At 24.3% G+C, this 143,645-nt stretch overlaps 1 protein-coding gene and 1 non-coding gene across 12 annotated transcripts; both read left to right on the top strand.

Annotated features, from left to right (window-relative positions):
* The first annotated feature begins 26,770 nt into the window (after positions 1–26,770).
* LOC114128687 (G-protein coupled receptor dmsr-1-like) lies at positions 26,771–123,864 on the top strand. Of its 11 annotated transcripts, none has more exons than XR_007604012.1 (6): positions 26,771–27,307; positions 62,350–62,408; positions 106,983–107,414; positions 120,528–121,320; positions 122,906–123,049; positions 123,129–123,864. XR_007604012.1 is itself a non-coding variant. In XM_050200653.1 (6 exons), exons 5-6 carry the CDS (start codon positions 107,002–107,004, stop codon positions 121,378–121,380), a joined length of 1,266 nt encoding a protein of 421 aa, XP_050056610.1. In that variant the 5' UTR covers positions 26,771–27,307; positions 62,350–62,408; positions 95,401–95,537; positions 95,741–95,861; positions 106,983–107,001; the 3' UTR covers positions 121,381–123,864. The 11 variants fall into 11 exon arrangements, 9 of the variants coding, with proteins under 9 accessions (XP_050056610.1, XP_050056613.1, XP_050056612.1 ...); XR_007604011.1 differs by having other exon boundaries at positions 120,528–121,345; XM_050200653.1 differs by adding exons at positions 95,401–95,537; positions 95,741–95,861 and having other exon boundaries at positions 120,528–123,864.
* A 4,792-nt stretch (positions 123,865–128,656) lies between these two features.
* LOC114128698 (5S ribosomal RNA) lies at positions 128,657–128,775 on the top strand. The gene has a single exon (XR_003592777.2). It is a non-coding gene; the product is annotated as a 5S ribosomal RNA (ribosomal RNA).
* Positions 128,776–143,645: the final 14,870 nt, after the last annotated feature.

Genomic DNA, 143,645 nt, shown 5'->3' with positions numbered 1-143,645 from the left:
CGATGTCATTCCATGACATATGAAGAATATACATTCATTTATATACACCTGAAGTAATAAAATAAGTTAGCAAACTAAATAAATTCATGGATTCTATTATTTCACGTGCAATTTAAATTTATATACAAATGTATAATATGAATCAGTATATTATCATGATAAAATCAAAGTTTTGTAGATTAAAAAACTTTTGAGTACTGATATTACGTCTGAATTAATTTACATGATTAGATTGTGTCTATGATACTGATATATTCAATTCTTTATTATTTACATACATTTTTTTATTTAAAGAATATTTAATTTAGTTCTAGCTAGCATTATTTGCATTTTTTTTTTTTTAATAACCGGTGAGACGAATAATTTTAATGGAAAGATGAATACAATAGACATATGAAGTACCTATATAGTTCTAAAAAAAATCAATTTTTTTTTTAAAAACTTAACATAAATATTATATACTTACCGTTAGTGTATAAAAAAATAATGTACAAAGCACAAATAATAATATTGTATGGATATGATATAAAAAAAGCTATGTACCTTTTTGATCGTTAGTAATCGTAAATTTACTTGTTCTTATATAAATTACTAAATCTATCATATACATAGATAACATAAATAACTTAAATGAATAGCTACATCTAACAGAGAGTGTGTTTCACAATATTTTAGTGAACTAGACAATAAAAATCGACGTTCTATATCATTTGTTTCAATTGGTTGAATGCTTTGTTCTACACATTTTGATCAGTATCGTTGGATTTCAAGTACCATATGTGTTGAGCATTTTTAAAACATTGCTTGGTACGGGTGGGGTAACATCAATTAGGTATTTCAAAAATAGTTTTACGTAATCCTGATACTTATCGTCTCCAAAAACTTGATGAAATTTTTGCTTCTCGGTAGGATCAAATTGTGATTAAGAATGTATTTCATTGATTATATATTCTAGCTATGATCAAATATCAAAACTTCAATCCACAAAACATAAAAAAATTATTAACTCGTCGGTTTTATTTGGAAATTTAAAAATAACCATGTCTTGTGGTATAATATTTGATAATATTTTAAGAAAAACATTAAAATCAAGAATTTAAAAACACTTTTAGAAGACAATGAATTTAAGGCAGTTATGGATAGTTTTTGTGGAAGATTCTATAAGATTTATTATACATCTTGTTTATTGTCTACTATTACTAAAATAAAAGGACTATTGTTGTGCTATCTTAGTCAAATTTTGAAAATTCTGATGGAATTTTTTTTTAACTTGAGTATGTAAACATCGGTATTAATAAGTTTAAGGTAAAAATAAAAGTTTAAATTTATTATAAATATATTTAAAATATCGTTTGGTGTAGATAAAATATTATTAATAATAAAAAAGTTTCAAGTCCTATCGATGATTATATTGTTTAAATTTAAATTACAACTAAATAACTAAAACCGTTTGAAGATAAATCATAATTCTTCGGTTAAATATTTTATTTTGGTAACTTTGAAATTAAAAATAATATCTATGATATGTAAAAAAAAATAATTGCTTTAATATATTTTCAATGTTTTAAAAACACTTTAAAAAAAAATTAACGAAGAACCTTGTTATAAATATTATTAAGTCTTAAGTTATTACTCAAGAATAGATTCTTTGAAATACATTTTCTGTAATAATGTTTTACTTTTTATTTTATAAATAACATACAGTACCAAAAATCACTCTTGCGCTTATTATTAAATAATATTAATAGTTCTTGGAAAAAATAACTTTTACATATGAAATGTACAGCTTATGGTTATAAAATATAATACGAATTATAAAATTGCTAGTAAACATTTTAACCGTTAATGTCTAACAATAATTTAATTAACATACCAACTTTTTAAACTATAATAAGTAATAACTATAATATATCAAAAAGCTACCATATACCATATATACGTAACTATATACTTTTTAGTGTCTACCATACTTGTACAATTAATACAAAAAAAATTATTCAAGCTGAGAGTCATAATTAGATTACATAGGGTATAAACTTTAAGTTATTAAAATAGGTTATTGTTTATTTATAATTTTGAAAAATTTAAACTTAAAACGTTTATGAAAAAAATCCTAACGTACCTATTTTTTTTATCTTTTAAAATTATTAAGAAAAATACAGGAAATTCCTTATTTTTAATCACCTAAGTATCAAATAAAATAACATTAACAATTTTTAATGTTGACAGTTAGAATAAATGATCTTCCCTTAAACAGGATGAAAATTCTGAAAAAAATAATTAACAATCTAAAAATCATATCATAGTGATACAAAACAGAATTTATCTTTATTCTCTTTGGAACATTAAGTCATAGTCAATGACAATATTATCACTCTGTATATGATAAGTAGTACCTAATGTACATTGTTTTTAATAATTAAATAACAGTACAGTAATAATAGATTCTTATAGATGCAGTACTTCCGGACATCCGTTGAAACAAAAATAATTTAAGTTATATTTTTCAAGACACAAAACTGTTTTATTACATTACTTATCAAATATCCAAAGAATTTGTTTTTATTTAATCATGATACTTTAACAGAATAATAAAAATAAAATAAAAAAATAGGTGTTAACGTTAGATATTAGTTACAAAGCTGTAGTTTTATTAATTTAAAAAACCAACGATGTATACTTTGGTGTTTTGAATTTTAGTAATGGGTGGGTTATTATGTAATAATGGGTTGTTACCTCCTCAACAAAATAAATACTAATACCTAAAGAAATATTAAGAGTATTAATAAAGTCTATACCAGTACAAAAATAAAATAAATTGAAAAGGATTTGATAGATACATTATTTTAAAATTTGTAGTCAATATTCAAGCTAAAATAAATCTAAATTTGTAAAACTATTGATGTTTATACATTTTTAAATAACACTTAGGTACATGGTTATAAAATAATAGGCTATACACCCGTTTATTATAATATATTAATATGTAGTCAAAAATAATTAAACAACTACATAATTGCATGCAAAGAATAATGCCATTATATTGTTGTACGTTTATACTGTTACAAGTCCAATTTATGCTTAAAAATATTCAAAATATATGTCAATTTAAATAATCGATTGAGTGTATATTTTAAGCTACAGCCATTACAACAATTAACAAGATTTTCAAGTATTAATTATTAATTAAATATAAATAAAATACACCGAATGGTTAAAGACTAAGAATGTATTATAAAATCAATACATTTCTATAAGGAGATTATGTTAATGGACGTGTAAGCACTAAACAAACATGTATAATGTAAAATATAATGTGAAAATAATATATTAGGAGATATCAATATATTTTATTTAGTAAATAGTGATTTTTTAACTGTGAACTGACTCAGTACTTATATATACAAAGTATTAATGCATTTGAAAGTATTTTTTACTTCAGTAATTTATATTCATTCAAATCAAATTTTGAACTAAAAGTTAATTAATTATAAGTGTTAGATGAACGAAATTGAGTTAGAGAGAACTTTGCGTAATATAGGTCCAGTACTTTGCTATTTTCTAGTTAAAATCTTACAGAGTTATAAGTAGCTAATTAAATATTAAATCAAAATTCAATTTGTATACCTACGTTAAAATGTTCAGAAAAGTATTCCGTTTAGAAATATGAAAATGAAAAAATGCAGTGAAACCTATAATTTTATTTCAGCAATTATATTTTTAAAGACTTCATATTTTGTAAAAAAAAATATTTTAATAAATGTTAATAGGTACTCTTAGAGAAATGAGTGTTTGCCTCTTTGTAGACATGGACCACTTCTTATACACAACACATGTTCGAATAACAATATAACTACTCATTTCGACAAAGAATATTGTGATACGTCATGATACGTCATGTTTTTGTCGAGTGAAAAAAAATATATGCATAAGATAGAGTGAAATTCAAGTGTGACACACATCAGATTTATGTATTCGTAAAAACTGTAAAACCATCATTCTCCATCATAGAGAAATACAATTTTAGCATCCAACTCTAACTAGAATTATAGACTGGCATGTAGTGTAGGTACGCTAGTAAAGTTCCATTGTCTTTTACTCATATTTCATTAAATTAGTGTATTTTCGGGTCACGTATTTTCTTCCATCGTTGAAATACATAGTTCATTTTACATACACTACTTTTAATATTAATTATCTAACAATTACATTGTAAGTATCGTAAGAGTATTGTCTCGGTAATTCAGTAAGGTGCAGAGCATTTGTCTTAATATTTGCGATGACAGCATTAAACTAACATGGTTTTTTTTTAGAAGCTTAAGTATTGATTGTACTCAAATGTATAATTATAATATTATATTTATGGTTAATAGTTATGTAAAAAAATGTGTACCTTATGTGCGCATAATTGAAGTGAAACTTCTTTCGCGAAAGCTAGATTGAATTGTATTGTTTGGATAGTAATAATATACTTACAATTTACTTATATTAAATTAATGACGTCAAGTTAAGTTTAGATTAAAATACAGACAATTTTATCTTCACTTTAACTGAATATGTATAGAAATATGATAACTTATAATAGTTATTGGCACGTTAAGAAAAATCAAAGATACAACTAACCTAATATTATTGATATATTCAAAATATTGTTATCTATTGCTATGTTAATACAAATTAAGTTATATTTGACTAAAATTTTTTTCAACTGTTTATAGCCATACGTACTTAGGTACTGTTAGGAAAAAAAAAACAAAAATTAGGACAATTTATTTGAAAGCTTTAGGTGTCAATAACTATATTATAATTATTATATATAATTTAAATAAATTCTATTATTGGCACTCTGTGCTAATGACTAACCTAACAAAAATAAACTATAGTTATTGCCATCTATTATATTATTTAAATGAAAAACTTGAGAGCATTTAAAATTATAGAAGTAAACTGGAAGTGTTTTATTCAGAATCAACTGAACATTACTATTTGCGACAATTTATATACAGTAAATGCTTATTTTCATAACAGAACTTGTCACGATTTTAAGAAATGTCTTACCTTTTTTGACGTCTTGTTCACCATCGGTTTTTGAATAAAATGTTTTGTCTTGTATCCTACCAGTCACAAAACAATAATAATATTTGGCGCAAATATAAATAGGACAGTGTGACCAATTATTTAAAAAATAAATATATAAGTTTGGCATTCGTGTACCAATATGCTGATATGCCTGTCTTGTTACGGATTTTCGTTCCTCGGGCTCGTTTTTCGCGACCTTGAAAGATTACTCCCTGTGCTTAAAAAAGTTTTCTTAAAAACAAAGAAAGGATTTTAAATGTATACTTTTCCATTATTTTTTGAAACAAATTTAATCAAGTGTGAGCGTATGACAAATTAAAATAATTATATTAATTTGGTTTTTTTTTCAGCATAGGCCATCGACATTTTTATAATAATATTCATAAGCAATCCTTTTGTTGTAGAAAAAGTACCATACATTAAAATTAATTGAATGAGTTATGTTTTCAACATCAATGCGAATAGAAATTAAGTTTTTGTGTTCGTCACAATTCCTTTTTATTTGTTTTGTTAGCAATGATTTGCACAAAAAATATATTTTTGATCTTTAGAGGACTTTGTTCACTATTATTTTTTAAGATTTAAGACACTAACCATCTATACTTGTAATGTACAATAAACGACCGAGAATCTGTTCATTTCTTCAATAGAGTTGAAAGTTGTTTGTGATATTAATCGCTTCCGGTGTCTTCTGGGGTTATTAGTGTCGACATCGGTAATCTGAGATAAAGAGTTAACTATGAAAATGTTTGATAGAGAATTGTTGGAAGTAAACGCAAACATTCAAGGTGATGGCTGTTCAAGCTAATTTTCGCCGGTGTTGGTCGGTCACCTATAACGTCAGTGTTAGCGGCGTGGGTCCTAGTATTAAGCATATAATCACGAAAACTAATATTTTAGGAAATACAGATGGTTGATTGGAATTTGACTATCGTTTGATGAGTTCGTCATCAAATAGCAAGGGTCCTCATCATTGTTGGAGTGATCTGTTTTCTATTTTATTTTATCGAACTCAGTATATTCACGAGGAAATAGTCTTGACGAGTGTAGAGTTGAGAATTAAGTGACTTTTGGTCCTAATCGTATCTCTATAAACGATCAAAAACACAGGTTTTTCCTATAAAATGTGTAGTTAATTTTGATTGATTTTAAAATATACAACAAACACAATAGATTATCTATTGTAGGTATATATTTATATATATATAAAAAATGTTTATAACGAAAATCAATGAATATTTTAAAAAATTATACCTAAGAAAATGGTAAAAAGACATCAATTAGTTGGGTCAACCGTTCTCAAAAATAATTGATTTATCGTCCGTTTATTTGGGTTTTTATATGTTAGTATACAAAATAACATTAAATACGATACTTTTATTTATTCAGGCTGCTAATACATAATGTACCTTCATTCAGGATTACATTTTTACAACTTACTTAAGACATTAAATTAGATTTATAAATTAATTGATATAAATAAAAAATAATATTAAATTACCTATGCACAAATTTTATAATAGGTACCTGTTTAATACTTTAATCTATATTTTTATATTTTCGTTATTAAAATAAAAAATAATATGAATTGAAGACGCCGTTTTATATACTAATTCTTGTATAGACCACCATTCATATCAATTTGTTAACTTCTGTGAACTCGTTTTGTCCTACAAAAAAGTTGTAATAATAATAATAGTTTAATAATAAATATTAAACATTAGATTTAATTAAATAAAAGTGAAAGATGGTGTTTTCTTAGTAAGTTTTTGATTCTTTTAAATTTGAAAATAATTTTTATTTGAAGATAATATAATTGGTCATGATGTAAATATTTTTGATACTTCAAAATATTATGATATATATATATATATATTAGGTACACCGATACTGGCCACTATATTCTTCTAAAATATATGTAACCAAATATATTTCTGAAATGAATATGATAAAAAAATTTGATTGTTTACATTATTATTATTATCATTTAGAATTATTACTATAAACTAATTAAGCTGATCATAGAAAATGAATAAAATAATTCTATGTTTAGGTATACCTATTGTAACAAAATATTATCATTGTTTAAATATTTATATGTATTATTGTAAATTTCCGAACCTGCTTTACCATGATAAGATAATTTTTACGCATGGTAAACATACATTGACATATTACGCGGGAGCTTATAAATATTCAAACTAATTATATTTTTAGAGTTAATAATAATTTTAAATTAATATGATACCTATTTATATTGAAATCGATCATTCATGGTTAGTAGTTATGTTTGAGTACCTACGTTCACATATTTTATGTTATTATGTTAAATAAAAAATGTTTTATTTATGGTAAATTACAAGTACAGATTTAAGGTTAGCCCTGCTTAACATTTGTACTGAATTTTTAGCTGAACTCAATTTATGGTGAGCCTGTAGAATTTATCATTTATATGCCATGTTTATATATATTATATATATCTGTACATTTAAACTGAATATTATTGTTAAGGCTAGAAAAATACAACCTTTATTAACTTTATTTTCATATAATTAATATGTCATACTGGGTAGGTAGTTTATTGTGTTTTCAGTTATATATTGTTAAATAAATTGTATGTACTAAGATAAATTGAATTTAAAATGTGCACATCATTGACTATGTAACAAACAAAAATATTTTACTGGAAAACTGACATAATTTAGGAACCTACAGATGAATATATTATATATATTATAAAATATTAAATTTACACCAAAATTATATTGAATAGTATAACTTAATATTTCATTATTTTACTAGTTTAAATATTATTTTTTTTATAAATCAATATTAATTTTGTTCCATTGAAAAATAAAGTTGTTCACAATGTTAACAATGTGTATAGTCAATCATAAATGAATGCATATATTATTTTTTTTAATTTGATGTGTACGAATATAATATTATATTTGAATTTTTACAAAAACTACATTTAAAATGTAGTAATTACATTACACAGATCAGTAATCAAGATTTTAATTGAAAAATAATAAATAATAATCATTACAAATATTTTATTAAAATAAAAATTAAATAATTATATTTTGGAAACTATTTATTGAAATAATCATCAACATTTTTTTCTTAAGTAGACGACTATTAAGTGAATTATTGGTATAGCTTAATACAAACTAATTATAATTAATTATTCATTAAGTATTTAAACTAATATCTTCTCTAATCTGTTTAATATTGTCTTCAATTGATTTTAACACAGATAACTTTAAACTATCTATAAATGTCAAGTACCCAAATCAATTAAATTCTACTTTAAATAACTTGTATCATATATAATTATAATTGTATTGACAAATTTCGAATTATGCAAATTCAATATATTATAAATTATAACGATAAGATAGGTAAACAATTTCCCACACAAAAATGATCAGATAAACTATAGGAAGATAATCAAAACTTAAACCAAAATATATCTCTTATTCTAAGTTTAGGAAAATACTAAACGAGGATCTAGCAAGATAATAATATGTAGAACAAAACCAACGAAGATAATAGTTTATTTAATTTAAATTTATACACAAAGATAATGAGTGGTTATAATAATGTGCATAGTGCGGGTGACATTGTGAGAGAAAAAGATTGTTATAAAAATACTTAAAGTTATTACGTATTTATATACAAAGCTCAAAGTGATGTAATGATTTTTTTAGTAATGTAGTGGTGAATTTTCTATTGTTTAAATTACTCAAAAAATAAAACAATTAAAACATTACTGTGGTGAGCTCTTATGTAATGTCTTAACTGAATCCGTACGTTACTCTACTTACACATTTGATAAAATCTGTGAAAAATATAGATATTAAATAAGTACGGTGAAAATTATAAACACGTGTCATATACTTACATCCAATAAAATAAATTACAATTTAAAGTATTGAAATATTTATTATACATTTATACTCAAACTAATAAATTTTAAAAATATGTTCAACATATTTAAATACACGACTTCAAAATAGCTAATACAGCAAGAAAACAATATGTTTATATTTATAAAATTGAATAATTTCTTATGAGAAAACAGTTGTTCATTGAAACTATTATTACCACTCACTTTGACACAACAGTTATTATTTGTATAAAGACAAAATTATTATTTAACAGGAGTTCGACTCTGTTATTGCTTAACATGACTTTCCAATTTCTATGCGGTTTTCTTAAACAGTTATAGGTACCAATTTTAATCAGACGAAACGCTCACAAAATGGTCTACAAATATTCTAATTAACTCATATTAAAATAATGTATTTAACTAACATAAACCAAAAGTAGATTATGAAGAGGATAAAGAGGTTATCAATTTTAATTGTCCAGAGATTGTAATCTTAGGACTTAACTTAAAAAAAAAAAAAAACAATTATCATTGCCAATAATAGTTAATATCACTGTTGTTTACATTTAACCTAACAAGACTGCTACCAATTTTAAATTTTACGGTGATTATATCTCTTGTTCAACAAGCATAAAATATTTTGGAATTATTTTAGACAAAATAATAATCTAGAACCCGCATATTTCTTCAAAACCATAGCAAAGTTATCAGTAACTTAAAATTATTTATTATAATAAATCGGTAAACCAACTCATTGCTGGAAATGTTTTTTGCTTTTGTACAAGACAATAATTGCTGTTCGTTCCTTATTACTCTATCAAGTCTTTGTTTGCAATAATTGCATTAAAATACATATAAATAAAATTCAAGCATTTCTTGGTTTGTTTGGAATACTTCACACTACCAATTAGTTAATATATTTCTAATCAATTTCTTCGAACAAATACTTGACAGCTGTGTGAAATACTATCACGTAAACAACATGCCTACTTTTCAAACGTTGATGATGTTTTCAAATTATAATGATGATAAGAACAAAACATTATTGCTATTATAATTTACATTATATAAGAAATACAATAACTATATGTATCATATTTAAGTATAAGCAATTTAAATTGTGTTTGTATTACAAATTGTACAAAAAAATTTGTATTTTAAAATATACGTTTTAAAATTAAACAGCATTTACTTTTATTTAATAAATTTATTGATTTCAATTTACCCAGTGCAAAATTTAAAAGACAATATTAACAAAATTACTTATTTAATTGAAATTAGAGTTATTTTTGTTACATTTAAATTTTAAGTAGCTATATACAACTTTTCCGTAAATTTAATTTGTGTTGTTGTAAAACTATAATAATATTTCATAAAATATATACCTACGATCAAAACGATGTTTAAATAATTGTATTAACTTATTGTGTTATTATTTTTTTAAATTCATATTATTTTGTATGAGTTAACCAATTTCAACTAATATATAATTTTTTTTTTATTATTGTTGATTATTAAGTGTGGAACTATGTAGTTAAAATAGTGTACAAAAAGTTTTTGTTTCTGGATGAAAATTAAAAATTTTTTTTGTCGATGGTTTATTTCACAAACAAAGCTTTTGTTGATGACTGTAGGTTTTGTTAGATGTTTTTTGATTTTCTTTTTATTACCTTTTGGTTGGTAGTTACATTTTTTACCATTATACTATAGGATCCAATGTGTGTCACATTTAAATTTTAGATCGTACCATTTTCTTTACAAACATTGGATATCTCCATAGATTACGTGGGTGGGACCCTATTTTCAATATTATATTGATCCTTATTTCAACCTTTCTTGACATTATTACGTGTCAACTGTATTGCCTGTATATTTGTTTTCATTAAGTACAGTAACTTAATTATTCTTCATTTTTTTTTTGTGTTGCTTGACATAGGTATACTACTTTTTTTTTGCAATTTTCTCAATGCCTTTTGTTCTGTTTTGTTTGGACCTTGTTATACATATAGGCTTTAGGTTTATAATTTAGATAATATTAGTTTGTTGTTTGCAATAGTTTAAGTTTTGGGTTTACCTCGTAAATTTGTAAACTGTGTTATCTACGGTTCACACATTTTTGATAATTTATTTTTGTTCATATTATACTTTTGTACTTTTATAATTATGCCAATAGAATATATTTATTTTTAAACGAGTTAACTAAGTGAACCAATTTTGATCCTAGAGTCGAATTATAATGTCAATTTTGTTTTGATTTGTTCTAAGTCAGACGATTTTCAAGAACAGCTCTCATTTGGTTAAATAATTAAATCAGTCAAAGAAGTTTAAATATACGTAAATATTTATTTATATACGTAGGTATCAAAAATTGTATTGTTTGAAATACACTTAAGCTTTTTGAAGACACAATATAATATCATTCACTTATTTCATTATTTTCTTTAGTAATATGAAATATTGTTTACAATACAATTATTAACGAGTTTGAAATTCAGGGTCATATTATTGTATGTATTAATGCATGTGTGTACTATATACAATATATAGTTATACGTATTTGAACACATTGAGCTGACATAATTATTATTATTTAGTATTCATAGAATAATATTGTATTCCCTTTTTAAATAATTGTTTTGATTGAAATTACTTTACCCCAAAACGTGAAAAAACGTGTTTTTTTTTACCTTATATGATAATTTTCCCGTAGTAGTTCAATTAGTTGAAATGTTTTGGTGACCTGCGGTTAAATTGCTCTGTCAAGTTTCCAACTAAGTAAAACAACTTACAAGTACATATTATAGTTTGATATACATTTCTGTTATGTTATTTTCCTGTCATGTACAACCATTTTATATGTCAGTCAAAATCATCTGGAGTATAGATAAAAAAAAATATAATTAGTTGAAAAGTAATATTCCGTTGTTGTTTTTATTGTATAAAATGTCAAATATTAAACGATTCTCTTAACCCTTAATTGAGAACAAATATTTAAAACACGTTTTTTTACAGATGACGACATCAATATGAATCGGTATCGAATTGGAATCATTACTTAAATGTATATATTTATATATATATTTATATACGACATATATTGTATATAGTGTATACCTACCAATATTATGAAAAAATATTAAGAGGACGTATTTACCATTTGTATTATCTTTATGTTATACAAGCATGGTATTATAGTAAATCTATGTACCGGATCCTTACTAAAGTTTATTCAAAGATAATACAAGAGAATATTTTTGTTATTATCAACAGGTCTTAGTCGAAAAGTTAAATTTATTCCAGCCAGTGAAATGTCTGATTTATTTATTTTATTTGTAAAAATATTTGTATTGTATTAAATTTAAAATATCTTGTAAAAATCAGATAATATTCTTATTCACAATATTTTGTTAAAAGTAATTTATTTAAAATTTTTACTAAGATAAACTTACTTACAATTTTATATATAATATATATATATAGATAAATTAAAAATGTTCAGTAAACGTACTTAATTTATAAATATATATTTTTAATATAGAAAATAATACAATATTTACAATATACACATTACACGTGTGGTACAATAAGCACATGTGATTAGTGATAACAAGACAATAATATTAGTAACAATTATTATAAGCATTTAACTTGATACAAAAATAGTAAAACATAAAACTATTTTAAAGAGTAAGTACCTAATAAGTATAGAATATAAAAATATTTAAGAAAAAAAGCAATTTTATACTTTATTCATGTAAAAATTCAATTTTTTTTTTAAAGTGATATAATTATATTACTAACTTGTATAACACTATACCTATCAAGTTGATTAAAGATCAAAAAAAAATATAATATATAACTATTTTTGTTGAACAATTCTGAGGTATATTTTACTAAAAGTTGAATAATTCATAGTAAAATAAAAATAATAAATATTATATTATAAATTATAATATACATACTGATTTCTTAATAATCTTTTTTTTTTTTTGTTCCAGCTTTTACTTAGACTTAAATTTTAACTTAAATCATTAAAATAATAGTTTCTATATTTTTCTCAAATTATATGTTTAATTTTGACGTGTACTCATTAATTTTCAGACATTGTTTTGTAGATATATATTTTTTAGATACATAATATTTAATATTCATGTAAGATATCCATTAGAAAAAGAATTTGACTTAAAATTTGTAATTTAATTTATTTTAGTGGATAAGTAAATTTTAAATGTACTATTTATTATAAAAAAGTTTTGTACCTAATTTTTACAAATATCAACGTGTTATGTTTACATTTTACTAAAAATATATTTCATGTTGTTAGATATGTCATGTGTGTATATTATATTGGTTTCAAGCTTAGATTTTTATTATTTTCTAATCTAATTTCAACGAGGATATATTATTTAATGAAAAATGGTTACGTTGAACGATCTAATACAACTGGAGAAGTGGAGAGAGTCGATGCAATTTGTTCAGGGTACTCATCAATCAGTCGTGATTGATGATAAATGTTACCTATTTATTCACAGAGGAAGAATGGACTATTGTGGTCGCTTTTGAACCGGATATATTAGTACGTGTGAGGTATCTACAGGATTAGTATAGATAGGAAATTATACAAGAAACCAATTGGTGTAGTACAGTATAAATAAAGTTAATTGCCTATTGTTTTAAACGTTAACACTAAAGTTATGTGTATCAAAGTTTTATAGGAATTTGTACTTCTGATTTGTTAATAAAACTTAAACAATTTAAAGTAAGAGTAGAGTGTATTTGAAAATTGTAAAGGAAACGATACTTAAGAGAACGCCACACTCGCAAGTGTTGTAACTGTCTTTTAAACGTACAAAATAATACATTTATCTTCAACAGTTCCAATTTCGTTTAGTAATATTATCTTAAATAATGGAGTGAATTGACCTATTATGAAACTTAAAATAAAAAATAATTTTCTTTGATTTCTTGTAGGATTTTTAATAAGTGAGTTATAATAATTTTTGAATTGTTATATAATTATACGTAGCATAATCATAACAGTCATAACTTGCTTAAAAACTAAAATAGAAATTCTTTAAAAAATATACGAAAAAACACTGATTATTCTAACTAAAGTTTGATAATAATGCGTATTAAATGGTTACTATGCATAGTTGGATTTTTTGAACATAAAATGTTGGATATTATACGTTTGTAAAACAGAAACAACTCACGTGGGTGAAGCGTTTTCTTAAGAAGAAAGTAAAAAAATAGTATTTTTAAATATAATTAAAAAGTATCCAAATAATGGAATACATATGTTATATGTCTATAAAATATAAATAGTATAGTATAAATAGCTTTTAAATTGTTATAAATAATATAATATTTAAAATGTGTATTATATTTACTTACTACTCCTAATTTATTCTATTTATTTTAAGAAAAGTTTGCTTGTCAGATATAAACATTTTAAATTATATTATATTTGTTAAGCTTAAAAATAATTAAAATAATATTGATTTATAATTAAATATTACTTATAATTATAAATAAGTATGTAATATGAAAATTATTTAATTTAAACGATATTAGTAACTTATTATTCTAAGTGTATTAAATTAGTGCGTAATTTTATACCCACTAATAAATTAGTGTATTGACACTTCCAAATTATTTTATATTAGTGTTAAAATTAATTTTTAGATTTCAATAATTTTATTATTGAAATTTTACTTAAAGGTAAATTACTTTTGTTGTATGGTAAAATAAACATATTAAATTGATGAAACTTGTTAATACAGAAATTATTTAAAATTTAAAACAATATATAAAGAGTAAAGACAAAAACTTAAAAATATACGATAGAAAAACTTTGAACACACGGAATAAAAACATTAATTTTTTATCTGTCTGCAATAATATATAATATATATATATATATATATATATATATATATATATATAAAGTGCAGTACGTAAAAAATACATTGGTTTATAAATTATGAAATATATTATACTTTAGACTTTAAGCGGAGCGATGGATGTTTTGTTTTACATTAATAAGTATTTACTTTTATTTTTTGCAACTGTCATAACCTGTTGGAGTGGCAAACATTTTTATGCATATGAAATTATAAATTTATATTGTTATTCCAAAAAGAAAAATCATAAATATGGTAGAGAAAAATTTTTTTTTTCAAAAATGTTGTTCCTCAATTACAACAAATTAATTAAAAAAATGTTTTCAAAAAAATAGAAACTCATCAAATAATAATGAATCTAGACATTTAAATAGATCAACACTGCAGTGTGATGAAATTTCAACTATGATATCGATATTCGATCTATAACCAACTGTTTTAGCATTATGGTTTAGAAGATTATATTATTGTTATTATACAATGTTGTATACGTACACAGTATAGTGGTGAACAAGTCTTGATCACGTCCATCTCGACGACACGTGCAGCCGCCCGATTTCCGAGGATTATGTACTGGGTGTCGCGTTTATAGGTAGGATGAATAGTCAAATGCTAAAATTTCAATATTGTATTGTTTACAAATGGTAAAAATATTTAGAATAGGTTTACACTATAATATTTTCTGTTTATGGAAAAATATGAAATTTCCAGGAAATAGTTCACTTTGTATAGAAATCATGAAAATAAAAACCAACGTATAATTATTAATGAATTGAAAAATTATTCGATTATTATTTATTTCTATGATTTTGATTTCAAAATGAACAATTTAGTATTTTCCCGAAGCATCATGTTTCGACAGAAATAGAAAATAAAATTGTATTTAAATTATTTTATAATGCACTAAATAACTGACAAACGAGCATATTCGAGTAAAATAGTAAAATAAATTTTCGAAAAAATCAATTTTAATAATTTTGATAAAATTTTCTGTTCATTTTTTTCTATTTATAAACATTTAAAAATCTTGGCTTTTAGTATGTTTTGGTATAATTTTTATTTTTGTACAAAAAAAGTTTAATAATTTAATACAGGGTTCCTCAAAATTGATTCTTATAGTAATTTAAAATTTACAAAAACTCAATTTTAATTCTAGACAAACCAATTTTTGTCGTTTAGTTTTATTAGAAGATTTTTCACTATGTAAATCGTTTTTTATATACATCTTCACATTAATGTACTCTTTGTTTGACATGTTTATGAACAGATGGTGCAATATCAAAATTAAAATTGTATACAAGTTGTATAAATTTATTAAAAATTGCCACATTTATAGGAACCTACTGTTTTTTCCATCAAGGATAAGTGAAGACCATGCTAGACAACTCGAATGGCGGTTTAGATGAAGATGGGCACTATCGCTACCTATACAATGTTATTGTTGATGCTACCAACTAAGTCTTTCATTCCTTCCCCTATGGCATTATGGGTGGGATAAAGATCACTGCAGATCCACTTTTTCTTATGTTGTTGTAAAGTACTCATCATGTGTTGTTATGATTTGTTTAATTTGCTTGTTGTTGTTTCTGTTTCTGTTGTTATTGTTATTATTGTACAATATATGATGCGGCTGAGATAGAGCAGTATTCTATCGTGGTTCCCACTTCAGTTATACCACAGAAATAATAAAAGTACCTATACTTTTAGGGGTGAATTGGGCCATTAAAAACCTACTGTCCTAGAATTGTAGAAGGCCCCCTTTTGGTAAATGCAGAGAAGAAATTACTTTTTTTTTACATTATTTTTTATACATTATTAAATGCATATCCATTACACTTATTTATCTGCACCCATGGAACTTCTTTTTTTAAATTAAAATTTAAAACAGCATCTGTTTTTAATGTTTATTATAATTGGTCTGTTGTAATAAATGTAAAAATAATCCTAATTTATATTTTTAACATTAGTATTTATAGTTAGCATACAACTCTACAAAACTAAATTGTTGCTTCAATTCCCAATATTTTACTCCTTTATACTGGTAAAATTCTATAATAATCAACAATTATTTTCAAATAGATACATTTAGATAATTTTCAGACAATATACTACCGCAATATAGAATTAAAACGAATTTTATTAAGACACGCATACCAAATATATTAGAAATATAACAAATATATATGAATTTAACTCATACAAGTATGAATAAAAAAAAGTTTCTATTGATAATAGTTTATTAAATAATGCTCGAAATTAACACCCTTTTCAGAAGACGTTAATAATAACGAAAAGAAGAGCTTCTAAACATTCTTGTCACACTGATGAGCGTAAGTAATTGTTGATTATTTTTAGTTTACTGAACGTGCACTCACAATCGACTTGAGTTAGTAATAAAATTATAATGTACTCATAAGCTCTGTATAAACGCGTATATGCCGTAGAATGTATATTTAAAGAAAATAAAAGTTTTCATAATAATAAATTATAGTACAACTGTGTATCGTAACAGCTAGTACTTACGTACTCAGCGACGTAGCCCTCCATGGAGTCCGGACCCCTCCCCCCGTAAATCCTGGCTACGTCATTTTGTTTATTCTATTCTTAAATTCAAAAATCGCTTTTGAGAATAATAAAGATTTTAGAAGTACGGTTCTTTAATTATGGCCTCTTATTGGCGCTTATTGATTAAGGGCCCCGTAGTACAATAAAGGCCTACAATAACCCTACAGTACAGTCGGCCAGTGGGACAATTTGTCCTTACTTATACTCTAAGATGTGTTAATTCAATAGATTTTATTATGTTGCTAAAATTATTTTTATATATTTATTGAAACAACAAATTTCTACGGATTCATCTACTACGTATACTTAAATTATATTCTGTACGTATGTGTTGGAATAAAACGATTAAGAAATTTATTTTAAAGTTTATATCTAAATGAATATTTGAAAAGTTATTATACTATCATTACCATTAAAATAAAATATTTCAAAATTACTTACAAAATTAGTTTCTAGTATTGTTAAGGGATGGTTATTAGATTTTAAGGGTAATTTAAATGTTGAATATTTGTAGCCTATCAATAAAATTACAATCATTTTTAACTTAAAAGAGACTGGTGAGTTTATTATTATTAAATTAAGAATAAATCCTAAATCTAATGAATAAAAAAGCAAATAACAAATAACAGTATCGCTCTCTGTTCGTGAAATTCGTTATTACTTATTGCAAATCCTAAAAAACCAACGTTTATTATTGGCTAAATAGTATTGTATAACAATATCCATATTTAGTATTAATTACTAACAATCTATTAACTATTGAAAGTTTCTTTAATTTGAATATAATATATAAAATAATTATATGAATGAATTTTGAAAGAGATTAAGTGCACAACAATGTTTGTTAAGATTAATTACAAAATTATATACTTTGAGGAATAGTTTATATCAAATATTGTATTAAAGTTGTTTCGATAAGTTTTAAACTATTTATTTTATTATTTTAATCATTACATGGGGGCGGCTAAACTGTTTGTATATGACTTGGCTATTTGTTTATTAACAAACAACAAAATACAGCGGTCGTGGTCATCGATTTATTTGAAAGATTGAAGACTGCTTTCCTTATAGAACTTGCCTATATTATGTAGCCTAGCGAATGATTTTTATGACTTTTATGGATGTTATGGGAAATAGTCTCCCCTTATCGACATTTATAAATCAACATTCGTTGCGATATACTATATAGTTATCCGTCAGGCTGGAAACATATGTCTTTGCATCTTCTCTTCTCTAGCCGATTTAACTCGTCATTCAACATTTCATGTTCTATGTGCCCTGTTCTCGAAATCGCTTCCACTACATAGCACATTGAATGCCAAGCAATTTTTGCCACCTGTCTGATGCAATATTTTGTAGAACGATTCTTCAGCTAATATAAGGAATATAAATATAAAGAAACCCCGTCATCATGATTTGCTGGTAGATTCCCAAATACTGGAGCACACGTTCATACAGTATATGGATCTCGCTATAGATCTGATATCGCATTTTAATAAATACTTCATAAATTATAATAATTAAATTAATTTACAATATTATTTTAATTTTCTTGGTTGTATTTTTTTATATCGTATTTGTTGAGCAGGTACATTACACTTAATATTTTAAATACGTTTAGAAAAAATTATCTTTATTATTTTGTTTCTGACTTTTATTTGAAATAATATAAAAAGCCCAAGTACATTTTTATGCTAAATGGTATAGGGATTTGATAGTTGTTTTTATTGAATATTTAGACACAGAAAAAAAGAAAAAAGAAATATCTATGTAATATTATTTGAAATATAGGCACTATTTTATATATTTATATTTAAATACCTACTCATAAAACAATTTTTTAGTACTTTTTCATCCAAGTATTTAAATGGTTTTTTGAAACAATTGAACTAAAAATGTATATTATGCAATAAGTATGTTTTATATTCATATAATCAAGTTATTTACTTATAATACTGTTTATATAAATTCTGGAACTTAAACTTTGAATTTTTTTGCTCGCATTTTATAAAATATATGATAAATATTCCGTTTTCTATAATAATATAAAAATATTGTATAAACGCATAAAACTGGTATTTTTATTATTGTCTATTATGTTTATAACTATTCGGTAATATTTACAGATAAAATTGTAAATCATTGTAAAGCAAGGAATAAGGACTAATTAATGTTAGTTATTAGAGTATAATGCATATGAAAAAATCTTATTTTTTATAGATACGTATAAGGATATACAAAATACATATTATTATGTCTCTTTTTAAGATTATAGATCGAATATAATATTCACATTCATTGCTAATATGTACAGGGCAATGAATTGAGGAACGACGGATTACTGATCCGCAATTAATGTTAATTTATGCAATATTATGTCTTATTAATACGCAATCAATCTTAGATATTAATAACCTAACTAAATATCCATACAAAAAATAATCCCCTTTATTGAGCATAAATTGAATAATCTGCTTGCATCAATTAACAATTAAAATACGACGTATTTAGATTAATTTTGGAATTCTATTTTGACTAAAAAAAATTCTATTGCCTCCACCATTTCCATTATTATAATCGAACTTATGAACACAAGAAATATAATTCTTTGAAATTAGAAGACAATGTTAATTTTGTGAATGTATTATATTATCAATAATTATACTAAATTCAATTGAATATTATTTTTCATGAGTTATAGTTCTGAATAATATTTCTTAGTTTACAATAAAATTTGTATAATTTAGGTTATACAAATCTGATATATTTAAAATTATATTAAATTATTTAACTATTTTCATGAAATAACAAAACGAATTATTTCATACAACCAAGTAAGAAAATATGTTTTATCCAAAATGTACACGCATAATAATACGTATTATACTATTATAGATAATATCTATTATGTACTATACACTATAAGCTGTACTTGAGATGTAAATATTTTTGTACTATTTAAAAATACTAAATTCCAAAATAATCTTGTTCGCAAAATACATCTTTAATTTATATAGTTTTAGTTTTAGTTATTAGTATAGTTTTATCGAGTTGTATGAAATTAAATAATAATATCTGAAATTCTGAACGGCGTATTATTATAATTAATATTAAATTTTAGTTTACTCTATCGTATAATAGGTTTGAAGTGTATTCCATTATTAAAACACTGACTATTGTAATGGATGTGTTAAATTTGATAAATCATAGTATATTATAAAAAAATAATTCTGAGCGGTGACGATGTGTCACTCTTATAAGATCTTTTTAAAACCATAATAATTTTACATTATATTACGTGTTGTCAGTAATTTATGTTTTTATTAATATGTTTAAATTATTGAACTAACTATTAAATTAAATTGTTTAACTTTCAGAAATTACTACTCAATTTTCATGATTTCGAAGAATTTTTCAAATTGTATAATATTTTTCGGCTTTTAAACCAAGCATACAATTTTTCAAATGTCGCAGTTCTACTCCATAAAATATTGGTCCATTACTCCATTCGTCAATAACTTTAAAATATATTCATTGATATTAATAATGACAACTAGTTCAAAAATCAATTTTTTTATATCGAATACGCTAAAAAATATATACCTTAGAGTATGAGATTAATACTTTTTTGTATTCTCATACAAAAACATAAACAACTTATAAATTAATATTAAGATAATAATTTATAAATATTATATTTTAAAAATTAAATATTTTCAAAAAAATACCTTGTTCATACTAAACGCGTTGAGTAATTCGTAAAGAAAGGATGCATTCAGTTACATATTGGATGGCCTACAATCCTACATCATAATATATGATGATAATATTATGGCTACATGTTACTTGCGTCCCAAAAAAAAATATATTTTTCAGGTAGTAAATTTGACCGGTAAGTTGCGTCCCGTTTTGGGGGACGCAAGTCAGCCATATTATTATCATCGATATTATCTTCAAAAATCATTAAAATCGATAGTATCGTGTCACTAAAATCGATAATTCATAAATTGTACTGTAATAGTATATTATATTAATAACTTAATTAATACATATGTCTTAATTAATAGCGTTAATACTCAAAAGAAAGATTATAGAAAAAAAAAACATTTAAAATTAGATTACTTAAATAAACAAATTGAAAGTTTTAAAAAAACGATATTTCACCATTAAATTTTATAATTAACGTTTCATTTAAATTTCAACCAATATAATAATTCATAACATATGATTTTTTTTATTATTTTTTATTATATTATACTATATTTATTATGACAAAATGTATAACATGAATTTTTATATTATTATTATTGCAATTGAATTGAACTGATAATTTATTATAACCATTTTTATTTGTATTAAATTTGTATCATCAATGTACATTTTTATATCGATTATATCGATATTTTCGGGACGCAATTAAGTCATAGAAAAAGGTATACCGGGACGCAAATACACTATGACCTTTTTGAATCTTTTTTTTGCGGGACGCAACTCACCTACTGATAATAATTTCGGACGCAAGTAGTATGCTCCCAATATTATAACATGCTCTTGTAAGTTCTAGGAATGGCTGCAGTTTCATACACCTTTATGACGTTTATGTATAATTTATTGTGTCTGTAATCTGTATTTACCTAACCTGTATATAATTGTGTACTATATGTAGGTTTTTAAAATCTAAACAAAACTTGATAAAATAGTCATGTGACGTACAAGAAATGTTTTGCATTATTGTTGCTTCAAATTATTTGTATACTAGATTTGCATTGTATATATTATAATATTGTGTTCGACAAGGGTTACGGTATTATTTGGTAAGGTGCGAATTAGATGAGGCAAAAGACAAAAGCACAGCGAATAATGTGCGGGATTTTAGTCTTTAGATTATAGTGTGTATCATATATTGTGTAATGTACCTAGTAGGTACCTATACTAACCACATAATATTCTTTGATGAAGTGTTACATGCATTAAAAAAAACATATTATAATCGCGATAAAAATATTACAATTTAGTGTTAAAGATGTACTGTACTTAACTATACGAGGTGTGTTCAAAAAGTACCAATAATTGTAACAATAATTCGATTTATATAAAAAAAAAATTAACGAATAATTTAGTATTATTGGTGGGTTGCAATTTATCAATACGATTATGAAATACGGTATTGTTTTACGTTAGAAAAAAAAAATTATACAAGCATTATAAAATATATATACATATAAGGTTATTGAATCTGCGTATATTATGCCGATTATGTAGTATATTCAAAAAGTTTCTAATAAAATTGAAAGATAATAATAGTCATTTATTACAATTTCAGTATATTAAGAATTCGATGGTATAAATTAATATAAAATAATACATTGAGAATTAATTACACTAGTAACAACTTACGGATAAGGGTTTATTATTTATATGATTAAGATAGGTATGAGCTTACACATAATATATTATATTACTTGTGAAACGGTACTACTTCTTGATAAATGCGTGAATTTATGATAATTGATTATTTATTAATATTAGAAGTTTCCTAGATGTATATTTATTACTTCAAATAGGTACATAATTTACAGCACACACTCACCAAGTACCTGTATAAATTCGATAAAAAAAAAAGGTTTATTTATAGTTTTAGAATTCCGTTATAAACGTTTCGATCGTTTTAAAACTAGCTGAAAGCTTATTATATCGAAAAAGTTTAGACAAAAAATGAATAAAATAAAAAAAATTGAAATTTGTTAGTCTAGGGGACGCTGGCGGGAAAAGAGAACAAAATAAATTCTCATCTATAGTTACGTTTTTTGTGTACAAATTGACTTTCGTGGGATTTTTTTTATTACCTCACAAAACTATTGTTAACTACACTCAGAACCGAGCTCTGTTTGTAATGGACCAGTCAGCCGCAGTTATTATCGATAAGCACACACGTGTTAATTAACACATTTATGGGGCGGATGTTTGAGTATGGACTGAGTAATAGGAAGTTCAACATAAAAATATGTTTTCAGTTAAAACCATGAAGCGTGTGTAATTTGGTTGCAATGTATTATTAGTTATTACAATTAATAATACAAATTATAACAGTATTACAGGGGTGTTCATTAACAAAGCTTAAATACGCTTCAACAAATCAGTTATGACCAGTTCACACGTTAGTAAATATTCTGAACATTGGTTCAAAAACTTATAACAGTTATAACTTAATAAGTTACCGGAGTGTTGTCATACAAGTTTTAATGTTATATTACATGAAGAATATATTGAGTATATTAAGTATAGAGAATATATTATATCATATTTAAAATAATAATAAATCAATAGCTTTCGAAATTACTTTTAGTTATTTACCTAACCAAGTTTATTTTTATTGATTTAAATATAGTTAGGTATTGTAAATTGTAATTTATATGTCTTTGAAATTGATGAAATTCGCATTAACTATAAAATTATTATCTGCATGTAATGGATGAAAAATTTTCAAAATAAAATGATAGGAGGGCAGGTGATAATAATATAGCGGGACGTATAATTCTAAATAATATGATGCGGGATCATAGATAATAAAATAATAGACAAAGACTATAGGTATATCAACATTACATGTGGGGTAGGGGTCTTTTTTTTAAAAAGCGATATACACGGTTTTTACTATTTGTAGAAGAGAGACTGACAATATGGAGCTTGTCTATTACACAAATGAGTATAAAATACGTTTTTTTTACGATATGGATGGAACAAATGCATTGGCTTATCAAAGTATTTACAAATACAAAAGAAAACTTACACGAGCGAACATAAAAAAAACTCTGTGATGATGCAGTCATTTGGAATTTTGAACTGTATGAAATAAAAAATATTTATCTAAATAATTAAAGTAATATAAATTGTTTAAAATATGATACGGTTAAAAAAAATGACACGATTTTGTGGTCATGAGAAATTTATTGTTATCTGTTGATATGTTGATTTACTTGTTTGATAATAATAATAATATAATAATAATAAAATATTCAGGCTCAATGGTTACTACCAACTGTGAAGTTAAAATAGTTGTTAATAATATTAATACATTTAATTGTTATACCTTGGTATTTGTTTTCAATTTGACTTCAACATAATATTAGAGATTCAATATTATAACAATTTGAATATTGGCAAAACGCTTTTGTGTTTAATTATATTTTAACATAATATTACAATACAACATTGTTGATAAAGGTGGGCTGGGCTCATAGCTCGTGGTTCATGTAAGTTTGGTATCATAATAATTGGTGTAATAATACGTAAAAATAATAAATTGCAAAATGTCAGTAACGTAAATGTGGCAACATCGCGTAAAATTTTCTATGCTCAATGGTGTTACAAAAAATGCATATGCTCAATCGTGTTTTACTGTGTAGCTTTATGAGATTATATATAAACAATGAAAATAATGGGCCACATATTCTTAAAAGCTTTTTACTAAATTCTCGTGTGACAAGCATTGATGTCTTATTCATTCTTTTATTTTCTACACGCGAGATACAAATAACAGAGCAAAACATTTGTTCAATGTGCCCATCTCCTCAGAAGTCATACAATCATTAGAACAGACAATCAAGTTGTATCACAAAAAGGTATAACATATCGCGTAGTTCGGAATCAGTGTGTATCACTATCGTTATACGTTAGTAATTTTTATTGTACTAAATCATTATAAGAATATTATTTATTTCATATTTTATAAATATACATTTTGTAGCACAAACTGTTGAAATGTGCAATGAGCAAAACTATGTGGGATGGCCTGGCGTACTAGGGGGAATTGGTGTATCGGGAGATTCCAGGTGGCTTGGTCTATTTGGCATTACCGATTCCCTGGATGGCTTGACAACCGTCAGCTATAACGTATTTATTAATTGTATAAAATATTCATTATTCAATTTAGAAATTTTAACTTAATATTATTATAAACTTGTAAATAAATTTAATTAATTAATCATTTTACGTCCAACTATTGTGAAATGCTGAGAGTTTTAAAGCTTTTGAAGAAATTAATTTCCATCTATCAAAAATTAATATTGGTAAGTTTGGTCATAAACATTTAAAAAGTTTAGCTTTTTAGCTCATTTTCCCTTTCTGCTTCGCATATTTTGTGAACTTGAAGATACTTGCTAATAATGTGGCCACCGTTTACTGTTCTTGAGTACAACGAAAAACTAAAATAATAAACATATACATAAATGTTTGAACAAAGCTCTATTTTTTGTCATTATGGCAAGTGATTCCCAAGCATCGTTCTTATCTGACGGTAAAATGTGTTCCAGTTCCAATCAACAATTGTCAATATGGTTCTGTTACACCGAATCGGTATATAATCACCATATTATATCGATACATTGGCCTAAGAACTATTATGTAGTTCATTTTTTATAAATAAGTATAGATATGTGTGATCTAGATTACAGAGTGCATTTCTGTTTTTTTCACTTAAACGATGAATTTATTCAACATTTGATTTTGAAGTTTTTAAAGATTATATTTTAAAATGGTTGAATTTGGTATAGTATTTAAAAAGAGTGTCATAGAATAGTATTAAACTAAAATTTTCGTATCACCATAAAATTCTCATATCTTCTTAACCAGTTGTAAGTATAAACTTATATTATGTTTAATAGACAAAATTTAATAATTAAAAAACCACTGGTATGGACTTTGATATCGATATTATCGTTTGAAAGAGAGGAGTTTGAATTTTCACAGTTAATTCCGCGAGTATAGTATAGACAATCTTAAGAATTCGAAAACGCAACGGTCTTCGTGAGCGTACTATATTTTAAAATTCAAAAAATCAGACTTTGTATATTAATTTTATTATTAAAGAAACAAAGAGGGCGAGCACACAATGTGCTTGTGGCGAATCACCGCGTGTGTATAATTATATGTGTTTTACCTCAAGAAAAAAACGCTATAAAAATATGGCAGTTTGTTTCGGGTAGGTACCTATACTAATTTCGTTGTCAGAATAAGGTGCACGCGGTTCCTTCGCGGGGACGGGTTAATTGTCGTCCTAATCAAATGTTTGCACCAACCGCTCGTGAAAAAAATCGAAACAACGTCGGTAATAATATTAATAAATGAAGAAAAAAAGAAATATTATAATTATATCACGGGCAGCGTGTGTGATTTTTTTTTTCACTCCACACACTGCAGCGGCGGCGAAAGTGAGCGACCCCCCCCCCCCCCCCCCGAACGAACGACTATATACGCGCGACGCCGCCGTCGGAGCTTGCGCGCGTCAACCGTCGCCGCCGCGACTCGCGAGCAGATGGTGTGACCGCCGCGCCGCGAGTACAACAACACAAGAATAATAATAATAATAATATACTCTCGGCCGGAAAGGTTTGGCGCGCGCACGCCGACCACTGTTGTGCACACGTTGTAACAGTGCGACGTCGTCGTACCGACCACCGGGGCTGTTGTTGTCGCGATCGGCAGTCGTGCGATTCTCCGACGCGTCATCACTCTCTACACCGGCCGACTCGCTCCTGTCGAGTGGTGGTGTACCGTGTCTCTCTCTCTATCTCTCTCTTTCTGTATCGTGTGTGTATAATCGTTATAATAATATTCGCGACATACGGTAATAATAGTGAAAACACTGTAAGAGTCGTCTACATCGCCTATAATATATAAATGGGGTTTCGATATAGTATATTATAATAATTTATTATTAAATTGCAATACGCGCGATTTATTTCAGTAGAATATCACGTCGTCATATTACACATTCGATATATTTTTTTTTTTTTTTTTTATCCACGCGCCGCCTTCGGACAGCACCACAATGCCACGGATATTCTTCCGGCCCTCGTAACAAAACGTGAGTATTTACGCGCGCACAGAGTATATTGTGTTCGATTTGTATGTATAGATACAGGTACGTGCCGGCCGCGGTCATTCTATACGCGGTTAGGGTGTATCTAAATACAGGGCGATTCGTCGAACGTGTATAATAATAATTTGCTCTACCCCGTTTGTTTTACACTTTCATAACACGAAATTTAATTATTGAAACTTTTAAGTATATACATCTACTCGAGCGTCTTATTTTCATTTGATTAAATTCGCACGTCATACGTAAGCGTAGTGTAAGGTTACGATTTTTTTTTCCAAAACGTTTTCGACCTTTTTTTACTATAAAATTTATGAAGTACATGGTATTTTTTTTTTTTTATATACATATATTATGATATATCTAAATCGAAATTCGAACGAGTAGTTTCTAAGTTATAACACCTTATTGTACAAGACAAATAATGGTCTTTAACTGCGGTTCACAAAATTATAAAATTATACAATATTCAGATCATTTTTATAAACTATAATTAATGTATTTGATTAGATTCACATTTATTACTAAAATTATCAAATAAATATAAATATCATAGTTTATAGCTGTATTTATTATTATAGACCTACTATTCTTTGTATACACAATAAAATCACTAAAAAAGACAAAAACTATACTCGTTACAATTTTGAATTATATATTATATATATATATACATATATATCAACATTTTCAAAAAAGTTATTGAATTAACAGTTTACTGAAAATACTTAAATATTATTTAAAAAAAATATGTTGGTATCGTTACAAGACACTCATTAATAGTATGAAAATCTCAATATTTTAAAGTAAATTTAATATTTTTAATAATTAAAAATTGAATACATTCATTATTGTAGGAAATAGGGGTGAGTATGCATGGTGTCACTCTGTATAAACACATGCGTGTGTGTGGACAAGAACTTTCTATTATGTTATAATTGTATTTCATTAAATACAAAACAAAAACAATTAAAATGTGTTTTGACTTGTTTAGGTCGTTGTAATATCATTGAATGGTACAAAAAAATGCATGTATTGAAGAAATATTATCTATGTTCTTTATTAGGTACTTATACTTATTGTAAGCCTGAAGAATGCGTTACGTCTTCTACTGAGAATGTAATAAAAAATAACCTTTGTAATTGAACATTAAATTCGTTAAAACATAGTTGATATAACTAATGAGTTATTACAAATTATGCATTATAGTTGAAAGAAATGGCAAAAAACAGAACAAGATAAACTATTATACTTCGTGCTTTATACTTGGTGTTTATTTTTACACAAATTAAGCATTGGTATAAGATTTTAGTTAAAAGGTGACTGACACTGTAAATGCGCTTACGTATGGAAATAAATTTAATTTAAATCTTTACTTTGATGAAATAAGATATTTAGAGTTCATTAGATTTAGATTTCAAAGTTGTTTTATTCTTATAGAGTAAAATATTTTACTCTAAAATAGTATGAAAAAAAATATTGATCGTTTTAATATAAGAAATAGCTTTTTCTCAATTGATCGAACTAAAATGTTAATTTTCATTTAATATGAAATAAATTTCAAACATAATGTGTATATTTACTATTTGAATTATAATAATTACAGTATATTTAGTTTATAAAATTGTATAGGTACCTAATTAAAAAAAAAAATGGAATAATATAAATATATGTCACAGGCTGCAACTTAATTGAAAACCTATTTTAGGTACTCCTACATTCAAATAATATTTCAATTCCTTTTAAATATTTAAAACATCATGTATTAACTAACGAAATTGTATTTTAAACTAAATTTATTTAATAAGAATAGTATTTTATATTAATGAATATTACCACTTTCATTTTTTTTTTAACAACCTATTTATGGAATTATATTTTTTACTGTATTTTCAAATTAATTTTTATAAATTTTAATGATTTAAGATAATATAAATATTTATTTATCATAATTTTTATAAAATACATTAAAAATGTTTTTTGTTTATTAAAAACAAATACGCATATAATAACAAGTAACCAATTTAATTATTAAATCTATTCGTTTATGTTTATTTTATTACACATTGTTAAAATTGTGTTTTAAGTTTTTGATTATTTTTTTTGTTTTATTTCACGTTTCAAACAAATCGAAAATAAGTTATTAGTTATATCATAACAATGGGTGATTTTTTGTGCTTTTTCTTTGTAAAAATGTTTTATAATTAAAATGGTATTTAAAAATCGATATTTCTGTGTAATCATAATCTTTAATAGAAAAATAGTATATTATAGTGAAATTTGCTCAGAACCTTAATTTTTAAAAATATTCTGTTTTGAAAATTGAAATTTAAAATAAGTGTTATATTTACATTATCATCATATATCACGATTTCCAACAATAAAATTAAGATATTAAGATCAAATGTGTTATTTTAAATATTACTAATTTTATTCATTTTAAGTAAAATTGTTAATTTGAAATTATTTAAAAAAATAAAAATATGTGAAAGTACTCAAAATATTACAATTTTATCAAGTTCAGTAGAAAATTTGACGATCGTTTATTTTGAAAATGCAGATAGAATTTCTGTCTTTATTTAGTTCTAGGGTTATAACTAAGTTATGGTAAAAAAGTCTTGTAAAAGGTATGTTACGTTTATGGATAAGTTTATATGAGGAACTTCTTATATATTTTCCGATCATCATTTCAATCTTAAATCTGCTACCTACTTGTTCATTTTTTTATTTTTTATTATTATTTACCACTATTGATGTCAATAACATTAATAACAATGATATTATTTCATAAATAGTGTTTTTTTTTTTTTTTTTAAGGACAAATACTTATATTTTTTAAAGATAGACTATTAAAACCCTTATAAAGTGATAGTTGTGTGATTTAAAACTTTTGAACCTTTTTAAATTCAAAATATATACTTATATAATATTTAACTTTTAAAGTAAACATATTATTATTATAAGTTAAATGTCTTAAATTAAAAATTCATTAAGTAATATAATATTGTCTTGAGTATTTGGAAATTTTAAAGGTTTTTCTTAAAAATATACTAATACTGGGAAATGTTTAATTAACTACCCCTATTTTACTGAGAACTGTTGTATTAAATTATCTATGATTAAAAATAGTAATTGATAATTTAAGATAGTTAAAATGTTATAAGTGGATTAAAATTAATAATTAGTTATTACTTATTATACCTTAAAGTAGTAAAATTTTGCATATATTATATTTTTTTTATTAATTGAACGAAGCTCAGTCTGTGGTTGAGAGGAAGACAATTGGATCAACTGTATATTATGAAGTGTGCAATAATTGTAGGTATTTTTAATTAACTATCCTAATAACAAGAGTAATACCTAACACAATTAGTAGCTTATATCATCCTTAAAATATCAGACTCGTTTTATTTATTAATCATAATACCTAAAAAGTTTTTGTATTATATTGATTATCATTGATAATGTACTATAATAAAACATAACTAAAACACAAATAAATGTAATTTATTTTTTAAAATTTTTTTTAAAGAATATATTAAGTATTTATGTAACTCGTATAACATAGTTTAAATAATGAATCTACTTTAATGAAATACAGTATATGACATATGTGAATTTATCTTAAATGTTTTTGAAAATATTGATCAATATTAATCATGCAATATTAGATATTGCAACATTTTGTAAATCAGTAACTTTAAGTTCAAAAATAATTGCTTTACTTTAAAATAAATTTTATTATTATTATAATATATATTAAAAAAAATTCTTCTGTATCCGACATCAAAAATCTTTGATGTTAAAATTTTAAAATTTTTTCATCTATTTTGTTTTTTGTTACGTGTCATAAACATACGATATAGTTATCCGCATTATCGAATATTTCCAACAGAAATGCCCAAACCCTATCTTTCTAGGGTGGGATGAAAAAAAAAGTTTCATTCTTTTATTATACGTCTCTTTAGATCGATTGTGCTCAAAACAGTCTTTAATTATTATTATAACATTCTCTCTGAGGTTCGTTAACGATTATTTCGTAATATGGTATTTTTTGAACGTTGTTTTGACTGGTATATACCGCGTGTGCTAGTGACAACCACAAATACCGTGGTGGCAATCTTTAAGTCATCGGTTACTCGTAAATTTTCGAACTAGCTCTCAAAAACACCCGTTGGGGGCACATGCATGTGTGAATGGAACATGTTTGTGTAAAACAATAACAAGCATTATCGGTTTATGTTTGACATTTTTTTCATTTTCACATAGAAAATAATGAAATTCTTCAACAAATATATTGGTTAGGTTAGGCTAGGTGATCCATTGAATTGACTAAAATATATTACATGAATGGTGTCGACGCTGTATATGATTTACTATAGTAAATGGAAATCGTATAGGCCATTTCACATTACTTAATGTACTAATCTTAATGTAAACGGTTTCGGTTAAATCATTAAATGTACAAGACTACTCGAGTAAAATATTGAGTAACAAAAAACAATACGACATGATCCTCCTTTGTCTTCGTGTTATTTTTTATTGCAGAACAACATAAACCTCGAGAATCGAAATGTTCTTTATTGTGATCTTATATAACACTATATCTGGACAATTTTACAATGGTGGATACGAAACATAAAAATCAAATACAAAGTTATCAACTACTATAAAATTATAGTTATCTACCACACACACATACACACCATGGCGTAAATATTATGTTATGCTAACGACATGCATTATTTATTTTAACAACACTCTCTAATAATAGTACGTTGAATTAATCTTATTATTGATTAAACCACACAAATTAATTATTTAGACTTCATTTGATAAAATAATTTTTTTTTTTATTATTAGCTATTAGAAAATACTTTTTGGCTTTCAAACTTATTACACATTTTTGCACTTTATCCTTTACATCATTAGCACGAGAAGTATATTTTTCCTTTTATAAAATAATTTAATACTCAAGTCCGCCAATAATAACATATGTCCTATATTTGAAATATTCCAAGTCGTCTTCCTTTCTTTTTCATTACTTCTTCACTTTCTTTATTTTTACAACTTTACTTGTAGAGATGAGGGTAGCCTAAAATATTATTATTTAAGGATAAAATGTACACATATAACTGTTGTGTATTTAAAAGAAGTAAAATATATTAGTTTTTTAAAATATAAACTTATAAATGTTTTTAAGTTATTCAAGATTTAAGAAAATCACTTAATACCTTAATCCATAAACACAAAGTATTCGTTTTAAATATTTTTTATCCTAAGTATCTTTTGAAATTATATAAAACATTTTTGTAAAATGCTTACATATGATAATAATTATGTTTTAATAAAAATTGATAGATTTTAGTTATTAACTAAAGTTATGTATTTTAATATTTTTACACTTTTTATATTTTTTTAAAATTACTTTGTCATATTCTTAAACTAATTTTTATAAAATTCTTCAAGATATTTTGTTAGTAAATCCATCTCAATTTATATATGATAATTTAATTTAAAATAAATATGTATACTAAATATTTTAAAATAAACACTGTGAATTTATTAGTTTATTGAAATAATTGTATAACTATCATAACTTATCATTAATTTTGAATTAACTATACTTAAATTTATACTTAGGTTATTTAATTAAAATGTACCTATGCATAGTAAAATGTCTAATTATACGTAAATAGAGAAATAGTTCAAAATATATTAGATTAAAAATTAAAAATACCAACAATATTATTCAAAATCTAATATTGAAAATTGTTTCAAGACTTAAAAAAATATATGTTTAGCGGTAAAAATAGTTATCTATATTATTCTATGTTAAAGTTATTCAGCGTGTATACACTACTTACACTAGGGGAGCATTAAGTTGACTGGAATGACAATTTTCAAAAACGATAGAATATAGTCTTAGAATGAACACGCTGACCTATTGTACCTGCGTCTCACTGTAAATTAAATGTGCATCACTGAATACGATAACAGTAAATAAGATTATGTTATACTCAGTGGAAGGGTGATAAGTCTATTTTCATAATGGACATAAATAATATAGAAGTCCCAATAAATTGAAATCAGTAGATTTTCATAATAATAATTTATTTGCCAGTAAAATATAAAGTATATTTTGTCTAAATATACATGTATTTTAAATATGAATAATTGTATATAATTAAACGTATACATTGAACTTATACAGTTATATATTAACATTATTTTAAATTTAAATTCATAAAAAATTGAAAGTGCTGATTTATTTATTTAAAATTTAAAAAAATTTTGTGTATTATTTATATTGAGTTGATATGATAAATATTATTATCCAAATATTTAATATACTTCTAAAATACTTAAATTTATACTATATTGTACACGTATGTCGTACACTGTACAATGTATGTATGTATAGTATAATGTAAGGTGATCTGAGTATTATTAAAAAAATATTATTTCAAATATAAAATAATAATATATATAGGCATATATAAGGTTTAATTAGTATCGATGTTAATAGATAATTGTAATAAATATATGAAATTATAATAGTGCGTAAACGTAGATATAAGTATGTATCTGCCATCAGGTAAACTCGTATAATAGTCGTATCAAGTTTGAAACGTCAAACACAATAGATTGACTAAAATTCGAAGGCCCAGTCATAAGTTTATCATCGTATGACAAAGACAACAGTTTTATATAATATTATATAAATGTATAATATAATTTTAGTATTTTTTGTTCTTACATTATACAATGTTAACTATATAAATAATAAAAATGTAAAAAAATGTTACCCTAATGGCTAAGATGTCGAAGTGTACATGATAAATTGATATCAAAATGGGTGAAAAATAATAGCACACTAGTGATTGTATCAATTTATTGTATGTGTATGGATAGGAAAATATAGGCTATGTAATAAATATTCTTTTTAAACAAATACCGTTATAAAAAAGTATATAAAAGGGTTTTATCTCTGAAAACATGTAATGTTAAATATTTAACTAAATGACAAAAGCCAAAAAATTAAATTAGTGTATTAATAATATTAATATACATATAATAAACTGAATGACGTTATTAAGTTGGTATTTTGTGATTTAATTTGTTTAAAACATATAAAACTGTAAGCACGTAAGTATTAAAAAGAATAGATGATAAATTATTATAAATTATTAAGAGTAATTTAGAATTATATTTGTTTTCCCATTATAAAAAGTCATTAGGTGTAGGTACTTGACATAAATAAAAACTGTTTCAAAAAATGCATTATGTCGTTCATTTATATAATATGTAAATACTAATTATATTTTATTTAAATTATCAATATTATCGCTTTAATTGAATAATTTTCCCCCTTGTAGTTAAAAATCACATGTGAATTGATAAAAATAAAAATTTGGACACGATTTTTTTCTACACATTTGTTTAACTAATTCAAGTAAGTTATGGATAATTCTCAGACTATTAAAAATGAGAGAGAAATGGTTGTTTAAATTAATTAATTCGAACTCATTAAAAAAATGAACCCAAACACTTTGTTTTTAGTGAAAATTAACCCAAACGGAATCATAATGGATCTAACGTAATAAATGAAAAAAAATATTACCCATTGGACCAATACGTTTATATCCTCAAATGGTATAGTTTAAATAGGTATTATTAATTGTAATAAAAAAAGAAATCTAACTATAACATAGTCTATTAAACCAATATTTTTGTCTGTATTACTTATCTGTGTTTCATTTATATAATATATTCTAAGGAATTAGTTACAGATTTATTTATGACAACAAAACGAATATATTTTTGGTGGACTCTGTGAAAAATACAAAAATATAACGGGGATTGTCTAGAAAACTATTTGTATATTGTATGCACATTTGTAACATTTTTCAGTTATTATTGATTATTTATATGAAAAAAAATGAAATAATTGGATATATTTATTATTTTGAATCATCATATTATAATATCATACAAATGATAGTTGTGAAATTTAATTTAAGCATAAAGAAAAAATAAACAATGTAATATAATTATATTCGATTGTAAACTTATTATTTCCTTTATTATATTTATGAACATAATATCATTTATACCATACTTGTGTGATATAAACATTAAACGTTGACTAGTTGAATATTCTGTATTTATTGATATTTTTAGTGTAAAGGAAATAAAGAGGTTAAAGTGCCTATATCATTTTGATGTCCCGCAAACGATTTTGATATATTATTACAACTGACAAGATGGGTTGGATAAAATTATAATATTCTTTTAACTGATATAGGTACTACATACATAATATATAACTTAGCGTTCTGCATAAAGAACTATAATATGTAAATATGTATTAGTTATTTAATTATTTATTCATATAATACTGAAGAAATATGTGAAATAGTAACATTTAAAAAACAACTATTAAAACAATTTTTATGTTCACGATGAAAAGAAATGTATATTTATGAAATAGCGATGAAAAAAAGTGGTGTTTAACCTTATCCATTTTAAAAAGCCAAAAAAAGTAAAACAAATATTCATTGTTTTGTATGGTTCAATTAAAAATTGTAGATTCCACCATGAGTTAATTTTCAAACAATAATTAATGTGAAAATAAATTGTATAAAAACAGAAAATAAATAAATAAATAACTACGGAATGCATATTTTTGATATTCGTGTATTTTCGCCAAACTTAAGTTAAATTTATTAAAGACATAATATTTAAAATATCAATCACAATATAGTTAAATTTTATTTTTGAGATTTACTATAATATATATTTTTTTATTTCAATATAATACAGTTCATTTATAACGTTTATACTTTAATACATAATTTAATTTGTATCATAGGTATGTTTATAATGAGTCAGTTATAGGAAAATTCGTTTTATATTTTGTTATTATATAAATATTCAAAATATACCATTTTAATACCTACCTATTTAATCATTTTTTTATACAGTTGATTTCTACGGAATTAATAAAATATATTTAGTAGTAATGATACCTGACATTCACAATAATTGCTTATTGCTAATTAAATTAGTAATGTGATTTATCAAATGTCAAATAAAATAATGAAGGAAAGTATCCACTACAAACTATTTTTAGAAAATGTGATCACCTTGATTTCAAATTAAATTAATTAGAAAAATCACATTAAAATTCGAATTTAATATCGTAAATGATTATTTTCATGATACGTATCACCATTGAGTTATATACCCAATGGTATTACGCAAAACTCGTCAAATTTGTCAAACAATCATTATTCGTTATTATGCATAATAATGTATAATAATGTATGAAATAAATTCGGTTACGAGTATAAGCATACTAAATGGATTATTTAAAATAAGTGTTTTTTTTTTTTTCATTGAGAAATAAATAAAAATTAAATAGTAAAAAAAAAATTAAATACCTAGTCATTGAGTTCAAAATTTCAAATCGACAATAGGTGTAGGTAGATCTCTATATCGAATAATAAATATTTAGGTTGTACGCAATTTCTAATTGACAAAAAGTGGGCAATCATTGGGTATATCGTTCTTCTGTATGGTATATGTTGCGTAAAGTCACTGTAACTAATGTATCAAATTTGAATTCAATGATATATCATCATTGAAGACGAAATGCGATTCTGAACGATAACAACTAGTATATCAGTCTATACCACTAAGAATATTACATGTTGTATTCATTGTATATATGTATGCTATTAAGTAAAGTAATTTGTTTTACCATTAGTAATACAGTAGGTTTAAATTATTTTCACCAAAAATAATGCACTTGAAAATATTATTGTATTTTGATTATTTATTTTTGAACTACAATAAAAAAAATAAAAAATAAAAAGTGATTTTGTTAAATTCTGGTTTTGGCAATTATAATTTTTAATTTTTTCTTATTTAATATATAAGGTATAACAAGTTTTATATCAGAAACTACCATTAAAGTTGAAAATCAAAGTATTTTTCGACTACGTATCGTTTATATATTATAGATGCACACAAAACGAAAACCACAGATACCATTATAAAATTAATACATCCATTACTTCACTCAGAATCTAAAATGCACTTTCGTAAAAATATTACTAAATCAAAATTATAATGTATTGAATAATTTATTAAAAATACATAAACAATTAAAGCATAATTTTGGAAAACAGCTATAATCCTTTAAATTGTGTATACTAATTTTGATAGTTATATATAATAGTAGCATTAAATATTCTAAATATTGATAAGCTAATTGGCGTTAGTTTTTCAAATTTACAAACTTAGATGTTTTAATTTTATATCAAATAATGGTATATTAAAAATAAATATTAATGCATTACATATTATATATTTGATATATTATACTATATATTACGTATACAATTTTTAGAAAAATATTTAAAAACGGAGTTCAACGCGAGCTGTAGAATATTTTCCTCTATAAATTAAAATAAAAAAAAAAATGATAAGGATGATAATTAAATTAAATTGAATCTACAGAACAGGATCATTATTCATGTGGTGTATTTTCGAGGACAAAATTATATTAGCGCTGTGCACCTTAACTGCATCTCGCGCGTGTCTCAATTATCAAACTACACAATTATTCAACATCGTAGTTATAATATTATATGTACACACGAAAACCATATCCAATCGCATGTCTGAAACTCTCTCGACATTAATATTGATATTATGACACGCCTATAAAACGGTAAACAGGTGCACGGAGTGCGAGTTCCGTAGACGCAACGGGCGGGTGTTGAGTGCCTATTAGTAAATACACTTTAGAATTGTCAGAGGTAATAGTGAGGGCATACATTCGTGAGATATCGAATTGATAATATTATTCCGACTCGACACCCGCCAAGTTCAGTGATCGGCGTGCACATTAACGCCTGCATCGTCTATATAAAATGCGAATAATATGCGATACACGAGCAGTAGCGTGCATATAATAGTATATTATGCGCGCCATGCTAATGCAATAACGCACAATCTGTTATGCAAAATATAATATAATATTAAAGTGGAGATTTTAAATATAATGTCATAGAATATAAATAAAATATTTATAGATATGTATAGTCAATTTAACGTCATTAGTATTGTACAATAGATTGTATTGCAAATCAATGACATACTAACGGATTGTTGTTTGGATACAGATGAAAAATTTAAAAAATGTTCCATTTAATAAATTACAAGTTGTAATATTGCTTTTTACATTTAAAAGTGTAATGTATGAATTGAATATTTTATGATTTTTTTAAGATTGAAACGATTTATGGTGTATTTTAATTATTATGATTTTATTTATTTGAACTTCGCGGAATAATTGTTGAATAGATTAGTAATATAAGTATATAGGTATTTATAGTAAAACTGAAAACGATTTGAAAAAAAAAATAATAACATTCTTAAATATCATACAACACTGATCAAGCATTAGTCATCAAGTCATCAAGAACAGTATTTAGCCTATGGATATAAACTTTATAACGTAGGTAATGGTAAGTTTTTATCCTGAAATATTATCAAAATTAATGAAATGAGATTCTGTGTTTTGTAGAATTCTAAAAATATTGTAGTTGATATCAAACAATTAAAATACATTAGTAATCATAGTTTTAATTATTTTGCTATAGGTATATATTATAATATAATTTATAATGGATTGAAGTATAATATATGCATATTATAATGCATATTTATAAATTCACTTTATTAATTGCATCGCTCCAATTATAAGCGTTGATTTGTTGATTAGTACTTGATTTTTAAACTAAAGTTGATTAAACAATATAATGAAAATATTTCAATTAATTTAGAAACACAAAAAATAATAAAAAGTATATTAAGTATGGAGATAATAATAATCGATTTTCTAGAAAAAACTACGCGTTTTTTCCAAACTAGCCATAGTTTATTTTTTTATAATACAAAATAATGAAATTCGCTTCCATATCACTCACCTAATATTAAAAACAACCTTCGTTACTGAACAGCTAATGCTTTAGCTCATCGTTTTGTAATGTCGCATGGTATTGTATACTTTATAAATGTTACTTTCATTATCATAATATCCTATATCGATCACTACCAATCAGTTTATATTAATTAATTTTGATTAAAGGCGTATTCTAACAAATAGTGTTTTGGGTTGCTAATATTCACGAAGCAATTAATATACGGTTCGGTTTTTACATTTCGCAGGAAATGTATAGTATTTTTATAGTTTAACTTAAATTTAAAATAATTTATGACTAAAAGCTTGTAAAAATACTTTTTAAGATAAAGTAAGTGTTAATGATAGATCGTAAAAAAAATGTCCAACACCTATAGTGAATTCATGTTTTTATGTGTATGTGTGTGTGCTTGAGTGTATTTAGCTGGCGTGTGTGTGTGTTCGCGTGGTGTGTGTGAATTGACGTTTATTATGCCATTGTAGAATAATTGAAAATTTGTTTTTACTGGTTTGCTTGTTTATGCTTGGTCGTGTTTGATGTGTATACCCACGGGATGTTAGTATACATTGAAGAGAGCCAGGATATAAACCGAATTATGATGGTGGTTCATAATAAACATGTATCCTGAGGGGTTTTTGATAACCAAATATTCCTTTTTGATATTATATCGAACATATTTAAAATGAAATAAATTATTTAATAGAAGATAAATTGATTTGTTTATTAAATAGTATATGAGGTTTTATAGCTATACTTGTTATTTAATTATGATTGACTCTTAAAGCATACAAATGATGAAAATTGTCTGGCAAACCATTGTGATTTAAAACAAACATTACTGCTCTATTTAGATATTATTTTTAGTAATATCATTATTTAAATATTTTTTAATAATATCATTATTTAAATCATTTTTAATAAATATATATCTTTGATTCTAAGGTTTCTTTTATTGTTCCATTTTAAAAACTTAATATCTCTACGATTATTATAACGATACATTTTACCACATTATATTTTTATTCCTTTTAAGTATTTATTTAAGATTAGTGAAGCTGCTAAGGTATATTATACAATTTAAATCATATAAAATCAATGTAAAACTAAAATTTTTCAAATCTTCTAAAACTATATATATATATAGATCTATAATCTATAAATGCCAATCATGGTAATGCTATTAATTATTATTATATATTGTAAAAAAATTATAAGTAATCATAATATTCAAAGTGATTATTTTTAAACACTAAGAAATATAGGTACATTAAAAACTAGCATACAATTTAATACAATTTAATTGTTGTTAGAATATATATTGTAACATGTAATAATGGGTACCTATATAAGTAACATCAACTTTCAAAAATTCCAATTGAAATCATCACACATTCAACAAAAGCAGTCAATAAATTTATCCAAAAGTAAACTGGTTCTTAGTAATTAAATTAATATAAATTTAAATAATATAAACAATATGTTTCATAATTGTAGACACTATTCACATATAGTGTCATAGCACTCCTATAGATATTTAAATGTTGTTTGTGTCAAAAGAATAAAGTCCTAGACTGAAGAGATGATCATTGACATTTTTTTTTTTGTAAAAAGTATTAAATATTTCGTAGCTTACGTTAAATTTGCTGTAAGAACAGTGTAAAAAGAAAACAATAATTAAATATCGTTAAGAAATTATTTTATAAGCTTTAAAAGTTTCCAACGCTAAATGTGATTTATGATTTATTCATTAGTTAATGTATCCCTCCTGTTTTATTTTATTTTAAATAGAGTTGATCGATTATAGTTTTTAAGTTTAAAATTCTGTGTCATTCTCATTCATGTAAATGAACAATGTAAAAATAGTTGGACATGGACGTGTGAAATATGTCTTATATTGTTTTTAACTTTTTAATTTATTTTTTAATAATAATTATTATAATTCTTTTTCACTCAAATATATAAAACTATTGAATATTTAAAAAAAAAAAATAAGTTTCCTAAAGTTTCTTTTAGAATCTAAAATGTAAATTTCATGAAATTCGATCAATTGTATAAAAATCTTTAAAAGAATTTATATGGTTTTCGAAAAAAGTTTGATTTTACTTGAACAGACATAAAATATAACAAATTTCCATTTTCTTTGCGTCTCTACTGCATTCTTAAAAAAGTAACCCACTAAATATATTTTTTTTTTAGAGTATTTTATTTTCCGCGTTTTTAACTATTTGTTTCGTTAACAGCCTGATGCTACAACAACAGCTATGTAAACATAGTACTTAAAGGCTAAAGCTACATAAATAAATATATTTTGTAAATACATTATTGCTATTGATGAATTATTAACGATAAAATATAATGTTTTTCAACGTCAGGAACATCTTTTACTCTTTTTCTGGTCTATATATAAAACATCATCTAACATTTCAGTTAGTTAAAAACTGTAAGAAATTATTATACATAAAAAATGTTTTTTTTTTACAAATTTAAATACACAAAATTACACATCATTACAGAGCCAATATACTCCTCGCTTTATTAAGGATTAAAAAGTCTGAAATATTTTAGGGGTACTTTTTTATTGTAATTTCAACTTTTAAGTCTATATAAATAAAAAAAATTGAATTATAACGATAAACATGTGTGGTTGACATTGTATGAAATTAGATTAGATAAAATTTATGACTATATCATAATATCTTGTATATTGTAAAACAAAATAAATACCATCTATAACATAAATCTAATTATCTATAATAATGTGTTATGCTAATATATTTTTTATAATTATATATATATTTATATTTATATGATAAAGATTGTTGATGTCAGCCATATTGTATATTAGAAAGTTTTGTTCTTATGCCAAGATTTAATAATAATTTATCTACTTTTTAAGGTCTTTAATAGATAAACCAAAAAAAAAAAAAAAAATCAAGAGGATATAATGATGTCATAGGTTGTATAGTAGTAGAAATAATTTTTTTTGTTACTGGATTTGTTATTTGTTGCCAAGTTTTAGTTTAACCATAAGTTGTAGCTAAATATATGATAAGAATTTTAAAAACCAACACATATTATACAACTTTGAAAATGTATATTACATGTTTTTTGTATTAAAAATTTAGTGAATAATACAAAATTATATAAAGAAATAATAATAACAATTTTGAAAGTTTTCTATTGGCCAGAATATTGAATACTCAATGATTTTTTGACATGGATGAATTGTATGAAGGTTATGTTCAGTTAACATAAATATACCGACTTCACTATAACTGTATATGATTTATTATTCAAAAAATATTATGAAATAATTTCTAATAAAATCTACTTAAAATCGTTTATCTTACATGATAATGTTTGACTACCTACATTTTTGATTAAAAATAAATCTAATAAACGGTCTTTCTAAATCAGTGACTACTTTATTGTCCAAACGTATTAATTTAAACTTTATTATTATTATTATTTAATTTTTTAATTTTTTTACAAATTTACAATATGCATTTGTTTGGGAATATTATATAAATAAAAGACTAAGATTGTAAAAGAAACAATAATATTCCTTATCAAAGTATTTTTTACATATTTATTTATACTAGCTCATCCAATTTTATCATCGATTACCAATATTAAATACTATGATAATTGATAACATAAATAATTCTAATTCATTTGTAATCTAATATAATATTAATAATATAATATATTGATACAATGGTTGTTGATTATATATAAGGCTTTATTTTATATAGATTATACAGATTTAGTAGTATTGTATATAAATTTCATACATATGATATTATCGTTGTGTATGTATTATAAATGTGTAACTATGATTACTATTTTAAGTGATCAAACATCACATACCACATATTTAACTAAATAGAAATAATTTATGAAGTAGTAGATTACTATTGTCTAGGTAGTATTAATTAGAATTATACTGCTAATATAGTTTATTTTATATCAATTAGTACGTTTGTGAATTTTTTAATTTATGACAATTATTCTTGTTTTTAATATTGTAATAAAATTAAAAAAGTCCTAAGTAATTTAAATATTTTAAGATCACGATAATTTCAGTTAATGAAGTAGACAACTTTAATATTTTCCAATATACTGACTTACGTGATCAATATCCCTCAACTGTATAATTGCATACAAAATAATTTATTTTTAAATAACAATTATTTTTTATATTATTTTTAGAACTTATACTTTTTATAGATAGTATTGTCTGTTTATTTTATTAGTTATCCAGCGCAAAGAATGGAATGAGTTTCTGAGTCAACTAAAATGCTCATATTGTTTTGTTTACAATTTTGTACATAGTAATTTTTACATTGGAAATATAATCTATAGTTTTTTAATTGTAATTCATCTAATTTTAACCATATTTTTCAAACCGTAGAGATAAAATTAGAAAATACAGAAAAAAATATTCATAAAATTGACAGTTCTTAATTACAAAACTTAAAATTTGTAAATTAGCTTATTCATTTATCATTATGATTTTCTATGAGAATATTGAGAAAAAAAGGCAATATATTGTTTTTAAATACATGTTTATAGTTTTAGCCAAATCGAAATTTTCTCAACTTTCTTTAATTTTTCAATTGAGCGTTGAAGATTAATATATTTTATAAAAATGTCTGAATAATTTAACAGGAACACATACTCACAGCCAAACTTATGACCATTGATATTGTCACGTTTTCATTTACTGGATATGTGATTTTAACGACAAATGAATTTCCCAAAAACCATTTTCAAACTATCGGTATTATATTGTTATTATTTTGCTCGGGGGCATTAAATTATTTGTTATTTTGTTGACCCAAGCGCCTTTTAGTTCAGAATTACTGCGGGAATTAATAATACGAAGGAAAAATCACTCCGATTACATTCATTCTATTGTGTACCTATGTATGAAATATCAACACGTATAAAAGTTATATAAATATATATATAAATGAATTACAATGCAGACGATGTCAAAATTTCATTTTATTCAAATAAAAACAATCCATTAAATACATGTATATAAATGTATTAAATGCATTTAATAATTTCAGTTATACTCGTATGTGAAATAATTATAATTGAATCGTGTATAAATAATTAAATTTAACATAATGCCAGTTATATTTTAAAAACACAATAATACTGTTAGATAAATGGTATTGACTAAATTAATTTTAAATTCTGAATAGAATAACGTTTTGGAGTAGTAAAAACTCTTAAATTTTCAACTTGCAGGGGAAGTGGTTATTTGTAATGAATTGGATCTAGTTGATTTTTGAGGAATCGAGTTACTAATTTTCAGTACTTTTCATAGTACCTAATCGGTAAGAATAAAAAAAGTTAAAGAAAAATGGGTATTTACTATTTTTACACTAAACTAGTTTTTGACAAAATTGATTTCTCTATTTTATTATAACTATTCAAAAATAAATAATCATAGAAACTTTAAATTTATTTCAAATAATTTTTTTTCAAGTGCTTATTTATCATTTTCCATACATTCTTATTTCACATATATATGTTTAGAATGCAATATGCATATTATTATAAAAGATGAGATTCAAATCATTTTTTATTTTATTTATTTTTTTGCTGTGTTGCAGTGTATTGTATAAAGTATAATACATGTTAAATTGAGAAATTTGCATTGGAAAATTGATACTAAGAAAAAAAATTTAACTCTATAACGTTTTAAATTTTTCGTTTTATTTGTGAATTTCATTAAACAAGTTTTAAAATATTTATGATATATTTAAGAAGTACAGGTAAAATTGTCCAACAACTTCCTGTAAGAACTACGAATGTAGTAATTTTTATGTTATTCAAGATAATTTTAGATGTGTTTTTGGATTATTTTAGGATTGTATGGACAAAATAAGAAACACAACTATTTCCTGACTCAGTTTATCCTGAGCTCATAACACGTTTCACTACGTGTATTTCATAATGCAAATAAATTGTATTAATATATCATATACATCTTGTTTTTAAATATTAAATGTAATGGCATTTTTGTCTTCATGCAACAATAAATAACATAAAAATTAAATTTTTAAAACCAACACGGTTGAACGAAAAACGTACTAGAGTTCCTACATTAACATTATTTCATATTTGTATTCAATGTATTTACTGTTTATATGATGTTTATACAATTAAAAATGTAAACCTATGATCTTGATACTATGTAAGAGTGTAAAACAGACTTCAAATATAAATAAAACTAATAAAATAATTTAAAAAAGAATATATATATATATATTGTTATATTTTAAAAACTCTGGTAATAGCAACAAAAATAAAATAAAATATGTATTTATAAAAATCATTACCATCTTAAGGTAATCCAATTTCAAACTCAAAATAATTTTTTATTAGCAATAATGATATTTCAGTTGCTTTTATTTATAAAACACTTTTCAATAGTTACTAGTTGTTAAATATTAAATTGTGTATGTAGGTACCTATATTTTTTTAGTTTATAATACACAATTAATTTTTATAAAAAAATTAATTTTGTTTAAAATTCAAAAAGTTTTTGGAAAAACTTCAATTTTATCAAATAAATAAATACAAATTCTACTTATTTTTTTCCGTTCTTTATAAAATGAATTCAATTTTAAACATTTTTTTTATCATGATTTAAGCTTTACATTTGTATAGCTCAATTTAGGTTATAATAGTTTGATATTTACTTGAGAAAGATTAATGATAAACGGCATCATATGTTGTTTACCATTTTTTTTACTGGATATTAATTTTTTTTTTATTGAAAATAAATAATTACTAATTAACGATTACACTACATTTAATTAATGTCTGAATTCACATTTTTTTTTTTTTTTTAAGTCAGAAATCAAACAAGAAAGCTTTTTCTCAAAACCGATTTGGTTCATTCACACAGTCAATCTAAACGTTTTTCTTGCACCATAAAGCTATCCTTTTGGGTTGTTTCAGTTGAACGAACATTTGACCAACAGATAATGGTCATTTGTGATATTAAATTCTTACTTGCTTTATCAATTGATAAACGAAATTGAACTATAATTTATAATTTACTACTGTTGGACAAAATAATATATCTATATCTGGTTTCAATGAAATCTATTTTAATGTCTACTTTATATTAAGTATATAAATCATTAGGAACTTAAAAATATATAAATTTATAAATGTAAAATATAACATTTGGATAATTGTTATTAATAATAAGTTTACTTGTATATATTTTTTAATTTATAGTTTTTACTTTTTATTACTGTAATTCTGTAATGTTATTATACCTATATAATACTATTTAGAAAAAAAACTAATTATGGAAGATTATAATAGTAAAATACTAAGTTTTTGTAATAAACAATAAATATAAATATAATATCAAAGATTTGCATTGAATACCTATATACATGGCATTTGTCCTCCCTGGCTTTCCAAAAATATGTTTTTAATTGAATATTTTAAGATAAATTACTATTTATTTTATAACAAATCCTAACATTGCTCCTCCTAGAAAAAATTTCAGTGGGCGCCTATGAAACTATGCACATACATTATATAATATGAAATATAAATCATAAAAATATTATAAAAACCGAGATAAATTAATTAATTAGATACATTCGATACATCTTGAGTTCAATCCTTGAGTGTGTATAGTTGATTAGAGTGTTCAATGGATTGAACTACTATAAAAAAATAACCCTAAAAATGTTTCTTAAAAATAAAATATTATTTTAGTATTTATTCTAAATATATAATTTTCACATTTTAACAGTAATATAAATTAAGTATGTATTATCACAATAAATATTTAGTGAATTATTCATATTAATAAAAAATTCTATAGCCGTACGAATTGTAAGTTCTTTTATTCTTAATTTAAATTTAAATAGTTCAAAAGGAGAATTATTACAATATATCAGTTAACAGAATTTTTGGTAATTGTGAGGTTCAGTTTAAATTTTAAATGTGTTCTACTATTATGATGCCAATTCCATTTTTTCCATTATTCCAGTGATATACGAGTATCATTAGTCGAAAGTCTAGGTTTGTATCATTTTAAAAACTTTTAAATATTATCATCCTAATATATGCATAAAAAATGTAAATGTTATATTATTATTTAAAAAATATATACAAATATGTTTTTTATGCTAAATTATTTTCTGACCCTAAAAATATGTTTTTATAGTATGTAAAATAATTTCCTCTTTAAATTCCATGGATTATGACCAGAACACATTTATTACCCGTGCTCTTAGTCGACATAGATAAATATAATTATATAACGTTTCAACAAAAGTGAAAATGTATGTTTATTTATGTTTGCCTAATACGTTATTGATTAATATTTCGATGATAAGTTCGCATTTGGAGATTGATGTATAGTGAAATCAAAATTAACATTTTAGATAAATTAATTACAAAAATACATAGACTACTTGTTATATACACATAAAAAAAAATTATGAAAATATTTTAGATCCTAAACAGAGTTAATAATAAATCATCGGTTATAATATATGATACTCGCGTGTATGGTTGTTTTATTTTTTTAATCTGTTTTTGTCTTATTATTTGTTGATATTGTAGTAGGTAATGTGAATGATTTGTTAAAATAAAATATTACCTAGTACCTATGTACAGTAGATTAATATTAATTGTGAAGTGTACCACACTTCAAACTATCTACTTGTGATAAAAATACAGAATTAATAAAAATAACGAATTACCTAAAGTACCTAATGAATGTTTTAATATACAATATTTCAACTAAATCATAAAGTGTTTTATACTGAAGTACAACGCATAATTAAAAATCATAGATGTAAAAATTAATACAATTGTTACATTAATAAGTTAAAAAATACCAAAAAATCGATTGTAAATCTTTTATCTGTGTTAAACAAAATATATTTTAAGTTTTCTTACTAAATTAATATTTTACTATTTATAATAATTATTATTTTATATTTTATATTATAACTACAATTTTTCATGACTTATGTGTCGTACAAAAAGTTTGTAATTATTAAACAAATCGAATATAGTATGATACAGCTGTAGTGTGTGCTTGGAAAATATATGTGTTTATTTAAAAACAAAAACCCGGACCCGAATCATTACTAAAAGCATACTCGAAAAGACGTCACATACGCCACCACCAAAATTAACAATATGAATTTATATTTCAACAATACATAGTACTGTCACTACTGAGTGCTTTTTAAATAAAGAATAATAATTGATAACTCCTTTAACAATTGATGTATGTGAAAATTGTAATACTATACAATATGGGGGAATATATTTAATCCATATTAATTTTGAATTTTAATAAAATAGTGATATCACTAAATATCACATGTTGAAATAATAATAATTAATGCACTGAAAAGATATGTTATTAAAAATTATAATTCTGTAATTTCAAAATATAATATAATATAATTTTATGAATGAAATGATATTTGAATTAAGTACAAAAATAAAATATTTTATACAATCACGCTTTTAATCTGTGACTATATTTATTGTATTTTGTGATATTATATTAAATCTTAAAATATACTTAATGTGACATATGTATATATAAAAAGCTTGGTTTAATAAATACTTGTTTAATTCTAAACCTCATTATTTTTCAAAAGACTATTTTAGGGAGTAGCATTATAATTTTTTTATATAATATATATATTGCTATTATTTAAAATATTTTATTGTTATCTGGGAGGGATTTTAAACGTATTCAGTTAAAAGTTTGAAACAATACAAAAAACAAAAAAATGCGATAATAAATCCACATTGTATTTGGGTACTTAACAGTTGACGTATATATTTTAACTTTATATAGAACACAGTAGAGTCCGTAGATTGGTCCTCTTGTTATCAATTTAAATGCTAAAAGTGAAAAAACGAGTTATCCCATTGAATTTGTGGTAGCTGAGGTGTAGATAACAATAAACATAATAGGTAAGTTTTAATAAATTTATTAAAATATTTTTTAGCTTAATTTATTATTTATTAATATTATTTATTGCGTCTGAAGGATTAAAAATATATATTTATAGCTTTGTAAGTATAGACTATCAATAATCGTGAAAATAAATGATTTACTTATAGGTGTCAAATTTATGAAAAATGTTCATATTGAAAAAAAATATAATGTTTTATTATATTATTTAGTTTATTGTGATAAATACGATAGTAGATACCTACATAAAAAGAAAATGGGTGTAGAAAAAAAATCGAAATCACTCCTTCACAGGAAAAAAGTCTAATTTCTATATTGACTGTGATGGATTTTTCATTTTTTCCCAGATAATTTAAGGTAGAAAAAAAAATAATGAAATTAATTATTTTAATATTGTAACTACGTAGAAAGTATTTTTAAAAAATTAATCGTCGAAAAATGTTTAAATTAGTGAAACCATTCAAAAATGAATTACAAAAAAATACCAGCATTGCAATTGTATTTCTTTTTCATAAATATAATATAATTAATAATTATTATTATAATATAAAAATGATTTTAACATAATACATTATTTTATTTTTGTTGGAGGAACAATCGATGCGGTCAATGCCGGTCGTTGATCGCTATAAAAAAATTAGATCATTGCAATTAAAGGTATACGCTGTACTAGGTATACATATCTAATGTTATTATGTCCCTTCGATTAGCTATATGTTCTGTACTCTATACATGCATTTCACGTAAGAATCGTATTTTATTTAAACGAAATACTACCTATGCGGGCAGTTACTCGAAGACTTCCCGCTGATCGCTATACTATATAAGCACTGAAGCAGACATACTGTGATAAAAAATAAACGGGTTTCATCTACATACGCTTTACGCCGAATTTAATACTTAATATATATATAGTTAATATGTGCGCATATTATGTACCTCGCAGGTGTATATAATAATAATGATAACGGTTTTCAAACAGATAGGATAATACAGAACAAACTATTTTATATTAATATATAGGTATGTATATTGTATATACTACAAAATTAACATAATTTATTGAACATTTAAACTAGAATATGTATATTTAAATTATATAAAATGAAAATTTAACAGTACGTGCACTCACCCACAGGAGTAGTTAATAACTTACACTGACGTTATTTGATGATTTTAAGAGTACTAGATAATATCTAATATATATATTTAAATTCCAAGTGGAATGATCAATGAATTGTTTTTAAAATGATGCTTTTATTTTTCTGTCATTACTATGGCGGTTCTGCAGTTTTTAAGAGAAAAACATTGGATGTAATCAATACGTCTTCGGGAGTTCAAAAATAATAAATTTCTTATACTTTTCAAAACAATCTGGAAAAATGTATACCACTTTGCAGTACAGTACCTATTTATAAGTGTCACGTAAGTAATAAATAAATAAATTTTGAATTTAATAATATTATAATATCATTGTATAATGTATAGAAAAAACAACGATTCTGATCGGAGATGTTGGTCTGTCAGCTTTTAACACTAAGTACTTATATTAAATGATATATTTTTTTCATATTGCTATTAAAGTAATTTGTTTTACTATTTATATTATGATAGATTGTTTTATTTTTTCTAAAAACAATGCATTTGTTTTATGATTTATTAGTATTTAATTTAATTACTATATAAAATATAGAATATTTATACCATTTTACCGTTAAACAGACTGAATAGGTCTACTATATAAATAAGAATTATGATAAAATGAATTTACGTGTTTTGAAAATGTCATCGTTTTTATTAAAATTTATAATATACGTAGATAGAAATTGAAAATAAATGTACATGTTTTGTTCTGAAAGGTAATGGCAGACATAAAAAAACACACATCACCCCGCTTAAAAATTAAAAATAAGAATATAATTAATTTCTACACAAAACAAAACTATTATTTAATATTGGATAAGACGATTTAGTTTTTAGTTTTAAATTAAAAAGGAATGATTATAAACTTAACATTTAAACCAAATGTTTATACTTACAAGTATTTTTTATACATAATATAATATACTATAATATTTTTAATATATGTTGATTCTTTTTGAACTAACTATAGACTTTTAATTTTTTTATTTTTTTCTCTAAACCTATTTAAATATTGATAAAGAAATATTGAAAACCTCCTTAAAAAGTAATAGCACAAGGTTAGTCATATTTCTTTATATTTGTCTAAATAGCGAAAAATGTGCAAAATATTTTGTAGTTAATTTTTTTTTAAACTTTTATTGTTTTTATCAAAATAAATGATATTATGATTTACTAACTTAAAAACAGAAAATACAGGCATCCCCTGAGGCATTGATATAGCACCATTCCTATTCAATGTGTTCGCTAGTTACCTACTTCCAAATAACTACTCACATTATGCAGACACATTTGTCAATAATACAATTATTTTCGCTATAGATAGATTAATAATACTATTCAAACTTCAAAACCACCTAGAGATGCTAGTTACTTGGTTCAAAAAGTGTAAATCTATGTTAACTTTTCTAAATTAATCCAAATCATCTTCAATCTACGCTCTATCAAATTTTCACCAACCTGCCTAGATTGACAAAATTTAAATCCCTATTTCCACCCAAACAAAATACCTAGGATTTATCCTCGAAAAAAGCTTCGTCTAAGATCCCCTTTTAAAGGTTAAATGTCACCTAATGATTTTAACTATTAAAACCGTTATTTTGTTCAAATCTCTTTCTAAAAACAAAACGTACGATATACACAACGTTTTTACGACTTATTTGGTATTACAGTTTAGAACTATAGGCATCTATTCTACTAAGCGCTTAAATATAAAAACCATAAAGACATTCCAATCAATATGTCCAAGCTAAATAACTTTAGAATTCTAGTACATCACAAATGCCTAGCTTCATAACAAACTTTGCATTCCAACATTAACCACACTTGCCATTCTTACATACAAAAAAACCCACAAAGGGTTCAGAAACGACTCAAACCCAATTGTCAATAGTCTCGTCTCTAAACAAATTCCAGTTAACCCACCCAGACGTCTAAAAAGGAACTGATGCAGTATCCTACTCTTTCTCTTAAAAAATCTAATTTAGACTGGCACTACTAGGAGACCCCTCAACCACACTTCCAAAATTATTTCTATATTACATTTACTTATTGTATATATTGTATTTATTTTTTATAGAAGGTAAATTAACGTATTTTAAATTAAAATACATATATATTATTATTATTATTTCACAAAATATTATAAAAATACATGAAATTTTATTATAAAATAATTTGTCTCAAAAAGCAAGCTTGACTAGAAAACAAGAGTTCTAATATAAGTAAATATATATAATATATGTATATACATTATACATATAAGTGACGAGCGCGCGCGCGTGTATTAATACTAATATTTGATAATTTAAAAACGAATTCTTTATAAGTTATTATTGTTTACATTTGAAAAAAAGTTAAACGTAATTAATATTTTTCATGAGTGTCTAAAATTTGAATTTTGACAAAATTGGATATTCATATGTAATAATTAACGATTTCTTATTAAACGATTTTCCAATTTTGTTATAATCTGAAAACAAATAATCGTCAAAACTTTCTACGGAGTTACATAGTTAAAGAAATTCGCATTTTTATTTTTATTTTTTTTAGTTATTTTTCTATGATTATCAATAATAAAGTTTCACAAGATATTCAAAGTTTAAAACAAAGTTTCATATAAATAGTTTATTATTCAACCAAAAACCATAAAAATTATAAGTAAGAGCACAATATTTTTATAAATATTTTAAGTTACATCTAAACCAAATTAAACTAAATTAAACAAAAAATAAGGATTTTAAATATTATTTATTGTAATTTAAAATTATTATATGTGGGTACTTATTGGAATTTTAATGTTTATTAAATTGTATACATATCATAATGCCATTTAACGTGATTACCAAGTAATAAAAATACATTTATAATTAAATATATTTAATAACATAGTCTTAACATCGTTATTTGAATGCAATCATTTCGCATTTAATTCAATTAAACATATAAATAACATCGACTTATTTTTCAAATAAATAACTAGATTCAATTGATGCTTACTGCACAACAAAGTGTTTAAGCTCAAGGTAATCTAAATATATCTCTTTTTCTTTTGTTGACTACCCCTACTCGTATACCATACTGCTATTGAAAAATTTAGCTTTATGAGCATTTGGAAGGTATCATAAAATTTCTATTATAGAAGCCACTACTATATGATTATATCTCTAGCCTCTAAATTATTAACCAATTCGAGGAAAACGATAGTTTATGCGACAAGTACAGCCACCGTGACATGTCGAAAAAAAGTCATTGTTATCGCCATGTCGTATTCGGTCTTTGCTCAAAATGATTATATTATAATTTATAGTCCTCATACAAAAACAGTGTATTGTACACTTCGGGTGTACCGTGAAGACTTATTACTATTTAAATCAAGTAATTGAATATTATCCTATTTTAATTATTCAACCCTGGTAGGATGCTCTGAATTTAATTATTACGGTTCTCATTCGGTGAACAGCCGCAACATCAGTATTCAGGCTCATTAGTACAAAATGATAAACAAAAATTACACAACTAAGATATTAACACTATTGTGTCATATATGCCATCTAAATAATTTATTATCTATACTAAAATATATAGACATGTGTTCAAAATAGAAACGGGTTTAATCACTCTTCAATATTGGTTATGTAAGAAAAAGGGTAAATTAAAATTTAAGATATTGGCTAGTTGTATTTGATATTCAAATCTAATGATATGAGATTAACGATGCAGTGGCCACAGTCGAGATTAATAGTTGATTAGATTTTGTATAAGTATATATTATATATATTGAAGTAGTAATGTATGTAATACGTTATTTTATTTCTTACATTTCTAAATATTCTCAAATTTTATATTTTAATCATTTATTAATTTTTTAATAAGTTTTGTCCGAATATTTTTTTTTTGAGTGATATGACTTATTTGGGGGGGATAAGCCCTCCTCTATTTTCACCCACCTTAATTTGTATTCGAAAGGCATCCGAATTCCAATCACTAGGTAATGGCCAAGGCCCGAGGGTTTTTCAAATGTAGGTACATGTTAATAAAAGTGCACCACAAAACGGTGCATATGTTTAAAAAATAAAGTACTTTGTAACTCTAAATGCCATTCAAAAAGTTCGTGTACTAATAAATAAATTTTTATTTGTAAAAATAATAATAATTTAATAATTTTAAAAAATTGATGTTGTACAAATCAGAAAAAAATTGTTCGAAATGAATATTTATATTTTATTTCATAGATTCAAAAATAGTTTAAAATATATTAACTAAACAGTTATTATTAGTTTAAAAAATAGCTAGTTAGTACGTAGAATAATTAGTTGAAGTATGTATTGATGGATTCATTCAATATATTAATTTAAAGTATAAATAATTCTATAAAATAACTAGAATTTCATAATTCAAAAAATACATATAAACATATGTAAAATTGTATATTAGTTTATCACCATTAAGCACGATACTAAAGGATGACCGTCGAACAGAAAAACAATTCAAGAAGAGTTCTATACTCTTATTAAATGTAATCGAAGATTTCTAGAATTTTACTTAAATTTTATAAAAATTATGGTTATAACAAAATTCATATATTCCTTTAAAAAAATCGAGAAGTTGAAGAGGGAGTCTGAACTCACCCATATTGCGATACTCATAATATGAGTTTAATAAAAATTTGATTTGAAGTTATTTTTTTTTGTTTTCATAAAGAAATACTTAAAAAATACAAAAATCAATACTTTATAAAGAAATTAAAAATGAACGACACTTTTCTATCTTGGACCATTTTTTTTAATAGTAAACTTTAAACTAGTAAAGTCAATACTTTTTTACTTGGAAATTGAAACCAGTGTATAGTTTACTCCATCTACGCTATTCATAATTTGTCAATATCTATTGATAATAACCATTCCAATTTCCAATACATGTTTTAAGAATTGTCCACATGTTGTACACAATATTATATACTGTTTTTAGCATTTTTCATTTAATAATTGCATTTTACTCAATAGTAAATAAAAAATAAATAATTATTAACGATTTATTCTTAGTAAAACATTTTTGTGATTAGGTATTTATTATTGCTTTTGTATGATATTAGGATGTCTTAATAATATATTGCAATTTATTTATAAACAGTATGAATTGAGTTTGCTAATTACAACCTAGAACAATATGGTGTCATCGAAATAATTGATTACCCTACGGATCGAAACTTCAACTCCTTCCAACCTAGCCACAATTGGACAATTTAAACTTGAACATTATCTAAATTCAACATTAATTGCTAAGATTAATTTGGATATTTTATGTTAAATAGATAACATTTGAAGGTATTCTATAGAATTGCACACTCAAATCGTTTACTTAATAAATTGCGCTAAGTTAACTTATTTTTATGATACCTACATTAAAAACATGACTAAATAATATAAAAATATTAAGTACAAATATTGTATGACTGTTAAAAAAATTAATACAACTCTGGGTAGTTAAAATTATTATGAACCACTTATATATACGATTATCGCAATATTAAAATTATATTAAATTATGTATAATATGATTAATACAACAACAAAAAAAACTATTAACTAACATTTAATTTAACTCAATTTGTCATACATATAATGATTAATATTATATGAATTTTGTTGTGTTTTCAGTTTTCAAGTTTTTAATGTCTAACAAAAACTTTTTTGAACCACTTATTTTAACTATTTACATAGTTTACACGTTTTATTCTCAAAATAAGCCTACTTTTGAAAGTTTTAATTTTAGACTTATTTTTTTAGTAGTAAAGATATATTACAATTTATAACTTAGAATTAATAACACAGTTAATTGATACTACTGAATCTAAATAAATAATAAAACATTGTAAAAAAAAAAAAAAATGTATAATGTTCACATTTTAAATAAATTTAGAAAATATAGAAATTATGATTCTACAAAATTTTATATTTATGTAAATATTGTAAAACACTTAAAAAATAAAAAATTCAAAACGTACTTAATAAAATATTTAAGTCATTGCAATTAGTGGATATTAATATAACACTGTAAAGTGGACATTATGTATATTGTATATTATAGTTAAAAATAATAAATATTACGAAAAAAGTTGTATCTTACATAATTTGTTTTACATAGGTACTTACTAAAATATTATTAATTAATGAATAATCAATCAATAAGTTGAATTTATCTGATAAACAAAAGAATTATTTGAACAAAGAATAATTCAAAAGACATATATTATGTAAATGTTTTACATTTTTTTAATTAAATTTAGGTATAATAATATGAACAAAATACAAAGTAATGTACCTGTTTTGCCTATATTTTACGCCGTGTAACAAATTATGTGAAAAATAAACGGATATAACACCAGAAAGTAATTGTTGCTAACTCATCATATTTCTATCAAAACGCTATTGGTTGTATTCACTTCAAGTTCAGCACATAATAGTTAAATATATATGAGAATAATTCTAAGCTAAAAAATTTAATTAAATGAAGGACGATTATTAAAATATAATATGTAATATATGTTCTAATCTATTGAGAAAACGTGATTTGAGTTTTTTGTAAGTTATGTATTCGACAATTTTTTAATTAAAACTAAATAAACGATGTATGGTACTTAAGCGCACTTAAGAATAGTGTTACCTTATTTTTTATGCGATTTCTCGGAATTTTTTTCAAATGGTACAGGAGAACTGAAATGAAAAACGAGAGAGTACTTAAATTTCAGATTTTAAAAAAGTTAAACTTATAGAGAACTTATTTTAATATAAATAACAGTAATATAAAATAAAACCATATGTACATTCTATGCTCCATTAAAAGTCTAAAGTTTCACTATAAAATTCAATCATTCTTTATTTTACTACAGTAAAAAATAAATGGATTGAACGTATAACATTTAATGAAATAATATGTTGACTTATAAATGGATGTCAAAAACAAACAATTGTGTTTTACATAACATATTAGGGAACCTATTTTATTTCTTTAAATTCAAAAAAAAATTTTAAAATAATTTATAATTTGTTTGGTGTATTATATATTATATTCATTTGTATGATAAACTAATATAAGATCAAAGAACACCATTTAAATAATATATTTAGATGATAATTAATAGACCTTAAGCTGTTAAAATCATATTTTCAAAATATGAAACTCTTGATTTTATTGAAAATACTTATATTTTGTATAATTGTATGTCTTAACACTTGGAATTATTACTAGTAAAAATTATTATAAAAAAAAAAGCCCCTAAAAAAATATCATAGTTTTATTATATTACGTGACAGATTTATCGAGAAGCCCAAATACTTTTTAACCTTTAGAAGGTCAAAATAAAGTTTTCTGACAAAAGGTCGAAAAATCATGCATTTTAAACATCCAGTTTAGAAATGTTTTCTCGGAGTTTCTGCTAGTTTCGAAAATAACACTAAAAATGGATCCAGATCTAATTTTTACTTTGTATGGTGCTTGTTTATAAAGTATGAACAAACTAAAAGTTTATTTGTTTTGAACTAAAACAAAAAATATACATTTTTATAATTAAAAACAAATACATTAAAAGAAAATATTGATGAAAGCTATTGCATAAAATAATGAATGTATAACTTTACTTTACTTACATAACATATTAATGTATAAAAAATACACTGTTTATAAACAATATAATATATTCAAAGAATTTTCAATGTATTAATGTATTGTACACAATTAAATTCAATCAACTAATTGACAAATTTACTGGATTGACTTTACTAATCGTATCTATGAATAATGCATAATATTTATTCTAATAAAGGACTTAAATAGTTTAAAATGTAGAAAAAAATAAGAAGATCCTGAGTTTAGTTAGTATTCATTGTCGGAAATATTTTGTTCATTTGTTTCTTAGCGTTTATAATTTTAAGAGCCTATAATCAATATTTAATTTAAACGTTTATCTTAGAAAATACCATTAAAAATATATGGCCAACTTTTTCTATAAATTGTTTAAAATGCCAGCAATCAAAATAACGAAAAAATTCGGTTTTTTTAATGTCGATGATAATGTGGTACTATCGAAAAATTCAAATTATATTTATAATTATACTTAAAAAATTAATATATGATTTAAAACTATATGCATAGATATTATATTTTTTAATAAAATGTAATGTTTATACAGTTTATTGAAAGTTATTTTATATAAGTTAGGTTCTTTCCCTTAATAAATGATATAAATTATTATTATGTACTAAAAATGTTAATAATCATTCGTGTTATTATCTTGTTACATTTATATGTTTTAAATCTTATATTGAATTAAAACATATACGGTATATATATATAAATACAGTGGTTACCGATTATGAACTCATCACAGTCAATTGACTTATTCGCTTATTAGTCTTTACGGCCGTTCCCGATTTCAATAATTACACACAGCAACAAATCCGTCTATTAAACCCACTACACTGGTTAATCTACTCCTAATGGGGTCATTTGAAAATGAGATAGATAAAGAAAATATGATCACATAGAGAACAGTATCAGTATTTGGATATTTAATGAATTACCATTGACGAAGGTCGAAGAAGCAAAATTTACTGAAATCACAACCAAGGAAAATATCTGTGGTGAAATTCAGTTAAGACGGCGAAAATAAAATCTGACTGATGATAATGATGACGAAGAATTTGATGAGAAACTACCATTGACAAAACAGATGCTAAAAGCGCTTCAGATTCTACGCAGAGGGATTCGGCATAGATGAAATGTTGACGTATTTGAGTTATATTTAAAGCCTACGACGCAATGATTAAGAAGTTGGCCGAAGAAGGGAAATTTCAATCAACTTTGGATAGACTTATCAAAAATGCATTAGGTACCTAGATTATTACAATTTTCAATACTTTATTTTTAATCAAACGGAATTTTTTCTATTAAATACACATACATTATTTTATTATTATAGATTTTATTGCATACCTTATAGCTAAAATAATATCAATAAATTTTTTTTAAATAAATAAGTATGTTTTCATTTTTCTTTTTTTGCGTTTTTCACCCAATTGATTCAATCGATTAATAGACCAAAATGGACTAGTCCAAAAATGAGACGAATAGGTGACCATCAATAACACTAGTAGGAAAATTATAAAATAATATTCTTAAAAAACAAATAATAATAAAAAGATAATTGTGAATTGCTAAATGTACTAGGCACACTATATTATAACTACAACCAAAATGTACAAACTTAAATTCCTAATCATTAAATCGTAATAATAGGAAATCACAACAAGTTATATTCTCCATCAAATAATTATAAAAAAAATTATAATTTTAAGTTATTTCCATTTTAAATCTCATTGACTATATACAACAGGTATATATAATATGTTGAAAAAAAATTATATACTACCAGAAATTCACTTGTAAATAACTATAAATATATAATATAATTTTATAATAACAAAGTATAAATAATACAGTGCCTGATGTTATGTAGTGTTGCAGTGGGACAGTAAAATATATTTTGAAACCATTGAAAATAATACTACTATAACAGTCATAAGTGTGTTTTTTAACGACTTATACTCTACTGCTATTGCAGTAGTGATATATGAAGGTGCATTAACTTTTGAAATTAGAGATATCGCAGTACCTGTCCCAAAATGTCAAAATGTGTTAAAATGGCTTGCAAACATTTTGACACCAACAATTAAAAAACTAAAATAACACGTCTTTAAAAAATTTTTAGAGTTTTAAGTTGAATCTACTTTGTTGTGAATTTTGTATCAAAATATATTATGTAAATTGTACATTATGTGAAACAATATAATATAAATATTAGTTTTATTACTTTTTTAAGTGCTTATAAAATCAAAATTTGATGATAAATCAAGCAATGTTGTTAATGTCTTTTGCAATATTCATACGACTACTTAAGATTTAAGAAAATATCTTTCATAAAGTGCCACCAGTGATCACTTTAGAACTCGGCAATGAAGCCATATAAAACTTTTGAAACACTTAACCACTTTAGTTGACCAAAAAGTATTTTTCCGGTAACAAAATGCATTATTTTAAAACCAATATATTCTGAGATAAACAAAAAATAATATTACAGGGAAAACAAAGTTATAACTGAGTAGTTACCTCGTTCAGTTTAAAACATTAACTGAATATTTATTTTTAGAAGTATAAATTAATAAGTGTAATATACTCATGATCATGAATGATAAAATATAATTGTACTAAGACTAAAAATATATTTTTAAGAGAGCAGAAATTTTTCATCCAATAATATGTTTAAGAAATATATACAGTATTATAGTTTTGTTAAAGATAAAATAAATAATAATAATAATAATAACAATAATATTGTGAATATAATACCTTAATGGTTACTACTGTTTGAATAGAGGTAACACAGCTCTTTAGTCATGTTACTATTTGTACGCTTTTTGTAATTTTATATTTCTGTAATAAATTACAAAAAGTACATTTTTCACCAAAAAATTATAATTCTCTTGCATAGTTAGAAAAATTACATTTCTATCAAACTATTATGTTTAAAAAAACTGTAATACCTTATTAAAAAGTTATACTCTAAATAATATAATTTTTCTTAGTGTTAACTCAATTAAATGTCTCAGTATTCATTTAGACGCTAATATCTTATTAATAAAATTAAAATTAAAGTACTCTCTTCTGTGCATAGTTAATCTTCCTAACATAATTCTCACATTTAAATGTTTCTTCACTTCTCTTGTTTGACATCTTTTGGAATATTCTACGACCATCTGAGACTCGAATGAACAATAATTATATTTCCAACCAAATTGAAGTTGTTTAAAACAAATTTTTTCGTTTTATTAGTTTTTAAATTAACATTAAAATATCTCCTTGTTTTGTATAATAAAATTGTTATAACATTAAAAACATTATAGATTCACTTAAGTAGATCAAAGAAAATTATACGAAAATAACCTTTTTTGAAAAAAAAAATAAAATTAATAAATGAAATAGATTAACTTTAAAGTTAATAATTTTCATAGCATTTGGCGTTCTTGTTTATTTTATATTCCTAATACATACCGAAAAATCCCCTGCTACAATTCCACAATTAAAAATCTTTTATTTATTAATAGTTCTCTTAGTAATTATTTTAGTTTCTTTTCATTATTCAATACTTTTTATTTTTATTATTCATTACTACAATTCTTTTTTTTTTTTCCTGTTTATTGATATTATTTTTTAATTTATAAGTTATTATGCAATATCTTATTCATATATATTGTAAATTAATATTATAAATTTGACTTATATTTATCACCAAATAAATAAATACATTTTAATTTAAATAACTAACATAATATGACCTTAAGTGCACTATAGTTTTGCAATTCATTTTTAACCAATTTTGTTACAATTAAAACTTGATGGTTTCTCTGAGAAAATACTGTAACTATATCTAATTACCAGATATTATGTCCTCAAACTCGTTGCTATATTATTTTGAACTATTTTCAATCACACATTGTTATAATATTTCATATTTGTATCTTATTTATTACATCATATCAATTGAAAAACAAGGAATACAATTTTTTATCGTACTTTACGATAGAAAATAAAATATTACATTATTATCTCAAAATTAAATTACTTATTTATTTTATATTGCGCAATAATAATAATAATAATATATTTTGTATACATAATATACCAATATGATCATGTTTAACAATAACATATTGAAATGTTCTAAATGTTTTAACCCCAGTTTAAAAAAAAAAAAAAACCAAATATGTACTACATAATATTATATACAATATGAACAATAAATATTTTCTAAATATTATCAATATGTTATGTTTCAGTGAAAGCTCTCTGGTCATTTATTTTCAGTGGATAATACATTATCTGTGGACAAGCATTTGTAAGTATACTTGTTTTTTTTTTTTATTATTAACATACCAAAAAGCCTTAAGCCTACTTTAGAAATATGCAAATGCATAATTCATCGTACCAAAAAGAGATGTCATATTACTTTAGTATAATAATGATTGCACCACAATTCGTAAATAATTTTTATTTATAATTGACTTGGGCTATGTTGATGGAATTCTTACTATACAATATGATAAAAATGTATTATGTTAATTAATCGATTTAATAATATTACATATTATCCAATATTTTATAAAATAGTGTCAAATGCAAATTTGACTTTTTGTCTTCGTATGTGTCAGTGTACTACCTATTTATGACTATTGACCAGCTATGACTCTGCTTGAACACTTGTATTCAAAAAATATATAATTATAATTAAATTTTGTAAAATAAATAAATTGTAAACTTAATACATTTGTAGCTTTGTCCAGAATCTAAAGCAATTACAGAGCTTAATGGAAATAAAGTAAATGTGATAAAACTAAAATCAATCGAAGGGTAAAACCATAGTGTGAGAGCCGATAGTGACGAGTAAACGTTTTAGGCGTAACAATTTACCGGTGAAGATGAATGAGAACAATAACATACTATATCGATGAAAGGTATAGACAAACTCAAATAAAATATATGAAGTTCTAGAAAAAGCTGAACAAATATTGTTTTACAGATAATACCATTTTATTCAATTATTTGATCGAGTTTAATGGAATGTACGTAGGTTATTATTTTTATTATAAAGAATGATTTGGGATATTTTTCAAGTTATATAACGAACATCACTTCAAACACACACCCATACACAAAAACAATAAGGCTGTTTTTCATGACTTGAAATATTCAAAATATTTTATTTCCGTACTATTTCTAAAATATGTACATACATGTTTCATCACGACTTAATTGTACCTACTACAGACCTTCTTATGAAAATAAAATTATAGCCTGCTATGGGTAATAAATTACCGAGGAAAAAAAAGAACTATGTAATGATATTATATTATAGTGTTTCCCTCGAAAAAGCAATGGACTTTAAACAATATGTATGACGACAATTAAACTATACGACTGCGAATTCTACATTATTCTAGTATTTATATGTATAGGTGCGTTACGCCGGGTGGTTTTAGGTATTATTATACTGTACGTTTGCGGAATTTTTATGTTTTTCGAGACTCTATAGTCAAATGCTGTGGAAAGGCACTTAGTTGTATGTGTGTTCGTACTTGTTAAAAATTATGAAAGGTTTTGTACTAATATTAAATAAAAACTCGTGTTATTTGCCTTGCGTTTTGACCACAAATTTTTCACGCAACAAAACATTCGAAATAAAATATCATTAAACAATACCGTACGTAGGATCTCCATTTTATGACGAACACTCTTTTTTTAGGCATTTACTATTTTTGGTGAGATAATATTACACTTTACGTGTCTTAATTTTTAATAATATGAATTAATTTTAAGAATATATCCAAAATTAAGTGACGTTCAAATATTGATAACCTTTCGTTTTAAGTTAAAATTTGATAAAAATTATTTTTCAATGCGTATTGTGCTCTGTAATTTATAATTATTTTAACTAAATATAATAAAATATTATAAATTATAAGAAGATAGAAATTACTTAATGTTATACACATTTAACTATCTGATACTTGTGACACGAATCGACTTAGTATTTTAAAAACATTTATCAAGAAAGCACGTCAGTATAATTTTCTTCTTCGTCTTACACAAGTGTATTATATTAAAAATCTCTCCGTTTTCACGTATTGTTGTTCGTTATTATATTATTGAAATTAAATTAGTATAATCTATAATAAGTTAACAATGATTTATTATCAATAATTTTGACTAGGTATGTTATTGAAATTTTTTTAATAATTAATAATTATACTATAAATAACATAACTAACTATAATATATAACTAAAAACAAAAAAAAGTACAACATAAAAAGTATTATTCTTTACAAATATTATAGTAAGTAATCCCCATGAATGAAATCCGGAAAGTATTTTTTACCATGATCTACGGGTGTAAGACACAGAGAACAAATGTTTACTTATCTGTCAAATAAAACTACACACATTTCAATAAACTTACGTTTGTAAAATCAGTAAAAGTAAAATCAGTAAAAGTAAATACATTATTTAAATTATTATGTAAACCATAATACTCAAATAAAAGTTTTATCTTAAAAAAGATAGTGAACTTTATTTTAAGCAACAATGATTTTAAACATTCAAACATTTCAAACAGATTTATACTATATTGTAATACAGGTTTTGATATACTTTCTTAATTTTCACAAACCAATAATAATTGTATTAGTATTAGTGTTAATCAATCGTGTTTTTAAAACAAATATTTTATTTTCATTAAATATAAAAGGTACGATAATTAACAAGTTTGTTTTAAGTAGGTAGGCAATTTATCAATTAGTCATAATGTATTTACTATTTTTTTTTTTGTTTTTAATAAATTTAAAAACTTACTCTGTCGATAATTTTTTTTTTACTTTATTACTTATGTGTTAAAAATAGTGTTGAATAATATGTTCTGTACGTTTAGTACTAATATCGTTGAGTTAATTTAAAATTATAGAATATTAATTTTTGGAAATTATAAAATTGTTAGCTGAAAAATTATAATAACAACATTTGTACAAGAATATTTTATAGATTACTTCATACAATTAAATAATTTATTACTTAAACATTATAATAGATTAAATTAAACACAACGCAGTTTCAACTATTTTGATGAAAATTAATTAAAATAATATTATTCAGTGCATATATATATACATTAAGGGGTGTGTTAAAATGGTATGTCGAATCATAAAACTGTCCAGCGTGGTGAAATCGTCTAAATTATAAACATAGAGTTATAATTTCCTGAAATACACAAGCCGGTTAACAATTTGATGTTAACTGGACATACATAATATACACTACACAGCATAATATATATTGACGGAAACAACACATAAATTCTAAGCAATGCTTTTGATCAGTGTAAATTTATATTGTATAATAAGTAATAACTAACAAATAATAGTACATGCCTCAAGAGAGTAAATAACGTAACCTGTGCCACGGCTTTCGAATGACCTAGAAGTTATCATTATTTTATAATATTGTGTAGTGTTGCACTAATTCCCAAACGTCACATTGTAAATTTATCATTTCTCTGTATGGCCGCAGAACGTCGTTAATATATTGACACACCACTCATAGGTACAAGGATGTTCGATAAAATAAGAGTATTTTAGTATATTCACACATTCATAAAACATAGGCTCTGGGCTTACAAAAAAATCTACGGGTGTCGAAAAAATAGGTTTCAAATAAAAACAATTTTTTCTATCATGACTTTGTGCAACGTGTAAATGCGTATCATATAAAATTTAGATTTGTTCACATTATTATAGCATGATACATATTACGATATTTTCATGTTTTACCGTCTGTATTTTACTTATGCATATTTTCCAAGTTTCCAACAATACATTTTTCAATTGAAGTAAAATTTAATATATTAAGTTTAATTACATTATTGTTGTATACAATGTTTTATAAAATAAGGACATAATATTATATTTATCCTTATATTTTATTTATCTAATTGTATCTTATAATATAAACCTAATAATTATGTACATTTAAATTATGCATGATTTATATATTGTGTGTGTATAGAAAATATTTATAACTACTTTATATACTCGTACACATTTAAAATAACACAACAAAAAACAATAAGTTTCTAAAATGCTTTGTTCAATACATAAAAGTACTGCTTGAATTGAATTCTTTTGAAAATAAATTGATTGTCTGTATAATATTTCCTTAAAATATTATTTACTCTGTATATTTTATTACACATTAACAACATTCCTTAGAAATAAAGGATGTCATTATGTGATACGAAGGAACGGGAAACCACTACATAAACATCTCAAGTATAATAACCAACATAACATCTTCTCAAGTATAAAAAATCGTAGGTTAAATAGCCCCCGTTTAGATCTTTTGTTGAGGACTACGAGAAACAAAAGAAATTTTAAAGAGGATAACCTATATCAGCTTGGAAAGTAAGAACAATATTATAATGTGGGAAGTTGGAAAATTTTAAAATGGAGATACCAGATACATATGATGAAAATTGATAGCCTTGGAATATTAAAAATAAGATGACCCAAGTTGTGAAACTATTAGAATGGAAATACTGGAAATGACATATAAAAAACATATATCTTGGCGAAGAAGGAATAAGAATCATATTAAACAAACTCTAGGATAGATAGTAAAAGTGTATATACAATATATGATGCGAGAATCGTCTAAGTTAAAATTAAGATTAAATCGAGAGACACAATAATAGTTTAAGTATACATGTTGATAAAAAAATAGTACTGATAAAAAAAATAAGAGTATAAAAAATATAGAAAATAAATCAAGTGCTAAAGAAAAGGAAAACTTAATATTTATGGATGATTTAAATACTGTAGCCAGAGAAGCGAAAATAAGGAACTAAACTGGTGCCTGTAGTTCTAGAAACCAAAACGAAAGAGGAGATCGCCTAATATAATTCTGTGTAAAATACAAATTAATAATTACAAACTTACAAACACATGTTACAATCACCACTAATAAGAAAGATACACATGGAAAATACCAGGATTCATAAATAAATATTAAATCAATTATATGTCATCGTTGAAATATTTAATACGAATTTGAAAATGAAAATAAAAGTACAAAAAACAAAAATGTTTGTACGTAGAATGTAAAAAATATTCAGCTAAGAGGAAAGCAAATAAAATAAGTAGATAAGTAGATAAATTAAAGTACCTAGGAACTGAAATCAACAGTAATGGAAAGAATAAGAAAGGGATAGCAAAACGTATTTACCAAGCCAAATAATTTTTAGTATCAAATAAACTTTTTATACTTCAAAGAACATCAACTTCAAAATCAGATAAACAAATATTGATGACATATGTACGCAGTATAGCCCAGTATGGATGTGAAACATGGACATATCACTGGGAGAACGAAGAAAACTAAAAACTTTGAAATTTGGAGTTATAAAAGAAGATGGAAAATAAGCTGAATGTATTGCAGAATGACAAATAATGAAGTAGTTGAAAGAATACTAAAAAAAAAGCTATTATGGAAAAATATAGTAAAAAAGTGGAAATGAGTAGATAGGCCACACACATTGTCTGAAAAGACTGTTAGAACTAATATTATAGAGAGAAGCGTAGAAAGAAAAAATCCTATAAAATGAGGTCAAAAATGGAATAAATTCAAAAATTAGTAAATGACCAAGGACGAGAAGAATGTGACTCATACGTACAAATAAAAAGTAAAACAGAAGATTGCTTGCAGACCTATCTACGCGGATTTAAATCAGAGAAGGAAATAATATTTAATCGAATATTTATAAGAAATATCCAAGCCTCTAAATATTTTTTTTAATTGTTATCCAATAATCGAATTGTTTTTTGTTAAAACTGATTACAAACTATTGATCTATATATTATAATATATATTATACTTCATCATGATGTATTATTTTGGTATTCATAATTTTACAAGAATTTTTCATTGCGCAAACTCATAGAGGAGCTATTGTATAATACGTATTATTTATATTCTATTTATCTTTCAAAATATTAAGAAGATAATAAACATTCTTTTGAAATTGAAAAAGATGATGTATCTATTCTCTGAAGTACAAACCTATGTGTTAAAGTACCTTTCTTTTTGTATAATATTATTATGTGAAATTTCCCGTTATTTTATAAATGCTTTAGAAAACACGCATAAATCATTGTAAAACCATTATAGCACTACTTATAATCTAAAACGCGTGCTGTGTATAATTAACTATATTATTTAACTTATTTTTAATACCATTGTGTACCGATCGTTTTATCAATACTTAATGCTAATGTGCATTCGAGAGGCAGAATTTGTCTTTTCGACAAAATCCACCCAAAGCTAAAATAAGTTATCAGATCTAAAACGTTAAACGACTTTGAAGCTTTTTACCCTCTGATGCACATTAATATTCGACCTTTTTGATTGTCTGTACTTATACATATAATCTTGCACAGTAATTAATTCCTAAACTTCTTGTGATTGTTAAAATCGAGTTAAACAATTATTCAACAAATCAGATTGCAAATCGTTTAACAGTATCTACCTACTTACTCTACGCTGATAAATTATAGTTAATACATTTTGTTTAGTCAATAGCTATTTAGCAATAGTAAAATATTATAATAGTTAGATACTTAAGTATATTATGATTTATAATGTATAATTATTCAATGTATAAATTCCCGGTCTCAATAAAAATTAGTTAATCGACGGTTAAATTTACGAAAACAATAAAATGTTAAACACCATAATAATGTTCTAAATTTTAAATATTTCCAACCTTTCATTTCCAGTACTTATAATAATACATTATTAAGATCCACGATATTATTTTAATAAAATTAATATCTTACGATTTTTTTTTGCTTCATATTTTATCGGTTTTTGTATAAAAACCATCACTGATAAATGTGTTCTTTTTACGTACAATTGCAAAGTGACGGACTCGATACAATATTATTATTTATTTATTTTTTTTTTTTTTGTCAAAGTAATAACGGCAACTACTACAACAATACAGGAAACATAATGTATATGCCTGTTCATTATACGCTGAACGTACATACCCTACGGGAGATTTACGACGTGTAGTTCGGCGATTCGTTAATGGACTTCCCATAACCCCTATACTTATAATAAGGAACTCTAGTTCTTGATTCTTCCCGTTCAAGAAATATTCGACGATGTTATAGAATGCAGCAATTATTATTTTAAAGAAAATTTCATTAGTCTAGTAGTTTTGATAAACGTTTTAATATCCACTTGTTATGTTATCAAATCATACATAAAATATACATAATATATATTACAAATTATCATACTCATTTAAGTGTTACAATAGCCAATATAAAAACATACGATCAACCAGAATACGACATACGGGTTAAAAATAAAAAAAACCTACCCACGTACTACTAATTTAGTTTGTTCACAAAGGTATACTACAAATTCCTATATACACCTGCACAGTTTGAATTTCAATTTCACAGTAATACTTTTAATAATAATTAAAATATATTTTTAAGTCTGTTTTAATACATTTAAGTAAATTACTAAAAATATAATTTAATGTCAAGGATTTTTTTCAAATTAATTTCTGAAAAATTTTAATTAAAAAAAAAAAGTTCTGACAAGATATACCTACATAAATACATAATATATTAATGTATAGTACTGAAGGGCATTCGTCTCAATTCATTCATTTCGATCAAGGATAGCGGTGACACATTTATAATATTATATTTAGACTTTAAAGCACAAAATTAAGTCGACTTTATGTATTGTGGATATTCTGTAGTAATCGATAATAGTGCAACATTCAATATACGAGTACAAACTGATTGCTTGTATACACGACACACCGACAATTTTTGATTTTTAATCATCGTTTGAAATTGAATTTATTATGTTAGATGTAAGTAAATAGATTAAGTCCATAAAATTATACATAGTAAATTTAATTTTCATAGAAGAATACTATACTATAATATATGTTATTATTTCAATAACGAACACTTTTAGATTCCGAACTGAGCGAAGAATGTATTGATTTTATAAAGATGCGTGTTTATACATTTATTTTCTCTTTGTTATCATCTTTTTGAGCAGTAAAAGTTACGAAAATTTGCAAATTATTTTGTAATTAAAAAAGTTATGTAGTAATCAATTTATATAGCTAGGTAATAAAGATTGCACAATCAATACAAGGTTTCTCATAAGTAGTTCTACCGTAAGCAACATACCTAAAATGTATATAGATATATTAGACAAAAAAAGATATTGTACGATGGAAAATTAGTTTAGTTATTTAATTTAAAATATCATTCATGATAAGGACTTTCAACTTTTAACGTATATTAAATGGAATTTTCAAATGCAATGTTTTCGGCAAATTTAATTCAACATACCACGTTACTAATAGCGAGATAAATTTACTTAATATTATAAAATAAACTTATAAATAATATAAAATGACAAACTGTTTTTGCCCAGATTTTTTGTACGCAAAGATTTATTATTAAAATCAAGTTTCACAACACACAAGTTTCAACACATACATTATTACAGTTTAGTTATACTCTTCAATAACGAAGCACTCACTTGACACTTACTATATGTAAAATAGCGATTGTCTACTTTGCCCTTTTTATTTTTTAGTTTGCTTGTTGATTGTATTTTACCACCCTTGACTCAGTATAATACATCATATAAATTATGGATATTATAACGCATCCTAACCACTCCTTCTCACCTATAGAGTCGTCCATCGATATTTGCATGAAAATCGAATTTGTGCGTGGCGAAAGTTTGCGTTATAGTTTAAACCTGACGATACTCTGCAATGTGAATTGATTTTATTGACTGTGATGGGATTTTGATTGATTTCGGCAGCTAGGCGTTATTTATATACACACAAGTGTGTATGGCGTATGCATGTATGGGCGGTGGATTTACGTATTTGTATGCAAAATGACAGTGTACCTCATTAATAATAATAATAATAATAATAGTAATAGTAATAGTAATAGTAATAATAATAATATTTCTCGATAAAATGAAATCTCTCGAGTCTCGATTGGCCAAATGGCGTGCCATTGTACTTTTCCCTTGTCGCGTACAACACAACTGGCCAAATCAAATTACTGATCACTTGTCCATAGTCGTCCACCTACGCTTGGACAACCAAGAGAACGTTCAATGATTTATGAGACATTTGAATGCGAACGTCAGTAATTAAATCAATTTGCAATTTTTCGTGTGGATACATTTTTCATAATAAACGTGTCATATTTTTGTGATTTTAAGAAACTTTTTTGTTGAATCGATGGAAATGTTTACATATTTTATGTGTGTGACTTCTTGGTAATACCACAATTCTGCCAAACTACTTTTATAGTTCAATAATTCTCATACAAATTGAACATAATGTTAACAGTTTGTGTGTGCCAATCCATCAAAATTCAAATATATTATATATATATGCACATTACTTTTAAGTGAATTCACAATCTTTTTCATTATGTTTATATAAAATCACATGGGAAGTAGACTTTACCTAAATTATGTTTATTTGTGAATACCAATTAGCTATAAGTATTTACTATTTATATTGAATAAGTACCTATAAAGTTATAATTTATAGCAATGAATAGAATATGTAATCTTTATTATTAGTATACGTTTAGTTGTTATATTATGTGTCTGTCTGATATATAAAATCTAAAATAAAACATTTTAAGTATACATATATTCAAGTGTATTTTTTTTGTCACAATTCATAGTCTTTTTAACTGCGTTAAAAACTGGAGAATATAAACTAAAAAGTAAATACTTTTTATTAGTTGTGGACAATATTTCAACTTTTACAGTTATGGAGTTTATTTTTTTTGTTCCATGGTTTTAATCTAATTTTGTAAAACTCAAGTTGGATTAAATAATATTATTATGTTAAAAAGATTTATTTTAACTTCAGTAAAAAATACTTATTTTTAATAGCAAATGTACCTTTAAAGATTATTTTTGTCATATTAAAAAAAAAAATCATTTATTTGGAGAATTTAAATCTTTTATTTTTGGTTTTTTCTCCACTTTATAAATGTAGAGATTAATACTTGGAAACACGAATATATTTTTATGGGAATATAAAGCATACTAAAGGAAATTATATTAGCTTTTCCTCAAACAAACTATATTTCCTCGACAATACAATTGTATTAAGTATGATTTAGTTACATTATTATTATTATGAAATATTAATGAGTAATGACTAATATTTTTGTATGAACCGCAGAGAAAATTGGTTTGCTGTATAGTAGGTATTAAGGTACTTCGTCATTGAGTAGATTACTGTGATGGATGATTTAAATATAAATTCATTGAATACAAACAACTATAATGATACGGCATGTCTCCAGCCTATACTGCTAAATATACATTTAATTTAATACGTATACCTATTATTATCTGAGTATTAGACGTTAATATTATAGCATAGTAAGTTGAAATAATTTTTAAAACATATTGAAAATATTTTAAAAAGCCACATTATTATAAAATAGTATTTTAAATAACAGTATAATACTATAGTTATTGTTTTAACAGTAAAACAAGTAAATTATACCGATATGATATATTACTGAAGAAATGGTGGGAATAAGTTTAAAACATATTTTTTTTTTTAAATTTAAAAATATAACTATATTTGGTTTATAAGTTTATAATTAAAAAATAATTTACACGGTATTTTTAAGGTTTTTTGCTAAAAATTCTCGATATTTTCTAATAATGATAGTTATGACATGAAGGAAACTTGCATAAAATTGTCAAGCTTTTGAGTCAGAATCAACAATCCTATCACACACGAATCCAAAAAAACTAACGAAATTCTAAAATTGTATTTATCCATAAAACCACAGAAATATTCAAAATATTTAAATACTATAATATTACTCGTATATTTCGTACATCCAAAACCATCGAAATTGAAAAATTATACAAGGAATAAAAATAAATGAGTCTAAATTTACACACCAAACATTCACTCTTAGGATGGGAAAATGTCCAACTATAACGAGCAAATTTTGTCTGCTGCACAGTATATTTGCTACCTATCAATATTATTGATCAACGTCTTACGTGGTCGTTTCATCATTGCAACAAACTTTTATTCTTAAACGATCGATTTCGTATTTTTCGTTTTCTCTTAACCTTTAACCATATCAAATTACCAACAAAACAACTAATACCGATATAAACTCTAACTTAAACCAACGTGGACATACGAAATCCAATTATAGAATTCTGCAAAAATTTCAAACATCAACATTATTCAGCGTTTCCAATCTAAAACTCTCCTAGATATATTTAAAGCACTCCTTTATGCATCCAACCAGTCCTTACATAATTATCTTGCTTTCTCATCCGTCCACGTTGTAGCTTGAAGTTTTTACAGACGATTCAACTTAAATATTCAAAACCACACAAATCCTTTAATCAATGGACTTATGTCAGCAAATATACCCGGTAATCCCAGAAAAAGACTAAAAAAGCAATGGTGTCGGGACCTACTAACCTAACTAATACCCACATTGTATTTATAATATTGTATACAAATTACAAATGTATATAAATAAGTGAAAAAGTGACAAAGTGCCTTTACTAGGAAGTTTTTAAATCCGACATTCAAACCATAAAAAGTTCATGATTTTTACTTATTGTTCCAAATGTAACAGATTGTAGGTTGTAATATAATGAACAAAAAATAAAATAATAATAATATTATATGTCTAGTAAATACTGGATATGAATACTAGGAGAAAATTCCAAGTCTCTATTCGCGTCTGAATTATATAACAAAAAGCACAATCGATTGTGTCGAAACTCTGTATTAAAATTCCCATTTCCCCAATTATTTTATAAATAAGTACTAAAAATGTATACTTTTAATCCTGTAGAATTACCTAAATCTAATTATATACCACTTAAGTTAAAAATCGAAGCACTTTTACTATCTAGGTACTTTTAAAAGCTTGATATCAGATACAGAAAATAAACATAAATACCTACACAAACACATGATTGTAGAATCAATACATTCACTATTTTGCTTAAAATCTAAAATACTAATTAACTTACAAAAGAACACAATATTTGTTTCAATATTTCTAAAATATTTCATTTTTTTTTTTTTTTTTTGATAGACCTCAATAAAAAACCAAACGACATATTAAGTATAATACGGCTTATAATTTTAATATTTACTTCAATACTAGAGTCTAAAGTAAATATGCAGTAGGTTACAATATAGCTATTTGTTTTATACTACTAGTTTAATTTAATAACAAATGCATTACTATATATTTGTTGTGCTGTAAATAAAATAACTATTATTAAAAATATTAATTACAATGAAGTTTTAATTAATTCAAAATATACAAAAAAAAAATAATATCGAAGATTTTAAACTTTAAAATATATATATATATATGTGAATCACCTCTCATGATCCGACATGATGTAAATCTAAAAAGTATACAATATGTCAGCGGTTTTTAAAAGTTTAACATTATACTGAAGAGTGAAAATACATAAATAAAAATAAAATATGTACGTATAATGTAATTGAATAGTTGGTATAGTTTTGTTTTATATCGATTGTCGACAAAATTATAAACTATTGAACCTATCTGTCTCTTCCATTTATCATTTTATTCTGTTGTTGAAACATATTTTATAAGTATTTTAATACATTATACTATTATGTTCTAGAATTTAAGAAATAAGTACATAAAAAATATGTAGTATATTTTATAAGGAAAGGTAGGTATACAATATACTCGTAGGTATTGTGTTAATATAAATAGTAGGTATTTAATTCATATTATGTTGAAATAAATAAAGCACAATACTTAAATGATTTAACTATTGTAATTAAATTATAGTTTGATAAACATAAAAATGTATAATACATTTAAGATTTTGAGTTTTTATCATGTAAGAAAAATAAGCAGAACATATTTTTGGTTTCCAAATAAGAACTTGAATCTAGAACTATAAACAATTTGTCTAAAACGATTATTAATTTGTTTTTAATTTAAATGCGCCATATTTGAGAATCTATACAATTTTAAACAAGTGCAATACATATTTACTTGTTTTACTCATTAAAATTTAGGATCGTTACAGGTCATTTGTAGAAGTCCTGTATTTATTTACAAAATTGCTATTTATTACACTTATAAAATATTAACAAATATTGCTGTAATAATTTTAAATACTAATTAAATAAATATTTAGATTTTTAATTTTTAAAATGTACTTTATTTAAAATCGTATTCTAACTAAATATTCAGAGTATTTTAAAAAGTCAGATAAGACTAACGCGATGTTGATATAAGATAGCAGGATAAAACGGTATGTTTTAGTAAATTTAAAAGTAATAATAATTGATAAATCAACGCATTAAAAAAAAATGATTTTGAACGAAAATTGGTTCAAATTACGTTCGCTCGAATCATTTCTTAATGTCTTTAAAACTTATCTATAATTTTTTTCTTATGGTCAAGGAAACTACTAAGAACCGAGAAGTAAAAAAAAAAAATACTTCTCCGAATCACTACATAGATTAAATTTTCACTTGATTAACAATGATACATTAATACTTATAACCTTGAACTACTTCTTCTGCCAAAAAAAAAAAAAAAAATGCTTAGAGAAAGAAATAGAATGTAAAAATCTATAATGTTAGAGAAAAAAGGCTTTATTTAGAAAATGACCAAACTGAATTAAATTTTAGAATATTAGTAAAAAAGTATTATACATTGTAAAATTAATAATAAAACTCGCTATTGAAAGTTTCCAAAATGACACAGTTTGATTAGGCATTTTTTTTTTTTTTTAACATTTCAGAATTTAAAAATGTCATTAATATTGACAAGTTATTTTGTCGTGAACGCATGTAATTATAACATATTTCGTCCTTAAAAATACCATTAAGTCATTTGAATACGTAAAAAAGACAATATACTTTACTCATCAGTTAAATTAAATACATTATTATATTAGCACATCGTTAAAATAATAATCTATAATCTACATTATTTCATAAACATATATTTTGACTGAAAGGTTATCATTACTAGTGTTTTACTAGTGTTAAATACGGTGAACTTAAAATTATATTAAATATTACTTATTTAGCTTATTTATTTTACATTCAATGTTTTGATTTTGATTTGAAATAAAAAAAAAACATAAAACCCTATACATACAATAAATAATATTTCGTGTAAATACTTGAATAACTATTTTATTAGTTCTATAATGAAATTACATAAAACTAAAAATGATATAAATTCAAAATTGTAAGATTAAATTTAATAAATAATTACCTAACCGTATTATATGAAAATAAAATATACACTAGGTATACTGCCTATAAAATATGTATGTGTATATAAATACTTTTTTATACCTTAAGTCAACAATGCAAATATTAAATTAAGTTAATTCAAGTGCCTGATGTTCAAAACAAAGTTATGTTTTGTTTACTTGTTTTTTATATTGTGGTCATTGGAAATAGGCTATGACGGTTTTAACCTTTTTTTTTTCATTTTTTTGGATTTTAAGTGGAGCGTAAAATATGTTGGTTTCTTGGTACAAATATTTTCCTTTATAATATAAGGCTATAAGAGTAAACATGAGAAATTATTTATGTTGATATTATAAATATGAATTGTATTAGAGAGTTGGAATTTTCCTCAGTCAAATGAAAAAAAAATACTACCTAGTTGATTTGTATTGGTTATGGTTAAAATGTTTGATTATTAAAAAAAAACAAACGAAAAATAAATATTAATATGAAAATTAACGTTAAAATTAAAAAGAAATTTAAAAAAGAAAACAAGTAGATACAATTTGGTCTACGTTATGTGTCAAGTTGATCACTACCTATTATGTGTGTGTTAAATATGAATTCAGTAATGTATAGTATTGTATTCGAAAAACAGTACTGAGTGGAGACTGTCTCTCAGCCTAAACATATTACGTGATATTATGTTTTTATCTTATTGCTATAAAAATCATTTGTTTTACATAGTATTTTATATCAGTGTATGTAATTTTTTAATTTATAGGTTGAAAAACTTAAATACTATTTGCAAAAATTCTAAACTTGAAAAAATGTTAGTTTTCGATCGTTTTTGAATTACAACAAAATTTATATTGTTAAAAATTTTAGCTTTGTGAACATTTTTCTTTTCCTTAATTTTTTTATTTTGCCAGATTATAATATAAAAACAAATGCTGTGCATTTTTTTCAGCCTACTTATAGTACGAACTAGATTCAATTTTCTATCTTAATTTACCAATCATTTTTGAAAATTTTAGTACTTTATCGGTTGCTTATCGTGTATATATAAACATTCACAAAAAAAAAAAAAATACAAGTCATTCTAAAATCAATACATTTTCAACACTACGTTCAAAATCTAAAATATTGCTTTTGATATTACTTTAAAAGAAAATTCTGAGTGTGGATTAGCGTCACAAGAATTTAAAAATTCACATAGTATAATATTATACATAATAATGTCGCGTGACATGTGATTAGTTAAAACCTTGCAAGTTTAATTACACTTAATTTTCAAATTATTTCTAAATTTTATAGAAATATACAATATTAATATTCATGATATGATATCAAGTGTAAAAATTAATTTTGATTGAACACAAAGTGTAGAATAAATTAGGAAAAAATAAATCGATAGAGTTGATTTAAAAATGTAATTTATTCGTCTTTATAACCGATTGTTATAGTAAATAATTTTTTTAATTTTTTATACTGTAAAATACAAGCTAGAGTTGAAATTTACATTTTTTGAATCGTTTATGAAATAGTCAACGCGTTTTGCCAACTTAGATACTATGACTAACACTATTTAGATGCATTGCACATTTATCTTCATGGCTGAATTCCCATGTTGATACTTCCGTTGCAATGTTAAGACTGAATAGATTTTTTTTTTATCTCCGTGGTCTTAAGTTGTATAACTGTATAAGATATATTACAGGCACGTGCATTCCGCTATCTTCTACTATGACTTAGCATTTTGACGTTATTCGTTATTTTTATGTTTCTACCGATCACCTCTGTGGGATTAATAATCTAATAATTGTATTCATAGTAGCCATGGGATTTTATTATAGGCCTATAATAATTTATTTGAATCCATAAATTTCAAACAAATTAATGCATCAACTTAACAATATTTGATTTTATTCTTAACTTATTATATTAGCTTAGCATACGTCGTAATTGTTCGTACTTAATATGTTGTTTGGGCTGATACAAAAATTCCGCATATTAATATTAAATTAAAATATAATACAAATATTTTCATTTTTTCGCTTAAAACTTCTATAATAATAAATTATAGCTTGAAACTTCGATAAATGTTCATCAATTCAGGTACTTCGTGGTAAATTATTACACCATTTTTTTTTTTTTTGTTTTGTTTTGTTAATCTAGTTAGAAAGTAATTTTACACATTTTATAAAGCGTGCTAATTATAGCGTAAATATAGAAACATCAGCAGATTTAAATAAAAAGTTATATCTAATTTGTTCATCGTAAATGTTTTTTTTTTTTTAAGAGTTTACTTGAGTATTTGATATTTTACATAATTATATTACGGTATATTCCTGTAAATATCAAAATATGCTCAACTTATTATCTGTAGCAGGAAATAGCTCGTTGATTGTGCAAAAAAATAGCAATGATTATAGCAAACTTTTTTTTAATTTTTTTTCTATCAAGTAGCTTTAAAGGTGGTATATTCAACTAATTTCATCATGATTAGTGACTTTTGTAATTAATATTTTTAATTTATAATTTTGTCCAAAAACTTTTCTCTAAACCTTATTGGGTTTAACAAATGTTGTATAAGTAATAATAATGTATAAAATTTATATTTTAATTTTATGTACGACACGTTATCGAATGCCAATAATAATTAGAAAAAATGAATATGTTCTACCTATTTAGCAAATCAAATTTAACAGCAATCACGCAATAATCACATGTTAAAAATAAGTCATGCAACTTAAAAGTATAATATAGTATGTTAGTACATGCTATTAAGATTTAAAACCAAGTCAAGATAACATAATATACTTTAGTGAATGTATACATGCAAAAATTGACGTTTCGGTGGCGTTATCGAAAAACATAATATTATTTTAATTACACAAATGATCAAAGTTCGACCTTATTTGCTCTAAATATTTTTATATTCTTACAGCCAAGTTATAAGATATACTTTATACAGTTATTACACTTTATGTGATCATTATTTGTATGAACAATAGAGTAGTCTTCATACTATAAGCTTTTCTCGAACGATTTCAGCTAAAAATCCATTTCTACATTGTACTTGGCCGGTCTTTGTATACGCTGCTCTTGTCGTTATTGACGACGATGTTCAATTCTTCATACATACCAGTATATGCCCATTTTATTTTAACACAAACACTATGCTTATAGTACGACATAAATTTCCCACGATAGTTGCACGGACCATTTGACGGGTAATGTACTGCCGTCACGACTAAGTCCTAAAAATACGCTGTGTTGAGCGTTCTTAAGGCAATTATTTTCCTTTGTTGGCCAACCGTCAAGCGGGCGATTAGCGTGGAACACTCATTTTAATAAAAAAAAAATTGCAATTTATTTCCATTTCAATTTATATGACGTACTACAATGGTTGACGGGAAACAATCGAATAGGTAGGTCGTAGGTAGTCTCTTATGAATAAAAAAAAAATTGCAAAAATTACGTTTTGTCTTAACTCGTGGGTTGAAGTATAAAAATGAACAGTAAAAATATGAGTATTTTACTTCTTATGAAGAGGTTTATATTTTCTCTGAGGTTTTATTATCCGTCCATAGAACTATTAAGCAATCTCACGAAATTGATAGTTTTTTTTATAAACACGTTTATTACTGGTATGAATCGTTTTTTTATGTTCTATTATTTAATGAACTGAAATAAGTCTTTTTTGTTCGTTTTTTTTTTTTGTATAGGTACTATTTGTAGAAAATTGTTAACACCATTTTAGATAATCGCCCAAACCACATTATGTACTTATTGTACTTACATAAAAACGAACATTTTTCTAATATTTATAACATTTCAAATTGTATTTATTATAATACTTAAGAAACCTTTTATGGAAGACAAACGGTTTCAATTTATTTTTGAATCATTCTATCTCAATTATTTTTTTAAAATATTTTATATACATTTAATATTGCTAGCTGTTTTATTAAAATAAAATTTATCTTAACAAAAATCAATATCATGATTAAACTTGATCAAACTAAATTGTAAATAAAATACAATCTTTTTTTGGTGAACCTAAAATATTTATCCCCTTCTGAAACTTATATTTCTCCTTGTAACTTAAACCAACATAATATATATATACTAAATTATGACTAACAGTAATCAAAATACATCACTGTCATTACTCTCTTTTAAAGTACTCAGTACTCACTTCAACACAAACAAGAATATAACGTATTAAAATTTTATTTAAAGTAATGTACTATATTGGTATTGATCTTGTGGCATCAATTGTAAAACACATTTTATCGCACACAATTATCCTAAGAAGATGATTTACTGATGTGCTAAGTATTTACGCATGGATTATTGAGTAGTCAAAAGAAAAATCATTTTCAAAAACATGACATTTTTTTCAATCATTGTTATGTTTAGCACATTTGTAACTTTGAAGTGTCAAATAAAAAAAAAATAATATTTATTTTTATTATTAAAATAAATCTTTCATAAATAATTTCATAGTAAAATATTTATCATACTAACTTTCATATTTATAACATTATCTATGCGTAACGACATTAATTTGGTACTTGGGTTGGTAAATTATACGGAATCAAATTCATATAACTTCTCGTATTATATTTAATATATCAACCTACAGTTCGATTTCATTTCTAAATAACATATAGTGCATATATAGATAAATATTTTTACACAAAAATAATTGGAGAGATTGATTATTTTTCACTAGAGGATATTTATGTCTCCTGAAATCATAAATAGGAGATTATGATATTATGTTGTTTTGTCGAGTTTTTCTCCATCGCGTCAAAGAGAAAATATAAAATATATAGGTAATACAATTTAAATTATTTAATACTTATTGCTAAAAATGTTGATAATATTATATATTATAACACGTACCTATTAGTTTTCATATATAAAAAAATATGAATCTTGAGTAAATGAAGACAAATTTAATTATTAACTAAAAATAATTTCAAAATACCATTATATCATTACGATTAATTATATGTTTTGTATTTATAATATATTTTAGTTCAAAAAAATATACGTTACCTATTTTAAACTGAGAATCAATTTAAAAGTGAAAAAAAGTATTTAAGAGATTATAGGTAGGTACGTTAAATTATTTTTCTTTACGGATAAGAAACATAGTAATATATTTTTCCTGCTTACAAGATAGGTAATTTAAATTAACTAATAAATCACGATTATTGTAGTTTTATCTTAATCAAACCTTTGAAAATATGATTTTATGTTAATGTATTTTAATTATTATCGAGTGTCTCGTACTCGGGGTACCTACAGAACAATTACTTTTATAACGATTGGCACCCAAATCATAAAAATATTTAATATTAACATTACGAAACTCTTTAGAATCATATGTTATATAACATCTGTAAATTGTGCATTGCGTAATATAATATTATTATTATAGCTCCTTTGTGGAAATAATTATTAATTTTATACTAAAACTTTTATATTTTGTTCTAAGAGAAAAATATATAGGTAAAAGAAGCCATTTTTCTATCAAATACCTTTATCAGTACGCTTATATTGTATAGGTATTGCATATTTACATCGAAAGTATGTGTTTAAGTATTTAACATTAAGTAACCATCTAAATTCCTAATTTTATGGGATATTTAAGCCCATATTAAAAAAAAAAATTAAAAAAATGAGAGTAGAATTAGAAACATTTATAAAACATGGTAAATTTCTAAAGATAAAGCATATCTCAATAACAAAAGTAAAATGATACACCACATGTACTAATTAAAATTGGATAACATTGCCTTTCGGAATTCTAAATATTTCAAATCTATGCTCATGTAAAAGGAAATTAATTACTTGTTGTTTAATATCAAATAGGTTTCACGTATAAAATGTAATGATTTTATGTTTACTTTAGATAGATAATAATATACCATCATACACAGGAAAAACTTACTTTATAATATGATCAAGAATTTGTTTACACATTTATGAGATACAGTGTAACTTTTATAAGGCGAACTTCTATTTAATAAAATATTTTTGAGAACCATAGCCAAATTAGAACTAGATTTATTTGATTCTATTCAGCGGATTTCTTAATAATACGAATTTATTTTGTTGACTGTTGAAACTTTGTAGTATAGAAGTTTTATTTTACATTAAATTCTATATTCTAAGATCTTAAATTATAACATATACTTTTTTTGTCATTTGAAATAGTTAGATCAATATTATTAACATTATTATAGTTATTAAACTATATTGTAGGTCAAACCTAAAGATTCTCCAAAATTGTTTACAGTATCAGTATATTATGCTAATAAACTTAGGACATCATCACAAATCGTTAATGTTTTACTTGTAATTTAATTTAGTTAAGAAGGAGTTGTAGCTTCTGACATTGTATTTACGAGTATATGGAACTTGAGAGTTGTTTTAGAGAAGTTTCTAAATTGGCTAGGCATCTATCTTACATCCACTTATATTATTCACAAAGTGATGATTTGTTACTTGACAAAGATTTTTCTTTTTTTTATGACAGTAAATAGGTTGTTAACAAAATGGGTTTCAAATAAAACTGAAAGAATTATAATGTATACTAAATTCGTAATCAAACTTTATTGGTATTAATTAATACCGGCATACAAATTTTAACATTGGGTAATAAACCATTAAATCCTAATGCTTTTAAAAATGTATTTTATTTCAATGTAACATCTTCTTACATTGTATAACTTTATAGCTAAATAGTTATATATATGAAGACGATCAACTTTCCAGTTGCCATTTATGAAACGAATAAACATTTTGTAACATTTGCTCGTAATTCTTGGGCCAATTCAACTTAAAATTACTATTGAAACTTCAGTTGTAGTATAACTTATCAGTTATCATTATTATTAGCTCACTTCTTTTTATTTATTCGACTATAGATTAGATCATATTAGGTTATCTTAATATTATTTTAACTATTTTAAAATAATAAAACTTAAAACTTAGAATATTCCTAAATATACATACAGATATACTTTTTATTATAAACAAATTCTTTCTTTTTTTTTTTTTTTACCTATTAAATAACAAAAATAAAATATTATGCGATTTGTACATGGTACATACATAAATAACAATAGATTTAACAAGTTCTATCTATATAAAAGTTATTTTTATATTTATAATTTAAACATCAATGTTTAGAAAAGAATGAAAGTGCTTAGGTAATTATTACTTTTTCAATATTATTTATATTAAAAGTTTTATTACTTAAACTATTAATTTTGAAGTTTTTATTTATATTATAGATTTTTAATAACAAATTATTGACAAATTTGTATAAACGTATCTGTATTTCTATAATGTTTCCTGCAGAAAATGGTTAGAATAATTTAATTTATACAAAGCAATGAATGATTTGACTATAAAATAGCACGTGTTTATTTGTTTACCTATGTATTGCTATTTTTTTTTTTTTTTTTTATCGGACAAAATATAATGGATATAAATTATACACATTAAATAAAGTTATGCTAATAAATATTTTGGTATACACAATTTTATGGTATATATCAAATAACCAATAATAAATTAAAGCTGGTACAAATTCAAATATGTTTTTTTCTTACAACATTTATTAATAGTTTACAATTTTAATATTAATGCATACATTAATTTTTTAATTCTGAATGCAGCAATGAATGTACTAATTTAACAACATTTTTATTCAAATTATAATTAAAATAAAGAAAAAATGGTTCAATCTCAAACGTTATGTTGTATAGTTTCTGTTAGAAAATTTGATCTAGTCCCTTAAGAGAATTAAAAGCAAATAATTCCGCAAAAAATGATTTAACATACCTATCGTATTAAATAAATCTCTAATAATTTATATTAATAAAGTATAAACTACTCTAACATACTGTCTACACACTCAGAATCATATATCAATATTATGAAATTTATAATAAATACATTCAGTACATCAGTCTTATCAAATAACGAGGTAAGTACCTACAACTAAAACTTACAAAATATTTCGTTTATTTCACAGTGCACACATTGCTATAGAAAATGTTTTATGGATTATTCTAAGAAGTTTACTATAACTATATAAAGCAAACATCTAAAAAAATCATAATTCTTTGACATATACCTATTTAAATACATATAACCTATCTAGATACTAATTTAATTTTGTTAATAGTATATTGGCAGCAACTTCATGTGTACTAATAATATTATACATTTAAAATGCAGTTTTAAAACTTTAATCAAATAAAAAATAAAACATGGTACATTTTAATATTAATAAATCAAAAAGTAATTTCGATTTTACGTATTTTTTAACCGTTATTTTATATGTATTATACTGCAATTAATATATAATGTGAAAATGTAAAATATTACGTTAAAAATGCTGTATTATTTTTATTCATATTATTAATGGTTATTTTTCACTTTAGTTGTTGGTGTCGGTAACACTGACTAAAAAAAATAATTCAAAATCATGGAAAACATTATTGCGCTGTAATATGTAATATTGTATGTATGTACTCATGTAGGTTGTCGTAGGTATTATATACAATAAATAAATAAATAAAAAATTTTAATGACGTAAATAAATAAATGAAAATAAAATTTTATTTAGATGTACTTACTTGTATATTATAATAATATAATATTAGTTTATCAGAAAAAATATAAAAGTGCTCGTCATCAGTGTAATAAGGATAAAACAATTAAATGTTACAGAAATCAACTATTTAATCGAAGATGAAACTTAAGTAGCAAGATTCGTTATAATATATGGAAAGAAAAATCCCAAGTTTGCTCCAGATAAACTTGTAATGCTTTCGTAAACAATTTACGTATATTTGGCTATTTTACGCCGTACGTGAGTACGTACTATTGAAGAACAAAAGTTTGATTATTTTAACTTATTATTTTTAACACTTATATTTTATTAACATTAAAATGCTAATAAAAATAACATATTTCATTCAATATTGGATATTTATATTTTTATATAATTATGTATTAAAAAACTTAGAAAATCTTTCTACTCCAGATTAAAGTTATGTATAATCCTATTTAAAATCAAAAGTTTATAATAAGTATACAATGTGTGGTTTCAGCAACAAATTTAAAGGTAATATAAAAATATTAGAATTAAATGTGTTTTAAATACTATCGATTGGTTATGAACATTTTTAAAAAACGAAGTAAAAGAAAATTATGCAATAAAAAATTTAATCATATTTAATCACTACTAATGATTACAATATAAATATACATACACATAGAGATGAAAAACGGATTCAAATTTTATTTTTATCCATTATAAAAAATACAATACTATGAAATATAATATCTTTGCATTAATACTTAAAAGTATTTTACTAATAATTAATAATACTTTGAAATTAATTAAAATGATAATATTATGCATACGTTTTAAAACTGAATTTAAAATAAAAATGGTCTTTATGCAAATTCTGAGCAACAGAGAATTCTCTTAAAGTAATATATAAAAATGAAATAATTCCAACTTTTCGTGTATAATATTGAGGTCATAAGATTAATGTATTATCATCCTATAGAAATATTTTCATAATTGTATATACTCCATACGATAAAATAAAAACAAAAACAGAGAATAAAGTAACATTGACCAAAAACAACCTCGACTTTATTTTATTCTATTAAAATAATGGTATAGGCATTTAAAAACGGATTTTTTATTCAAAAAAAAAATCCGTTTTTAAAATAAATTCTAATTTTTGTCGTTTATTCGTAAATTGTCAGTGAAAATAATGAATGGCCAGTGAAATTGCGTACCATTTTAATAAAGCGAGTATAAGACATGTAGGTAAGCACCACGAACAGATGTTGAAATGCATTTTTTTGGTTTTAAAAATATAAAAATTGAACGACAGTCGGTTTATGAGATAACTGAATAATTCTAACGAATGGCTTATATTATTATACTAAAATCAGTGGAGACCATTTTTTCCTTATCGTCATTATCTGTTTAAACCGGCCATGATATTTTTAAACTCCTCAGCCACAAAAGATATGCACTCGACATTTTGATTGAATGAGAAACTTTTAGTACGAAAAAAAGATAAACTATTTTACGTTCTTTCTACCGTCTAATTGGTTTTTAGATAACGTGTGTTAATTATAAAGATAAACTGTTTAATTATCCGAGAAAAAAACAATTTGTTTTTTACACTTCGTCACCATTATTTTGACGAAAACGCAACCTATAAATTACGTAATTGTATGCAAAAAATTTTCATTTTTATTTTTATATAATCACTCAACATATATAAGCCCGTTTACAAAAAATAATATTTTAACATCATTTAGTCTTGATTAAGATACATTTGACAGAATACGCATTCAGCTTTTGTACTACTTTTCATATATACATATAATTTAATTTAAATATTTTACTGATTATTCTATGTGTATAATAATATTAATATATTAAGATTCTATCACGTTATTGACTAACGACTATATTATTATGTTTTTAATCAACTAGAGTTACTTAAATTGAACCTGTTATAGCGCTTCACATCCAAAGAATAAAAATATATTGATTATTCACGTATACTAAATTAATAAATGACCTATCTTTGTTTGAATAATCAATGTATATACTATATAAATATATAATATATCATAGTAGGTACTGAACTGCGTGGCGAGTGGTGATTTTTCATGAAGGTAATTTATTAAGTTTTGGCAATTAAATAAAGGATTACAATATGTAGTATACATAAAATATTAAAATACCTCAACCTAACTCTAGATACACCTACACGTAGATATATTATACATCTATCATATACCTATTTATTATATATTATTGCAATCAATAATTATTTAGTGGATATTATTGTACAATATATATTTTATTTCGAGTAGGTTAGATATTTAGAAGTGTATTAAATTAACACAGTTCTTCGAGACTACGACTAAAATATATTGTAGACCACCGCACTTAAATTAAAACTAATGGCCCGATAACGCCAACCGTAGTGACCGATAGACGTAGTATGTAACCATTGTTCTCTCCTCGTCCACTTATAAAATCAAGGACCAAAGTTTCGCTACTATAATAAGTATTTGAATTCATTTTCTCTTTCACTAGAAGATGGATATACGCCGAGATAAAATATTTAAGGCAGGTAAATAATAGTTAAAACATGAATAAATAAATGATAATAATTTTAAGCACTTTAAACCGAATCTAGAAACTTCAAATATACCTATTATGTTACTTACAAGATCACTCTTAGCAGAGTGCATTCATATTAAATTTTTATTTAATTTATATTAACATTTTAGATTTCTGAAAATATTCTTAAGACAAATACGGTAAAATAATGTGTAAGAATATAACATACAATTACTTTTCAAATCTATCTGGAACGCTTAATTGTTAACTTAGCATATACAATAAACGTATATTACGTATATTATAATATTAATTAAAATAAATATTTGTGAATAATAAATATATGTTTACTATATTGCGTACGATACGTGCTACACTGGAAATAATATTGACGACAAAAAAATGAAGAAATTTATAAGTCTGATGTATCTTGAATTTATTTTAAAAAATCTACTACAAATTAATAAAAAATATACACAAGTATTTCCAAACCAAAATTGGATTTTTAAGAATTTCAATTTCTCATAATATGTTTGATTACAGTAGCGTAAAGAAGTATAGTACCATTATCCAAGTGTTCATATTTTATTTTTATTTTTCGTTCGTTTTACAATATTTAAATTATTTTAGGAAATTTTATATAAACCGTGGACACCTAAAAGCTATGGAACGATTAAAATGTACTACACAGATAATTTTAAAAGCCAACTCAAACAACTATATTGTAGGTATCAAATATTTAAACATTTTTACCTATTGTATAAAACCATTTCTGAGTACACTATTTCCAATCAAGAGTACGTATATGATTATATAAATGTAATACCAAAAAGTTATTAAACCCGAAATATTGCAGATAACATTATTTATAAATTAAAAACAATGTACAATACGTCGTTACACGATTTTTCAACATGTAAGTAATCGCCCTGGCGCAAAATTAACTGACGAGACATCAAGTACAAAAGATAAAAAATTTGTAACTTTGAATCAATTTTTTTTTATTTATTTATTGTACGATGAAACCTTTTTCACAAATATTTGGAAAATTTTAACAACTAAAACTGTTGTTACAGTTAGGTTAACACTAAAACCAAGATACGCCAATATGGCACCGTATTTTATATTTGTTCCTTTTTTTTGTAGACCATGTCAAGATAAACAATTAACTATTATATATGTACTTGAGATTAAAATAAAATATAATTTTATTTTGTCATGTTTTATTAGTTTATCTTATTTAGGTATTTATTTGTATCGCAATCATTTTGCTTGTAGTAATTACACAAATTGTATAAAAATTGTAATTAAAATTTTGAACTTTTGTTCAGTGTTTTATAGTAACTTAATTTATGAATTAATATAATACACGTTATTATTAATACCTATAGTTTACTGTAAAAATTGATAAATAAAAATGACACAAAAAATCCATTTTTTTCCTAAGCTTCTAAAATGTTAAGCACCATCGTTGGTGATCTACCAATTTCCATTCACAATAGACCAACAGTGAGCAACCGATATGACATTACTGTCACAACCAACTAAATATTCTCATGGATAATATCTAATCCGGCCCGCGTTGGTGCGTTGACGGCCGTAAAGGTGTGAATTGACGAATTATGATATTATCATTAATATAATTATATTTTGTGGAGCTGTGCCATGCCATGTCAGTGTGAATCAGGCTAATGATGTTGGCGTTAAAAACATACAGGGTTTCGTAACAAAAAAAAAAAAAAAAAAAAAATAGATACAATAAATAACTGTCGTATAACTAAGTACCATTGAATAATGCTAACAAATATTATGTTTCCCGAAATATTAAACATTGTAATTTGGAGTATTTTAGTATTTAGTAGACTATATATTATGTATTACTCTCAGAGGTATTACGTATACACTATACACTATACATGAACATAATTAACGCCATATAGCAAATGTTGTTTACATTAACATATTGTTCATAGCTACTTATTATAATATTGTTTTTAGTTAAACACTATAAGCGTAGTGTACGTGTATTTGTGTGTGTGTGCATATTTTCACGATGATTTATCAAAGCTGTCAGTATAATATGCATACTATTAGGTAAAACAATTAAAAATATAAATGTCTTTTTTTCTTGATCAAATGCTTAAATTTGTGAAGAAATATACTTTGTATCATATTTTATGTTTTCATTAATATTAAAAATTATGTTGGCATAGTTACAATAAAGACTCGAAACTTAACTGTAAGATTTATTTCGAAAGTTAAAATTAATTTCAACTCATCCCTTGACAACAAAACGTATAACACATAATATTATGTAGGTAATTATAACCGAATTTATGTACACAATTTCAAACTTAATATTGTATGATTTGGAAAATTTTTTTAAAATTTATTACATGATACCTAACCGTATAAAACTATAATATATTAGGATAACATGTTATTAAATTTGTCGTACACAAATATTTTTTTCCTTTAAAAAGAATAATGTTAATCTCCGGCGCACGTAATTTATTCCAATTAAAGAAAAAAATAAAAACCAAAACACAAAGTATTTTAAGCTTAATTTTTATGAGAGGAATAAAACTAGTTCAGAATTTAAATGAGTAACATTAAATTTTATCCCAATAAAAACATAGTTATTTTATTACAATTAATATAATAATATACATTTATATTATTGTTTTTTTTTTTTTTATTGCTTTTATCAAAACTACAGTGAAATTATCCACTAAAACTATAACATTTTACAAGTTTGCAAGTTTTTAATTTATATTTTAATATGATGAGCCTTCAACACTTAAATTGATAAACCATAATGGTATATTTATTACAGAACACATAATCTAGTATATTTAAGGTGACATTTATTGTAACGAAAGACAGTATTGACTTAATAATGGATTGAGTTACCTAGTTTAAAATTCATTCGTAATATTATTATTAAACTTACCTTGGAACAATTCGATATAATGTTTTAGATTCCACGTGGTCAACAAGTCAGCTACGTCCAGTATTTTAAAATATAAAATATATTGAGTAATGACTTATGAATATACACTTTACACTAGTAAACTATTTAAATATACGATCACGAAACACAATTCACAATACAGTCGATTCGCGATGTGAAATAATTAATGTATTAATGTTAAGCTATAGGAATGTAGCTAGTCACTAGTCGTAAAATGAATTCCGAGAAATACACCTGGTCTAATGATGCCCGGAATCCCGCTATTTTTAGTTTTTACCAAATTATTGTTGACAATACGTTATCAATATTCAATATTGTTGTGGTTATACTGTTTTTGGGTTGTATAAACTGAAAATATATTATCTTTGCCATGAAATTTTTTCAATCATTTTGTATTCATTACATTTTACAATTTTACACAAGTACCTTTAACTATATTTATATTTTTTGTGAAAATAAACTGAACAATTTTGGTATCGTTACAAATAGTTTTTTATTATTAACTAAAGGCCATATTGTGTGGATCTTAAATTTACTCTGAAAGAAACCAAACATTCCGTTAAAAATAACATATTGTTTTATGTGCATAATGAAATGTAATAACAAATCACCAATAAACAATAGGTAACAATTATATCTATAACAAATTAGGTACTTAGTTACGTGAATCAATACTTCTAATAGAATTAACAATTTTTTGTTTGGCATACGATTTTCATCGTACAAAATAATTTTATGATTTGTAAAGTAATATTTTTTTTAATGCAGTAAAATTATAATATAATATATTATTATAAACGAAAAATCCAGTGAAAAAATTATACATAAATAAGTACTTATGCCTTGTGGAATGACAATGATTAGTTTGTAATTGAATAAAAATATTATCTAATAAGATTTTCGATTCTAATCATTGACTACTTCTTTGAATATTTTTTAAATATTTAAAACTTACAAACTATGATTCTACTTATACAAATTACATTTTTGGAGAAAAACATAGCTGTACATGTTATCAATGTAATATTTTGTGATTGTGCAATGTGCGCGCTTAGGTTTTTTAATGATAGAATATTGATCAAATGAAAATATATTCGTTTCTTTATCTTTTAATAAAAATTTAGGTACATATTATATTTATGTAAAAGAAAATTTAACAAAATTACAAATACAAATATTTTTTTTTTTTAAATAAGTATTTTTTTTTTTGTATTTAAAATACGTAATAATTGAATTCTCTGTAAAAAAAAAAAATAAAAAAAAAAAATATATTCGAGTAAAAATACAAATTTTTAATTATAGTATTAGGTAATAAATATATTCAAATACTTTCATGTATATTAAACATTTTTAAATGACATTTTTTATTATCTTATTAATCGATGAAACGGTTTTTATAGTATTTTGTATGTCTTACGTTAATTGTATAGATCATTATACAAATAAAAACAAAACTTTAGATCACCTCCTCATTTTTTGTTACGTGATTGAATTTAAAAAATACAAAATATATGAACTAAAGAGATACAGTATTTGATTTTTAACACAAAGAAAGTATTAACTATAATATTTTCTTCAGTTTTTTTTTCTTTTTGAAAATATTTAAAATACGTATTTAAATAAATACTTTTACTAAAGTACTTTACAAGGTTAACAGTTTTTTTAAAAAATATATAATATATATATTTAATAATTGAATCATAAAGCAATGGGACATTTAGACTAAAATATTGTTTCGAATACCTTTTCTTACTTAACGACTATATACATGAAATCTTATAAAGCATACTTTCAATATAAAATAAATGTTCACTAAATATTTTGAATTGATTATTGTTTTGTATGTAGTATGAAGTATAATGTTTTAAAATTATTTAATAGGTGCATAATTGTGTTGATTATACTAATTTTATAGCTGACATTAAGTTTACTTTTTTTTTTATTTAAAAAGTTTTAACATTAATAAAATCAATTGTCAGCTTCTTGAAGTTTATTTAATACATTTTTTTAATTTCATTTGATCTAATTGTACTTTTTGATCGCTTTATAAAACTAACAAGTGCGATGTTATCAAACTAATACTTTGAGTTTCATCATTTTTTAATTTTTTTTTATTTATATGTAAAAATGTACAATTATAATATGTATATTATATTATTGTATAATAATATAATACATAAGCCCCAACACTTCTTCACATAATTTATCTATAATTTTAGGTCTTATAAATTGTTATTAAATTTAAAACCTAAGACTATTATAATTTATAGGTATTATTTAATATTAAAATAAAAATCTTGTCGCTTGAGTTTATGGGTGTTCATTATTAAGTCGAGGGAAAATCGATAAGCCAATACTTACAATAATAATAACTCTTTAACTCTCACTTGACTTAAACAAATAAATTATGATTTTTAAGTGCTTAATACAGAGATTCCCAACCGGGGTGCCGCAAATTGTATTTAGGGTTCCGCGAAATTATTTGAAATGTATTTTTTATTATATTATTTATGCAATAATAAATAAAAATAAAAATGTATAGTTAATTTTCAATATAATAATTAGTTTTATAAAATATAATATGTGTATACAGTATATTATATCTACATTTTATTACTTTTGTTTATACTTATGCATTGTTAAATAAAACCGAAGTTGTCAATAGGATGGCTATTTTAGAAAATGATTAAGGGTGCCGTGAGTCAAAAAGGTTGGTAACCTTTAGCCTAGTAGCTTAGTTTAATCTTTAATAAAAATAATATACGTTATAGTTAAAAAAACGTACTATTAATTTTAATTTAAAATATAATAAAACAAGTTTATTTTATGATTGTTTTACTTACTATTATAATTTTATTAAGACAGGGTAAATATAACATCCTAAATCGGCTAAATCGCAATAATCACATTAACATTTTATTGTATACCAAACATAATACATAGAAATACATTACTTATGAATTATGATCATTAGTTAATCATTATTCACTTGGTTACACATCGTTAAATAAAAGATGATATATTTCATGTTTATTCTTGTTTTTATTTCTAAAAAACTAAGATTTAAATACAATGATTTAATTAGTGATGAACCAAAAACTACTCATTTTAAAATTTAAAATGTTTTATTTAATAAACATTATATAATAATATGTCAACCCACATATTACTTTTTAAGGTTATTGTATACTAAAAACATTATGATTCCTCAGAAATTTATATATTTTTAAGAATAAAATATATTATTTGTCATTTATATATTTATTTAAATAAAAAAAACATATATTTATTATGTATATAAATGTAATAAATCACCATCTGCTAATAAAATTACTCTTTACTATAATTAAATAAGAATTCTTTAATTTTCTTTTACATGACGTTACTATAACAATTTCATATTAATATCATTTTTTATGAATACAAGTTATTTATTCATTTTAGGTTAGTAAGAATATTATCATTAAAAACAAAATTTAGTACTTATTGATAAACTTGGTAAAAGTTTTCAACGTTCGAAATACTTCTCTGGTCTTCTGGTCTGTAGATTAAAAATAGTGTGTATCTTGCTATACAATGAGCTGATAAAGTTTTTGTCTATATTGAGTATAATATTCATCTTTTTAATTCAAACTGTGCGGATTTTGGGTACAGCTTCATTTAAAAATGGTGTACATAAAAACGTTTGATTTATAAAACTAAATTAAATATGTCGTGAGAAATATGTACATCAGAAGTATACCTATAAAAATAGTATAAAAGGATTCGATTTAAATAAATTGAACAATAACTCGTATAAAGATAATTTCTATACAATTTTCAAATACCTACATTATTGTGATTATTAAAATGTTTTTAATTAATTAAAAAAAAGATTATGTAACATATTGTATTTGAAAACATTAGTTATTTTTTAATTAGCAAACCTTACAGTGCGGTAAGGGTCAAACTTGTATTTGATTGTAGGTTGTTAGCAAAATTGTTTTTTTAAGTTGAATATCTGTATTTAGTTCTACAGAACATGGAAAATTGTTATAATTATTGAATACTTATGGTCTATGGATAGAGCGAAACTATACAACTGGATTTTGTAAAAATTAAAATAATAATTGTTATTATCAAGTTATATTTCTAACAAACCCGATTTCATTCATTTTTCCATTTAAAATACCTATATATTTTAATAAAATTTTTTAATAAAGTGTATATTACATTTTATAGAAAATAGAGTTATAGTGGGTTATTTTTATATAGATTTTTAGTGTAAAACATTATTTTAAGTTTCAATGAAGCACATATACTGATGTTAAGACAAAAATAATTAATTATTAGACATAACTGTAAGCTCTAGAGTAAACTAAAAACGATGTAACAATAACATTATAATAGTCCTAGATTTAACTTTTAAGTTTTCAAAAATGTACGCTGTACACAATGAAAACATCTTTTAGCCAAAATGAATTAGGGAAAACAACATTTTATGTAAGAAGTACAGAATATATGTTACCCTAGCGTCATATATTAAATTATAGATAACCACATGTTCCACTGTCTATATATGATAGTTTAGTAAATTTTAAAACTATTATAATTATTAAGTTATTTAAACATTAAACATATCACCAAAATATTTTATATAAATTTGCAAAAAGAATTTAATAATAAAATAAAACTACTATCAACTGTTTTCAAATAATATTTAAAAAAAATTTTTTAACTCTATTTTTAATACTTACAGTCAAATTTTTAGCTAACTTGTGCAAACATATTATTATAGCTGTACGAATACTACAATCAATGCCAACGCTACTGCAACATTCATTATTATAAAAACCACGCCGAGCTGCCGACGATGAAGCAGCTAGCAGTATTGTAAGGAGCACACCGTATACTTACTACAACTACAAAATTAACGTACGTCACTTTGTTACTACACTCAATAAAAAAATGCCAATAACTATCAAACAAATTATTTTTTTGAGCTTTTCATCTTTTCACCAAACACTTAAATTTAAAAAAATATATTTAATGCAAATCAGCTTTATAGAAATTCAGATATAGTTGTAGACTTGTAGAAAATAACTGAAAAAATAAAAACCAACTAAAATTTTGTATAGGTAATGATATAGAAGACGAGTAAAGATAATAGTAATCAATTTATTTGTGTACCACTGCATAGAAAATACAGTCTTATATACGGAGTGATCCATTTGGTGCATGATACTTATTATTACACAGGTATTATACTATTACCATATTGGTACATATATATTATTTTTTTTATATAATTTTAAGTAGTTCAAAAACAAAATATTTTTATATTCAAAATGAAATTTAGGACAACTATAGTTTATTTAGTTATAAGTGTTTTAATTTGATATTTATCTAAACTTTAAATGCTTATTAAGTTATAACTTATAAATTAGTTGTTCCACATTTCATTTTTATAAATCAAAATAGTCCGAAGTATAACATTAAATTAAAAATGTATGTAATTTGAAAAAGTTAAAAAAAAACTTTAAAAAATAATAACGATAAAAAATAGTAAAAAGTATAATAATGTTTTAGCCAAAATTAGTTTAGCCAACGGCTAAACTAAAACTTGCATCAGTTGCGTATAAATGGCATTCCGATTGTTTTTATTTGTAAATTGTAAATGATCTGCACACGGCCGTATATCTCGTTCACAATTATTGTACTTATCACAATGAAATTACATAATATAGTAGGTCCAATGTCGTTGTAAACTAGATATATTTTTTTGACGTAATGTGCATATAAATTATGTAAAAACCAGCTGGTGATGCAAAACGTTTGGTACGCAACGTATAGCGTCGACATAACGCGCATCGATGCACCTCCATGTACACGTTTGTCTACATGCCCGGTGGACTGGACGCGAAGACTTTTTTAGACCGTGGCAATTGGCAACTCGCACAAAATAAACGTGACAACCGAACGTCACAGTAGTTTCGATGTTGTCCTTTTTGTCCTTTTGACCCATCTGTAATCTGTGCACGTGCATCTATACAGGGTGCATACTTTCATGAGCATCATATTATAATAATATACTCATACACATCATGTTGTCACTATTCGGCATCGAGTGAAGTGCAATAAATTATTATAATAATAGGAATAACAATGTCGTATAAATGTCAAACACTGTCATCCATAAATTCTGATTTAAATTCGATTCACAATTATTGTCGGCGAATCATGTAAAGTAAAATAATATCAGAGACCACTGAAACGTGAACTTCGACCGGTGTTGCGATACCGTCTAGCCGAGGGCGATTTTCAGTAGAGGGGTGGGTGAGCGGGCTGCAGTCCAGAAGTCCCACAAAGCTTTGTAAATATTTTAAGGTAAATACATAAAAATGAAACCCCTTAGTATATATTATATATATTCTACCAAAAGTCCAACGCATATAAATATTAAAAATTCGAGCTTGATCTAGTCTCATTATCTATAAGACTATATCTACATTAACTACCAATGGATGATTGAGTATAATATTATTAATTATTATAATAACAGAAATTCATTTCGTTTATTAGTTCGAGTAATTTTTATTATTTTTGAATTGATGGACTGTTTGACTCGATAAAAAACAACAACATTTATTCAATTATGATTTGGTTTTAAATTATTCGTTTTCGGTTCCACAATTAAAAAAGGTGGATTCTTATTAGCACAGTGCTGAACTTTAAAATTATATACTCGCTGTATTTAAAAATATAATATATTTTCCAACAATTTTGTAACCCGTCGACTTAATATAATAAGTCAATGGTGTGGCATACTCGTCGGAATATTTTCATTAGCTGACTATATCGCGTAAAGCAAATAATTTGTCGATTGAACAAAAGGTGTCATCGTACGCGAAATTCTCGTAGAGATATATATGCGAAACACCGGTCACCGTGAACGGCTCAGATTTTGGTAGACTACTTCAGTAGTATCTTTATAAAAGTAATTTATCACCATTGATAGTCGCCATAGTGTCCTCGCGTAGTAATTATCGCTAGACACTTTTCGTTTAAGATAAGCTTTTTACAGCGTTCCAAAACTTGACGCTGAGGGCATGTGAAAATATAATTAATTCCGACATATATGCGTTCATTTGTTAACGGATACGCATTATGAAATAATAGATAATAATTAAATTCGAGCCGAGTATAATGCTCTCGAATAATTAAAGAGTTCTTTTATTTAATAGTTGTCCGTTTAGAAGATAGTTGAACAATTATGGAGAAGTAAAGGGGGAAAGCAATAATCAAAAGGGGTTAAAAGTTTGATGTTGCTCTGTTTTATAAACCATACCATTTCCTTCAAAACCATTTCTTCCAGCGTGTAATTTGCTTATCTCTATGCAATATAGCCTGCTTAAAAGTCTATAATTGTTTAAATTTATCAATAAAACTATAATTATAGTTATACATTTAATATGAAAATACTATACTAAGTACTTATACTTGAACGATATTAATTAGTTAACTGAGAATAATGGTAAATTGATGATGGTGTCATACATAAAAAACTTCAAATGAAAAGTGTTAGAAATATAATTTGTTTGAAAATTAGTATTGGAAAGTGTTACATGAAAATAGTCACGCAATATTTTTTACAATGAAAAGTAGGACAGATATTATTATTATTATTTTTTATTTTTAATATTTAAAATAGAATAATATAATTTAAATTATAGATGATAATCATCGTTTTTCTTGTCTTTCTTTTAATTGATAGTAGTTTTGATAAATTAATAAATTAGACACTTATATACGATTCACATTAATGTACACATTACTGGTGTGAAAAATTCTACATAATTTATGTTGTTAATTTCAAGTAAAATGTATTGCATAAAAATGTAAAACAAATTTAACTCAGGTTAGGTTACGTACTGTATAGCTAATTACATACTTAAACAAAAAAGATACATGTTACTCCTACTAAAATTATTTTGCACTTTCTACGAAAAATCAATAGAGAAAACCTTAAAATTAAAATTTCAATAGTACCTATAAATAATTATTGTTCACTTCAAAGTTTAAAATATCAATAAAAGGTTATGAAATACCTCAAAGATAATATTTTTACCTTTAAGTTTGATTATAAATTAATTGACTCGTATATTAAAACTAACAAGTGATTGATCTGGACACAAACTCGTTAAGTTATACATTTGTAATAAGTAGAGCAAATTTTGTTATCTCGTGCATTATTAATTTTTTTAAATTACACCACTTTCCTTAAAATCATTTAATTTCAATTCATCAACATTTAACACTAATTTACCATGATTTTTTTTTTAATAATTCACAACCTTTTTATAAAATACCAGCAGCAGTGGTAGTTAACGGTGTGTCAAACTTTTCGAACAAATTACATTCATATTCATTCGTATTGTCGTTATAAAAATCAATGTAATAATGACAAAGTAAAAAATATAGATTTTTTAATTCGTTTTAAAACCGAAATACTTATTTTAAACATTAAAATATTGAATGCATTATCAATACATATCCAGATTATTTTATTCAATTTTTTTTTATAACTTTTAAATAATAAACTTTTTACCAAAAAATATAAAGTCGATTTTAATTTAACTTTTAGAATATTTTGAAACGATTGAATTGATTGAGCAAGTTAAAACTAAAAAAAAGAAACTTTCGATTTTCGATTGAAATGTGGAATTACGACACTCTAATGCAATTTGGCATTCCTAGACCCTAAAACTAATAATTCTTTGAAGATTGACAGAATTAATTTACATAAATATTCAATTTAGTTTATTGTACTGTATTTAGAAGTTGTTTGGTGTATTTTATAAAAAAAATTCAAACTCAACGTTGAACAGTTTTCAATATGAAAAGTATGTTAGTGATAAATAAAAGATAAAATTTAGATTTTATTTAAATTTTAACATGAATTATTGTATGGATCTTAAATACCTACCTAATTGATTATTTTAGAATAATAAAAATGGCAGTGATAATAGTTATCTTTATTTTTATGGAACATAATAACTATAGATTACTGGATAATGTTTTGAATAATACATTTATTTCCTTGGAAAAAAATTTATTTATTCATTTTATTTTATGTACATAAAAGTTCAAACATTTTATGCTAGATTTCTCATATGTTGAATTTCTTTTACTGAACTGTCAGTTCTCTCTTTAGACTAGTTGTGTTGACATGAAACATATAGATACCATAAGCCGGGCAATGTCAAATCTTGTCCAATTTACGTAAATCATAACTGCCCTTAATGTGACATTAGGATTTGGATCGTAGGTGTTGTGTAACTAAGAGATTCAGAGGGTATTCAAAGATTTATTTTGGGGCAGCAAAGGTTCGGATTTTATGACACCAAAAAATATTGATGTAATTTTATAAAATGAAACCTTTGCCGGATGGTGCTGACATAACCGTTTTTATTATCAAAAACATTAAGTACCTAAGCGAGCATCTTTTTTTTAACTATATATATTATTTTACTTTATTTATTGAACGTTGTGTAGTTAGGAAAAATATACTCTTGAAATGCATTACATATTTCCGAGGTTTTCGTACATAATAGAAGAAAATATTGTATTGTAATTTAGGGTTATCTATGATTATACAATAATAGTACATACTACTATTCACTAAATAAAATATCTCTTAATAATATATGTATTGTAATAACTTTATAGTAATTATTACTGATACATAAATAAATAATTCAATAATTATTTATTTTGGATAAAATTATATCCGTATTTTAATCTTCTTAATACAATTATTTTTAATATTATTACTCTATGATACAATTCTTTCTTTTTCCACTATTCTCATTTCATGCGTAGATCGATTTCCACTACTAAGTTATAAAACTTTTTTTAAATCTTTGAAAATAAATCTTAGTAAACAATTTCATGGGTATATTTAAAAAAAACTAATACATAATATTATAAACGATTAATCAACATTTATAAGATATTGATAACTAAATCAACTAATTGTACACAGATGAGTGGACACATAATATTTATAGACTTTATATAGAAACTTAAGACCTGATAAAATTATTTCGTTAAAGCTTTTTTTTTAATGAGTGGTAAGTCCAAGATACGAGAAAAATACCACCCAAACCCTACCATCTTTAATTTTCCAAGTCAACGAAAGTAAATTTATCACTTAGTTTATAAAAGTTATGCTTATGATACAGGTATTATAGAGAGCGATGTTTAAAATGTGCAAAATGCTTCATTAATAACTATTATACATAGCAGTTAATAATCACTATATCCTCCATAATGCGTATACTCATCAGACAAACCTTACCGTCAGTAATTCGCATTCCATCGTTTTAATAAATAAAGCTATAGTTATCGACAATTTGTTAATAAAAAATGTCTCTTTTGATTGGTAAGTAAAATGGATTCACCTTTTTCTTAAAGTGTCAATTTCATACAATTAATATAAAACTACCTAAATAATGTTCTAAAATCTAAGCAACGTTAGTCACCAGATAAATGATTGCGCACGAACAATGTTTATTTTCATGGTTTTGCTATCATAACTTTGAATATAATACAAAACGTGGATGATAAGGATAATAATATGTAAATAATCAATTAAACTTTTAAAATTTATATTTTTTGCAAACTTACGTAATTACTGTTATCCATTATTAAGTTTAACGACAAAATGTGTTTATATTACTGTACTTATCTTAGTTATTTGATTTGTCACTTAATTATTCAGTAGGTATGATAGTTATTCTCTTTAAGTTTCATCCAATGTAGTGTTCCATTTCCTTTAGGTATATTTCCGTGTTTTTGTATAAAGGTCATATATTTTTGGTCTTGAACGTAAATTTATATGTCGTGCATAAAATTAATTCTATACACAAATACCTATTATAGCAATAGTATGAAAAACATAAATTAAAACTGTCAACTAATAAAACTCATATTATAAAATGCACAATCATAATATTATGATGTTTAATATAGGTACCTACCTATAAAGAATAAATTAAAATAATTGTATATTAATTAGTTTATTGATTTTGATGAAACCAATTCCATGCATAATAATATAAATATATAATATAATATTATGTAAAATTAAATGAACAATTATTTAAATGTTAAGTATGCGACATAATTGACAAGTTTGATTATGATGTGAACAGATAAAATCTTTTTATAGCTTCCATTCCGTATTCTTTTTTTATAATGGCATTATTAAAACTTTTAATAAACCTTGTTAATTAAAATTGAAATCTGAATTCCAACTGGATGTTTCTATTATCCATTTTATGTTAGGACGAAAAAAAGTAATCAACATTTTCAAATAAGACTTTTAGTTTATATTTTTAGATTTCATCAAATACGAATTTCTTTACCTTACAATTTCCAAAATACTATTGTTGAACAGTATTCTCATAGAGTTTTTAAATGGTATTGTATTACACTTCTTAAAGTTATTAAAAAATATTCTACATTTAATTTAACACCTTTCTGCAATTTTTATACATAATATATATTATATATTATATTATTCTTCCATTTAAGATACTTTTGAACAATAATTATTGTACAGTTTATACATTCAATATAATACATGACTAAAAAACTGTTTACTCCACTGTTTAATAATATATGTCATAATATTATTTAATTCATAACATAATCTTACGCTAATAACTGACTGTTAAAACATAAATTGTTTGTACTCGTATATTGTATGTATAGGTAGGTATACTGTATACATGTATTTTATTTTATGTCCAATCATTCAAAAACATGAATATTCTTAGACGCATAATATCCGTAAGCTTTTCTGATGAGACTTTTTTTTACTGCTTTTTACTTTTTACATAAGAAGAAAAAACATAATTTAGACAACGATGAATTCCTTATTCTTAAACTTATATCTTGAGATTACATTTATGATTAACAAAAAAAAAGAAAAAGAATGAAGTCCCAGTAGGAATCGAAAAAAAAATAAGGATCCGTCAAAATTGTATTTTGTCAATATTTCTTTGTCGAGAAACCATTGTTATTTTGTATAGAATCATTTAAATATCATCATCGGTACACTTGTTAAAATAATAATTATGACAGAAGCCGAGCAGAATACGAGTATTATAATATGCAATTCTTCAGTGTTGTACAAAAATAACCAAAAAAAAAAAAAATCTAGATAAAAAATAAATAATTTAAAAATTGCGAATGTAAAATAGCATTTTTTCTATACAAACAAAATAATACATAGGTATATAAGTGCATATTTAAATGTTTACACTCGCAAACACATATAATTATATGTTTTAAATACGATTACCAATCGGATACAGCATCATCTGTTTGCAAAGAATGAACAATTTACTACAAAATAACTATAGTAAAATTACAAAAAAAAAAATTCAAATATAATAATTAAACGTAAAAGAAATAAAATTACCTTAAAGTAAAATAAAATTAATTAATTAAGAAAAATTAACGCCTTCTCACGAAAAAATGAGATATATCTATTTCATTGAAATAAAATTTAAAAATTTTTCACAAATAACTATAGCTGATAATTTATCTCGGATAACCATTTTATTTAAACGGATAGATAAATAGATACGTTTCATCATTTATATCTAGATAATATACAACACTGAATTTATGCTCTGTTTAAGCGATATTTTTCATCCTTTGAAATAACGACGCCGTCATTGTGTGTGTGACAACTGTGACAGTATCGTGGATCTATATTTGTTTACTGTTACATCAAATATTGAAGATATTGCGATACTTATGAAATGCGTTTGGACATTTCTCAGAGATAGCGTTTCTTGTCGCGAGATAAGATTCTTACTGTGGAGATGAGAAAACTCAGCATTCGCGGTATCTACATTATATTTATATATGAATTACCGGGTTTATTGCTTTTTTTTTTTATTTTATTTTATATATATATATTTTTTTTTTTTAGCTCTTATTATTAATTAACTTTTAAACGAAAAAATATCTCCTGTTCAAACAACAATAACGTATATATTATATATACCTATATAATATTATGCCTTTGCTTTGAATCGTGGTGCCCTTATATAATACTCTTCGAAGCGTAATGCATGCTTTTAAGTTCTCGTTTGTGTGATATTGTGTGTCTATAATCGATTCTATAATATATTTAGTGATGTGGAGCGATAGCGACAATTCCCCCAAATTTTTTTTTTTTATTATCATATTTGTTTTTATTTACGTTTATAATTTCAATACTTTGAACTTTGAAACGATGCTGAGCTCTGGCCATTGACGATTTTTACATTTATCAAATCCGATATCCTGATGTGAATTTTAATTGTTATCTGTGTAAATAGTTGAATTCCAACGTTTATTCATCCAGGCACGTTATTTGGCGAGAGAACAGACATTCGTGCGTATTTTTTGCAAAATAAAACTCATTCTTTGAACAAACAAATAAAATAAAAAAACGTAAGCGCCTAAGTGTGTTTTAAAACTAATTTTCATCAGTATTTGTATTTAGTATTTTGTATATTTTTGCTATGGCTTGTCAGATGATTGGCCAACTACCAAGAGAAACTGATATGATATTATTAAATCATATTATATTAAACAAAACTAACAACAATAAAAAGATAATTTTACATCATACGATGTTGTTGTATGTATAAATTAAAATCACGGGATAAGAACTGAGAATTATAATCGTTAAAGTAACTGGATTATTGAGAAATCATACAAGTCGATAATTTCTCATCATTCGCCGAATTTCAGATAGATATTTTAGTTGGTATGGTAATAATAATATGGTTATTGTGGATATGTTTTTGCGTAGCGTCTGATAAACGATATTATTGAGACGAGTTTTCTTCTTCGAGTCATAATTTTTTCACCGTGTATACGATCATAATTAACAACCCACACTACGCGTCATAATATATAATATTCTACAGGAAGAGGTTTTGTGGTTATTCTGTTTAAAGGCTTATACAGTTATACACGAGGGGACGAGAAAGCGTCATAATATTATATATAATGTATAGTAATCTGCCATCGTGCGCACCACACAACAACACATATTTTAAATAATAAATGCGTATAATATAAGTATGGGACCAAGTTGTAAAAGAATTCGACGATTTTGGCGGCGCCAACTAAAAATGGTACAGCATCGTCAGCCACACTGGCGACATATATTATGATCGCGGCGACGAAAAGGGGTGTCTTATCCAACAGACTTTATCGAACGTGACTGCACGGTGAGTGCGGTGGTTTTCGATAGCTAATCCCGACCGCACGAATAAAACGCCCTACATAAATATAAATATAAAGGTGTATCAAAGCTTTTTTCGGCTTTTACCATACTCCGGTAACGAGTCCCCACAGAGAGAATGCATAATAATAACAATAATAGTATAAATATTTATACATCGGTTTAGTCTCTTTAGCCGAGTGATGACGTAAATACTCCGATTACTCCGATAACTGGTTGTATATTATAATAATTAATAAATAGCAAAATAATTTGTCTTGAATCAATTGCCATATTATGACTTATGTCTAATAATTATGTTTCATATCCTGGAATAGACTTAAAAATAATTCCAGTTTCTACTAACAATTATGTTATTAATAGTCCATTATGTCACTTCCTTAAGTCTTGTAATAAATTCTAGTTTTGATTTTAATTATGCAGATACAATTTCTAAATTGAAAATTTTAAAATTAATGTAAATAATTATATATTTATCTGTTAATTTTTATTAATCTATAACAATATTCACTGTGTCTGTGCTTCTGAGTTTATTTTAAACTATTGAATAAAATAAATTAATACATATTATAATGTAGTGAGCGCAAGGGCCATTTTAGATTAAATACACGCATTACACAAGACGATGCATAATATTATATTTTATCTATTTATAATGAAATATTTAGACTATAAGTCCTATTGTAATTTTATATTAGTACTATAAAAATAAATTCTATTAATATACAGACTAATCACTGTATATCATATTTTATTATTTGTTTATCGCTAGTGAACAACTTAATGTACCTACCTAATCCATTTAAAGCTACAATGGCATTTTCATAAACTTGAACTATGAATCTACCTATATTATTGTATATATTATTTTAAGCATACGCAGGTCCTTTTTGATAGTCAAAAGCGGCAAATTATAACTGGGGTCTAGAAATTCAGACCCCCCTTTCCAAAGATTTGTTTTCAACTATACAGAACTGAAGTGAGGCAATATTCTTTGAAATGAATCCTCTCACGAAGTCATGGATATGGTTATATTAAACCGTATTGGAATACTACGTATTAATTTTACCAACTATACCGTTAGGTTAAACATAACAAAAAAGTGAGAAAGTAGGTAACCGCTCTGTTGTATGGTATAAGTTTCGAGTATACCTCGTCATTTAGTAAGTTACTGTAATGCATACAGGATGTAAGGGTCTAACATATAGTATTATGTCGTTGTACGCTTGGGTTTTTTTAATGGTGATTACCGATCGAATTTCAATAAAATGAAAATGTATTCGTCCCTTTATTTTATTTTTTTTTTTTGTTGTTGTTGTTTTGATGACATTTTAAAATATCTTAAGCACTGTTCGGTTTTAATTAAAGTAACTAAAATCAATTTCTTTTACTTAAACTATATAATTCATCATTATTTATCACCTAAGTTAATGATCAAAACAATTTTTTGTTATAAAAAGGATCTTCAGATACAAAAGTAGAAAATAAAACCCACGTCATCGTAAAAAATACATTCATCACTCCACTAAGAATCGTGAAAACATAATTTTAATATTTTAACTTTTATGTTGCGTATTTGACACTGTATGCTCTGCAATCGATGTTGTCTCGAAACAAACTACCATACCTAAAGCTTTTTTATCATTAGAAAAAATATACGTATAACAATAATATTTATTTTGTGTTTGTATTTTGAGCACATATTATCAATATGCACTTGAAAATAGTAAACACTTTGATGGAAGATCCATATAAGAGGAGGGGGAGTATCGCTAGAGAGACAGCTGTCACTCTTGCTTTCTCAGTGCTCACGCTGTTAATAATTATAGTAACACACTTTTTTATTATACAAGTCCAAATAACAACATTTAAAATATATTATTTGTCGAACTTTTTTTAATAATTTTTAAAAATTGAATGATAATGTAATCCATAATCGTATCAATACTCGTAGATATTTCATATTGAATCGTCTGTCACAGCCATACTATAGTGAATGTTTTCCATTTCCGCATAACGATAAATCATTTGCGAATTTTCAATTTTCTTCTTTATTCTTCCAGGTGAGACCAACGCTCACGGATGGAAAACGGTAACGGGACTTCCGGAGCTGATGGCGGTGCAGCGCACATCTCACCCTATTGCGGTGACATGCTGGTCGACTTGCACGACGTGTACGTCCATTACCACGGTTACGCCAGCCTTCTGGTGTGCGCATTTGGTTCGGTTGCGAACGTGCTCAACATCGCCGTGTTGACGCGCAAGGAAATGGTCTCGCCCACCAACGCCATACTCACTGGGCTTGCCGTTGCCGACCTCCTAGTCATGGTCGAGTACGTGCCGTTCGCTTACCACATGTATCTCCGACCGACCAACTACCCGCGCGCCGACCGCTTCTCATACAACTGGTCCCTGTTTGTCTTGCTTCACTCCGACTTTTCGCAGGCTTTTCACACTATATCCATATGGCTGACAGTCACCCTGGCCGTATGGAGGTAAGTGTAGCGTTTATACTACAATATAATTAAGGTACAAATAATTTCAAAAATCTAATTACACGGTTTGTTTTACTGAATGCTTTGAAACAATACTTTCCGAGCACAAAATTCGATTTCATCTATCGATAAGAACCTAAAAACGAAAATTGTATTTATAATTTTCGATTCTGAACGAAATATTATGAATGTATTGATTTCACAATTATGTGTGTTTTTTTTGTATATGCGTACAACATAACTTGTCAAAATAACTCTTCAATTTAAAACTTCAGGGGTGGTCTCTGATGGCAAAGTGAATATCCTTGGTATATTATACAAGTTAAAAGTAAAAAATTTTAAGTAGTTTTCAAAAAAATCAATTTTTTTATATGGTTGTAACTCAAAAACGAATCACTGTAAATACTAGAAATTTTCAAAAAATGTTTATATTTGTGTTATATATATATACAATTACATTTTCAAAATATTATAATTTTTTGAGCTATTTATAGACAACTAAAATTTTCGATTTTTCTAAGTATTTTTTATTTGAACTATCGATAAAAATTTTCAAAAACACTTGAAAATTGAATACAAGGTTTCTTATAAGTTAGTCTTATAGTAATTCAAAAATTATACAGAGCACAATTTTTCTTATTAGTGTTTGAAGTTTAAATATAGACAAAAATTATTCGTCAAAATCGTAAATATTTGCAAATTACTTTGTTGTTAAACATTTTGTATAATTATTAATTTTTATCGCATTGTAATTTGTAAGGACTATAATGCATAGCAAAATAGCAAAACTGCTTAAAGCAGACTAACACAGTTGTAGTATGACTGATGAAAAATAATTTTAAAATAAAAATAAATAAATTTCTGGTGATTCAATTGCTTATAACAAATAACAGAAATAGGAACGATAACGTGCTCACCATCAGAACACAATATATCAGTGACTAAACATTATTTCATATTTGAAAACTTTTATCCACTTGATGTGCGATACACTTACTGTTATGATGTTATTATACTAATTAAATTATGACTAAAGGCAATTAAAACAAAATTAATGAAGGTACTTTATTGTAGAATAATGAAATAGTAATATTTTAATAATAAATTATATATTGATAAAATTAATTTAAATTTTCAACTTATTTTTAGCGATATAGCAGCAACAGTTGTCAGCTTACTATTGTTACCATCACGGTACAGATTTTAATTAATATAAAATAATTGTATAGTATTAAAAAACTATAAAACTAAATCAATAAAATTTTACCAGAAATCAAATCATGATGGATTTGCCTATTAAAATAATATTGATTTTCACATAAATTGTCGATATGATAAAAAAAAATATCATGAATTTTGATAAACGAATGACGATAGACGATGCGTGTAGGTTGTGGACAGCAATATACTTTTGAATCTAAATCCCTAATAAAAAAATTGCCACCCAGAGCGATTGCCCCCCGTCCTGTTAAATAAGTTTTACTCGCATACTCCAGTAACTATTACGGAACAATTTATATACCTCATTTAAAGTTTTCGCGCACTCTACGCTGAAATTGTAAAATACCAAAGACATAAGGTTCTAGTATAACGGTAAAATAGAAACAACGTACACCTAGAGTGTATAGTATATTTCGTTAAGTCCGAAACGCTCTGGGAGGCTTACCCTATAGGAAGCTTCGAACCCACGGTGCTGTTTTTAATCACCGGATGCGTTTGATTTTAGTATCGTTATAACTTTAGACTAGCAGAGTTGAAAAACAATAATTGAAACCCAATTAAAACCTACGTATACATACCATCTAACCTACAATACACAACGTATACCTATATAATATATAGGTGTACCCTTTATTCTGCTATCGACAGACTTCCAGAGAGAAGTATACGAATTGTAACCCATGTACACCGATGCGACTCGTTATTAAATCTGTATCATTTACATAACTTTTGGGCCAAAACTATTAGATTTATTTATATAGCCGCATCGGATTTCAAACCCTGCAGTCTCATACGTTCTTGGTTTATTTATTTATTTTTGAACATTTTCCAATATCTATTATATTCTGAAGAAAAGTACGTAAATGTTTCACGGTTCGCTGTACATACTAAATAAGTGTGTTAGTTAGGATGAAATGGTCCGAGATTATACGGCTACCGATAAATGGTGTAAAAAAAACCTAATAAATTAAAGTACTTACTTAATCCGCTAAATCATATTCACTGTAGGTTTTGCCCGACACTAACACGTTATATACGTTTTATTTATATAGTATCGATTTCTGTTAAAGTTGATGACAAATTATTTTTACAACGTAACACTATATCCTATAGAAATCGGATGAAATGCAACATTTCTATAATCCGGTAAAAAATGCCGGCTATTGTTGGTAGCTGTACATTTTCAGTTGCCTTTAATACGACTTTTAAATTTTTTAGTTTTCAAATAAATACTTTTTAAAAATCAATATTATCTCCATAAAATTTATTGTTTTATTTATAGAAATATAATATTGTATGCAAAATATTTCCAAACATTACTTTATGACTTACGAGTCGATTAAATTACACAAACCATTTAATCTAGGAATATTACTGATTTTATGTCGATTAGCTGAACTATTTGTATAATATTAGACTGTGTTACAAACAGAGATACAATTACACGGACAAATTGTCTAACTAATTAAAAGATACAAAATATAATGTAATGTAACAGAAGCCAAAAAACTTTTTTCTGAATGAGTTGCTTATATAAATGTGAAAAATAAATAAGCACAGTTATATAATTATACAGTATTACATGGTTGAATAATGTCTCAAGTATAAACTAAAAATAAAACTTTAAAATACATTGTAATTATTCTCAAACTGCAATACCGTTTAAAATTATTTTTCAAGTAAATAATAAATACCTAATTATCATTATAATATTATATTGTGTTCATTGAGCCTTGTAAATACAATTATTAAACACCTACAATGTTTTACTCACTACTATTTTATTTTTTATTTTTCTAAACGAATATTGATATTTAATTTTAAAGTCTTGGTTACACATTTCATATAGATATAACATTATTTCTCAATTTTAAAAGCAACTTAGACGACAATTTTTTTTAATTGATATAATATTTTATCATACCATCTTAAATAAATAATATTATTGTTTACTATATAAAGATGTAAATCTATATATTTACAACAAATTATAATGATATGTATTTAAAATATATAACACGTAATAAAAGTAATAAAACGTATTAAGACAAAATTTCAAGGATAATTTAATATTTTTACTAAACTTATCTTACTTATTTAAATCAAATAGGTATATAAATTTAAAAAAAATAATTTTATTAATTAACTAATAATAATATCAATACTCAATACTAGGAAAGGTAGAAAAAATAAATGTATTAATTCAATAAAAATAATTTAAATTTATCAAACAATTACGCAAATAAGCAGAAATCAAATTACTTGGATGAAACTAATATGAAATAAAACTGTTCAGAACTAATTCAAATAATTTCTTAAATATTTCAAAGCAACATTCATGTGACTCATAGTCAAAATTCTAATTTAATTAAAATAATTTGTAATTGAATGTAATATTCGTATATTGTACAGATTACTGTCGGGTTTTAATTATACCTATAGAATGAAATAAAAAGTATAACAAATTTAATTTATGAATTTCACGTAGGCATTTATGTATTTATTAGTTACATGAATTTGAAATAAAAATTCGTATTTATAATTTATTTAATTGAATAATCAAAAATATAATTTTAATAAATTCTATGAAAAATGAGTGTCTTCTATCATTATTTCGAGAATTATTTTTATTGAGCGTCTATTCTATATGAATACCGAATACGATTTTTCTTTTTTTTTACGTAGGCAAAAAAGTCAGAGTTAACTTGGATTTATGTTTGTAGAATTCTTCTACTATTTTTCAACGGGGTTTAGTTTTCCACTGGCAATTTCATTAATTTTTTCGAATTCATCTAGGATTTCAATGGACAATGGCAATTTTTTAAGGGTTTGTATTTAAGCTCGAACATATACGTGAAAATCGTGATACGGCCGAAGGTGACAAGATTAAGTGTTGTATCGGTGTAGGCTATAATTAACTATACGAGTAGGTAGAGTCATTGATTGTTTCACTTTATCATTGAAGTCGGTTTGAAGTCCGATAGAATAATGCTTTTTTCTCAATGAAATAAAATAATAAACCTATATAAAAATAACAGCAATGTTGTACCACCCAATTTGATTTATATTTTTACACATAAAAGATCTGAAGTAAAAATCAATTATTGTTATTTGAATTAACATTTTTTAGTTTTTAATATTTATAATAAGTAAGTGTTTAAATTATTTTATAAATCATTGTTCTCTATTGATTGCATCTAATCGATCTATTTATCTATATATAAATATAAGAGTATTTAAGTGCAAGCTAGAAGTAATTATTTTATTATCCTCTACTGAGTTTTGAAACATTTTAGGATTTTAACAATTAGGTCAGAAGTATCCGATAACACCCGTCAAATCAAAAAATTTAACCTAATATGTTGTTTATGCTAACGCCCTGTGTGCTTTAAAATATATATATATGCTTTTATATTATATGAGTATTTTGTTACACCTCAATTTTATAAAAAGTATTAGGTACATCGTACATATTTCGAAAACTCTATAAATAACAATGGGTTTATTAACATATAATCTAATGAATTAATAAACAATAAATCGTCAGCTTTAGTAAAAATCCTTTACTTACTTCATAATGTATATTATGTAACTACTTACATTACTTCTTTAGTAGGTATACACATTACATTTGAGAATGATTGTCGTAATATATAAATCATCTTAATGATATCGAAAAATTACACACTTATAATAGTATAATATGTGTGTCAATTTGTACAAACGATAATAATTCACAGTACATATTGGTATATTGTATATTTGTATAATATATAAGTACCAACCAAACATTCGGTTAGATACCTATTTCTATAAGTGTACATATATGCGAGTTTATAACACATAACCCTGGCAAAGAAAAGAAAACACCATTTAATTCAAGTCGCGTGCATAAAATGTGAAAGCTTTTAGATTTCTTGCGAATATGTGACAGCCGTTACATCTTTAAAACATATAGAAAATACGAAAATGAAAAGGCGACGTTTTATTTCATCTAAAAAAAAAAAAATAAAATAAATTAGGTTATAAAAAACTGTATATTTTGTAGAAGTGGAATAACCTACTCCCGATTTAATGTACTTTTTTTAATATATTCAAAAATAATTTATAGGATATATTTCTTGAATAGTGGCATGTATAAGATATAATTACGTGAGGTAACATATTTTAACTTTTGTGCGTCTTGTATAATTGCTGTTGAACTTTTCATAACATTTGGGAACCCTTTTTAAAAACAATAAATGTATAAAGCACGCACACTTGTACGTTTTACATATTACATTTATGAGTTAACGGTAGCATGAAGAAATAAAATTGATTTTGAAATTGTCTACGTAATTTTCTACAAGCGTTCAAAAATTACATATGTAGATACTAATTGTAACTTTTTCTTATATATGTTTAAATGTTTTCTGAAAAACATTAATGATTATTAATAACTAAATTAACTAAATAAACTAATTTTATGATTACATAATATTTAAACATAATTAAAAAACAATGTAACACAATTAAAGTATAACTCACAATATTATGGAATTTGTAAAATAACATCTATAAATGTATGCTAATTCGTCTATCCCAGATTATTATTATTATTTATCATATTATTTAATAGCAATGCAGGTTTTCAAGTATATAACGATTACATTAAAATATGTAATACTATGATTAAAAATGATTAATGAATATACATTATTCATTAATAAAAATAAATACCTATTACCTATAGTAAATATTGATTCCAACGTTTATACTTGATAAAATTATAATACATATTGATTTAAATATTTTTCTATATGAATTACAAATATTTTGTTGTTTTCTATTTTCTTTGTTTTGTGTGAGTAAACTAAACTCGACTATTAATCGTATCATAAATATTTTTTAATAATACTTTAATGTTAAATTAAAATTGTATGTTAAAAATTATTTGTACATAAAAGTATTCAAGTATATTATTCTACTCTTAAATCTCAATCATGTCTTAATTAAACAATATAAAAGTCCTATTTAATTATACATTTTTAAAAATAAAAATGATAATAATAATAATTTTATATTATTATTTTTATTGTTATTATCGATGATAACTTATTAATTATATAATTATAAAATATAAATTGAGAAATTAATAATTAATTAATTTTAATCTCTTTTTCATTTAAACTGATTATTGTATAATGTACAGATATAGTAAGATACTATATTTGTTTTAGTATGTTAAAATTACAAGCACAAAAAAACCATTATGGATGTGTCATATTGTGTTACGTCTAAATTTTCAAAGAATAGTTATAAAAACATAATACAAATATATATTTTACTTTAGTTACAACGTTTTGTATTAATTAATTATAATAATTATTGTAATAATAATAATGAAGTAAAAATGAAAAATAAGCATCAAACTCCATTTTTTTGTTATAGTCTTTCATTTTTAGTAAGAAAAATATCAGTTTAAAATTGTAGGTAACAAATTATATAAAATATATTTTTATCTATACTAGCATTATATTTAAATTTTAAGCAAAATACTTTGGTGTAAAATAATAGTGTTGTATCTCAATATTAAAAATCTAAATCTATATAATAATTTATTTCATTTAAAAAATGAATTATATAGCTAAGTTAAAAGTTAAAACCATCGTTATTAGAGTTCCGTATAAATTTTTCAATGAACTTCATGATTTCTTTACGCTTAAATAAACGAATCAAAAAATTATCTCTTCAAAGTAGGTAGCAAAAAGACTTAATTTCCAATTCATAGATGTAGTCACCTGAATGCTATGGAGCAATTCTTCTACACAAAAAATGAAAAAAGTATTTGTAGTCTTGTAGAATAAATATTAAAAGATAAAAAATAACAGTACTGTAAGATTACCAATACATAACGAACTCCCCTTATATGTTTCTTCGAATAATTTCTTATAATTAACGCAGAAAAATTTTCGTGACTCAATCATTATGAAAATATTTTTACTAAGTTTTTTCTATATTACAATTTAAATAACTTGTTTTGTACTTAATTTTTAAGTAATTAAATAATTTAATAAAATTATTCTATTACAAAGTAATAATCATCTTAAAAATGTTATATCAGTTAAAAATTCATTGTAATGCTGTATCAAGATAAAAAATAATAAAAATTGTCTATTTATCTATTCATTTTAATAAAATTGTTATTTGAGATACATAAATTATTTCGATAATTAACAAAAAAAAAAGAAAAAAATGACAATATTTCAGTAAAGTTAAATAAGCCTAATTAAATGAATGTATTATCCAATTTTAAAAAATCGATTTTGTTTTATTTATGTAGGTACCTCGATAATGAATAACTGAAAATACTTGACATTTTTACCAAATGTTTCTTATATTATTTTTTTATATGCAAAAAAAAATCAAAATATTTTAACCATTTTTGAGCTATTAATAGATATAAGAAACTTTCATTTTTATAAACATTGGTTAAAAATTATATGCTAGATAGAAACGCTTGATCATTAAATATAATTTTATTAATTAATTTTAATTTGTCGATTAGAAAATATCAATCTCACAATATCTGTTTATAAGCGTTGAAACTTAAAATTTTGATAAAATTAATAAACCGTTTTGAGGTTGAAAATTCATAATATTTTTTGTTTTATACATTATACCTATGATTTAAAAATTGAATTCAAGATTCTTTAATAGAATCTTATTTGTATTCTTTATTTTTTTTTAGCTTTGAAAAATTCTACCAGAAAGCTTAATTAATTTTTTATAAGCATTTTAAGTTCAATTATTTACGACATTCCTTATTCACCCGTAAAATAATTATTTCTCCTCAAACAATTTTGATATTTAATTGTATTTTCAAAAAAAAAAATAAAATAAAAAAAACAACAATAATTGATACTTGTAATTTTTACGACATTTTTATGTTATTATTTTCATTATACGATAAAAAGTTTAACTCTTTTCGAGTTGTTACTTACTGAAAGTATAATAATTAAAAACAAATAATAAAATAAATGCATTATTTTTGAAAAATATTATTTTATCAACCCACTATAATAATAAAAGTAAAATAACTGACATTAATAGCTTTATCACATAAAATACCACTTGGTGTTATAGGCTGATAGATTTTTTCCGTTCAGATTCGCTTTTTGTATACAGTAATGAATCATTGAATTCAAATTGAGCACACCTATAAAGTGACCCACTCAACACTTAGTACAGAGCAGAACAGTACTCATTTACATACCTTTTTAATTTTTTTGTGAATAAGGTATTAATTTTTTTAACCTGTTGCCTATACTTTCTTCATTTTATTTTTATTTCTTTTACGTTTATTTATTATGTGTATTTTACATTAGTTATTTTATAGTGAATTATTCTATCTTTGTAATCACCGATGGGTAATTGGTTGCTATTTAAATTCTGTTTAAAATTTATCTTTTTTTTTCATTATTATTTAAATTAGTTTGATTATCTTCTATCTTAATAAATAGTTTAAATGCTACTACTATATTTATTAGCTGACATAAATAAAATTTTAATGAGTCAGTTGTTTCCTTATCTAGTATTTTTTGGTTATTTTTGTATAATACTGAATGTATTATTCCTAAAATTTAATTTTGTCAATGTTTTTGATAGCCTACTGAATACGTATACGAATCTATAGCATTTAAAATTTAAATAGTAACCGATTGTTGAAAAATATATTTATTAAATTTATTCAGTTTATTCTAAATTATCAAATTTAATTTTTTTTTTTTTTTTTTAATAATTTCTTTAAATGTCCTATTGATTTTTTGTGTTTGGACAATTAATTATAAGAATTTAATTTGTCTTGCAATGTTTAATGAACTTGTTACAATATGTTAATACGTATGTAGCTTAGATACGAGTAGATTAATTTAAAAGATTACAATCTAATGTATTAATAACTGTTACAGCGTAGTAATCAATCAATTCATTTTTTCATACAATAGGCTCGTAAACACACTATTTTAAATTTTTTTCAAAGGAAACTTCTAGAAATCGGTACTTAACTTAATTTCGGATTTTCTAAGTCCTTTTCTCGAAAATATTGTAAAAAAAAGATTTACAACCATAGTTTTCAAATAAAAAAAAAAAAATACTTTTCAAAAATAAAAACTTTTACTACAAATTGTAGAATAATATATAATACACAATATATAACTCTATATGCATTATTATAAATGGAAAATAATGTTTAAATGAGGAAAACCCATATGATCAGAATTGTAGGTGAAATCTATAACTGCTTTTAGAATACGTATAATTGTTGAGGTATAGTAAGTTAGTAAGTTTGTCTAGTAAATTTTATGAGTTTGTATTATTAATTTCTTATTATTTGTGTAGAAACTTTACATACTATATTATTTTTTCAGCTGTTTATGAACTAACATACGTAATTTTATTCCATGTAAGAACTTATATATCTATAAAAAAATTTCACATTGTAGTAATGAACCAATAATATAATATTATATATGATTTTTTTTTACATATCTCGTGAAGGAGCGCCTAAGTATCATCCCATCCCTAACCTATTTTCACGAATTGTGTTCTACTAGTTATTAAATTAAACAGGTAGTTAAGGATTTTCTAGAAGTTTTTCTTAGTGTATTTATGATTGACTACTGGACACTGGTTTCTAATATTATACTGCATAATATTATTAACTATACAATAAATAAGAAGGATTTCGTTCTCAATTTCCAGTTTATCATCAACACTATCATTAAAAACTTAACTTCTAAACAATTTTATTGTTTTTTTGTTAATATATTTATATTACATACCTAGTTAAGTATATGTTGTATATATTTATAATTATAATTTTTTGACTGACATTTCTGACTATACATTTATATTATTTATAAATTTTATTTTATTTATTTGATATTATATATATTGATTTTTGATTAGATTTAACTATACAAGGTATATTTACTTTTATTTCACATTCGACAAACACACTTGATTGCGTATATCAGCGTTTCTCAGCCTTTTTTCATTCATGTACCTCTTGACCTCTTACCATTACGTATCCCCAAATGTCGAATCGTCATATATTTTCACATACTATAAATAAAAAATATGAAATAAGTTTAATAATAAAAACCCCTCACTTAAGTATTGATCCATGGTCAAATATTGTGAAAATGTTATAAAATTAAAAAAATATAATTATATGAATATGAAACCATTAAATATATATTTTTGTAACGAAATACGCTATGACTATACTACCCGATCAGATAAAAACTAGAGTACACTGTGACGTCACTTACAATGTCATAATATTCTTGTTATACTATTATATATATATATAAAAAAAAAAAACAATTTTTGTGTTTTTGTGCCAACAATAATTATTAAATTATTAAATGTATCACAAATAATAAATGATTTTAATCCAATTTAATTTTTTCGATCATTACACTTAGTTTTTGCGTATCGTCAATTGAAAAACGCTGGACTATATAATAATAATTATATTATTTATTTATCACCTATATTATGTTATTGACTTCTATTTAAATTTAACTTGTATTTACTTTTTTGTTACAATCATTAAACATTTAACAAACAAATTTATTATTTATTTAATTATTAGTTGTTTAACATCCCCTGATTAAAAGAAAAATTAATTTAGTTATGTATTTTAGCAAACATTAGTAATAGTACCGTGCTACTTATTTTCTCTAGGCATGGAAAAATATTGAATTATAGATAAAAATTATGATTAAAAAAAATTATGTAAACAATGTTGATAGGGGCAACTATAGAAAAAACTTAACTAAGAAAAAAACATTGTATCCAGATTTTGAGGTCCTACTTTTTGATTACTATGGTAACATAATTATATTATTCATCGGTTTCTAAGGCAACCTAAATATACTTTAACGTAAAATCATAAAGTTTCAACAATAGTTATTGTCCAATGATCGAAATTTAATCACAAAAACCATTTTAATTGTAAAATCAAACTCTACAATGTTGTCTTATTACACTCACAATTTGGTATTGGTGTTTCTACTTCATACATTTATTTGAATAACACTATACTTGGAAAACGGAAATTTTGTATTTTAGTTTTCAAGTCTATAATAACCACAAACGTACAAACATTATTTTTTGATGTACATTTAAATAAAAGAATAATTAACAGTTATTTTGTTTTTATAATATAAATTGGTTGGGTTATTTTTTCTATAATACTTTTCAGAAGGCACAACAATTTTTTCCTTAGCATAATATATAGGAGAAACAACACTTCCATTTATTAATTCAACATTAAAAAGTTATATTCAGACCAAAAACCAGGCTAAGGCTCGGGCTACACAATATATTTTTTCCTCAGACAGGAGTGCAGCTATTTTGCATGTGGCAGAATTGATTACGTTAAATATTATTCGATATAATTTTTTATTATATAGGTAAAAAACATAAAAACATAATAGGATAATTTTTTTTTTTAATATTTCTTACCTTATATTAATTTTAAGTTTTTGCTCAACACCAATAAGATACCTCATGTTGGTATGTTGTTTTGTTAAAAAACAAGGACGCATAGTTTCCAATAACTCATCAAAATAATTTATTATCTTATTGGCATTCAGTATAATATTCAAAAAAAATTCTTAGAATATTTTCAAATTAAACTATAAAAGTTTCCGAACAAATCCTCCTCATCTCTTTGTTGGTCGAGTAGATATATCCAATATTTCTTTGTTGTTTTAGGAGTATATGAAGTAAAACCGTCTAGTTCACCGACTGTTTCCGCTGCACAAATAATACTTAACACATCGCAGTTACTCATTATGAAAAAAAAATCGACTCTACTAGTCACAAACAGAACTTTAACTGTGCGTCTGTGCTGTCAGGCAATGATTAGATATAAATGTATAATATTAGTATTTGAATTTTTGTTATTATTATTTCGAGAAAAATATTTTCATATAAATAAATGTCGCATCCGGTAATTCCGCTTTGTGTAGTCGAACATGGCTGTTGCGGAATTCTGCGTTCATATTTTTAGTGCAGAAAAAATTCATCATGTGGCCCAAACCTAAAACATACCTATGTTAATACATGAATTGCGTCCCAGACTAAAAGTCAAATGCACTCGTATAAAAACTAGGGTTGAACAAAAATGTTCAAAAAATAAACTTAATTTAAACTTTTAAAACACTCATTTATCTTACCACTTGAAATTTAATCATTGGCATAATAATTATTATGATATTTTTATGATAAACTATTATATTATATTATTTATGATTTAATTAAATTATAAGAAACTGAACTTAAAACGTAATATATATATAAAGCTGCATTGCCTAAAATAAATGTGTTCTACTAATAGCAAATTTTTTTTTTGGTTTTTTCTAATGATATAGTCTAAAATACGTAAACCAATAACTATTGTGATAACAGCAACAATTTAGAATTTAGATTAATACAGCTTATAACTTTATACAGTATTTCATAGGTGATTATAATTATTTCATATGTATGTATTTAGGCATATAATTATATATTGAAAAAACTTATATATAAGTTATAACCATGCTGAAGATTAAAATTATTGTCAGACCTAACCTTGTAAGTCGAAAGAAAAATGAATGTTTTAAATTAGCGTTTAAATCAAGTTTATTTCTCCAAAATCTTTATTAGCACTCGTTTTTTAACCGAATGTAGTCCAATCATTAACTTTCTTTTTTTTTAACCCAAAAGCTATTTGACTATTTTACTTGGGTAAAAGTTGGAATATGACCATTTCGAATATAACTCTTTTACGAGACGCAACTCGTATGTTACATCCGATTTTGTTGTTGACTGATGTCTTTGTTCGAAATTCCGCAGGTACGTGGCAGTGGTACATCCACAGCTCAACCGGATATGGTGCCGGATGGAGACCACTCTGTCGGCTATTGCGTTGGGCTATCTGGTGTGTCCGATCATCTGCATACCCAGCTACCTGTCGTTTAACTTGTTCTCTCGGGTAGAGACATTGGATGCGAACGGTAACCGTCCGACGGCGGTGCTACAGTCAGCGCTACGGCGGGCCAATAACGGCACCGACGTTCATAACGCCCACGTAATTGGCGGAGGCGGCGGTGGAAGCGGCGCAGTCGGTGGCGGAAGTAGCGCTGGAGCCGGAAATGGCGGTAGCGGGCCGCTACGCAACGTCACGCTGTACTACGTCAACGTCAGCGACCTGGCCACGTCCACGTACCTGGCTGACATAAATTTTTGGGTGTACAGCGTCGTCATCAAGATCTTACCGTGCGTAGCGCTCACGGTGCTCAGTCTGCGGTTGATATGCGCCCTGCTGGAGGCCAAACGCCGCAGGGCCAAGCTAACGGGCAGCGGCCGCAAGTCAGCCGACAAAGAGCGACAGACGGATAGGACCACCCGGATGCTGTTGGCCGTGCTCATGTTGTTCCTGATCACCGAGTTCCCGCAGGGCATACTCGGCCTGCTCACGTTGTTGCTCGGCAAGCGGTTCTTCCAGGACTGCTACCAGAACATGGGCGAAGTAATGGACATGCTGGCGCTGGTCAATTCGGCCATCAACTTCATACTGTACTGCGTGATGAGCCGTCAGTTCCGCAACACGTTCAGCCTGCTCTTCCTGCCGTCCTGGATCTCCAAGGTTGAGTCGCAGGCTCTGTCGCACGGTAACCCGACCACCACGCAAGTCACGCAAGTCTAAGGCGACGACTCTTTCGCGGTCGTCGTCCTCTCCCTCCATAAAATTGACCCGTCGTCGTCGTCATCGTCATCGTCGTAGCATTTATGTACGCCACCCACCATCCATAACCCACCACCACCCCCGCGCCGAAGACGACGACGAGGACGACGGTGATGACTATATGATAATATTATAATGTGTACAGGCGGGGTGATTCACCGAGCATGCCATCTCCCCACTCTTCCTACATTTTTACTTAAATATGCATTTATTCAAATATTAATTTTTGGACTCTTTGGAGTAATAAATAACATATTTTTAGTTACGTAAATCGTTATACTATTTGTTCGATGCAATTTTTTTTTTTTGATAAAAACTACCCATACTGTTGACTATTTAGCAGATGATTATTTTTTTATTATTATGGATATCTTGGTTAATCTAAATACGTATAAAAATTCTTACCAGTATTGTCCGAGCTATTAACCATTATGTACCAACGACTATAATCAATGATAAAGCATTTAACTAATTATAGGGCTTTAATGTTATAACATTAATTCTAGTACCGAGTTATTACTAATAAATTCACAATTTATATTTTTTAAAAATTAGCTAAGTATATTAAATATTATATCTAATATATAGTTTTTTATAACTACTTTTAAAAATTATTACCATTTATACAAAAATTTAAATGGATCAGAAAATAATTGAAAACAATTGGATTTAGATAAAATAAAATAATTTGTCCACTTGTCATTTGAACAACAGAAGTTTATATCTGCACAAGATACTCTCCAAATGGTATATAAAATCTAATTGAAATATATGGCATTTAAGTGTACCTATATGAAAATTACAAAATTTAGATTTTGAATAATTTCATTATTTAAAAGGGGGAGGGGTATGATGAGTATGCTCGGTTGATCACCTATATTTAAACATTTTCGGGTAACATATAAGCCTCTTTACGACTCTGAATTATAATACCTATATGTTAACATAAATTATAAAGCGACCATACAGGGTTATTGTTTTTAATCTACACGCTGTTTTTAGAACAGAACTATTTCACTGTTCATGTTTCGAGCCTTTTCACTATTCTGTTGGCCGCAATACTTAAGCTCGTATTCGTACCGTACTTTGTTCAAATACCTCTATACTCGTTCATATATTATTATCCACTACCGAACGTTTAAATAATTATAAACGGACGCAATAATTATAGCCTTTATACATACATATATTTATATATATATAGTTCTATTCCATAGAATACAACTGATTTCTGACATCATTACTTTAAATTATCGAAAAAATCGTTATAATAATGTTTACATTCATTCGAATACCCAGTATGACATTTCAGTTTAGATATTCGGTATAAAATATGTATTTATATAGAAAATATTATATATTGTTCAACTGAATATTTCGATAATTTCATATTATGTATAACATTATTTACATATTGTGGTATTCAAAATTAGTAAAATAGTCGAATTAAAAAACAAAAGCACATTTATTTCTGTTTTAATTTTAGCCGTTAATGCAGCAGTGTAGACCGGACAAAAGAGTGCTGACCTGAAGATGTTTTTGATTCCTGAGTTTCCGCGAGGTATTATACGTACAATAACTCTATTGCAATTCCAAATGAAATAGATTATTATAACAAAAATTTTTGAAAGTAAAGTGAATTTTTAAACATATTCTTTGGTTGTCAACAAGTTTAAAATAATATTATTTTTATTTGTTCAACTCGAAAGTCGAAGACAACCAAACCATTATACTGTAAAAATGACGCACACAAGATTGCATTGCTATAATGGCTTATGTTATTATTAGTAACGTCTATGGAAATGCCATTCAACTTGTATTTATTTACAAAAGTTGAATCAACAGAATTCACTTCGTAGTAAGAATCATCATAAAACTTTACTATACCATTCGCATAGTTTAAAATATTATATTTAATTTAATAACCTAATAAAAAAAAAAAATGTAGATTTTTATTAATTTATGAACTCAAATTCTATTAAAGTATTTAATTATGTGTTTACTGTTTAAAACTACAGTAATTTACCCAATGTTATAATGTATTAAACTATACAACTAATATAAGTAAATTGTACTTATGTATAAATATGTTAATCGTTAAGATGAAAACATTGTAATATGAAAATAAATACAATTAGAAAATTCTATACATTTTTAGTTGAAGTATAAGATAAGTGCATAAATGATAATTTAGTATTAATAAAAAGACTATTAAATGTAACATGTTTATTTGTTCACGTTTGATAAGTGTTTTGTAATTAAAATATTATATAGCTCGAATTTCTATTGAATAATAAAACATCGTGATGTATTTAATTATAGCTTATGGAAAAAAATTCGATCATATACATTTCTATGTTAACGCAAATTCTAGTTAGCTATTCGTTTTTCTAATTTTTGTTTGTATGCATAACAATTAATAATATAATTTACTTGATTTAATGTACTAAACTTATGCATTATTTTTTGTAAATATACAATAAAAATATTTATATGCTTTAGTTTGGACTAACTTTATGTTAAGGTTCTTCTGTATTAACTTTTCATTGAATATCCTTAATACTTTTATAATAATTTGACCTTCATATAAGTTATTCCTAAAAATAAACTAACAATTGAAGTAATGTCATTGAACAATCCCTTAAATCAAGACGGCGTGGCGTGTCAGTGTATCTTTTTATACGAAACATTTGTTGTATTTAAAGCACACAAATTTATAAATATTCGTTTATTTAATATTATTAATTTCAAAAAAATATTTTCCTTCTAAATTTTGATTTTAAAAGGTACTACTCTCTCCCTACTCTTTCCATCACCAACAAAGATGAAAATAAATAGAGGTATTATTAAAACGAAAGGCTTGAAATTAAATCGATTTTAAAGTGCATTTTAAATATTGATAAAAATTATTAAAAATCTTTTAAGAAATAAATTTTTATTTATTAAAATATAAATTTTTATTTCAATATGTATGAAAAATGTTAAAACCAAAAATCCATGACAAAATAATAATAATTTTATATTTAGTTATACACAAATAGGTTCAAAATTTTAATTTAATAATAGCAAATACAAAATATAATATTATCCATAATTATTAGATAATATCTAAGTAGGTTTATAATACAAATATTTCGTTTTCTTAGACTTGTTTCATAACGAAAAAAATAGAAGAATCGACACGATCCTCAATTCTGTACGTATGAAGTAAGTATAGATAGAAATAAAAATTAAAAGCATACAAAGATATATATAGTAATATTTTAGGTCGAAAAAAATGAAAAAATACTTGCCCTGTAATTAAAAAACAGAAAACAATCAAATCAATATTGTGCAATAAAATAAAATTCATTAAATGATAAAATCAATATAATATTTTAAAATAATTAATTTAGAAAAAACTAAAATCAATAAAGAAAACAATAAGCGATAAAAATTTGGTTTACAATTATTCTTTAAAAGATATACGCATATATACGCATCAACAAAACTTTCATTATTTCATGAATAAAAACAAATATAATATTATGACATCAAATTTATATAATAATCGTATGATTATATGCAAAAACTAATTTCTAATCAGCAGCAATCATTAAAAAATTTTGAATATACTATAAAAGTAAAAATTCAATTATGTATAATAAAATTACTTAAATTATTTTCATCTATGCGACAGATTATAGGTGAATTATTGAGATATTATACATTATTATAAGTCCACTGCTATAGTTTATTATTGGTTAGTAAAGTCTATATAGTTATAGAGGTCTGGCAATATTTCCCTTACAATTATAATGCGAGTTACATAAATTATAGATTTTAACAATATCCTATTGGGTTCATTATAAATTTTTTTTCTATCGGGTTATTATATTTGTTTAGTGGACATTTCATTATTTTTATTTTTGTACACAACAATGACACTTAAACACAGGGCTTTTAAAACAAACATTAAGCATTCGAGTATATGTATTTGCCGATGCTTTATGAAAACCACTTCACAATAGTGTTAATGGTAAGTTCTATACAAAATACTTCTAATGCTTTTACTTATCAGTGACTGTTGACTAGACTTATACGCATTAGGTATTGAAACGACAGTTTACACCACAAATAATATAAAATAAATATGAAAACCAAAAAATTGAACTTCTTGAAGAATAATTATCAAAACATATTAAATACATTTGATCAGTAGACGATTATTGCTTAAAATCAAAAAAATCTTGATTTATATATTAATGTGTGTTTATATCGTAGGCCAAATGAAAAATAAGTCTTTGCGAAAAGAAAGGCTCTTTAAAATGTCCTGTTTGCGAACTATTTATTATTTTTCCAAATGGCATAATATTTTTCAAGTTATTACATACAGACTAACAGTAGTTAGGCCTTTTAAGAACTACAATCATTATATATAATAATATCCATTTTACTTTATACCATTATAAGGGTAATTTATTACTTGTACAAAAATAATAGCAATAGAATTATTATAACAAGTAAACTGAATAAGTATGGACTTATCATGTAATATATAATATGTATTTTATAAACCGCATCAATGGCAATTATCGGAAAAATAATACACTGTGCAGTTCAAAATGCCCCCCAAAAAACTACATGTAACAGTAAGTAAATATTTTTTGTAACATTTCAACTTAAATTAATATTTAACATATTTTCTATTTTGTTAGTAGTATAAGATAAAATTGGTAATACAATAGTAAAAAACTCATTTAAAATAATCTAAACTTCACTAATACTATCACCATTGATACAAGATACTATTTGATTTTAAATTTAGCACGTCTATGGTGGTGATTGTGATGTGTCACACTTCATTTATAGCAGATGTGAACCCACCCGGCACCCACTTACCTACCATTTTTTTTTTTTTTAAATAATCAAAGTTCACTTTTTAATATAAAAATTATCTAAAAAAAATGTAATTAATGTTTGAAAATGTAATATAAAGTTTCTCATAACTACTGTATAGTGGAATTAAAATATATAATATATTAACAATATTTTAATAATATATCAGTATTATAATAATGCAATATCTCTGGAAAATTCATTCAATCTACCTTATAAATAATGGTATAATAATTTACTACAATAGCAATTAACAAGATAGACTTCAGAAACAATTAATGCATTTGACAGATACGTCATACAGCAAAGTAAATATTTACTTTCTACTTTTTTAGATTCAGAGTGTGGAGCCATTAATGTATTAATTTATCAATGATGTGTGTTTTTATGTATGTATAATCACATTACACGGAGCAGTTTTTGGTGGCTAATTCGATATAGTTGATACTCAGATGAGTAAAAAATTCGCGGTACTTTTCTTAGTAAACGAAAAAAACAAAATTGGTAAACTGGTAATTTTTACGCTAAACCAATTATTAATAGAATTGATTTTAAGAAATATAAACCATAATGTTAATATTATTATTTTCTATACGTGAAATAATTGTCAAAATACTCTATTAAGCTATTTAAAGGCAATTGAAATTTTTGATTTTTTTTTTGTGTCAAAATTCTTTTTCACTCTGTCAAGAAGCTTGAAAATTTTTTATGTTCTTTATATGTTATCATTAAAATAATTTAAAAAAGTTGAATGTGAATACACAATAATTTTTACAGACGTTTGAAGTGAACATTGTAGCAGATTTTTTGTAGTTAAAAATTCATAAGGTTTTTGTATTCATATCTAAGATTTAGAATTTTAGTATAAAATATAAAGATTCCTTATAAGATTTAGAATAATTGGTTAACCATTAGATTAAAATATAATGAATTTATTTTTGCAATTGTATTATTTATACAATGATGATTATTGATAACAGGAAGGTACACTCACGACAGTCATGTATCCAAATTGCCTATTCAGATCGCCCTACGATCATCATTTAATCAAAAAAAAAAAAAAATCCAAACATTATATAGTATAAGACTGTAGGGCGTACATAATACACAAAATAAATACATAATACATAAATAAATAAATAAAAGATACTTATAACATTTAATTAGACTTAAAATTTTTCATTTGTTCTTGTAATAATCATTGGTCTTGCTTTAGAAAAAAACAAACTTAAACTATTCTAAATCTCGAAATTCGTAATGTGGTAAAAAGCATTTGTACAATGATTATGGTAAACGGATAATGAAATACATCGTTCGAAGTTCATCAGCTAAGCCATTTGAAGGAATAATGGATGAAGTAATTGAGGTAAGCACGATATTAAATGATCATAAACTAATATTATACATGTATTGTATAAAAAAAAAATACTAAAATATATACTATAGCAGACTATTAGAATAATTTGTAATGTGTTTATAAATCCATATGAATACATTTAAATTTTATTTTAATCTATTATAATCATTAAGCAAAAAATTTGTTGTAATACATACTTGGAAAGTTAAAATGATACTTTAAAACAAATTTTAATTTATTTGATTGCTATTAATATAGTGAATTTCTTTACTAGATAGTACACAATATCATTTAACAATTTAATTTATTCATTTAATAAATTAAATATCAGCAATACAATGAACGCAATGTTTTCGAAAAAATTAATCCAGTCCAACATATTGTATAATATATTATTAATGATCATACCTACGTAGGTGTGTTATAATAGTTTAATTTTATAGTTTACAGTGAAATCTCTAAACACCGAACACTCTTTATCTAAATTGTGTTCACTATTGAGTAGTGATAGAAAGGTAAATAAAAAAAATAAATGATATCAAAATATGTCAAAAATAAGATACATCTATGTTATATGATGTATATTTATTTATATGGAATAGGTACAATTTAAAATAAAATCAGTTACCAAATGAAACGACTATTTCCTACGAAAAATAAGAGATATTTCACTGTATTTGATACTAGTTAAAATTTAGTCATAATTTACTATTCAGATTTCATTATTTCAGATGAATACTCGAGATTTTTATTTGGAGTGGAGGGTTTATAAATTTGTACTATTATCCTTAAAATACGAGTAAACAATTATTAAAAAAAAATTTTTTTCATTTTTTTTTTTTTTAAATATCACCATTCTTCATTTATTATATTTGTAATATATAAAAACAATTAATTTTTTGATGGTGTGGAGTTCGCTAAATTTCATAAGTGTACCACTACATTAAAACGTGTATAATATATTTTTATTTTTTAAATTATCTCATATTCCACTCACTCCTCGCTAACGACCATACCACGTTGAATACACCAGTTCTCGTCCGATCACTGAAGTTAAGCAACGTCGGGCGTAGTTAGTACTTGGATGGGTGACCGCTTGGGAACACTGCGTGCCGTTGGCTTTGTTTTTTTTATAACGATATTTATTTTTCAATTTTTAACTTAGCAATTTACAAATATTTTTTGAAACCACTGAGATCGATGTCCCCTCTGACTAGCGAGAACTGTTGTAAAATACTTTTCCGTACTAATTTTAAATAATTGTATTGTTTTATTATTTTTATATATTATATGAATAAGTTAAACAGCAATAGATTCATTTTTGAATTACAATAAAATAACAAAATTAATTTTGTCAAATTTGTTACGCATACAAAATTTTTGTCTCCCTATATATATATATATTATATTTGTTTTTCGAGTTATATCGCAACCATAATAATTTATAAGTAATATTTCTAAAGATTAAAATATATAGATAGGAAGGTATTATTACTAAACACTATTTTTATTTTTAGAGTTTTATAGAGAACAGTATAAATAAATATAATCATTATTTTAACATTAAGATTTCCTTAAATATCTGGGTTCATGATTTTATAATTTTTTTTTTTTTTAAATCCATTAAAGTCGTGTAAAATCAATATTCTCTTTGACACATTTTCATTATGTTATCGATTAATGTCAATTTATAATGTAATAAATATTTTGTTAATGACATTCGAAGTTTCTTATAAAATTTCTATAGATAATTTTTAAAATTATTTAATTATATAAATATAATTTTTTTACAATATTCCTATCATAAATTACCATAAAACACATCTATCATCTATGTACGCTTCGGCCAAAATAACAATATAATATGCTTTACTATTATCCTAATCAAAATTGTTTGTTTTGGATCCATAAAAGATTATAGGATTGAATTTTAAACTTAAATGTTTGTTTAGCATCATAGAAAATTTGATTCAAGTTAAATATGTTTAGGACAATATAACCCTATTATAAATACATATAAATACATCTTTTAATAAAGATTGAATAACAATCTTTGCCGATAAGAATAATGTCTATATTTAAATAGTTATTGAAACATTATTTAAAAACGTTACTTTTTTGAATAATAGTCTATAGATACACTACCCTTAATCACGAAACAGGTGTTTTTATATAAATATTAATCATGCTGAATTTGTAATTATTAATTATAATACTTAACAAAAATATTGTTCAAACTTGTTACAAACTTCAATAATTTACATCTAGATCAAACTCGTTACGTTATTTTAATTTTATATTAGATTTGTTCCCAAGTAATTATCGCACCTAATTTGAAAAGTTAGAATTATTAAGAATAAATTTGTCCGTTCATGAATATTTTTTTTAAAGAAATGGTTTATTATTTTAAATTATGTTATAGGGTTTTTCATTTTCAAAATTTAGTAAAAACGTGCTACTAAAGCTGTACATTGTTACTCTTTTTAAATTAAATAAAAATCACTGTAACTCAGTTTATATTATTTTGATAAAATTATGTAGACTTTTGTTATTCATAAAAGTGTTTGTTTTACAACTACTGTTGATTTACATAATATATGTTATGAAACGTTAAAATTTAAATGTAAAACTGTTTTCGTTGCAGCATATGTGAATCCACATTAAGTGAAAATGTATTGGACTGAAAGGGTTGATAATTTTGAGTTTTAGGTGTTACCTAATTAAAAAAAGTCATCCAGAAGAAAAGAACATTATTCATACAAGGTTGACCAGTGTACTGCAAAAAAAAAATAGTATTTTATGATAAACTCTATACAGTATACATAGTACATACATTAAAATTAGATCCTATACGTAATACATATTTAGTATTATTACAGTAAATCAACGGTATTCTCTTTAATCACTATTTAACATTAACATTTAGTTTGGCTTAAGATGTGAAAACAACACTAAAATTATTAAGCCGGGTCGTGTCATAGTTTATTTTAAATCTTATTTTTTGAAATTAAAACGAAACTATTAGTAAACATTTTTGTAGTTTTAGTGGTTTTAAATAAATATTTTCAGTTCACTTTGAAGCATCGACCTACATTACTCAATAATTTATATTATTACAAAGTTAATCTTTAAATATACGTATATTAACGAAATACATAAAAATTATACAAGGTGAATATTTTATCACTAAACATTTATTTTCTCAGTAAATATAGGTATGTTTAAAAATATCATCTGAATGCATTCTGAAAGCAATGGAGATAATACGATGTTTATATTTTCTAAATTCTTAGTATGTCTTATAATTTAGATTACAGTATAGTGTAGCCACAAAAATGCTCAAACTTTTTACGGTACAATCCATTTTGGAAAGTACTTAAATATTATTATAACATACTTATGAGCTTTATTTCATATTATTGATTACTATCTTTTCGATAACTTTTATATTAACATGGTGTCACATTATTGATATAGGCGATATACCAATGTACTTATAATAATATCAATGATAAAACTAAACTCTATCATCTATGTATAATAAAGTTACAGGATGAAAAATACTGAATCATATTATTTATATGAATTAATATACAAAATATATCTTATCTATGTATATATATATATATAAATATTCCCAAACTTTACACCATTTTTGGATCCTAACCAGGAACATCTGGTGTTGTGTACTAATACGCGATATTATACATCAGTATATTATGACACTAACATTGAAATTCGAAAGCCAAATTTAACAAGCTCAATAATAGTGCCAAATTTTAAAAATTTAAGAATACTGAATAATCATATTTTGATTAATGAATAGTATGTTTGTGTTTTAGACTATAATAATAATTTATTCGTACAGTTACTTATTCTTAAAGGAAAACGAATGTAGGTATGTAATAATATAAATGTATTGAATACAAAATGCTCACTTGTATAACAATGTTAAGTGTGTAAACAGAAATTGGACAAGTGCAATTCACATTATCAAGTTACGTCTAATTAATCCAAACTACAATTGATTAATACAATTATTATACGAACCTTCTAAGATGAAAACAGTACAACCATAATTAGACTAAGAAAAGATGCTTAACGTCTGAGAACCATTCAAACCAGCTCTAAAAATAGGTAGGTACATAAAATGACGTCACTAAAAAAAAAATAATTATAACAAGTATGGAAATTAAATTAAATAAAGGAAAATCAAAAAGGTGATTGTAAAATATTCAACCACGACAATATCATGTAACTATGTAAGTGATTAATTTACTGATCAATTGTATCTTGTACAATTATAATAATAATTTCAAGTTTATAACCACAGACATATAATGTATCTTTTAATGTCCCAAAAATTATTTTTGAAACAAGGAGTATAATATTATATAGAATAATGACTAAAAATATTACAATTATAATATTATGTTGTGTACAAATTCACTAAATTAAAAATGCACCAATTTATTTGTAGAGTGCCAGTATGGTATGGCCAATATAATATAACAACAATAAAATAGAACACGAAAATTTTACTTTAGTACAATTCCATAGTATCATATAAATTTGCAACACAAGATATAACGAGAATGTAATAACGCATCTAGCAAACACCGAAGCTGGTATCTTGCCACATAATCAACGCCGTATTTATTAATTATAAATTATATATTGAAAAAACTACACTGTATGTTATACGAGTCATGACGAATCTCGCGGATCTTAAAAATGTAACTTTCAGGTAACAGTCAATAAATTTTTGTATGGTATTTTCTTACTGTTATTATTAATTTATGTTTTTAGTTTAAAAAAATGTACACATACAATTTACAAAAAAACTTAACTAATATTACAATGTAGTTACTAAAATAACTAAATCAAACTTGTATATTTTATTATAAATAAAATATACATTGAGTGAAATGAGTTGCCGCACCTGTTATCGCCGTTGTCTTATATTTTTCACTATGCGTGTGAACAAAAAAAAAACCATTATGCCTGGAAATAATGGGTTGTGAACATTTCAAAATATTTACCACCTGTTAGTGTTTCGACCTCACCTTAACATCAGCAAGGGATTTAAGAAAACCTTTTAACGCTATTATTATTTCAAAGTAAATAAATAAAACTCAAATAGTCATACATATTTTATTACACGTCGTGATTAAAAAGATTAAAGAAAAAACAATAGTACTTTGATATTTTTTTTTTGGCACTTTCATAAATTAAATTTAAAATTAATATACTTTTTATTTGATTATATTTCTTGGAACTAATTTTTACTTCATAACTAATTAAAATTTTACCAACAATTCACCCTAATTTTCAAAACTATTGCCAGAATAAATAACCCTCCCCCACACATACACATCAATTAATTTTATTTATAGTCATGTAGTAATTTTAACTATAATACTTAATACGAATAAAATGACTAATTTATGCTATAAAAATTTGTTTTTTTTTTTAAAATTGTTATTATTAGCGTTAACAAAATAGAATAACGATCACCAATCATTTAAATTAATAATATAACAATTTCTTCATTAAAAAATGTTTACAACTAATGGATAAGTACCTACAGTAAGTAACTCCATTTTAACAGTCCGAGAATTCATCCATTATCTTCACCCTTGTAATTCGGTTATTTGAAGGGACATTCCTTGACTTTCATTAGAATTCCTTTCCTCGTATTTCGTTTTCGTTTTGTACTCATACTTTCTTTAGTTAGTCTACGAAAGTGCAATACTAACCCACTTTGGTCGAAACCCTAATACGATTTGTATGGGTTGACGACGGCCATCAGTTAGAAAGTTATGTATGTACATAATACATGCAACATACAACATACATTTATTTTATACAAGTATATTGTACAAAATTGGAGTATATAATATTCTAAAAGATAAATAGCGTTATTCATTGGTGTAAACCTATTGTAAAATAAATGATTAATAAAATAAAATAAAAACTGTTTACTTTCTTAACTTTATTCACCCGTGTGTAACAACTAACAATTACATTTTATGTATAATCAGTGTAGTAATATAGCATGTGATTAATTAATTTACAAGGCATACGTAGACAAATGGAGAGAACCCGTCCGACGTAGCTGCTAAAATTAGTTTACATAATTATTAATTACATAAGTTACATTTTGGATTATAACAGTATTCTGCACAAATTTCTTTACAGATGTTAAGATAGACAACTACCAGGTAGGTAATTGCACGCTAAGCTCATGATCAGTAACTTGCTTGGTTTTACAGATGATTATGGAATTTTTTATACCGTAACTTAGTTACTACATTTATTAAAGTATAAGCTAGTGCAAGGATGGCAAATAGGATTTGGTTAACGTGATAATTTATGACACAATTATAAAAAAAAAATTCAGCCATGTCACCAACTATTTTTATAAAAATAGATCATTTTTACAAAATATTAATGATAAATTAATGACAACAATATAGAAAATTGTGTAAAAATATGAGTAAAGTAAAAAAAAATATTAAAAAATCAACCTTTTTTGTTTATTAGAAACCTTTTGCATCATATCGCTTGAGAGCTTTTTTTTATGTCTGGTTGATATGCTGTTGCTTGTAAGGTAATACATACTGTCACATTTTCCTTGTTGACACAGTGTCCCAGCACAAAATATAAATAATAATAATAACAAAGATAAGATAAAAATACATCGTTGTAAAATATAGATTATTAATACCCTACTTGTACAATTGATAATATTTAGCTTTGTTGATATATACATATTATATTACGAGTATGTTACTAAAAACCTATAAATATATAATATGGATACATGAAAGTTTTTCAGGTTCCATCGAAAATCTCCAGCGTGCCATTACTTATTTACCATCCCTGAGCTAGTGAAAAAATAAATATGTAAAACATGCATTCTAAGTGTTCGTTTTTAAACTCGTCACATTTCATGAAAATTATGTCTAGCATGGTCTGCACTCTGCAGTTATCGATCGAGAGCAGAAATCTAAAATGTATTATACAACTTATATACGATTTCCGAGTCCTGCTGATAAGTATTAACATATTATTATACACCACCCTCTTTCTTGTAATGAATAACGGGAACAACTTCACAGTTCACATGCTCACTAATTTATTATAAATAACGTGTTTCCAGAACCTTCATCAAAATATATTGACAATCAGAATCATTGTTGCTTGTTGTTGTTGAACACAAAACATCAGTCTGGCCACTATCTCTTTGACTATAGTTTCGAATGTTCTCTAATTTAACCTCACTATCTCTCAATAAAGATGTTTTACGTCTTTAGATAATCATTCATGGTTATATTTTTTCTTGGCACCAAATTTGGCTCCATCAATTTGTATTTTCATATATTAATTCGATAAACTACTATTATTTACTGTAATTTATCACCGGTTAAAGTATTAAATCGTCAAAGTACTTATAGAAATTAATTTTAATATATATATTTTTTTTATAGATGTATTTCGTATATCTTATTACTATACGTCTATACCATTTGTTAAGCTTTTAAAAAGATATATTTCAAAATTTTCTTTTTTGACTTAAAGTAAGCCAAGTTAAGTTCTATTTTTCTAATCAACTTATAAAAGTTACGAACTAAAAAAGAAAAGTAACTTTTAACTTCAATAAAACTTAACTTAAATTTTTCTATATTAACTTAATGAATTAAAAAAATTAGTTAACTTGTCAAGCCTTTCAGAAACTACCCTAAATGTTGAAAATTTGTCAAATGTTCCTGGCATAATATTTCTACCACCATCACTGTACTACAGAGTTCAAACTTATACAACTAATTTGCTACAATTCACTAAACAGTTCTTACTTTCTTAGAACTTGAATTATTGCTCATATAGCACTAACCAACAAGAGAAAACTTTTTTTACATATATTGAACAAGAATGCTAATTAAATATTAATAACATTAATTAATAAATATTTGTTTGCCAATTACTAACAAATTAATTACAAAATATTTTTGCAAACATATTTAAATGTTTATTATAACAAAAAGTAGTGGTGCCAGAGTGAAGTTGCATATAAAAACATAAACAAACAATACATTTTTCAAATGTTCCAAAGTATTATGATTCATAATATTATAATTTATATACGTGACCTGCTTATAGTGCTATCTAAAATTTTACCACTCTTATCTTACATTAAACTATAGAATATTATATATAGCTTGCTAGGTATAAACTGACAACTTCATTTTACTATGCAACAAAATAAGTTATCTTATTCGTAACCGTATTCATTAAAATGTATACCCACTACCCAAGGGTAAATGATAAGAGATATCCAAATGAGTAAAAATTAAAACACTGCGTAAAAAACAAATTTATTTTTGTAAATTAAAAATTTGGGTGTTTTTATTTATTAAATGGGTATATAATAATATACATTTATTTTAATCAGAGTTTAATCTTTTTATCTTCAGCTAACAAAAGTTATCATATAATATTATCTATAATTATTAGATATAACTTTTACAGTTTTTGCTTTTTTTAATAGTAGTTCTTAATGTTTATTTGTATATAAAATAATATCCTAAGATTTCTATACTATTAGTCATGTACTCATGTATATTGTCTCATATTATTATTTCTAGAATATATATTTAATTATAATAATATGTTAAACATGTTATTAAATATTATTATAAGCTTGCTCCTTCTGCAGTTTATGGGACTTTGTATTATAGATTGCTGTTAAATTGTAATTCAAAATATTCAATTCGTTATTTTTTGTATTAATTATATATTATATATAGGTACTCCTATTCGTAGTAGTTTAAATGTTATGAAAATATTTTATGTTTAGTATTTATCTAATATTTTAATTGTTTTAGTAACTCATTCATTAATTACTAAATATTATTTATGATATTAATATTGAATAAAAAAATGCAAAGTAAAACAGTTCGTAGATTAAAATAAATAGTAAGGAATTATAATTTTTTAACGATACCCTGAAAAATAATTGTGTTTTGACCATTGTTTAAAACCCGTTATAATGTATTTTTATTAAATTACAATAATAATGTAATATAAAAATAGTGTAATGAGACATTTTGAACATGAGTTATTTTCACTGAAGTTCATGATTAAATATTATACTGGATTTAAGTTTTTAATATTATTAAAACTGTCACCATTTTTACAAAAGGACTCATATAATATGTAATATATAAAAATATAAAGATTTTAAAAAACATGCATACCTTAAATTTTAATTAAATTCGTTTATTATATTATGTTTTTGCATGCATGCATTTTATAAAAATGAATAAGAAGAAATTAAAAAAGAAATCGGTTCTGCTGTATAGTAGGTGTCGAATGTTCTTCGACATTGAGAACTTAAGTGGTCAAATTTGAATTCAATGATGCATAAATCATTATTTACGAAAAATGATACTAAATATAAATGGTTGACAGCTTCTATTTTTAAGTACATTCTATAATTTATTTTCCTATTAGTACACAGTTACGATGATTTTAACTATTTTTTCCTAAAAAATGTCGCATACCAATAAAATAATATTACTATTATTAACTTAAAAAACAATATTGACGAACCTTATAAGAACGGTATGAATATGATAGTGAGATATTGAGATTAAAGTTAGTCTTTTATTAAAATCGCATTGTGTATAGATAACGATAACATATGTAATGGTAAGAATAAGTTTCAAATCCTCACGACTAATATTTATTTTTAGTTAAAACAAAATAACTAAAGGCAAAATCATTCTTTTTTATTTAGATATTCAATTTCATAAAAAATAAAACTTAAGATGCTCATAAAGAGCTTATATGGTTAAACTTTGCTTAAAAAAAACATTTATCCTTGTATTAAATCGCCAACCTTAGGTATGAAAATTTAAAACTTTTTCCAATTTTTATCTTAAAAATAATAAACAAATATTTGAGATTATATTTTCAATATAGTTTTATTACTGTAAAACCTATATGAGAAACGTTGTATTAAATTCTTAAACCTTTTTTAAGTGCTTAGAAAAATTTTTATCAACATACTCGTAAGTCAGAAAAAAACTAAATAAAAGTCTAAATTATCTACAATCAGCTCAATATTTCAAATTACATCATTTCAATACAAAAATAAAACTAATATAAATAGTTTAAGAAAATTTCAAATATCTAAGATTATTCCGTTTAATTACAACAAAACAAAAAAAACTAATTTTGTACTTCAAGTAGGTAGTAGTCAACTAAAAAATACACACATGCACATCATATATTATTGTTCGACTCTAAATCTAAAACTTGAAACTTAATAAACGGTATTTTGTTGTAAAATCTAATCGAAATCAATTTATGATATGGTTGAATATTTTAATAAATTATCATTGATACTCGCTTTGACGAATAGGGGGATGTTTAAAATACATAGAAATAATAAAGTAATCTCTTTTAAGTATGTTTAAAATAAGTATAATATTATAATCACATATTTAATTTTATAATAATTTGAAAATAATATTAAAGCATTTATTATATTAGTAAATATAATACAATAATACCAATATAAATATTAATTTAATATAAGTATATAGTTCACAAGCTAGAAAAAACGAAAATTAAATAAAATAATGCGCAACTCATGATATAATATTATTTAGTCACAAACACATATATTATTTTACGATGTACATAAATTTAAAATACCTACTTCATTACATTTTCTTGTAATATAATTTTTTTTTTTTTTTTGTACATAAAACGATTTAATGATTTTTGTATAAAGAACATCTTTCTTTTTAACTATTCTGTTTTGAACAGTTATTTAAAATTTATTTATTTCATTATAGAAATAATATCTCATATGGAAAAAACTTTTCAACATGTCAATATTTTGCTATTATTTTTAAAATAATATATATAATATACAGACATTCAGTAGATATTTATACTAGTTTCTATAATACTTTTTTTTTAAGAGGCTTACATAATCATTCTAATATACTGGTATGCAAAACTTCATTATTTTGTAAAAATAAATATAACCTATATACTCTTCACAGTATAGAAATTTAAAACCATAATATTTTTATTTTATGATTGTTAAATTAACTATATAAATGAACTATTAGAATTTTTTTTTTTTAATGCTTATTAAATCATATATTTTAATGTATTTAAATAAAAATAATAAGCTTATAATTATTACGCCTAACGATACATTTTTTAAAGTTTTTAATTATTAATTATTATAAACCTCTTAATTTTTAATTTGAACATTTTATAAAAGTATATTACTTTATTACTATTTCATAATCTAAGTTAAGAAGTTGCTACACCTACATTTTGTCTCCGTCTTACAAACATATAATATATTAAATTAACATTCATTATCAATTGTGTTGTTTAGCTTTAATTTTAGAGTGAACTAACCTACTATCAAACTTAAAGGAAAAAATATTTGATTATACAATATTATCAGTGCTTACTATACTATCTGTCATTTTTTTCGATAATTTAATTTTAATAGCTAGATTGAGAATTTTTAACTTATAATGTTTACTATATACTCATTTCTTACTTAAAAATTAAAATATCAAAAAAGCCAAAGCTTAAGCACAGATAATGTTTTTTCCTTTAACTTAAATAATATTATTCACTCTAATATAATAAATTTAAAGCAAATAACACAAAGTCGATTCTACTTAAGACAAATTTGGTATGTAGTATGTTTGTAAAACAGACTCCTACATGACACATTGACACCTCTTAATATTTTTTTTTATATTCTATACTTAATGCATTTATATATATACTATAATTTAAACGTCAATAAATTATTAAAATATTATCTTTTATTATTATTATTACTTATATTTTTTATTTTATTTTTATCATTTATTGAAGTATTATAATTTAAAAGCTGATACGCGTATAATATATATGCTATTAAACCTACTTTATAAAACAAGCAAATGTTTTAAATGTTTACTTCTAAATTATAATCCTTATCTTAAAGAAAAAATAACTACTAACTGTTAATAAGTGTGATATACATAAATAGACACACGCTACAAAGTACACCTAATGTAAGTGTTTCACAGTTATATTTATACATTTTATAGAAGTCAAATTTTTTATTTTTTTCCCATAATATAGATTTTAAAAAAACTCACGCCTAGCCTTATTGTTGATTAAAAAAAAAAACCAAAATTTTTAGAATCTTCTAGAATTTCAAAACCAAATATTACAATTAAGATTAGAAATTGAACCAATAGTTAAAAATACATAATAAATTATTCACTAATAGTATATTATATGTAATAATCTATTAAACAATTTTGATTTTCAACAAAAATAAATCAGCGATCTATTGGTAATTTATGTCACTGCAACATGTTAGTCATTAACTCATAACTAGCCATTATGTATTTCATATGTTTTGTCACCTCAATAAAAAAAAAATGTATCCACCATTGAATAGGTAATATTAATAGTGTATCCTTTGTTTCCTTTGTTGAAAATAATTAAAAATTGTATTTTAAAGGGTTTTATTGGTTAGTAAATATAGGATTTGTAAAAGTTTACTTACAAAGAGAATACTTTACGATAAAATATGACGTGTTTTAAATAATAAAAGAAGTAATCAAACGGTTATGCTTTGTATTTAATTTGTTTTATTTTTTTTTTAGATTTGAAAATAAAAATTATCATTCTAAATCAAAAATATTACTTATATAAAAACAGTATACCTACTACATATGTACAATTTAAAATTAAAAAATGTTCAACTGTTACAATATCTTTTTAAATGTATTTGTATAGTATTACATTAGTATAGGTACTTGTCTTCAACCAAAATATCAATAGCTATAATAAAAACTAACATTTTACACTACCTTATACAAATCAATATTTAAACGTTGCTCGCATATACATTATTGAAATTCTAGTAAATACTAATAAGGTAGGTACTCAACAAATCTATTTACAATTAAAATTTACTAACAGGTGTCTAAGTGAATACCTAATCAATAACAATCAACAAAATATGTACATTTTTTAAGTTCAAATTTGATTAATCCTATTATTTATGCTTTGTGTACCTAAGAATATAAAAAATCTCGTAACCAAAAAAAAAATAAATAAATAAATAACCGTTTTAACTTTTAAATTATATTCAAAATTTAAATTCACTACCTAGTTTACAAGTTGTACATTTGTAAATTATCAACTATTATACATCTACTCACACAAGAAACGATTTGAATAAATTATTTAATCAATTCGTACAATTTATTCTGATGATATCGATGTGGGTATATTATACTCTTATTCTGAGCACCTATAAAATCGATGATAAATAATTTATTAAAGATATGCTATCTATATTTACAATATAATACATCGATGTCTTTATTATATTATTTTGCATACATTTTAGTTTTCACAATTCAACTATAATAATATAGAATTTGTTCAGAAACGATAGAAACCATATCGTTAAAAGAAATAAGATAGAGACAAAATAATCTTAGAGAAGTGTTTATTATAAAGTATTATATGACTACATTATAATATAAAATAATAGGAAGAGATTTTAAAATGCATTAAAAATATTGTGTAATGTATAGTCCGTCAACCTTGTATTTTTACGCTGCGAGTATCAAATTTGATTTTAGTATCTAGTTTCCTTCAGGCCACACAATCACTCACTCTCTTTATTATTCTTATTATTTTTATTTTACGTGTTTACCCGACTGAAATATATTTTAGTACCTATCTTTTAAGTCATTTGCAACACCTATGAACCATGAGATATTAATATCAAGAAATAATTAAAATTACCCAACTAAAAAGAAATGTTAAGTTGAAATGTTTGAAATGTTTATTGAAATGTTAGTCATAGAATTATTTAAATGAATCATATTACTTCTTTTAACAAAAAAATTTTTATGTATCTACAATAGTATGCATACAAATTTGTATCATCAATAATACATCTTAATATGACAATAAACAGTTGTAAAAAACAAGTAAATCAATACCTATTGCTTTATTATGTACCTATATTATTATACTTTTTATTGTTATTCTAAAAAATATTAAATACATAATTTTTACTATCATGACTTTTTAATTAGGCTCTTAGTACCTTTTCTTGGTACTTAAGATAAAACTATGTAAGATTTATTTTATAGCTGTAGAGTTAATTATTTATACATTACCTATACGTGTTTATGATAATAATAATGAAAGATGGCTAAATTATTTCTCAACATTAAATGTTGAAATTTAAGCAAGATGAGAAGTGAATTGTCACGAGGAACTCTTCTCCTCTAAACTAATGAATAATAATGTACTACTCTGCGAATCTAAACTTATACTTCATATATTGATAACGATATTATATATGTAGGAATTTAAGTTCGACAATCAATATTTCATAAGTGATAATACATTGTACATCAAAATTTTGGTTATCTACCAATACATGATTTAACATGATTTGACTAACCATGATTTTTGCACGTAGTGTCGGTAGATCACATATTTTTCAATGTTTTGTAATCTACTATAGTTGGGATATTAGCATTATTATGACTATCATATTATTTTTAATCTTAAACCACTTTAATATACATAAATATAGGATATATATTTTAATCAACTACATCATCTCACTTCCCGAAAACAAATATTTCTCTTTTTTTTTACTAGAGAATTATTAACCAACTTGTACTAATTTCAAATTTGTAATATAAAATTCTCAAATTTAAATTTAATATTGTACCCTTAAATTAATGTTGCGGTATTAGTGATGCTGATGATCGTCATACATAATACAGAAATCCAATACCTACACCAAAACTAAAAAAATCTACTTTTTTCAAATTAGAAAATTACTAATCAGTTTAAATAAATTTAAATTTAATATAAGAATGAACATTTTTTTAAATTTAAATCACAGCTAATTGCTTATTATAATTCACTAAATTTTGAGACTAAAGTTTCATAGCATGTTTTTTTTATGAAAAAATGGAATTACCATAAATACCTTATAATTGTTTTATGTAAAGATCTATTAAATATTTGTATTTAATTTTTTATTTATTATTATTATTATTATTAATTTATTATAATTTTTTTATGATATATTTTAGTATAGCATAAAATAAATAATTTTAAAAAAAGTTCTTAAATATAAGCAATATTGTAGGTTCAAACAATTAAAGTAACTTTTCTAAAATGTAATATAAATATCTAATTGTTAAAAAATAAACTATCAAGTCAAAATTTAAAATAAAAATATATTTGAATAAGTATTAAAAAAAAATTATTTATTTATAAATTTAATAATTTAGTTATCTCAAGAACTTAAGATCATATTTGGCAAACAATTGCATCTAATTTAAGTACAAAGTATGGTATCAAAATTACTGGTAACTCTAAACATTTATATGTGTGTGTGTAGCGTATAATAAAATTAATCTTAAATGCAAACTTGGGCTACTTCCATCAGTTCCATACGCAAAACCTATTAGTTATTTTGTTGTAATTCGTAAATACTCGTGGGAACTTGAAATTTATACAAAGAATATAATTATATTTTACTCTACACAATGACATTTTCATAATATTTAAATGTTAAATTAATTTTAAGGTATTACTCATATTGTTAATTTATTCAGTGATCTACTGAAACATTCAATATCTGTATTCTACTATACTATAGATTTTTAATTTTAGCAATTGGGCTTCTGCTATATGACAACAGATTAGAACCTCTAATAATGCATCATTGTTTAAAGAATGCAATATTAAAGTATAAATACTAAATTATTATTACAAATTGGTTACACATTTTTCAGAAGGAAAAGAGTCTGAATTCTACTTTCAAAGTGCTGAGCTGAACCATAGTGATACCAGTTTCATTTATATACCTATATGGCTATATCCAAAATTAATATAA

Source organism: Aphis gossypii, chromosome 2 (genome assembly GCF_020184175.1).
Source record: "Aphis gossypii isolate Hap1 chromosome 2, ASM2018417v2, whole genome shotgun sequence".
Lineage (NCBI taxonomy): Eukaryota > Metazoa > Arthropoda > Insecta > Hemiptera > Aphididae > Aphis > Aphis gossypii.
The sequence above is the reverse complement of the archived record's forward strand: the minus strand, read 5'-3'. Positions and strand labels throughout refer to the sequence as shown.

Bases quoted from the DNA above. Each gene is read 5' to 3' on its own strand.
- LOC114128687 (XM_050200651.1), top strand. From the start codon at position 107,002: ATGGAAAACGGTAACGGGACTTCCGGAGCTGATGGCGGTGCAGCGCAC. The intron at 107,415-120,527 runs GTAAGTGTAGCG...GAAATTCCGCAG, and splicing joins GTCACCCTGGCCGTATGGAG to GTACGTGGCAGTGGTACATC.